This window comes from Mastigoproctus giganteus, chromosome 12 (genome assembly GCF_048544385.1).
Source record: "Mastigoproctus giganteus isolate SK-2022 chromosome 12, ASM4854438v1, whole genome shotgun sequence".
Classification (NCBI taxonomy): Eukaryota; Metazoa; Arthropoda; class Arachnida; order Uropygi; family Thelyphonidae; genus Mastigoproctus; species Mastigoproctus giganteus.
In genome coordinates, this window is record NC_143586.1 from 51,919,083 (window position 1) to 52,063,261 (window position 144,179).

A 144,179-nucleotide genomic window follows, 5' to 3' on the forward strand; every position below is an offset into this window, starting at 1 on the left:
CAACAGAAATAACAATCACCCTGTGCACTTGGTATTAGTACATGTCAGGGGGTGGAATCCCCATCAGGGAGAAATAATATATACAATATACAGCATTTAGACACACTAATCTGTTTACATTTTGGATACATTATACACACACTGGCCAAAAAATTCGAAACTTTATTCAAGATCGAATCGGATTATGTTTCAAATAACAGCAAGTATTTGGCGCGGCCATGGATTCAAAAAGGTATTTTAGCACGTTTTGGTGATTGAACCCATTCTTCCAAGCAAAATATCGCGTAGCTGCAACAAAGTTGAACGAAGAGGACTTCGTTGCCGAATAGCTCTCTCCATCATTTCCCACACATTCTCATTAGGATTGGGATTAGGTGAATGGGGAGTAGACCAAGGAAGATGGCAGAAGTCCGTTTCACCTTCTCCCAACCATTCTTGCACGTTTCTGGCACTATGCACTGCTCCATTATCACCCATAAAGTGGACATCACCTTCGGGATAAAAGTGCAACGTGCAGGTTCAGTAGATCTGATACAAAATTCAGGCACTCCTTAGATGACATTCGATCTTCCAGTAGTATCAAGAGAAGTGGTCCGTGCCAACAAGACATTCCCCATACCATAATATCATCTCCGGATGCTTAGGTTGTCTTAACAAGGTTAGCAGGATCCATCGCTTCGTGAGGTTCTCGCCACACTGTCTGCCCACCATCAGTGCAAAACAAAGTGTATCGTGATTCGTTTGACCACATCACTTCCTTACGTTGTTCCACTGTCCAATCACGACGTTCTCGGTACCACTGTAAGCGTACCGAGATTATTGTATTTCAATGCGTACCGATGGTACGCATTGAAATACAGTTCCGGCTTCTTTAAATTCAGATGTTATTTGATGCCTACTGGATGTCCCATTTTTAAGTACAATCCTCCTCAGATCGCTCTTGAAGTGTTGTTTTTCTTCCACAATTACGCCTTTTAGATGTGGGAGAACCGCTTGCTTTCCGGTCATTAAAACCCTGTGAGGTGGATTCTTTTGAGAAACCAGTTATTCTTCCGTTCCTTGAATTGTGGCTCCTGCTAACCGTGCACCCACGATAAGATCTGTTTCAAAGTCTAATAGATCGAGTTTTCCCCATTCTGGCTTCAGATTACTGCAGTCCAACAGCCTGCGCAGTATTTATACTTAACGAGCAACCTGTCCTCACCCACGTGATAGTTTTCTTTGCACCAGTTTGCATTTCTTCTGTCTGTGGCTGTCTTAATACAAAGGTTCTTATTTTTTTGGCCATTGTATTTGTGGCTTTCCTTTCTATTTTTCTCTTTCTCTAGAAACGCTGTACTTATTAACAATCTACGCTAAATAAAATAATTGTAAAACGGACATCATGAGCTCAAATTTAACAATTATGTTAGTATAATAAAAGTTGCCTGGAAATTTTTATTTTATTATATTCTTGCTCTATAAAGTTCAGGCGTGCTAATGCCATAAGGTCCCCGACTTCAGTTGTTTAATAAACATCCACAGTTTGGATGTTTGTCAAACAATTTTCGATAAGTGTTTTGAACTTTAAGAAACTTCCTACTGAGCAACTTTTGGAATCTTTTTATCCACGCACAATACTCAGTACACGATGCAAAACCCGTTTCATCTTTCCACCCAAACGCATCAAGATTATATAATTGCATTTACCATCTTTCATCTCTGTACCCTTGTGACTTACAAAGTTCATACGACACTCACGAAAAAAAATTATCTCTTAAAAATCATCTTGCACAAACCAGAACTCAAGGTGACTCCTTCTTACAGAATTGACAATTTCTTCAGAAAAGGAACGCAATCTTAGGCTGAGATGTCTGAGTCGTTCTAGTACCTCTCGCGTTGAAGATTTTTACTGCTTTTATACAACTAAAAACGCGCATGCGTGTTCAGACGATCCCCAAGAAGTTCGACGCTGTTATCCACCGAATAATTCGCTTAAAATGTGCACGAGGGAAAGAACAGTGGGCGGCAGAAAGTGGTTCTAGCGCGTAAACATCCCCCCTTTCTTCACGGCACGCGACACGGGTCTACGGGCGAATGATACATAAAGATGTTGGCCGTGAACTGCGCAATCCAAGTTGGTTCAGTTCGCTACTCGCAGCGTTCGGAACAAGGCGCGAGAAACATTGTCCACCAGCCACTCGCGCCACCGAACTGGTGTGTCGCCTTGAAGCACGCGCCTCGTGAGGCTACCGTGTTCCGAAGGAAAGGTGTGTATACAAAGTTAAGCGGCGTGCTGTACGGATCGTCGCCAAATTGACGTTCATCATGACCTCGTTCGTACTGTCGGCAGTTTTTGTCTCAACTTGCATCTTGAAGTTCACGGCGGACGCCAGTCACATCGTAAACCATCCCAAAGATTCCGACGTGTTTGTAAGTGCCCTGGACGGAGGATACCTCAAAGACGAAGAGGAAGACGTGGGATGTGTATGCCGCAATTCGACACATGACTCGGAACTTATATGCCGCTGCTCTGGAGAGAGCTTGCTCGATGTGCCGAAAAATCTAACTCAAGGATTGGACCGTCTGTGAGTACCTTTAGTTCCAATTAAGCTGTCCTTGAGTTCTCCTTTTCTTCTTCTTCCGATATTCGGCTTTAAATAAACGCGCACGTCCGCGTTAAGCACCCTTCCAATGCCTCTTGAACAATCCGTTGTCATGGATACTTTAATCATTTCTAATAGCTCATTAGAATGACTTGGATTCGGCCTTAATCAATGCTTGGATTGAGCTTTGCATCCTGTGTTTTGCTTTGTATATGTCCCAGTGTTTTCATTTAAGCACTTTTTTGTTCTTCTTCAACTTGCCTTTGTTTGGCTTTCTGTTTTCTCTCAAATTTAATTAATCTTTTAAAACCCGGTTGTACATCTTTTCGTTCTTTGGATCCCAATTGTAAACAAAAATATCTTGAACAACAGCGAGTTGATTTATTTAAGGAGAAATTTGTGTTGATGTAATTTATCCATATTTTTACGGTTTTTGTACTAACATCTTTTCTTAAGAGATTTAACTTTCGTCTGTTAATCTCTGCCAATTGAATTTTGTCAATACTCTTCAATGCATCCCCAGAAGACCATTCTCTGAAAATTCGGGAAAATTTTAATTTTTCTGTGTGTAGTACGTAGGACTGTTATGTGAGCCATTTAAGTTGACGTTACCCTGACTGGATAAAGAAACTCGATGTGTGAAAACAAGTAAAAAACAACAAGAAATATTCATAAATACTGTCAAGGGCCGACTTGGCCGTACCAGAAATCCCTCATCTGAGAAGGCGATGTTCAGAAAGGTCAAATCAGGAAGAAACCCACAACCAGAAGGTAAGTCCCATCAAGATAAGATGGGACCAGCCAGCAGTCACTACGAGAGCTGCTGGTTGGTTCCCGTCCCTGCCACGAGGAGGCGGACCATCCACTCTGTTTCTAATCGTACTATTTATTCTGCGTTCCGTCGCCCTATAGTTTTAAGGCAAGCCAATGATAAGTACTCTTTCTAGAGGCACTTTCAGCCAACACTATCATGTTAAGGAAAGACAGATACGAAGGAGTAAGGTGTTAACTCACAAACATTAGTAAATCCCACTACTGGAAGGTCAGGGGTCAGCATTGAGCGGAGAGAAAGTTTAAGAGTGGGCAGAGAATAGCACAAATGAGGGGAAGAGAATGAGAGGCATCCTCTTGAGATCTCAACCCTAGAGAGCCGCAAGGTCAGCAGGAAAGCTCACACTGAGCAAATAGCAAGCAGTGTCAGCGATCCCACTTTTAGCAAAACAAAGGTCAGACTGGTCATCTGATGACATACGCTGTCCTGGTGGTAATGTAGTCCACTCTTCCAACCGAGATTTGTAACATGGGAAGTGTGACAACTTGAAATTGCCTCCCCCCTCCGAAGAGCAGTGATTATCGCGAGCGATCTTCTTAAAAGGATTCCAGGAGCTTGCGAAATACTGTACTTTGTCCAAAGTAATGAAAATCGTTCTTCGAGGATGCTGAGAAGGCGACGTTTTTAATCTAGGGATGCCTCGATCAACAAAAGCTCGAGTCATCCAGAACAGCTACCTTATATGCTATACAGGCTCAACGTGTGTGTTGTGTAGAAGCAACTCAACAACACATACACGATGCACAAACAGCACTGCACTGATTATTGGCCATTGTACCGAGTTCTATATATCATCACAGAAGAACAAGGAGGAGCTGAACTAACGCTTAAGGGCTGCCTGACATAAGACATAACACATGTCCATGTCCTGCTCAGTGGGATTCGGGTATGTAGGTGCCGGAGAGGGGGAGATCTCTCCATTGGGAAACTGTCCTCACTCTGAAGATTGTGCTCCATCAGTTTTCCTATATGGGAGGGAGGGAGAGCATCCAAAAAAGCTGACGAAGGGCTTAAGGATTTATGGATAAGTTTTAGGATCCTCCTCTTCTCTTTTTCGCTAGAGATATCCTCATGTGGAGAGAGGAAGAGACAAAGGGGAGGGGGGAAGATTCGGGAACCATCATTAGGTTAACGGACCGCTACAAAATTTCATTTATTTCTATAAATAATTTTGCAAATTGAGAGATACTGACTATTATATATATTTTTTATCAACAGTGCCTTACTTTTGTTCATCAGTGTCTTACCAAGTTATGTAAATTAGCATTTTTAGACGTTGACTATGAATCATGTTGGGGGGGGGTGGCCTTGGCAGGCACCTTTTGTGCCTTGTGATAAATCTCCGCTGTCAAATCCGACCTAGTGGTTAGATATTAATCAAGTTTATCAATGACCCATATGACTGATCGCATGCGAAATTTCAGAGATTCCCAATAATTTATGGACTGCAAATTTCACGAGGGAAAAGTGATTTAAGTCTCAGATTTATTGTAATATTATACGAGTCATTCCAAGAGAAGGGTTATCACATTTCTCCAAAGGTTTTTATGGACATGGATGGCACATAATATTTATCACGAACACCAAAGAACAAGTGGAAAAAAGAAAATCATTTGCAAATAAATAAATAAATTTTCTGTTTGTACTCCGGGCCTACCGCATAAGGTCAGAGAAGTTAACAAGATAGACAGATAGAAGGACATTACTCTATTTAAATTAACTTAAACAACCAAACCTTAAAACGGCGGGGATACCTCTTATTAAAAATGACCTTTATATAGCAACAAGAATTCATTAGTGTCTGTAATGGATATCGGCCTTAAGCGTGTCTTTAAGGTGAGTGATATCGACTCCTTGTGTCACTACAAGAAGAAGTTGATAAACACTGGGATAAAGAATAAGTAATGCCTTTCATTAAGTGGTTATTTTCCTTTTACGGAACTTTCCTCTTGTGAGGGCTCAACTTCTTTCAAATCCTTCACACCACAGCTACATTAAGCTGAGAATTCGATCTAGCTTAAGATCGAATTCTGCAAGTTTTTCCTAACGAGAATGGCTTTATAAGCCAAAGAGAAGTCTACCAACTGTGGCTGTATCGATCTATTGACCACCAACCTCATTGCCACGCTCAAATTCATTTGCGTATTGGCTTTGGGAATGGACTCCTAATGATGCTTTTCTTACGAGACTTCATTAAAATGGCGAATCGATAATTGCTATTCGCAATGAAAGGGGCGATGAAGACGTCTAAGGCTTAGTCTGGAAAAGAATTTCCTAAATATAGGTATTGTAAGGACATCTCCAAAAGTCCACTTTGCTTGAGAATAAGGAGTCTAAATTCTGTGTTCTGAGAGTCGATTTGTCTATTTCACGAAGTAATAAACAGGAATTTTACTTAGATGAGACAATTGATTCAATTCCAACTGAAAATATTGGTAAATATTGGTCTTCTTATTCTCGAAGGGCTCCTGTTTTCAAGTGCTTCTTTTTCACTTCAGTTACTTTGTAATGAGTTAGAAATATTGTAATAAATTTACGGTAATTATAATACCTTTATGATACACTCACAGTTTCAATGCCATACTGCTCCAATTTATACAAAAGATGGTCACGAAGACTCTTAAACGCATGGATAAAGTCTAAATAAACGCGACCAGCGTTATTCTATGGATCCAGTTCTTTTGAAACAACCACAGTCGCTTATCAGTTTGATTACACATGATCTCCCCTTAATAAAGTCACTTTGTGATTTCATTATAATTTCATTCAAAACCAGATGATTCTTCGCTACAGACTACATAATTTCCTTGGCCCAGAAGTCAAATTCATGGGCCTACAGTCCCCACTTAACCATTCGCACCATGATCTGAAAATGCGAGCACCTCCAGTTTATAGGAACTTTGTCCGAGACAATAATTTCCCTCTGCTCATCATCATCGTCAGCCATTTTCAATCCACTGCAGGATGAAGGTCTCTCCAGCAACTTTTCAGTTCTTTCTGTTTTGTGCAATGGCCATCCATTTGCGGCCCGCAAACCCATGAATTTCATCTGTCCATCTCCGTCGTTGTCTTCCAGGTTTCTTCTAGCTACCTCTATACCATTCAGTTATTTTCTTAGTCCGTCTGCCATCTTGTCTTCGCGCTATGTGTCCTGCCCAAGACCAAGAAAAACGCTCTTGCTTGTTCCCTCTGCTCAGTGAACTTAAAATCATTCCATTCGAAACTGTTAACTGGGCGTTAACATGTCCAGTTAACAACAACAACAATAAAAAACCAAACGATCAAGAGAAAATATCCTAAGACGTAGATGCATATGACAATACCAGGAAAAGGTAGCAACCAACGCCGTCCAACCCATGTAAAAAAAACCTGAGTTCCACTCCCCTGAATGATGCGAATAATTTTTATGGGCCTCTTATGTAATATGGCTGAGTTAGTCAGTCTCAGGAGATGGTAGCATGTTTCCTCCACCCTGAAAACTCTGGTTTTTCATCCAGAAAACAGCAAATTGACCACAGAACACAAATTTACAGATATAACATATACGGCGCGTAAGTTCTGATGAGCCCAAAAACCCGATGACAACAACAACGACAACATATCCTTCAGAATTTTCTTTATGTCTCTTGACTTGCCTTCGAAAAGCAAATAACACATCTTACGCAGTTTGCAACAGAACCTCAAAGGAGAGAACTGAAAAGCGAGGAGGAGGAGGAGAAGAAGTCCTCATTTCTTCTCACAAGAGCGTAAAAATTTATCCCACCACTAAAAGGGGAACTTTGAAGCTTTGAACAAACAAACTCACTTTAATACGAGAGACCCAATTTCGGACATTTGGAATTTGCGCTCGACTTATTAATAAAATTACAAAATTCGGAGAAGCTGCTCTGCCTGGAACATTCGAGTACGTACGTATATATAACACCAATCACGCGTTATACGAGTGCGTGAAAAGATTCCCTATTTTATCCAGAATACTAAAAATCGAAAATCAGTTACCATGGATACTGGCAAACGTGTCCGTCTTACAGATGGCGTCGCATCAACTTTTGGTTAGTAGTAATGTCGTTTTATCTAATAAGGTTGTTTTCCACAGGAACATCTTGTTTCCAGAGTGGCGACTCGTATCTGAAAGAGGCAAAGAAATCGTCGAAGATTCTTCTGCTTCGATGAAAAAGTATGGAAATTTCACGATTGTACTTCAGAAGCAAATGAACATCATTGGTCGTGCATGTTATCTGTAAGGAAATTTGGAAAAGTTTTTCGATGTGTGGCTTACAATATCCATTGTTTTTTCCCACATTGCCAAAGAGAAAAGAGCGAGCTTCTTTCAGAGTTCTTACTGCACAGTTGCTACGCTGCGAACCAGCATCTCGGATCTATTAAGAAGACGCGCGTGCCAAAACAACGTAATAAAAGCTGCGTGTCAGAGTAAGCAATTGTGTTTCGCCGGCCCTGTTGTGCGTTCACTGTTCAAATGACTACTTGCGGCGATATCTGCCATTGCGATTCCTTAGCTACCGTAAACTTTTTTTCCTCCAAGAGCCTTTCGGATGTAATCACCCTTCCTGTTGCTCCGCATGTGTTGATGGCCGTCTGGGACAAAACTAATGATGATGAGTCCAATGATTCATGGACACAGTCGGCCGGCAAAACCCCCTGTGTCCTGTTTACATGTATTAAAGCAGCGGGGGGTACCATTTTCCGTTGGCAGATCGTGCGCGTTTTAAGATGTATCTGCTTTTTTTTCGTATTCCATTCTTCTTTCAGTCTATTACCACGTTGTTCAAGTCTGGTTGTTCCAGTCATAATATTTATTCTCCTTTTCTTTTGCACGAGTCTGTCTAGCTAACTGTTATTCGGCCACTTTGTTTCTCTTTGTTCTTCTGGTTTCTGTACTTCAACATCATCAAGGTTATTGAAATTTCCAAACCTATTTGATGCGTGTTTACCACACTCAATATTCATTGGACAATTTCGGTAATAAAACCAAACAGTTCTTACGTGCGTCATTAATTCTTTATTCGATGTTATTCAACAGTTGGGAGCTGCCCGCTGTTCTCAATGCAGACATCTATTTATCCTCTTATTTGTAAAATGGATGTCGAAGTTGAATAATTAAATTCTGTTTGTGTCCATAAATATACTTAAACTGTGAATCGCAGATTTTTTTTAATGATGAGTTGCGTTATATCGATCATGGCGAAAAATGCTGTTCTACTTCGTATTCACGCTCATCTTCATCAGAGACAAATAGCGAAACCAACGTGCTCTGATTTTTCATGGATATGAGTAACTGAGATTGCAATGGCAGTAAATAGATCAACAAGGTTCTTTCAATAGAAACCCATTCTAGGATACTTTCATGTTCACCTAATGAAGGATCACCGTCCTTGTCACACCAAGTGGAAAAACTTGAGTTTGAGTCCAGTCGATGACGGGAGGAATCTTTATGGGCATTTTTCACCATGTGGCTGAGTTAGTCGGTCTCAGGCGAGGGTAGCATGGTTTTCCCTCCCGGAAACTCGGGTTTTTCGTCCAGCAAACAGAAAATCGATCTCAGAACACACGCAATTTACAGACAGCATACACGGAGCAATATGGCCTTTGTCGCTGATGCTCCTAAAACCCAACAAAAACCACCTCAAGTTGTGTCTCTGCCGGCTGACAGCTTTTTGCACCCAAAAACTAAATAGACTGCTTCTGTTTGGTGGGTAATAAGATCTGATATGATGTAATTTGCGACCTCCAACGTATCAGACAGCTGATCACTTCTTCTCCACCACGTCGCGCAACTGTCATCGTATCTATCTAACTAACGGGTATACTGACAACATATTGACAACATATCTGACGAATATTGACAAGATATATTCACAATATTGACAACGTATTTGGCAAATTATTGACAATATATCCAACAAATATTGACAACATATACCAGTATTCGTTGTAGTTTGGTACGTTGTCTTTTATTCAAGAAGAAGAAGGAAACCCATGGACACACCAACGCGACTGTTGTTGGTCCACACGAACATTAAAAACCTAAATATCAATTTTCCTTTATAAAATTTAAATACTGGAAATGACGTAATGGACAGCTTCTTTTTTCAGGTCTTCAGCTTCAAAAGAAATAAAATTTCTGCAGTACCGAAAATGAGGAGAGTCACTAAGACTCGTGCGATCTTTAGGACGGATTCGTATTCCCCGAGGAGCAGCCTTTGACGCCACACTAACGAAGACAGCTAAGTGTCCCCGTACGTTTTTATATTCTCCCCCCCTCATTCTTCCTAGTTTATCAAATTAACTTCGACTTGAATGAGAAAATTAAATTCGGATCCAAACATTAGACGAATGTCCCCGTGTGATTTAAGTTATCCACAAAGTGTTCTGTAGAAGATTTTTTATAGTTCGATTCCTTTTTTTTTTGTGTGCGCAAATGATAAACGCGTTCCTCAACTTAATTACAATTTTCCCTCTGGACTTTTATCTATCAATATGACTGCTCTGGTCGTGTATTACATCATCTAAATTTTTGACTTTCTTTTCCATCTAAAAACATTCGACTAAACTTAATAACCGACACTTCTTTAAGCCTAATTGCACGCTCTCACCACCTCCCATAAAAGATAAACCAAATGTCTTAAAAATCGACCGTTTGTTCCTGCATTCTGATCGCGGTAACAGCTCTCTTTCTATTTATTTATTATTCTGCTCCTCTGTCTTTTTCACTCCATCTGTGCTCTCCCACACACGACCGATGTCCCAGATGACATCATACTTTCTGTATCCATCGGAGATCGTCAAATTCGATCTGACAAATGCGCTGTTTGCAGGCTGCTGAAACACTGAGGCATATTTTCTAATTTATACAACCAAGCTATCTTGCACTAACAGCAGTTCGCGCAGTGAGAAGAATATTTTAAAGTGACACACATTTTCTGATGTGCCAGTCAGTATCGAGAACATTACAAAAATCTGAAGATACTGTCCATCGATCGTTGTTTTTCCTTTGAGAATGTGTACTCCACAAAAAAGTGAATTTTATTTTTTCCACTATGACACACTCTGCCATCCTGGGTAGGCTTTCTACAAACAAACGATAGAATTCTGCGGGTATAGCCCTCCAATCCTCGTGCAAACAGATCGCTGATTGCGGTTAGTGACTTTTGGCTTATGCGCCGCCGCTCTCCCATTTACATTACAGGTATGTCTGACAACATTGTCATACTACCCTTTCGAGTACCCTCTGATCACGTAGAGTGAGTCTCCCTGTCTTTATGTGCGTTGTCGGACAGTAGGAGTAGGAGTGTATGTTTTGATCAGAAAACAAGACCAGTTGAAAATGCAAGCTTTAATTTCTTTTATTTAATAAATCGTTACGTAAACAAACACAAAAAATCGAAGTAATGAAAAATTCTTTTTATTTTAAAATTCTTTTTCTTTTTATGACTTCTGTTATAAAAAGAAAATTTTAATTCCTACAGATGGCGTTGTATTAAGTTCGACTAATATTGGCTGTTCGTTCAGCCATGAAAATCGCAAAATAGCCAGGCCAGAATGTGCAAATATTCATAAGCATCTAATGGAGAAGAAATATGGAGAAAATGAAGATATTTTTTGTTGTTATTGTTGTTGTATCTTAAGATATCATCTAATAATGGCTATTGCAGATTCTTCAACGGTCCTTTGATTAAATAAAAAGCAACCATGGAGAGCTCTTCAACTGATCTTAAAGATTTTCATTTCTCTGTTAAAAATGATAAATATCCAGCTGTGGCATAAACTTTAAGGCAAGAGAGAGAGAGAGAGAGAGAGAGAGAGAGAGAGAGAGAGAGAGAGAGAGAGAGAGAGAGAAAACAATTTTAAAGACACTCAAATATTGCTTCGTTGGATGATAAAAGAGAAACTTTATATGAAATATGGCAAGATCGACAATGGAAAGTATAGCAAGATCTGTTATCATTGATCTTTGCCATGGATACCTAAAACAAGAATGTCATTTTAGAGAAATGTCCAAAAAAAGAAATATATTCCTGGATGGATGAGTATCGAACGAAAGGACTTGAGCACAGGCATTGGGGTCTACGTCCGAAACCGTGAGAGAGACAATGACGTGATAATTGTTTTTTTTATCAAATTCAAATATGAAATTTAAAAAAAATAGAGAAATAATTTAATGCAGTGTATGTCATACTGTTTGCAAAAATTACATGAACGAGGTATTAGATAGGAGTTGCTGCATTAGCAACTCCTATCTAATACCTCGTGGGGCCACCTTTTGTCGATAATAGAGCCCATAGACGTGTTGGCATGGACTCCACAAGGTGTTGCTAAGTGTCCTATGGATGCGCTACCCGTGCATTGCCCAATATGTCCAGTAATATCCCCACATTTTCAGGTGGATGGTAGCAGCATCGAATGTTCTTTTCCAGTAGATCCAAAACGTGCTAAGTTGAGTTGAGATCAGATGAGTTGTGTGGGCATCGGAAGAAGGAAAATTCATTGTCACGTTCCTGAAACCAGTTATCAACCTGCTAGGCCTTCTGCCATGGCGCGTTGTCTTGATCCATTGTCATTCTGGAGGAGTGTACTTGGTTAGCTACGATAGAAAAGTGGGCGTTCCCACCGAGCCGTTCATTAACGGTGATCAGAGGAGCCACGGCATGCCACAAAAACAGTCCCCAAACCATAGCATCACTGGCTCCAGCCTGCTGAACACCAACCTTGCATCCAGATGCCATGGCCTCATGTTGCTTTTCCCAAATACGGATACAGTTGAAAACGGGATTCATCAGACATAGATTTCCAGATGTCTGTCGTCTAGAGTTGGTGCTGATGTACTCATGCCAGGAACAGTTTCCTGTGTCTCGCAGTGAGCATGGGGCCCGTGACTGCCGTCGACAGCCATAGCCTATAGAAGCTAATGTCCGACGCATAGTCCATGTGGATATTAGTCTGACTGTTGCTACATTGTACTGGGGGTTCAGTTGGACCACTGTAGTGCGTCGCTGCTGTGTTACGAGACGAGACACACGACGCTGAACGTGGGCGTAGCCCACACGTGGCTGTACTGCGTGTGATCTTTGGATGGATGTTCGACCGCTTTGAGCCAGTCATGGTAGGCTCGCGACACTACAGAACGGGAGCACTTAGCCATGTTGGCTGTTTTCGAAATATTGGCACCTGCGCGTCTTTCCTCAACAATCATTCAAACTCGAATTGGGAAAGATCTCGACTCCAACCCATTCTTCCTCACAGACACTCAAAAACTCAAAACCTGATCGCCACATGTGCGAACTACAATCTTATATCATTCGTTCCCGACTTTGGGCTTCACTAGTGTCACAGACCAGTCCATTCCTACACAGGAAGAGTAATAGTCGAAGACATGCAATGCAACCCTCGCCCAAGAATGACTAACTTAGCCCCTTGTGGAAAAAAAAAAGCTTATAAGAAAGGATTCGAACCCGGGCATTGTCCACCAGGCGGAAGAGGGTGATGACATCCAATGGGCTTTACACCCTAGGGTAAATTTAATTAAGTGGTTAGGAGACAACATGGGTACAGCCACAGGGTTGGCCTGGAGGGTCTTCTAACCGCTTACTTTTATTCACATAGTGGAGAGGTTTTCAAGTTTACTTTGCGATTGATATTGGCCAATCAGATGACACTGTTTTCATTAGATATGTCCATATTGCTTCGACAGCTTTTATCCGGAATTCTTTTAAATAAAATGTTTATAGTTCGGAGGAATTTGCAGCTAAAAGGAGTTTGGAAGTTTACAAATTTTTGTAAATTGCAAGCATTTGTGTATATGTTGAATGAGAAATCCAAAGACCGAGACGCTTATCAAAAGTCAGTCGTATTTCTTTCTAAACTCCGGGTACCTCTCACTGACTACGTTTCTCCTAAAGATCAAATAAGTTCCACCCACGAACAAGACTGATTTCTCTCTTTTTTGATTTTCACAAAGAAATAAATATTTCATATAAAAGAGAAATCACATTTTTGTTTGTTTGAGGTTTCGTCTCTCTGAACCTTGCGGGGCCGCTGGGATTTTCCTCCAAATGACGGTCCGTATACTCCCATAAATTCTCCGATTGCATTGTAAGAAAATCGATAAAATCCATATCTATTCTTTACCTGCTGTACCTGCATCATTCCCACTGGCAGAGAAATGTTATTGAGAACATCTTTTTTTTTTCCTGTTTTTTTTTTTTATACGAAAGTTGTCAGTAGTCGCAATATTGAATTCTTACGTACAACTCAATGAGAAGTTAAGATAACTTGTTAAACTGCCAACTGCGGTATTCACAAGTTTATACCCTAAAACATAAATTATCGGCAACAGATATTTCAAAGCCATTTCCTTTGTAATAACTTCATATACACTGTCCTACCATGAGTATCCGGACAAGTGCAAACCGGTTGCCCTTAAAGTAAAACTAACAACGTAAGCTGAAACCTTTAGCCTTTATGGCAGCCTTTGCTCTCGGTGGTTGCTTTCTCCTGGCATCCACCACACCCAGTCACCATCATCAGACGTCTGTCAGTCGAGGTGATTAGGGTGCGCGGTTAGCCGCAAGACCGTGGTAGTCCATATCATGCAGCATCCTGCGCACTGTAGTAGTAACAGTGTTGACCTCATCCCACTTCGAATCATCCCACTGAGGGCCTGTGTGTGTTTTAACAAGGTCAATCAGGGTTCCGAGTAGACGATTATTTGCAGGCTGGTCTGTCACATTCCTTCAGCTTCGAAGGTTTTCCGGTCTCGTGACGACTTCGGCACCATAACCTTCCATTTGCCGCCAAATCACCAATCGTCGACCTAAAAATCCTCAGTGCCGTTGAAATGGGATGTACATTCCGATTACTTATGTGACACCCTATGATCATTCTGCGCTGGAAGTCTGTTAACTCCATCGATCGCGGCAACTTCTCTTCAAGAGAATTTAGTTCCCTGTAAAAAATAATGAAGGAAATATAAAAAGGGGTGTTCAATAGAGCAGCCTAATTATCTATCAGATACTTTCACTAACTGCAAAGTAAAATCATATTCTTCAGACCATTAAAATTAGATTAACCTTAAATTACATTTAAGGTTACGTCCGTTCATGTTGGCTTTAGTTATATCAACAATAACCTTTATGCATTTTATAGGATACAACAGTCCAAATATGAGTTGCGTATTTGGAGTTTCTTACGAGATGTAAGAAAGATCTCTTCTGGTATAAGCGATCTGTTTAGCGCTATTAATCCAGAAAGTGCTGTTAGAAGCATGATTATTCTATGAATATACATTTTTTTGTGTTTTATAAAACGTTTCGGGAAAAATACAATAAAAAGATAGCAAAGATTCTGGTATTTGCAAACTCTCATCCATCTCATAGCAACTATATCCTTTTGTCTCCAATTTTTAGCAAATGTACCTATTTATATGATTTTCTGTTATTCCTGTTTTAAATATTTCTGTTGTTTCCTCTTTTTAAATATAATATCCTGTTTTTAACTCTTTTTTAATACATTTCCTGTTTTAAATATTTCTGTTTCCTCTTTTTAAATACATTTTCCTATTTTCCCTGTTTATTTTCTGTTTGAAACAACATATTTCTGTTGTTTCCCCTTTTTAAATATATTTCCTGTTGTTTCCTCTTTTTAAATATCTTTTCCTGTTTTTTTCCTCTTTTTAATACATTTTTCGGTTTCCCTGTTTTAAATATTTCTGTTTCCTCTTTTTAAATATATATTTCCTGCTTTTTCTTCTTGTTTAATACATCTTCCTGTTTTTCCTGTTTAAAATATTTCGGTTGTTACCTCTTTTTAAATATATTTTCTTGTTTTTTCCTCTTTTTAATACATTTTCCCGTTTTCCTGTTTTAAATAATTCTATTTCCTCTTTTTAAATATATTTTCCTGTTTTTTCCTCTTTTTAATACATTTTCCCGTTTTCCTGTTTTAAATAATTCTATTTCCTCTTTTTAAATATATTTTCCTGTTTTTCCTCTTTTTAATACATTTTCCCGTTTTCCTGTTTTAAATATTTCTATTTCCTCTTTTTAAATATATTTTCCTGTTTTTTCCTCTTTTTAAATACGTTTTCCTATTTTTTCCTGTTCAATTTCTGTTTGAAACAACATATTTCTGTTGCTTCCTCTTTTTAAATATATTTCCTGCTTTTTCCTGTTTTTAATACATTTTCCTGTTTTAAATATTTCTGTTGTTTCCTATTTATAAATATATTGTCCTGTTTTTTCCTATTTTTAATACATTTTTTCTCTTTAAAATATTTTCCCGTTTTTAAAATAATCGATGATATCCAGGAATGACAAAATTAAATACAACAGAATTGTTAATCCTAAAAGAATAATGTTTTTCTCATTCGTTCTGCATATATCACTCCCCCTGTGTTTAATCACCCCCTGGGGATAGTTACTTTTGTTTGACAAACGCTGATTAAGATGCTGTTCGCAGTGTAACAGGTTGACCAATCAAAACTCAAAGAGCATGTTTGCGCATTGTACGTGCTTCAATTCCTGCGACAACCCCATCTGAACGTTTAAGTGATATCAAATACGATTTCAGAAAATATGTCCGAAGCTGATAGACAGGGCCGGATTTACATATAAGCTAACCAAGCTACAACTTAGGGCCTCACATTACAAGGGACCTTGCTCCATCTTAAAAAATCCTTTTTTTAATATTGTCACAGGTGAACTGTAAGAGAGAGGGATTTACAGAGGAATAATAAAAACTTCAAAAAGCTATCGCGGATGTAAATTGATTAAATATTAAACTTCCATACTTTATTATTCCTCACACTCAACACCAAGAACCTTTACAGTTCACTACGTTGTAGCCATGTTGTTTTACGGTTCTATAATAATCCTTTGTTATTCTTCTGGTTTGGAACCTGTAGCTGTGGAGGAACAGGGAAGAGGGAGCTTCAACAGCTGTTTACACGAGCCGCAGATGTTCCAAGATCCATCCCGAATCGGATGTCTGTTTGCAGTCCATTCGAGTGTTGAAACAGTTGGGCCGGTGTGATTAGAGATTAGTGGGCAGCGCAACGCTAAGTACTTGTTCCGTTTACAGGACTCTGTTTTGTTTAGAAAGACTGTGTGGACACACGGTCAGAGGGCAGCACTGATTAGTTTCTATGGGTAACTCTCCCGCTTTACTCTTCTCAGAACAGATAACATATTTTATCTGGAAGAGTCTGTTGATTTATTTTTGACCATCATACTCTTCCTTTCACAAACACACCGTAAAAGTCTTATTGGTCTGGTAGTTTCAGCCCAGCTTTGAAGTAATTGTAGTTATTATGGAAATTGAATAACTGATTGGCAAACGTGTTGATCACTAGAATAATAGTAGAAGACAGAAACAGATATTTCGTAAAATATAACGTATATTTATGCCCTGGTGAAGTGTATAATGGTTGACAAGAGTAGTATAAGGGTTCGGATTCCCGTCAATGACGTGAGGAATTTCTATGGGCCTTTTTCACAACGTGACCGACTTAGTCGGTCTCAGGTGATGGTGCATGGTTTAGTTTACAGACTCAGAGCAATATGGCTTTAGTCGCTGATGCTCCTAAAACCATACTACAACAACTCTTCAGACTTAAATTACTAACAAGTACGATTGTCTAATTATGGACGACTTCAGAATATGTAAAACAGGTAGGATAGGACGAGGAAAAGCTGATTACGAGAAGGCACTAGCAAAGAGAGCTAAGGACAGAGAAAGGGAGATCATGTCACGCGTGAATTAAAAACGGAAACAAAATCAAAGAGTTTTTTAAGCACTGTCTATTGCAGTTCCATTAATTAGACGCAGTAGAAAGTCCATAGAGAGCCCAGCAGAAACGACAAATGGATTGAACAGATACTTCTCAACGATAGTTACAGTCGAGAGCAAACTCAAAATTAGAAGAATTTTTAGGAGTTACACCGTTGTAAAATAAGTGATATAATGATCTCAGAGAGGCGTTTGTTTGAAAAAGTACTGAAGATAAAAGGAGGGCAAGACTCCATGGAAGGATGGCATATACACATTTATAATTAAGTTGGATGCATGTGAGTCTATCAGGCAGTTGAGAATGTTAATGAGAGCGTCATTAAACTCTAAGAAGATTCACTTAGACTGAAGGAGTGCTAATATTTCTCCCATCCACGAAGGCGGTGCCAAAAAGGAAATAGGTAACGATAGGCCAAGGAGTTGACTTCTCTGGTAGGGTAGATCATGGAGTCTGTGGTTAAGAATGCCATTCAGAACCATCTGGAGATAAATGGAATCTTCAATATCATTATTATTAGATTCCAGCATAGGTTCTTTAAGGGGAGGTCATTCCTGACCAGTCTAGTAAATTACTGTGATGTAGTCATTAATCAGTTGAATGCAGGACAGTTGAATGGAAGGCTGTTATATGAACTGAAAGAAGTTGGAGTTACTTGTGAGATCTTGCTCTGGATTACAGGTCGACTGAAATAAGAGACAGAAGGTTGTAATGAACGACCAATTTTCAGGGTAAACATTCCAAAGGGTTCAGTGTTGGGTTCCCTCCTATTTCCAATTTTATAAATGAGATTGACAAGGGTATCCAACGAAAGCTGATCTAAGCCTTCAAAGTTTTCTGATGATTTGAAGACGTGGCGGGTCGTTAAAAATTCGAGCCAGGGCATGAGTCAACTTGGATCGCTTGCATATGTGGTCTGATAAGTGGCAACTAAAGGTTAGTGCTTCTAAAAGTAAGTTTATGCTTTTGGGTAACAGAAATCCTGGAATCTAGTATAAGACGGGGGAGGGAGAGAAGCTAAGAGCGGGTTAAGACGAAAAAGACTTGGGTGTTACGATTAAAGCTGACATGAAATTTTCCCCGAAATGTAAACAGGCGGCTACGAAAACATATATTTTTCTGTTCATGATTTACATGATCTTTGCGAATAGCGAGAAGATGTCATTATTTTTCTGTACAAGACGATGTTTAAACAGTATTTGAAATGTTGCTTTTAGGTCTGCAGGTCACACGCAAAAAAAAACATAGACCGTCTGGTGAGAATTCGAGAAAGGCAACCAGTTTTGTGATGAATGCAAATCGATTCAGATATAAAGAATGGATTAAAAGGTGTGGGCTGCTTAGTTTTACCACTAGAAATCTAAGAAGAAATCTGTCTGAGGTATATAAGGTGCTTCTGAATGCAGTGCATTGACTAAAATGAATGAGGAATTCCTGTTCGGTGAAATAAGAACCAGGGGCAAAAATATAAAATCTCAAGGAAAAACCGATATTGGATCTCGTGAAGTTCATCTATGGGCAACTGGTTTCAACACTGGAATAAGTTGCCTCCCAATGTGGTTTAAGCAGTGATTCTGATTAAATGCAAAACGGAACTTGAGAGTAACCTCGTGGGAATGGGAACTGTATGAATATTCTGTTGATTCTATTTTTATAATTTTTTATTTTGATTGATGAAAAAAAAAAAAAAAAAGCCGTCTTACCATATTTCCTTTATACTATTACAAGAATCGAGTAGGCTAATTTTCGGTCCACTGAAAATCAGCCAACAGCTGAGGTTGACGCCTCATTCTGACTATCATTCCAGACCACCAATCTGATATTGGACATGGACCCATTAATAAACAGGATTTGATAGTCTGATGCTCTCTTGAGAGTTCTGATGGGACGCGCGACCATTGAACGCACACTATTTGTTGGCGAGTGTGAAGCTCTTATTGGCAAAGACGATTTGGTACAGTCACAGCTGATATTGTACTTCCGTGGGAGCTGAGAATTTCTGTTGCAGTGGCGCAACATTTGGTCTTCAGTTTCGACGAGCTCTGCTGATACATCACAGCCAAAGATGGAACAAAGGGAAGAGGTGGTCCTCAGTAAGAGATATGGCCACCCCTAATGTCGATGCAGGCTGTGCACCGCCTGTCCATACTCAGAACAATGTTGTTGATAAATTCTTGCGGTAACATCGTCCATTCCTCTGTCAGCGCCATCTTAAGCCGGTGATCATTTTCTGGTGGGTGTGGACGTGCCGCTAGGCTTCTCACCAGAGCGTCCCATTGTGTTCAATGTGATTTAGATCGGAGGGGGGGGGAGGAAACGGGCAGGCCAATCCATACGAACAATGTCTTCACTTTCGAAAAGCATATCAACAGCTGCAGTGCGATGGGGTGTGTCGTTATCATCCATAAACACGAACTCGGGTCTGTTCCGACCTCGGAACAGAGGCACATGGGGAAGGATTACCTTAGTACAGTAGCGTGCACCGGTTACAGTACCGCCTTCCAGTATCTGGAGTTGTGTACGTCCATCCAAGATAACACCTCAATCGCCATATCGATCCCTTTCAGTGATGTTTGCGGGGTGATACCGTGTGCTAATCTCTTGCCAGATTAACCGACATCCAGAATCGCTGCTGAGACTGAATCTCCTCTCATCAGTAAAGAGTACCTTAAGTAAAGATTTTGTGGTTGTAACCTTTAGAAATAGTGTTGGTCCTTAAGTTTTGCACACCAGTGTGTTATCTGTAATGATAGTTCACATATTACTCTTCATGAAACTTGATGGCTGAAGAGAAATTGTAGAAAGATTTAAAGTAGTTAACTCCAAATATAAAGTACACTAACTATTCTATTTTGTAATATTTATTATTTTTATTATACGTCATTATTTTTATTTATCCTTTATTATTTTTATTATCCATAAGGTGATTATCCGTCGCTTACAGAAAATAAAGACGGATCCATCGATTTGAACTAAGTAGAAAGCACTTATGATGTCTGGAAAGAAAAATCGAGAAGAGGCAGTTCTGATCTGAAACAGCTATTCATATAAAATACGAGGCGTGGCAATAAAGTTCCCGGACTGGTGCAATAAAAAGAATACAAAGTGAAGGAGCTCAAAATGGTTTTATTTTTATTCAAAATAATCACCACCTGATTGAATGCACTTATTACTCGATCTAAAAGTTTCTGAAAAGACTTACTAAAGTCGTCCAAAGCGATTATGTTCAATTAGGCGGTTACGTTTTTCTTTAAGTCCTTAACATCCTGAAATCTCTGTCCTTTGAGGGCAGTTTTCTTCTTGGGAAAGAGGGAGAGGTCCGCTGGTGCTAGATGGTTGAACTGCATACAAAGGCCATTTTTCGTGAGAAATGTCTTCACAACAAGTGCAAAGAGAGAGAGGGGATATTATCGTGCAACAAGAACCAGCTGCCTTTTTCTCGAAATCGTAACCTCGCCCGGCAAATGTGCTTCAATAATCTTTGAAGCACCTGTAAGTAGAACGTAGCATTGACTTTCTCCCTTTCAGGTACTAATTCCTTGTGAATCCCACCCTATTTGTCGAAAAACATGATCAGCGTCGTCTTCATCGTGGACTTCTGTAAACAAAACTTTTGGGCCTTGATAATGATTTTGAAGTCCACTGCATTCTCTGACACTTCGTCTCTGAATCGTACTGAAAAGCTCAACGCTCATCTTCAGTGACAATTCGTCGAGGAAATTAGGGCGGCCTTGATAAGTGTGGATGAAGTCTTTGCACGATAACATTCCTCATTGCTTTTACTCATCCATGAGACTTTGCAGCACATATTTTGCACAGACCTTTCTTTTCTCCAAATCTTCATGTATAATTTAACGAATCCTCTCTTTATTCGTTTCCAACTCATCAGCCATCGTTCTGAGGTTCAAACGATGATCTCTTGCAATAGTTTGCCGAAATTTTGCTACTTTGTCCTCAATTCGATGCTTGGTTAACATAGCCTAGTTAAACTTATAGCCTAGTTGGGTAGGTTTTAAGAGACTGCATAAAATGAATATTTTAAGCATAAAAACGCTTAAAAGGGCGTGAGTTTCTTTTCCTTAGCACAGGAAAAGTCGTCACGATAAACTTCATGATGAAAGATCTTTAAAAGTTTCATCGTTGCTAAAGAGTTGTGGGTGTTGTAATTGTAAAGGTAAAAATAGCTGCTTCTTCTCAATTAAGAAGTGCCTATTATTTCAAGTAGAGTAATGAAAAACTTATGCAAATCGTGAAGGCGGTGGAATACTCAGTATTCAAATTAATGCTGCCTCTCTATGTGAAGGGAAGCACCTTTTAGCTAGCTCAAGAAACGAATATCTCATTTCTCAAACACAAATACTTTGTACCGAGTCCCAGTTTAATTTGTAATCACACAGTGATTATTGCATATACAAATTTGTTTCAGGTAGATGAAAAGAAATTAATGCTTGTGTGCAAGAAAAATGAGGCGATAATCGTTTCGTTGAAGTAATATCATAAGAAAAAATACTGTAATTCTGAACATATAATCAACTTCCATTTCAAAGCCCTCCTGGGTAGCATAGTTGGTGTAATCGCTGTCCTCCCACACCGGGTGGAAAAAACCTTGGTTGGAATTTCGTCAATGACCCAAGGAATTTTTATGGGCCTTTATCACACTGTGGCTGGTTATTTGGTGTCAAGCGAGGAAGGGATGAAGTATGGTTATTTTCTCATACTTCATACTTCTGGGTCACTTATTAGTGACCCAGAAACTCGGGTTTTTCGTTCAGAAAACAGCAAATCGACCGCGGAACACACGCAATTTACAAACATATTATATCCAGTGCAACATAGAGTGAGTTGTTTAAAATAAATTATATTATATTTTCAACTGCACTACAGAGTCAATCGACTTTAGAGATAATTGACAGTGGAAATTGCAAGGTAAATTTCTATACTTTCGTTCTTTGTTTCTGGGTCCTACTGTGCTGAATATCAAATTTTGTAAACTCTGTACTGTTATTTGCATTCACACCTTGTTGAGTCTCTTCAAGGCTTTCGGGTAATTTTTCTTTTAATAATCCTAGTGTGGCCTGCTCCAGTTGGTAAACGTAATTTATTTTGTAAAAATGGAATTTGTTTGAACATAGAAGATGCAAGGATCTATATTAATGCCAAGAAGGAGGCTTATTTATGTTTAGAGAAACTGCTGTTTGGGAAGGGTGGTAAGGGAGTTAATGGAAAGTTACAGATTAGTGACGTGGACCAACGTAACATTTTCAACGTTCTCCAGCTAATTAAATTTACTCTCACAATTTCGATTTACCGAGGAACGAGGCAACAGTGAAATAGGCGCTCAGATCTATTCTCTGGCATGTTCAGCAGATTTCAGATTGAATTAAATAAAAAAAATCATCGGTAGACACAGAAGAAAAACTTGTTTACATAATTATAAGTAATGCGTGAGTAGTAAGAGTAATAAGGTACAAAATCTAACCTCTATGGTATCAACAATTAATTTATTGTAAATCACATACTACACGTCAATGTTTGATGGCAAGAAAATCGAAATATTTAAAGTTGGAAAATAGAAATGGCAATTGTCTTTCAGAAGTCTTGAATTAGTTAAGACAATTTGGAAGTCTTTTATTAGAAGGTGAGCACTTACATTTCCAGCAATAACTAGAAGATATTCACTGAATGTTAATATTAGTATTGGTTAGATTATGCAAGGAAGCCCAAAACTTTTTGTTGCACAAGCGAGGGAAAAAAATATATAAACGACCTACTGTATTTGATTTCCTCCTCACGTAAGTGGCTATTCGGCTAACCTTTGAATCTCCCCAAGCTATCAGCGTCAACCACCCATGGAGATAACTTATTCCAATAATCAACTAAATAACGCTGGCCAAAAGAAAACTTCCTGAAATCCAGTTTAAATCTCTTTTCCTGTAATTTGAATTAATTGTTCATAGTTCTGGAATCATTTATACCAGTGAAAATTTCACCCTCGTTCATTTACCTGTCCCCTCTGAGAACCTTATACACCCCAATCAAATCTTCTCTAAGGTGTCTAGTTTACAAGTTCTGCAGCCTACATATTCGAAGTCTTTCTTCAGATGGAAACCGCCGATTTCACCAGGCGCGTTGCTCATCTTCTAACCCTTTCAAAAAGCTCGATGTCTTGTTTTCTCTTTCAGGTGCGATCTTCATCTTACCGTTGCCTTATACCGTAGGATTAAAGCCTTCCTATCTCTACAAGGCAATGTGCAATAAATCATCAATAGGACACCATGAGATTTTCTTGTCACCTGTCTAAAACCTAGCTGCGCTTTTCTGACCATTCTACCTAAGTTATCCAGAAGATGAGCTGCTTGGCGCTGATCATTAACTGTACTCCCGATCTTGACATCATTTTCAAATTTTACCATCGCGCACTCTATCCATTCTACGATGTCATTTAAGAAAATCAGAAAAAGCAGTGGTCCCAGTGCCGATCCTTGGGAGACTCCACTTCTTACGTTGGCCCAATTTGAAGAGTAATCTCTATTGATATTAATCACCATAGTAAAGCTTTGTGATTAATAGTTTTTGGCATTTTCGGAAGAAAGCGTTGAATCTTATTTATGTATATAATAGCAGCAATTTTGCTTTAGTGAAAAAAATAAGTGAAAATTATGATTATTGTACCAGGTTAACAAATAATTTTCCCAAAGAAGCATCAATTTAGTTTGTTTTGTCTATAGTGTACTTCATTGCGAATTACTTATCCACCGAATGAGGGGCCAACCACAGCAAAACGGTGATACTTAACTAAGAATGAGATACAACAGACTTCTCTTTTGGGGAAGTGTGACTTAATCCAAGTATTAGTGACAGGCTTTCACAATCTGAGACATGAGGGATTTCCCAATAGGTAATGTATGATGATGCCCCCCCCATACAAACTTTGGCTTGTTTCAAATACTTACAGTAAGGACACTTATGCATTAAATTTTATGGATTGATGAACTGTTATGAACTTCTTTTTATGCATCTGTGTGATTTGCCAGTGACTGCGTGATATTCGATAAATATTTAGAAATAAATAAATAAAATAATTATTTGTTGTTTCTTTTATATCTTGATGCACTTAACTTTATATTTTACTTTTTTATATTCTAAAGACTATTAGTAGTCATTGGTGGCATCGTAATTTTAGCGAGTGGGTGCGTTGTAAGAGCGAGGTCAAGTCTGTAAGAATCAAGTCAATATTCGATCTGCAAATATAAGCTTATTTAGTAGATGGCAGATGCCAATAATCGGCTTTTAATTCTTCTGATTAATGGTTCTAATTGAAAAAATGTAAGTTTAAAGATAGCAGAAAATACAAGTGAATATATCAAAATACACTCTTAAAATTTAAGAAAAGTACTGATTTTATTTTTATTATTAATATACAGGGTATTTTAATAACATGTATATTAATCATAACCTGTCTTAACCTTTTCATGATGTTATCATTATTACTAATATCCATTTATTCCTTTTTATTAAAAGCTGGCTCAGCACAGTTACAGCCTAGAAGGGTATTCGGGTCCTGTCAGACGAGTTTTTGTTGTCGATTTTAGGTGCATCAGTGACTTAGACCATATTGCGTCATCATCAAAAAGGGGATGAAGTTTTATGGACTTGTTCAACACTGTGGCCGAGTTAGTCGGTTTCAGGAAAAAGATCGCATACTTTCATTGTTTTCCATCCAATAAAGTAGGAAACTGAAAACTGTTATTATCATTATTGTGGTACAGTTTTAGGAACATCAGCGACTAAAGTCATATTGTTCCATGCATATTGTCTGCAAATTGCGTGTGTTCTGAGGTCAATTTTTTGTTTGCTGGACGAAAAACTCGAGTGTCCGGAACAAAAAACCATGCCACCCTCGCCTGAGACTGATTAACTCAGCCACGTTGTGAAAAAGACCCCTTAAAAATTTCTCCTCTCCTCGACGGGACTGAAACTCTGATGTCTTCCACCCGGTGGGGGGAGGACAGCAATCCTACCAACTGTGCTACCGATAAGGGCAAACTGAAAACAAAATAGGTACAAATATGGTAAACTGATGTCTTACTGCCTGGGTTGTTTGTCTGATTTCTCTCAGTTTTTTTGTTTGTTTGTTTGTTTATTTTTTTAAATGTATTCTTTTATTTTGGACAGTCATCAATAAGTATTTCCTTTTTTTTTCTTTTTTTTTTAACTTCAAAAAAATTACATTTAAAACAAATTGTCTATGATATAATTAAACCCAATAAAGATAAAAGTACAGAAATTTAAAAACAATAATCACAGTTGCTTTACGGAATTTATATTTCCAAATTATTTTGTGAGGATTTTTATACTGGGTGCAAAAGATTTTTACACTTTTTTTACACTGGCTGCAATTTTTACACTGGGTGCCTGCTTTCGAATAACATCAATGGAGCAAGGAATTTTTATGGGCTTTTTTTTGCAACGTGGTTGGCTGAATTTGTCGGCCTCAGACGAGGGTTACCTGATTTTTTCCCGAAAATTCAGGTTTTTCTTCCAGGAAATCGACCGAAGAATGAACGCCATGACAGATATAATAAACTGTGGCTTCATAGCTTTAGTCGCTTTGGAATTTAAGGCACTATTAACCTAATGTAAGATAAGATAAGAAGTTACCTTAGAACTTGAAGAGTTTTTGTAGATTATGAAAGGCAACCAGATAGGATCCAGATTGGTTTTCTGGAAGGGTGACGGGCGATATAATGACGATGGTATGCGTGATTGAAGAAAAATGAATTTATATCATAAAGCACACAGTATTTGTTCCAATTTACTCAGGCTCTGGCGTGCAGTCACCCCAATCCCCCACCCCACTGGATCTGTCACTGAATGCATCTTGGTGAATACTGTTGGAAATCCTGACAGTGTAGTAACAACTTGTGCACATGTATGGATTTTCTGCAAGGTTGAAAGGCGACCTCATATACTACTTTTTTTGAAACTGAAACTATTGTAGCTTGTTGACGATTACAGGTCTAGACGACGTCGCTGTGATAACTCCAAAAAAATATATACTTATGAACGAAAAGTTCCAAAGATAAAACATGCGGGTGAATTTCAAAGTCCTTAGATTCCACACTACGTAAATATTTACATTCATATAATTTACATAAAAGTTATTAAAGACGTACAAAACAGGCTCCATCTGCTTATCATCAAATTCGAACTCGGGTTTTCTCTAAAGCACTGTCTGTAGCTGTCACTTCTTTCGTCCAGGAATGAAACTCATTATTTCATGGTCTTTCGACTGGTATCTGTATATACTTTGAATTCTAAACTTTATCTTTCTTAATTTCATAATGTGTAGTCTATTTAACCGTGTACTGTCGTCTCCTTTAGAATAACGTGAAGAACGGGCAAACTTTTTCATTCCAGTTTGTACGATAGAAAGGTACTGTGCACTGTCTCGCTCCAGTTTTGATGATGTATTATACTTGACGTAGCTGCGATGTGTAAAATTTCTTTATTTTTCTTTTTTTCCAATACTGTTTATTCTTAATGTACATTACAGGTTCTGCTCCTGAACATCCTTCCAGCTAGAGGGGCGTATATATTACCAGGGTGTATGTATCTATTTGTATAAATAGATGCATACATAAATACGTACATAAATATATATAAAGGCATATATAAATTGATACATATACACATCATTAATGAGCCCTCGTGTGTAGCACAGTTGGTAGAATTGTAGTCCACCCTACATCCGGTGGAAAAGACTTGAGTTCGAGTCCGTTCAATGACGTCAGGAATTTTTGTGGGCCTTTTTCAAAACGCGGCTTAGTTAGTCGGGTTCAAGCGAGGGTAGCATGGTTTTCCCTCCCGAAAACTCGGGTTTTTCGTCCAGTAAACAGAAAATCGACCACAGAACAGATCATATACATAGAAAAATAGGCTTTAGTCGCTGATGCTCCTAAAACTGAACCTACTATAACTACACCAATTACTGATAATTGGTACTGAAATTGTTTCGTATTGTGTGAACCGTGCTGATTGAGGTATAATTATAATGAGTTTTAATTGAATGCGTACCAGAGAAGCAGTCTATAAACAAATTATAATAAATCTATAAACAATTTGCTCTTGATAGCCAATTAAAAGGATTGAAAAAAAATATTGCAAAAATTTTATTAATGAAAGGTAACATCCTGAGAAATGAGAAAAAAGCTTTATTATTTATTTAGATATTTCAATAATGAAGTCTGGTGAAGTCGTCTCTTCTTTTTTTCGGCCTACAAGTCTTTGTAGCATCAAATCCCATCTTGTAAAATTTTCCGTATCTTGATGCTACGTTCAACATTCAGACCTCCATTCATAAACGCCTTGCAGGTCATGTCAACCCCCCGAAAAACTTTCTCCAGTTGTTCTGTTGAAAATTATTTTGGTGCCACTTCAGTGTTATCCACTTCGAAATTGTTTTCCTCTTCTTCATATGCAGTTTCTCGCCAATTTTAAGGAAAGTTGCTCCATCTAAATCACTTGCGTATGAGTCAATGCAGTCACGTACATTGGCAGTGTCCAAAGTTTAGAATCCCAAGTCTTTTCCGATTTTCAAAATATTTTTGGTAATTGTCGCATTTGATTCAAAACCAGTGAAATCATTTTCCAAATGGGGCAAAACATGTTGCCAAATAGAACGTATTGGCAGTGATTTCTAGCCACGATTCAGATATATTTTCGATCGCATTCCTGATGTTATAATTTTTCCAAAATGTTTTTAAAGATGATGATTCCACTCCTGTTGAAGCTTCAATCGCTTGAGAGAAAGTTCGCAGCAGATAATACGCCTTGAATGTGGCAATTACGCCTTGATCCATGGGTTGTAAGAGAGACGTTCTGTTAGTTGGAAGAGAGCATATTTTTACATTTTCATTGAGATCAGAAATTTAAGGTGGATGGCCTGGTGCATTGTCTAAAGGCAACAAAATTTTGAACTCCATCCTTGCAGTAACGTTCAACTGTCGGACAAAAATAATTTGTGAACCATTCTGTAAACAATTCTCTTGTAATCTATGCTTTCTTATTGGATCGCCAAATTACGGGCAATGTGCTTCTTACGCAATCCTTTAGAGTTCTTGGGTTTTCTGCTCTGAACACGAGTAGAGGCTTCAATTTAAAATCCCCAGATGAGTTTCCACCCAACAAAAGTGTTTAACGATCTTTTGATGGTTCATATCCAGGTTGGACTTTTTCATTTTCAGCTAAAAAAGTTTGTGAGGGTATTTTTTCCAGAACAGTTCAGTTTCGTCAGCCTTGAAAATTTATTCGTCCTTGTAGACACCTTCTTCAATGATGTCTTTCGATTCACTGGGAAATCTTGCAGCAGCATCTTTGTTTGCATTCGCACTTTCACTTAAGATACGAACATTGTGAACCCCAACACGGTATTTAAAGCGAAAAAACCAACCACGACTGTAAATATTTCTTTACTCTCCTCTTCATTTTCTTCTTTTTCCTTCAGCGCATTATAAAGGCTCATGGCTTTTGCTTGAATGATGTTTTGACTCAAAGGAATTCTCTTTTAATTGCAATCTTCTATCCACATTAATAAAAGATAGGTTCCATATTAATCAACAGCGAAATTCTCTGCTTAGTTATCACTTTAATCATGTAAGATGCTGTAGAAACTCTCTGCTCTTTATACTGATCCTTCTTTCGAATAATCGTTCGCACTGATGTTTCATTCATTCCATTTTCCCGTGCGATTTTAGATGAACCATCTTCATAGCAATTGATATTATCAAGTTTTTTTTTTCTAATGTAAGCCATTTACGTTTAGTAGCTCCACCCCTTTCCTTTTTTGACTCATCGTTTTGTATATAAAGGGGTAAAAAATAAATTGTGAATTGAAAAGTTTGAAAAGCTATCACGTCGTCTCATCAGGATGGAATTAAGAATACTGAACACTGTTGCAGGTTGCTGCTGACTGTCTGAGGGGGGAGCTATTGGCACATGTGCATGTGAGATAATAGAGTCGGTACCGCAGTATATTCACTGGTGTTCAAAGAAAGTGCATCACCTAGGAATTTCACATTTCTAACCCTTTTTCGCGAAAGTATGTTACATTAATGACTAGCATCACAAATAGAAATATAAACAAAAGATATTTATTAATGGTTAAGGCAAAGCTAAGTAATATTTGACAGGTGCTCTCAAAATATTCCAAAATGAGCATTTGCAACCTTTATACAACAGTTTTGGTAAACACGACAATTGTGGCTGAAATGTTATCAGAAGCCCTCAGTTTGCTTCAGTTTATCATTTTAAATGGAAAACAAAATGAAAAGTTCACCAGGTGCAAACTAATATTTAGTTGAACCGCCTCTGGCCCTGATGACAGCAGCACACCGTCGAGACATTGACAAGGTCAATTTCTGAAGATAATCAACTGATAGTTCGTGGTTCCAAACACGAATTATGGCTTCCTAAAGTTCACGAAGGGTCTTTGGTTTCTTCCTAGCAACTGCAGATTCCACACTATGCCAACAGTTCTCTATAAGATTCAGGTCCAGGCTGTTTTCTGGCCAGCTAACAGTTGTAATGGACTGTTCTTCCAACCAGTTTTTCACCTGTAACAAATGTAAACACATTACTGTCGAACCTCTAATGCAGAAATGAAGCTAAACGACAGAAGTTACTAATTACACTTTTCGCCCGATGACAAGGAGCAGAGTCGTCCTGCAAGATGCAGTTACTTGGCAGGTTGAAATGGTCTCTAATGGTTGGCAGCAATTTGCCTTCCAATATAGCAGGTATCCATTGGCATTTACGTAACCTTTTATAAACTGCAGGTGATACGAAATGCATCCCCATATCATTTGGCTGGTAGGGAATTTCACCGTAGGCACCATACAGTCTGGATGGTATTCTTCACCACGTCTAGTGAATCGTTTGTCTTCCATCAGAGCCATGCAGGTTGAATTTCTTCTCATCCGAGAAAATAACTGATTTCCACTGCTCGGGGGTCCATTTGACATGCTCCTTACTTACACCAAATTAATCGGGCCTTTTTCATTTTTTGTGTGAGGAGGGGATTCTTCTTAGGACGACGGGCTACAAGTCCATTTTTGAAGAGACGTCTTCTGACTGTTACTGCACTTGCTACCACTCCTGTATGTTCTTCCCATTCTCTTTTCAGCTCAGACGAAGAAGCTTTACGGTTTTTAAGGCATAAGCGCGTCAAAACGCGGTCCTGTTTTGGCGTAGAGACTCGTTTGCGTCCGGTTCCTTTTTTCCTATCCGCAGAACCAGTATTCTTGATTTTGGAAAGAAATTTACTGACTGTCGGCTGATTACAAGACACTCTATAAGCAATATGACGGGAAGAACATCCTTCCTCACGTAAAGCAACAATAGCACTCTTTCTTCATGGCGTCAACTGCACGTAACTCGCCATCCTGACACAAGCAAGGAACGACTGCAACTCTTGCAGAGCGTGCTTATATAGCTGAAAGTAACAACTGATGCAATATTACGTCATCACCTACGCATGTCTTATCTGATGCAATCTGTAAGAAATATTGCCATATACTTACGTTATTCGGACGACAATTACAATTTTACTCATAAGCTACAAATGTCAACATCTAAGACAGTACAGATGCTTCTGAAGGGATATTTAAACTTGAACAGGCTACCAAATATTAGACTCAATGACAATGCTATTCAAATTGAAAGATTTTATAAATATTTAGGGATTATGACCTCTTTAATTTCATTATTCATGCTAAATGTTTGCTTCAAAAAATTAAGGCACTTACAGTGAAAATAATTAGAATTTCAAAATGTGTCTGGGGTAATAAGCCTGATACTTTAAAGCTTTATTCCCATAATATGTTATGCTGCAGCGTGGGGCTATCTTATCACAAATAGTCAAGTAAAAAAATGTATAATACAAGCACAGCGCTTTTTTCTACTTACTATATCTATAAATTGTAGAAACGTCTCCACTTTAGCCCTGCAAGTTGTAAATGGAAAGCTACTAATAAATTATGAAGTGATGTATCACTATCTTCAGTATTCTGAAGGCAGTTGAAACTGAAGATATCTAACGACTGCAGTGGCCAGCAGGATCACAGATTTAATTTATCGAACATATATGGAACGCCCTTGAGCGTCACATTGCACACCGACAGCCAACTCCTCGGTCACTTGGTTAGCTAAGATTCTGAGCTGGTGGAAGAATGGGATCTGTTGCTGCAGAATCTTGTAGACACCCTTATATCGAGCATGGTTCCTCGCTGTCAGGCCTGTTTAGCCTTTGGAGAGGATCATGCGGCGTACTGAGGTCATGTGACTGCATTTTCGAACATCTTGTATCGACTTCTGCAATGTAACCTTTTTGGTAATTCTTATAGAACCCCTATAAATGTCCCTTATACCTGTCAGAAGTTTCTCGCTGTCTCCTCATCTCATGGTTATTCTCTGGTACACCGCCATACCAAATTTTGTTCCGCTTCATCAAAAGCTGCACGAGTTACACCACGTTTTCTATACGTTCTTTGTCGAGCAGTGTATAAGCACAATTTTATAAAAATATCTCTGCCATTTTCTTGGTTGGTAATTACCGACCTGGAAGTTCAATGAATCTAAATTTTTAATTAAATAATAGGAAATTAAAGATTTCAATAAATGAATAAAATTAGCCGTTTTCAAAATTTAATTTAAAAAAAAAATTAGGAATAGGTTTGATAATTAGAAAGGACTCAACCGGAACGACTTTTTAAATTTTTTTTGGTGTCTATATAGCGCATCCCTTTTTCAATTCACCAGATCTTTGCCAACTTAATTTTTTCTTAAATTCATTCACTGGCAATAACGTCATTGTGACGTGTCTGAGAATTCTTCTAAGTGCAATACTAAGTTATTAAGTTATTTGACTGTTCCGTGAAGGAAACACTACGTCAACTCTCTTAGGGCTGATCTTTTAAGGAAACACCACGCGCGTGAATTCTTTTGAAACAGCAAAAATAATCAAAAAATAATGGGATTTAAAGAAAAAATAAATAAAGGCAACTAGGTCGAAAACGTTTTGAAAGATCGGCGCATTTCTCTCTCTCTCTCTCTCTCTCTCTTGTAAATCTCTTTACTCTCATTGAAAACGAAGAGCGCCTGGAAAATTGCTGAGAAAGGATAAATCTTTTGATACAAACATATTAAACCTTGAAAATTTCTAACATGAAACTGGAATTCTAAACATTCTTTGCCATCCGCTTAAAATTTTTGATTGCGAATATGAGCATCTGTAAGACCTGTCAGCCAAAGATTTTAAGGTTCTGAAAATGTGCCTGGTTATATGAAATGCAATCTTACTTCAAATTTAATATCACAGACGTTGAAACGCATTTCTTTCCAAAGTTCAGCAAAAGTTTCGGAAAGCGTAATCTTAAAGATATTTAACCTCCGAATACTTTTATAAAATTGGAAGCAATTATGCTGTGAACAAACCAAGGAAAGTGAATATTAACGCAGCATATTATGTTAATCACGAGATCAACTAATTACAGCCTCAATTGAAGAGAGCTATAGAAATTCCTTCAGTCGTCGAGAAGACTCGAACACCTTCCAAGCGAGTAACAAGTGAAGAAACCACCCTCACAGAGGCCTCTCAGACTTTCTAATGAAATTATGAAACTGGGTTATATGAGGACCTGTAGATGGAAAAAAAGATTAATTTTAAGGCTTAAATAGACCACAAGTCAGACCACAGAAAGACGAAAAGAATCTAAGAGGAAAAAGATGAAAGAAAGAAGGGGAAAAATAATTGTAAATATATTCTTTTCTTCTATACAACGAATGTATTTAGATCATAGTTTGGTGCTGTACACAAGTTTTGTTATTTTTTATTTTATGAAATTGAAATTTACAATCCGCTGTTCACAAATTTGCAAATTTTTCCTCTGGATAGCACAATTTAAAAACACAATCTTAGTCTGTAAAAACATAAGAGTTCAGTCCTGACAGTATTCTGGCTTCTCGATTTATCAATCGTTTGTAGAGGTCTGGATTCAAATCCCGTCGGAGACTGGAAGAACGCTTATGATTTCTTCAATTAGGGCTTTAATTAGTTGATCTCGGGTTAGGATTTTTCCTCGTAAATTATTTCGGGTTTCTTTTCAACTAACAACAAGGAAATCTGTCTGTAAATTCACAGTTATATGACAAAATGCACGCAGTGCATTATAGATAGCCCAAGGTGTTGCCACGTCCTAAAACTATCACCACCAAAAACAAAAGTCCATAAGTCATTAGCTTAAGGAAATGTTAAGGGAAATGAACCTATAAATGATAATTGCCGAATGAACGAAGATGTCGATCTACTTATAGTAAATGAGCGCACGATGGAAACGTCATTCGATTTATCAGCTTTTCTTGAGAAGGATCTCGACCATATTCAACCTTACGAGAATTCATTAGAATTACAGATGGGTAGACATTTTCTCGATTATGCTGATTTTGTAAGATTTGTCTTCACGTAGCGACTCGTTCTTCCCGATGGAGTTAAAGAATTTGCAGTTCTCACGGGGTTAGAGAATTTGAATATTATGTTTTATTATGTTTGTAGTTAATGCTTCAAGTGTCGTGAAGACTAATTAACGAACCGAAGTTCTGATTTAAATGAGTCTCGAAATACAGAGAGTATTTGCTATTCTGTTCTTTGAATAATTTGGTACTATTGTAAGGAAAAATACATTGTAACCCGTAAAGCTCGAATCTTTCACCCAGCGGGGTGACTGAAGAAAGTTAGGATGAGCTGTTGTCACAATACGAGCTCCAGGGGGCATCGAGTGCTTGTTTAAAACGTATGCTTTTAGAGATACGGAAGAGTTTTCTTGTTACTTTTATTTTTCTAGTGTGATGAAGCTATTAAGACACGACAATGATGCTGATGCCGAAATGATTGAGACGTAAGGTTAAACTGGATAAACACACACATTGCACGGCTTCAGTGAGTAGTATCGTTCCAGAAAATTTGACTATTTGGCATTTCAGGCTAAAAGAACTTCTTTCAAAATGCCTTGAACCATTTTGAAAGAAGTGGCATCTATAGGCATCTGTATGTATGTAATTTTTCCTTCATTTGTTGGTAAAAGGGATGTACTCTGTTTTCGTAGCATTTAAGCCAAGGCCAATAGTCAAGAATGAGAGTGTCCATATTTGTAGCTGAACATTTTGTAAAACAATGCTTGTTCTGGCTGGACTTTCTGAGTGCGAGAGGGAAGTTCTGGTTCGCTGATAAAATCGAATCGACTATGATCACAAAAAGGGACGGAAGAGGGGAAATCTACTAACAGTGTAGATTTCGTGTCTTCCACTGCCATAGTTGTTTTGTAATCTTGAAGCGATTTTCAATGGTGGTCGCAAGCAAATTTTATATAAAAAAATGATGTGGTTGTGCCGGTAGCGAAAGATCATCAGCCGGAGATCACCACCGCAAAGGGTGAGGGACCGAAAGGGCAAAGGGCTAGATTGAATAGTTATGGTTGTAAAAGAGCACTGGTTGGGAGAGGGGGGGGAAGCAGAATTTAAAGTTATGCCCCTTATTTGTGCCTTTTGAACATTATCTGTGTATATTTTCGAGACTCTATCTGAATTGTAATTTCCGGCATTACTTCAACTCATGCTTATACTGTATATTAATATAAGTTTATTCCGTTATTAAATTTCTGTATTAATTTGTTATACAGGGTGTTTCAAAAGCGATGGTCAATAATTTAAAGGTGAACTGTACAGACTACAATATTAAAAAAAAAAAGCCCAGTAAACTCGGATCCTTAAGTGAATCGTTTTCGAGATATTACATGTTTCTAGTTGGGATCCACCACTAACAATGTGAACTGTACAGAGTTGGGATCCACCACTGACATGGGATTCCTCTGTAGCCGAGTGGGCAGGAGCGGGAGTGCAGTAGCACACGCTCTTTGAGTAGACCGGGGTTCAAGCCCCTGACTGCTGAATACGGTCGATCTGCAAACCCGCACTGGACCAGCGTGGCAGATTATGGTCCATTTTCCCTCAGCATGAATTGTTGATGAGGCTTCCATCCTGCAGTGGGTTGATAATGGCTGCACTTTACTTTTTTTTTTACTGACATGTTTGTTTAGATTAGGTTATGCTTATTCTTTCCGTTTCCCCTCTCTCAATGCTCTGAGACGTAACAACCATACTAGTACTTGTCAAAGGACAGTCAACATGGAAAGAGCAACGAAGAGTATGGGCAGTGCATTCGAGGCTGCACGTTTGTACCAAGAAGCATTTCCCAGCCGAAAGCAGTCCAACAGGCGTACATTCACCAGGGTACATCAACGCCTTAGAGAGCACGGGCGCTTCGCACATGGAGTACGAGCAGGTAGACCAAGAAACATAACACGTTATGTTGAGGAAAGGGTGTTAGAAAGAACATCCTGTAACATGTAACATCTATAAAATCCTGTGGTGTTGAAACCAAAAATTAAAAATGTATTATCTTATGTTTAATAAAACCACCCTTAGCAAAGTATTAACAGCCTTTTGCTAAATTAGTGCTCCCATAGTCAGTGGCGGATCTTAACAGAAAATTTGCATTATCTCGAAAACTGTTCATTTGCGGCCCGATGTTCATTGGGACTTTTTTGCTTATTTTAGTTTGTACTTTTCACCTTTGAATTATTGACCATCATTTTTGAAACACCCTGTATATTTCATGAAGACTTTCCAAGCTTATTATTATTATTATTATTATTAGCCATATGGTGCAAGGAAGCCCGAGGCTTATGCTGCACCAGGGGGAAAAAAACCCTGAGAGAGACAGAGATAGAGAGTATTGTCAACAGGCCCATAGTCTTCTGACCATGTGCATGTGTTTGGATTATTCTTACGGATAATAACCATAATAAACCTTAGTACACCTCTATTTTCATAGTAAGTTGAATTTAATGCAGTAAATAAGTGCAGAGGCGGATTATTAAATGAACAGAAATAAAATTATGTGGGGAACGTGAGTAGAAATAGAATTAGAAGACTACAACCTTTTTTGCCGATTTGATAACATAATCAAATACACAGACAATGTTGGACACGCAAGCAGAAATTAAAATATGTTCATTTTTCTTCTTTCTATATAGCAGCAGATGAATGAAGAAGAGGAAATAAAAATCAGCTCATGGCATTCATTCAATCAAAACCGAGACGATCCTACTAACGATTTGGGAGAACGAAATGACATTTGTTCACTGGTACTGTTATTGCTAAGGGCGTACTACGTAGATTATCTTCAATCCCAAACCTCACTGTGGCGAGCCCATCAGATGCGTGTTTCACACCACACGATTTCATCAATAAATGTCAGAAACTGTACGAAGAAAAAAACAAAACTGATTACTGCAGTTCAGAAGGATGAAAGTAGCAAATAAAGTGCCATCTATCATAATCATCGAGGAGATGTATTGTCGTTCTACTGAACGTAACCATAGGGTTAGGAAGGTCTGCACCAGTAATTTGTAATCGTAATATAAGACTACTGCAAATCTATCGGTTTTGCCTAATTATTTAAAGACATTGAATAAAGTACAGATATCTAAATTTGATATGCCAACTGATGCATTTAATTCGTTGGTAATTAAGATCTGAATTAACGATGGGCAAGCTGTAATTCTTAGCCGTAGAAAACCAAGCAATATTACAATAATTAATATTAAATCTTTAATATTCGCTGCTGAAATATAACCGTCGCTTGATGGCGCTGTATAATAAATGTTTAATGGTTGCTTGTGTGTTGTAGTTAATTTGACATCTTGTAGCTGTCTATGCTGCCTGAATTGATTTGTCATCGCTGCTAACTGCTGTCCGTTCATTAATAAATACCAGTGGTGTGAGGTAATTAGAATTATATAATTATTACGTCATAAAGATATGGTATGGTAATTAAAATAACAGATTAACTCTCTTTTTTTAATTATAACTACAGGCAATATGCAGTTTGGCTCAATGTTTTAATATCCACCGAAAATTTAATACGTATTTCAAATGAGTAACATTTGAAGTACAACGATGTTTGAAAATAGAAGAGATTATTTATGGTAAAATGTTTCAGATGTTGCATATGTCGAAATCAAAGCAGAAAGCAAGATTATAACACGTTGCAGGTAATTCTGTTGCAAAATAATCCCTTAATGTCAGTCGCATTTATCACTTAAGGCTTTTACGTGCCCTGTAAATGAATGCATTACTGCCAAATATTTTAATAAAAGGAAAGAATTATAGAATTAATGGAGAAATAAATATAACATTAATGGTACTTCCAGAACGGATCTGTCAGGTGCATTTGCATGAATTAGGCCACCTTCAAGAATATATACGAAAGGGAAAAGAAATAATAAATAAATAACAGCTACAATATAGGCCTAAATATATTATAAATACATACTTTTATTTATTACAATATTTATTACTAGATTAATTCTATAACGTCCTTCCCTAACTATATTTTTATAATACTATTTGTATTATACTTAGTACAGTGCTTGGGTTGGAGGTTGAGAAGATAAAATAAGATATTTGTTGACATTAGACTTGAACTTCTGAAGACTAATTTTCAGGAAATAAGTACGAAGGAAGGTTGTTCCGAAAACGGCAGTTGAATGAATAAACGACGAGGAAGATGAAAAGTTGGTTCTGTGAGTTTGAAGTTGGACAGTAAATGGATGTTGGCTGGTGGCGGCACGTGTTTGGACTGTTTTGAAAGAGAGAGCGGGAATTATAGAAGCCAATTCCGAAGTACAGTGCCCATGGAAGTATCTGTAGAAGAGGCATGTAGCAGAAACAGTACGTCTATGAGACAGCGAATGGAGAGATTATGTTAGAGAGACTATGTTAGAGAGGAGTCATTAATTAACCTAACTACCCTCTTCTGAATGGAATCGAGAAGCCTGGGAGTGGTTTTGGGGCACCGCCCCAAATGTAGGAACACTGTTCCATGGTATGGCAGATTTGCGATTTGTACAGAGTGAACAGCTGTTTGGTGGAAATGTAACGCCGAGAGCGAAAGAGAAAACAAAGTTTTTTAGATGCAGAGGAAGCAATATTTGTAATATGCTTGTGCCAAGAGAGAGCACAAGCTCTCTCTTGGCACAAGCATATTACAAATTTACAAATTCACAAGCATATTACAATATTACAAATCCGCTACCAATTCCATGGAATTGGTAGCGGATATTCAAGAAGTTGAAGTTGATTGAGCAAGGCAAGGTTTCTCAAAATGGAAAGTGGAATGCAACGTGCTGTCATCGGCAAAACTATGGATAGGATTTCCAGTCAATGGAAGAAGGTCATTAATATACAAGAGGAAAAGAGTGGGGGAAAGAACTGAACCTTGGGGGACACCAGCATTAATAGAAAAGTTAGAACACAGAGAGCAATGTACCATCATCCTCAGTGAGCGATCAGAGAGAAAACTGGATAACCAATTGCAAAAAACAGTTGGCAAACCATAAGATGGAAGCTTGTTTAGGAGACCTTTACGCCAAACACGACCGAAAGCCTTTGAGATGTCAAGAGCAATTGCTTGTGTTTCCCCGAACTTTTCCATTGAATTCATCTAATAATAGTAATAATAATAATAATTGCTAAACTATGTGTTCAGCAATACTCTGTTCTGTTAATTTTTGCTTGTAGTATTTCCGGCCGTTTTAGAGACGAACGCTTAAAACGGACGGAAAATGAACGAAAGTCTCAAATTGAATTAAATAACAAAATAATAAATAAATGAGAAGTATATATAAAGGTAAATGAATATGGCACTCATAGTGTCATATTCAAGTCAGTTGTGCCATTAATACTATAGAATTGGGCCACAAAGTTACAGGAAGCAGTAATAAATACAGAATTTTGGGACTATCATTTCCTGATGCAAGTTTTTTTTCTTGTCCTGGAAGGCATTTCTTTTTTTCTTTCCTTTTCACATTTTCCAGGAAAATTGCTTCTCTTTAGGAAGTTTTGAAATACTTCTGCTGTACGGTTGTAATGGAACTACCACGTTTGGTCCAACGATTCTTTTCATCAGACCACACAACAAACTCCCTATTCTCACCTATCTGCTATTTTGATGGCTTTCGCAGTCGTGCTTCTGAACAGTCATTTCCATGGTTGATTTAGTTTATTCAGTCTCCATTTTGTTAGGTTATTCATCCTCTTTTTTTTCGTTTCGCCCTCTGGGCATTTGAAGCTAAATCATTTGAAACTGTCTTAAAATGAATATTTTAAAGTTTGCCTATAATGGAATTACCAGACATCGCGTTTTTCAGGGATTGTTCCAATTTTAAATGTGATTTTCTGGTGTCCCTAAAATAGTTTTGGGGCGCTGTCTTGTCCCTTTTTTCGGCTAAAGCTATTTTTTTGAATTAAACATACCAATTTGAATTCAATAATACATACACACAGTGGCCAAAAAATATGAATTTTTATTCAGTATCGAATCGGGGGATTGTTTCGAATAACAGCAAGTGTGGGGCAGTGTGCTACCAGGGAAGACGGTTATTAGTGTTAGCATTAATAATGGCAAATGATAGAAGAAAGCAAGCTTATACAGCATAAAAAAAAATCCCATTTCACCTATCCATCACCTCCAATAGTTTGTCTAGTTCTTCCTTAAATTTATTCAAAATATCCACTTCCAGCAAATGATGGAAACTCGTTCCAGCAACAAATCACCCATTGGCCGAACGCAAAGTTCTGCACATATATTCCGCAACCATCTTTCCTCAATTTGAATTTATGCCTCTTCATAGTGTGAGAAAGGTGAAAAATCCCATCAGTATTGAGTTTGCTCAAAGCATTCAAAGCTTTAAACACCTCAATCAGATCACCTCGCGGGTGCTTAAGTTCTCCAAACGCTGCAATTTGTAGAACTGAAACATTTCTGTTTCTTCCTGGTTTAACGACCAGAACTAGTGCATGCGCTTTGCTGCTCAATTTTACTGCTAAATAAAACCTATTGCAAAAGGAATCAGGTCAAAAGCTTGTTTAGGCTTTGATTTATACAAGTTCAAAGAGCGCAAGGACAGAGGAACACAAACAGATTATATATATACAATTTGGCGAGTTCGAATTCCGTCAATGACGCGAGGAATTTTTTGTGTCTTTTCACAAAGTGGCTGAGTTAGTTGGTCTCAGGTGAGGGTACCATGATAGCATGGTCCCGGAAACTCGGGTTTTTCGTCCAGCAAACGGCAAATTGACCAGAGATTACACGCAATTTATAGACAAATGTACACAATGCAATACGGCTTAAGCTGCTGATGTGCCTAAAACTGGAAGTGTCCCCCCCTTATTGCATAATTGAACACAGCTTTGATCAAATTGTTAAGGATGCTTATGGTTCCGTTGGAATTTCCAAAACGGAAAATTTAAATAATCGATTTTATTTTATGAATATTTTACTAATTTTGGGTTATATTATAACGCAACACGACAATATTTGTAATATCCAATATTAGATGGAATGGTCTACTTTTACTGCATTTATATTCACGTGATACAATCCAGGATAATGCAACTGCCACCCACTAGAAGGGTGCACTGGATTTTATACTCTATTTTTAAAGCTAATTTACACTGCCTTACTAGTCCATCAGACAGTTGTCAATTTATGTCCAACTTTACGAAACTTTTACCGAAAACTTATGCCATATATTTGTGTTGATCGGAATAATCACACATCACTGCACCTATTCGTCTAGGCTGTGCTGACGTGTGGAAGTTGGCAGGTTGTTGGAAAATCCATTTGGTAAAAATCTTCTGGTCGTTTCTTCCAGTACGGAAGAAACGACCAGGGAAAAAAATGCAGCACATTTATGCAATGATGCTGAAAGGATGCATTAATTCCTTTGAGAAATGTCAGTCAATATCTGTGCTTCTGCTTTTCGGATATTTTAGTTTTGTTTTGTTTGCTATAGAAAAATAAAATGCACCAAACTGGCAAGATGAAACAGAATCTTTTCAATGTAATCTGAAACTGTGCTTCATGTAGTTGCTTAGCAACGATTAGAACTCAGTTTAGTGGTTCGGACTTCACGAAGACTTGCATAGAAATACTCGGCATGATTTTTTTTTTGCTCTTTTCTTTTTATTCCTTGTGATCTGTCCATGAATGTCGATAGTGATCGAAAAGTAGTCTTGTGTATCGAGATATATATAATTTTTCTATGGGGAAGACTTACAGGAGTCGTCCCGAAATAAAGTAAATCGCAATAGATGGAAAATACGTTGTGACATTTGTTAAATACCACACGCACGCACACACACACACACACCACACACACACACACACACACACAAGGATGCCCAAGAAAATAAACGAATCTCTTGAATTTATGTGTTTAATATTTCTAATAGACCTTATTTACTGGCACCCTCTTTTATAATGAATTAATAAATCCTGTTGTTCTAGAGCGACAGGATCTAGAAAATTTGGGCAGATGGGCTGAGAACTGGCAATTGAAGTTTAACATTGACAAATGCAAAGTACATGTACTACATATGGGTAGAAGTAACCCCAGAGGAACGTACCAACTGGGTGGTACTACACTTAGGGTGGTAAAAAATGAAAAAGACCTGGGAATAATTGTGCAGTCAGATATGAAGTTTTCTGAGCAATGCAGACAGGCTGCCAGAGCAGGTCATGGGGTTTTATCAATGATATACAGGAATTTTGCTAGCAGGGAAAGGGAGGTGATTATCCCTTTGTATCAGGCAATGGTCAGGCCACGCCTTGAGTACTGCGTACAGGTCTGGAGGCCTCATTTTAGGAAGGATGTAGATTTGCTTGAGCGTGTACAGAGAAGGGCAACAAGATTGGTGAGGGGAATGAAAGGATCTTCTTACCAAGAGAGGCTTAAGTTCTGCAAATTGCAGTGGCTGGAGACTAGGCACCTGCGCGGTGATCTGATTGAGGTGTATAAGGCCTTGAATGGGTTGAGCACGCTGAATTCTGATGGCATTCTTCCACTTGTTCAGATTACGAACCTAAGGGGACATAAATTCAAATTGAGGAAAGACAGCTGTAGAATAGATGTGCGGAAATTTGCCTTTAGCCAGCGGGTGGTTTATTGCTGGAACAAACTTCCATCTGTCGTTGTGGAAGTTGATAAGTTAAATAAATTTAAGGAGGAACTGGACAAATATTTAGAAGGAATGGTTGTGTGAATTTTTTTTTTTTTTTTTTTGGCTGATGCTACATAAGCTCATACGCTTGCTTTCTTGCATCACATGCCACGATTACTATTACTATTACTATAACGAATAAAATAATTTATTTATTATAAAATGTTTTATGTTTTTATAAAATAATTTATAATAAATAAATTATAATGATATATTTTATAAAAATAATATAACACAAAATAAATAAATATAAAATAATTTATTTATTTTTCTTTTTTAATCCATATACCTACAGCTGATTCCAATGACGTCAGATTTTCTGAGTAGTTTATTAGTGAGTAATATACTCATATTCCTGCATAATTTTCTCAAGTGCAACTCTGCTCTATTCCCCCTTTCTCCAATAAAATTTCTGCGGAGGATCCATTTTAAACGCACTACAAATTTTTTTCCATAAAATATATACATAACATTCGGTTGTTGTTGTTGTTGTAGGAGCATCAGTGACTAGGCCATAATTGCTCTGTGTATATTGTCTGTAAATTGCATGTGTCCTGAGGTCGATTTTCTGTTTTCTGGGACGCAAAACCCGAATTTCCGGGAGAAAAAATCATGCTACTCTCGCCTGAGACCGACTAACTCAGCCACGTTGTGAAAAAGTCCCATAAAAATTCCTCCCGTCATCCAAGGGACTCGAACTCTGGTCTTTTCCATAGAACTGTACTACCCACGAGGGCATATACGTAACGGCATGAGGACTATAATAATATGTATATTACAAAAAATACAATAATAAATTATAAATAATATAGCAATCCAGATAAAAATATTTTAGCTATAGAGAAGATAACGCGTATGTACGGGATGGTAAACGGTCCCTATTGTTCGAACTACCACTAGAGAACTATCGCCAAATAAAAGTAAATAAACAATAAATTGATTTAAAACGTAATTATATTAATTTGTACAATTCCAGTTGCATCAGCTTAATGTTTTGAACCAATTGCATATTTTCTATACCATTAATGAGTTTCGCTCCTTTTTCGAAAAATAACATCTTTGTAGTTATATTCTTCAAATGTTTTACATAACCAGTCTTCAAGTGGAAGAAATAAAGGTCAAGTACCTCAATCGACAGTTTCTGTAACCTATTAATGATCTTTATAAACGAGTAGATCTGTGTTCCACAAATTAGGACTCCTTTTCTCGTGCAAAATACAGCTTTTAGTGGTGTACAGTTTTATTCTAACTTATTTTATTTTTCATTCCATTTTATTAAAGTTGGCGTCAGTCTGGAAAATTCGCTGTAGACAGAAGCACTTCGTACATCACAGCACTCCATGCTCTTGAATCCCACATGTTTCGGTTAGTAATTTAAATCGATTTTAAAATTAATAATGATGGAAGAGGATATTGATTCCAGTAAAGTAGTTTTCTTGTTTGATATGGGTGAGGGCCAGAGATCAGTTATAGCTTACAATTATCAGAAACTGTTCTCATGGATCAAATATGAGACCTGCATTATCAAAATAATTATATTATTATAGTCAGTAATAAGAATATTTAATTATTATCATCATTATTTATATTATAATTATTATATTTAATAATAATAAAAAGAAGAACTTTGATCGAGAAAGTTCCTCGACTAACAGTAACACCAGACATAACAACTACTCTGTGTACGTGGTAGCAGTACCCGTCACAGGGTGGAATCCCTCAATCAGGGAGAAATAATATAAGAGCATCAATAATAATAATAATAATAATAAGGGGCGTGACTGTGTGGGCACCCCTGTCAAATCATTGTTTAATTGGACCCTTCCTCTTCAACCAAACTGTTAACTCATAGGGGTGCGCTTTACAATGACTCTTTACTGCAGCTAATGGCAACTCAATTTCCCATAGAGATCCAGTGGTTTAAGCAAAACGGCGCCTCGCCATATATTTTGTGTTAGCTTTTTTGCAATGTTTTTAGCCATCGCGTATTGTCCATACCATTATCCTCATCGTCATAACTGCAATATTTTTGGTTACCTTTGGGTTCAGTCCATGTGATTTTTTCTTAGCATTAGCATTAGTAGAGGCATATGATGCAAGAAAGCAAGCTTATGCAGCATCAGCCAAAAAAAAAAAAAAAAAACCCACTCCCATTTCACCCCTCCGTTTGTTCGAAATACCTGTCCAGCTGAGCCTTAAATTTATTTAGACTATCAACTTCCACAACAAGGGATGGACGTCTGTTCCACCAACCAACTACCCGCTAGCTAAAGGCAAATTTCCGGACATCTATCCTACATCTGTCTTTTCTCAATTTGAATTTATGCCCTCTCAGGTGATTATTCTGAGCAAGAGGCAGAATCCCATCAGCATTGAGCATGCTCACACCATTCAAGGCTTTATACACCTGTATCAGATCACCTCGCCGGTGCCTAGTCTCCAGACACTGTAATTTGCAAAACTTAAGCCTTTCTTCGTAAGAGCAACCCTTTGTTCCATTCACTAATCTTGTTGCCCTTCTCTGTACTCGTTCCAGCAGCTCTATATCCTTCTTGAAATGAGGCCTCCAGACCTGTATACAGTACTCAAGGTGTGGCCTGACCATTGTCCTATACAAGGGAATAATCACCTCCTTATCCCTGCTAGAAAAATTCCTGTATATCATTGATAAGACACCATGAGCTACTCTTGCAGCCCGTCTGCACTGCTCAGAGAACTTAATATCGGCCTGGCAATTTCTTGTTTGATATGGGTGAGGGCCAGAGATCAGTTATAGCTCCCTTTTCATTCTCTACCACTGTCAGTGTAGTACCACAGAGTTGATACGTTGCTCTGGGGTTGCTGTTTCCCATATGTAGTACTTTACATTTGTCTATTTAAACTTCATTTACCACCTCTCAGCCCATCTGCTCAACCTTTCCAGATCCTTTTGCAGCATCATAGCGTCAGTAGTGTCCTTAACAACCCTACCAACCTTTGTATCGTGTGCAAACTTGGATATTAAGCTTGATATACCATCAGCAATATTATTTATAAATACAGAAAACAATAATGGACCCAACACTGAACCCTGAGGGACTCCACTAATAACATTAGTCCACGCTGAGCAGTGTCCATTGATTACCACTCTCTGCCTTCTCCCTCTGAACCACCCCTTTATCCATAGCAGCAATTTGCCTCCAATGCCACACTGCTCCAATTTGTGCAGCAGTCTTCCATGTGCAACAGTATCAAAAGCCTTTCTAAGATCCAAGTATATAATATCAAAGTTATTCCCTGCATCCAGTTCTTTTGTGACTTTCTTCTGGGCTTTTGAAAGAGAAGTTGTTCCGCAGGAAACTTGCGACACTCACTAAAATCTGTGAGAATATCTTACGGACTTGAGAGCCATTATGTCCTGATATGTTGTGAAGTTGTCAAAGACGTGTCGTTACAAACGTCATTACAAACATTGGTGTACGCCTTAAGGAACTTGCTCCTCAAAATGGAGGCCATATTGAACATGTGGTAAAATGAAATATTTTCTAAGAAATAAAATGAAATTTCATAAAGTTTGTATAATGAATAAATGATGTTTCTTGGCAACATTTAAATGTGTTGGGACCAACCTGTATTTAAATTTTGGGAAGAATAATCTCGACCCCTAAGCAGTAGCGAAAAACAACAGATTCTTGGCCAACATTTTACTTATTTTAATTCAGTCAATTCCATTATCTGAATTAAAACTTCGAAGTTTATGAATTTTTGATTACTCGTACATTCTGTACATCCTTTGAATTTTTAAGAAGTTATATACTAATTAGATTTGTTTTATTATATTAAACAAATTTTGCAAATTAGAGTTGTTATAAGAATTGATAGTGCATGACTTATTTCGGATTGTAATAAGAAATTCAGAAATTAAATTAAATGTGTATTGAGGCTTACTGGGGTTAAATTTTAAAATCCCAGTTACCTGTAAAAAGTATTGATTATTTATTATCATTGCGTATTGAATATAAAATATTAATTAACTTCATGCAAATGTTCAGTTAATTTAGTAAACCATAAGAAACCAGTTTAAAAGCTTCAAAGTTTACTTTACGAGAGTTAATGCATTTAAGCCCCATTTAATTAAATTCTGATGCAAAAAAAAAAATTGCTGTTTTTTTTGTTTTGTTTTTGTTCCTATAACATCTACCGTTGCTGGTTGAGTCGTTATCTAATCTAAGTCTTCTAATGATAAAAAGAAATATGTGTAAGTAGTTGGGCTAGAACTGCTCCTGTTCTCAATTTTCTGTACCAAAAATATCTCCTTTTCTTTCCAATGCGAGCTAAGTAGCTTGTATCTCTCAAGAAATCATTTGGGGATTTTCGCATTTACCGTCTACCATCTACCGACGTTTAGTATCTTTCTCTGTAACTATATCCGAGAGGAAACTGAGTGGGGAGGGAATACGAAGAAGAGAATACACTTCTTCTTTAAGAGAGCACGTTTGATTAGGATGAGATCTTGCGTAGCTAAAGGAATTATACGGATGACTCAGTCGGCTTTGCGTTTGATTGTTTCCTTTCCTGTAAATAACTTTTAGGATTTCGGTTTGTCTTTAATATTCGTGAATGACATCGGAGAGACAGTCCAATAGAAACCATTTATGAAAAGACATGAAAGTACCACTATGTAGCAAAAAAAATTATTGTTTTGAATGTTCCTGCTATGTATTTTTTTTTTAGATGAATCCAATGTCATTGGTTTTCTCCATTGTCAATATTTTGGTAGCAATTGAAGATTTTATGATTTTGTAACATTTATATGTACATATTACATAAGTGCACACCAGTACCTCGTGGGTAGCACAGTTAGTAGAATTGCTCTCTTCCTCCCCACACCAGATGGAAAAGACCTCAGTTCGAATCGCGTGGATAACGGGAGGAATTTTTATGGCCCTTTTTCACAACGTGGCCGAGTTAGTCGGTCTCAGGCGAGAGTAGCATGGTTTTTACTCCTGGAAACTCGAGTTTTTCGTCCAGAAAATCGACCTCAGAACACACGCAATTTTCAGACAATACAAATGTGTATACACAGAGCAACGTGGCCTTAGTTCCAAATGCTCCTAAAAATCCAACCACAACAGCATACCAGTACTGTGATATATAGTAGAATAGCCTTCCACTACTTTCACTCCCATATTAAGTTTGGTCTGGTCAAACAATTTGCTAATGCATTGAATCCTCAAGGTGACACCTTCGAGGTGTCACCTTGAGGACGTTGGCTTTGTAAGAACTTGTAGGCAAAATGACTGATGTTGAGCGAATAGTTTTCTTAGTATATTTAAGAATGAAAATTGCAAAGAAATAGTTGACAAGTTGATTGAAAATTGAAAACGGAAATCGGTCATCCATTGTCATTTGTACAGTAGTCTTCCATGCGCAGCAGTGTCAAAATCTTTCCTGAAATCCAAGTATATTATATCAAAATTATTTTTTGCATCCAGTTCCTTTGTAACCATATCATAATAACCAATTAAATTTGTCAAACAAGACTTTCCCTTAACGAACCCATGCTGTGTCTGAATTATTGCTGCAGTCTTGTCTAGATGATCCTGCAATGCATCTTTAACCAGTGACTCCATTATTTTACCAGGAACAGAAGTTAAACTAACTGTTCTGTAATTACTCCTGTCACCCTTCGATCCCCCTTTGTGAATTTGGGACACATTTGCACATCTCCAGTCCGTGGGGACTTCCCCTGAGTCCAAGGATGCTCTCATAATTGTGGCTAAGGGTTTGCTTACTTCCTTTGCCGCCTCCTTTAATATAACTGGATAGATCCCATCCACCCCAGGTGCCTTTCTTATGTTTAACTTCAACAATGTACAGTAGTAATCACAGCTACTGGAGGAGGAAGGAATTCTCACTGAGGAAATAATAGTAAATGCGTTATGGAAAACTTTTCCACAACATCTGTGAATAAGAGCTCTTCTTTTTTATTTTATTTTACGAAGATAAAAATGTCTTTGTGTTTTGTATAGCACAATATCCTCCATTATTAGGAATTAAAGAAGAGGAAAAGATACGTTATACAATATTTTGAGTTGCATGAGTAAATAAAAATAAAGCATTCATCGTTTAATTTATAAACGCCTACTGCATATTTTCGATTAATTTTGGGCAATCCAAGAAAAAGTGCATCCTATGGTCTAGAAAATACGGTAATTTATATTTCTAATTATAAATTTTTTTATTTGAATTTTCAATTGTAATTTATATTTTAATGTTTTTATTGTTTCTTTAATGTATATCGCAGGTACCTGGTTACTGTTGGATTACAAGTACTACGTAGTGGAGTTCTGCAGGTGTATGCAGCGACACTTCAGGATTTGTGAGTAAATTATAATTTCGAATAACCGAAAAAATGCTTTGTAAAAAAATTTTAAATAATGTAAGGGATACAATAATCCTTCGTTTCGCATCTACAGATTGTGAATAATTATTTCTTTAATACCTTTCCTTAAGTTGCACTTTCTATAAGGGTTTTGATTTCTCAAAATTGAAATCTTATCGCTATGAGTTGTATCGGTCATGTATTACAAATAAACGAATTATCGGCAAGTGGTATTTGCTATTTATTTGTGACGAGGTACTATACTCTGACCTCTGTTTCCACTGGGGTAAATATCAAAATCATTTAGACTAGAACTGCAGTTAATTCTGGAATACGTACAGTATGTGTAGCAAGCCGTTTATTCTAAACTCAGATTACAGCTAAAAACAGAATTCGAACAAACGTCTCTATCCAGTAGTGATATTAATCTTCCTGTCTGGTGCCGCATCGCTTGTAGGAAACAAAAAAAAAAAAAAAAAAAAAAAAAACGGAAACTAGAAGTGTTGGTGTACACAGAATTTTTTTGGCGGTCTCGAAAGTGCAATTATATAATATAAAACAAAATATTATTGGATGATTTAGCCTCCATCATCCTTTGTGCGTGTGCTTATGACTATAAGCTACTGCTGCTATGTGTACAAGGATATAAATCGGTCAGAATCAACATTATGACAGAAGACGAATAAGATTTCAGAATTGGTAAGTGTAAGATGATGGTAAAGGAACTACCAGATGTCATCAGAGGTTATATAAAGGAGATCAATCAGTTTGTTTGATAACGTATTTTTTGAGCTACAAACCTAAATGCGAATTTCAGAGACTAAATGCGGAACCTACTGTCAATGGAACTATAATGGTGTGCAAAACTTAAGGACCAACACTATTTCTAAAGGTTACAACCACAAAATCTTTACTTAAGGTACTCTTTAGTGATGAGAGCAGATTCAGTCTCAGCAGCGATTCTAGACGTCAGCTAATCTGGCGAGTGGTTGGCACACAGTATCACCCCGCAAACATCACTGAAAGAGATCGATATGGCAGTCGAGGTGTTCTCGTCTGGGGAGGCGTTATCTTGGATGGACGTACACAACTCCAGATACTGTAACCGGTGCACGCTACTGTACTGAGGTAATTCTTCCCCATGTGCGTCTGTTCCGAGGTGCCATTGGTCCCGAGTTCGTGTTTATGGATGATAACGCCACACCCCATCGCACTGCAGCTATTGATATACTTTTGGAAAGTAAGGACATTGTTCGTATGGATTGGCCTGCCCGTTCCGCCGCCGATCTAAATCCCATCGAACACATATGAGACGCTCTGGGGACATCCACCAGAAAATGTTCACCAGCTGAAGATGGCACTGGCAGAGGAATGGACGATGTTACCGCAAGAACCTATTAACAACATTGTTTAGAAATCTTTATTGCAATAATAATAATAATAGTAATACAATGGATACATTGCAATAAGCCCTTCACGGCCACAATGCCAGGGGTTAACAGTGATATTACAATATGTAAGAAAGGAAATTAATAAATTAAATATAAAATACATATATGAACGAATCAAAAGTAAATAGAGCTCAACACTCAAAGTGTAACACAATTATAAACATCACAATGTACAAAGAATATACAGGTGGAAAACTACAAGGTTGGTTGGTAAGCCATCTTCATGTCGCATTGCTGGATTGCGGCGTTAAGGCGAGCTTCAAGGAGCAGAATCAGGGACGGGAAAGTACAATTTAAGGATGTGGCGTCTATACTCCTTATCACTAGAAAACTTATTAAGGTCAGCATCCAAAGACTGGGCACATGAAAGTAGCTGATATGGCAGAAACCTATCGGATAGGTGGAGACGGCTGAGATGTGGGCATAGAGTTGGAGTCGCTCTGAGGGAAGGCTGAGGGACTCTCCAAGAGCACAGGTCCCAGAATGATGGTGCCGAGATCTTTCCAGTGATCATTTTTACAGTTGTGGTAAGGCATTTCACCCTAATCAGCGTGGGAAGCCTGTGAATTTTTATCAAACTAGGCCATTTTAAGAGCCAAAACTCAGTAGAAAAGAGTGGTCGAATTGTGCTAGGGGTGGCAGATGCCCATACTTCTGCAGCATATAGAAGCGGAGAGTATACCGTGCTTTTTATATATATTATGGTGGTTGTTACTTCATTAATATAATGCAAATGCTGTTTGGCCATCCATCGGAGTCGAGCTGCCTGGGTGAGCAGCTTTTCCATGTGGTTACCAAAGCAGAGCTTAGGATCAAAAACAACCCCGAGATCAGTATGCTTATTGACGATGGGAATTGGAGAATTACACAGAATGGGCTGAATATAAGAAGCCGTTTTCTTTAAAGAGAATATCATAAATTCAGACTTTTCTGGATTTATTTTTAGTCCAAACTGGTTGAGGTAGTTTGCAAATTCCAGGAGTATGTTGTTAATTGATGCTGTTATCACGATAAGATCATCATGCGGAGAAATCAGTGTGAGGAGTTTCATATCATCAGCATAACATTGAGTATCATGCCTGGACTCAACAAGCGGCGAGATAAGCGCTGTAAATAAGAGCCCAGATAAGACACCACCCTGTGGCACGCCTGAAGACACACTTCCCTCGTATGTTTGGCCGTGGACAGGAAGCCGGATTATTCTATTTTGAAGGAGTGAAGTGAGGAACTGTAGAGTGTCTCTGTTGATTTGATAATGGTCTGAAAGTAGCTTCAGCATTGCAGGAACATTTATTGAGTCAAATGCTGCTTCGAGGTCTACATAAGTGACTGCAAGCTCTGCATGAGATTCAAACGCAGAGAGGATAGAGCTGGTGGTGGCTAAGAGATTAGTCACAGTGGATCTATGAGGAAGAGAGTAGTGGATTTGATGAGGCTGATGTGGAAGAAGTTGTTTAGTTAAAATGGGGAGAAGTATCTTCTCTAGGAGTTTTAGAAGACTTGAGGCGTTGGAGATTGGCCGGTAGTGCTTAAGAAGAGTAGGTGATTGAATTTTTGGTATAGGCTTCACAAGGTAGATGTTCCATTGCTGGGGAAAGAAATTACTTGACAAAATAGCATTAAAAATAGTTAGAAGGGGACCCAAAATGTATGGGCTAAGACATTTAATAATGAATTGGGGTATTTCATCTGCACCTGCCTTAGCAGAAGCCGGTGTCGGGGGGGGGGGGGATTTCAGTTGTTGGAGTCTCAAGATGAGCACATTGTTCCGAGTTCGAGGCAAATCTAGATATAAAGTCTAGCCACTGGTTAGGTTCACGTTTTTGTGGGAAATCAGAAGGCCGCTCAAAGTAGGAGGTTCTTCCTCTACGAAGGGTGGTGTCCATATAATTCTTAATTGCTTCAGATTTCAGCCTGTTGAATGTTGCACGTGATCTAGAGTAGGCTATCCTGTCTTGAACACTTTGCGACTGCTTCCACATTTTGTGGAGTTGCTGTTTTAATTTGAAGCTCATATTAAGATGGGGAGTCCACCATGCTCTGGACCGAGGCATAATAGAAATTCTCTTTGATGCTGCAAATGTCGCAATCGTCTTAAGCCAATTAGTAAGCAGATTTACTGCAATTTCAAGATCACAGTTTTCTAGGACTGACCACGGGATGGCAGAGGCAGCCTCAACACATTTAGCAATGCTCAAAAATCTGGGACTAACTATTACTCTGGTGTTAATTGAATTCACAACATTGAAGTTTGGAGCAGGTATCTGTAAAAGAACAATAATTGGCTTGTGGTCCGAATTAAAATAAGTCTCTGGCATGTAATCAGGTGTGTGCAAGGAAAAGAGGCAAGGATGAGATCTAGTTGATTGTTACCTCTGGTCGGGAGGTCATTAATCATTTGTAACCCAGTACAAGATAGATGTTCTAAGTATGGACAGGCGGTGCAAAGCCTGCATCGATATTAGGAGTGGCCATATCTCCTACTGAGGACCACCTCTTCCCTTTGTTCCATCTCTGGCATTGATGCATCTATATCATGGCAGCCACTGCTATGTTGCCATTTTTGAATAAAGTCCCTCTGTACCGTTTTGTTTCCGTTGTTGTGTCAGTGTTGTTTCCTTAATCATTTCTGTACCTCACGAGGTTCCTTTGGTATGCTTTTCCCATATCCAGGCCATTCCTCTGAGAAGATACAGGTGAAAACCTGACTGGTCCTTAAATTTTGCCCACCAGTGTATTAAAAGGAGAGTGTTCCTAATTACTAGCAGAATCCTTGGTGCTACTGACGAGTTTTAAGGTTTTTTAGGGGCTTGAACAACTTAGGGTATATTGCGCCATAACGCTGTGAATTGCATGTGTTCTGTGGTAGATTTGCTATTTGCTGGACGAAAAATCCGAGTTTCCGGAAAGTAAAATTGTGTACCCTCTATTGAGACCGACTAACTCAGCCACGTTGTGAAAAAAGGCCGGTAAAATTTCCTCGCATCAGACGAGATTCGAACGTCTTTTCCATCCGGTGTGAGGAGGACGGTGACTATACCAACTCTGCTACCCACGAGGGTTTGGCCAGTGAATTGATGACTTACTCACTTTTCTATGAAGTTAGAAGAAGAACTCTTTATTGCATACAAAACGCACACGCCGTGTGCGTTTTGTATGCAATAAAAAGTTCTTCTTACATACCCTTCACGGCTACAAGCCAGGGGTTTACAGTAAAAGCTAATACAATGCTACAGTAAAGGCTAATACAATGTTACAGTAAAGGCTAATACAATGTAATAAACAAGGATGAGATAGGAGAAAAAAACAATATTATTGCTAATTATACAAGTGTAGGATTAAACATTGGAAAAGAAATGAAAAATTTACATATGAAAATATATACACAACAGCATGTTATCATGTTATATTATCATGTTATATTCTCAAGGGAGCAGTCCTTTTACAGTGCTGGAGTCATTTGAGCAGGCGCAGAAAGTTGGAACACTGTAGTGATGGATACATGGCAGTGATGGACAGGTCCTCTTGGGAGCAGGTTCTAATGGCCTGTGACGTGGTCCTGAGAAGGAAGTCGATGGAGTAAGTTATGCCTATATTTTTTATCCAATGGGAACTTGTAGAGATCGCCATCCAAGGAGTATATGTACTGCAGCATTTGCACGGGTAAGAACCGATTGGATAACTTTAACCAGTTTGGGGTGACCTGAAGGACTGGATTGGCCCGAAGGCTTGGGACCGGGATCCTCCAACCACAGTTAGCCCAGAAGTCTGGGTCCGAAATAATGCCAACCATCATTTTTACAGCAAAGACGAGTCTTCTCTCATGGATAATGGCAGGAAGACGTCTGATGTTTAGAGCTGCTGCCATCTGGGTGGTCCTTGGTGCAGGGGGAAGCCAAAATTTCCATATGGCCCACTTCAATAGCCAAAATTCGCCCGCAAAAATCCGTCTCAGATGCGTTGCGGCAGTAGTTCGGCTGCTGCCATATTATTCTGATGAAAAATAAACAGGTGCTCACAAGCAGAAATAAGCAAAAACTTCGAATACGCTTTATACAAATATAAATACTGTAAAACCAAATATGCACACTGGCCAAAAAACCGGTTGAAGGTCGAATGTCATCCAAGGGAGTACCGGAATTTTTTACCAGATTTATTGCACCCTGTAATCTTACACTCTTATGCCGAAGGTGATTTCCACTTTATGGATGCCAATCAACAGTACATCGTGCAAGAATGGTTCGGAGAACATGACACGGATTTTCACCACCTTCCCTGGCCCCCATATTCACCTGACCTTAATCATATTGAAAATATGTGGGATATGCTGGAGAGAGAGAGAGAGAGAGAGAGAGAGAGAGAAGTTTGGCAATGAAGTCCTCTTCCTTCAACTACGTGATATTTTGATGGAAGAATTGTTAGAATTAGACCAGAACGCACTAAACCACTTTATAGAATCCATGCCTAGCCCCACACTTTCTCTTATTCGAAACAAAGGCGGCCCGATTCGATACTGAATACAGGTTTCATTTAATCATCTCAACTCGGTACTGCCACAAAAGTCACCGTAAAGACGGATAGGTGTGCCCATGCTCCGATTTAAATTCAAAGTGAAGCACCCTAAATGCATTTTTCAAAACTCGCTCCACTCGTTCTGTGGCAGCAAAAAACCCAAAAGTTCAAAATCAAGTTCTCTGATCACGATGAATGTGGCACACTACCTCTGAAAGGGCTACTTACCCCTAAGATTATTAATATTCGGTAGAAAATGGCAAATGGGCAGATTCTGATCCTCTCTGATTCTGTTTATTTCTTCAGTTCTATGGCAAAGCCGTTGAAGCTGCTGTCAGGATGCTAGTGCATTTTTTTGTTTTAGAAAATAAATAGCAATAATACTTCTCTTCTTGAAACATTAAACTTATTTGAAAATAAATATCAAGTGGAGACTAATTATAGTATCGTGTACTTTCCATTTTCTGTCTTCACATAGCTCTGCGTGGGCAAACATTTCATTTTTAAAAGTTGGATGCGTATATTCATAAACTCCATGCTAATAATGGTGACAGCTGCATGTGGTTCCTCTGAAGGCGACTAATTGCGAAAAGTAAGAAAAATGCAGAGAAAACCATCATTTATCCATTTTAATCTTACAGCTCATAATGTTGACAGGTCAAAAGAGATTTAGAAAGTACGTTAAATTATTCAGTGCGATGAACTGTTCAATTTTTCAAAGATACAGCTTCTTTTATTTTTATAATCTCTCCAGCTCATGCATTTTAGTCCAGTCAATGAAGAACATGTGCCATATGCAAGCTTCTTAGAATAGATGCTACCAAGCTGGAAAGCAGCACATAATTTTTTTACTGTTCCTTATTATGCAATTTATTCCCAGTTTCTGTGACAGTTTGAGTCACTCAGAATTATAATTTCTTGTGGAACCAGCCCTGTTATTCCCTCCCTGCAGATGCATTGAGAGGTGGCTCAGCTTAGTTCGAAACTTGAGTACCTAATGAGTCCAAATGATTTACTTCCTTCAAGGTCATTAATTCTTTTCTTCACGCAGTCAGTCTCTTCCAACAGAACACTTTGTTTTCGCTTAACTACAGGCCTCCGTAGGTGAGTGGTCAGGAGCGGGAGTGCAGTAGCACACGCTCTTTGAGTAGACCGGGATTCAAGCCCCCTGACTGCTAAATACAGTTGATCTGCCAACCCGCACTGGACCAGCGTGGCAGATTATGGTCCATTTCCCTCAGCATGAATTGTTGAGGAGGCTTCCATCCTGCAGTGGGTTGATAATGGCTGCAGTTTACTTCTTTTTTTTTTTTACATCGCTTTTCTTGCATCCAGGACACACATAGAAATCACCTGTGGCACTATTGTGACCTTCAAATACAGTATATCACACAATCAATAAACGTATAATTGTTGTTGTAGTTGCGTTTTAGGAGTATCAGCGACCAAGCCCATATTGCTCCGTGTATACTGTCTGTGAATTGCGTTAATTCTGTGGTCGATTTTGTTTTGCTGGACGAAAAACCCGTTTCCGGGAGAAAAACCATGCTACCCTCGCCTGAGTCGGCTAACTCAGCCACGTTGTGAAAAAGACCCATAAAAATTCCTCATATCATCGACTCGAACTCAAGTCTTTTTCACCCGGTGTGATGAGGGCGGTGATCCTATTAACTGTGCTACCCACGAGAGCTCAACGTATAAGACTCACCAGATAATCTGCAGCAATTCCGTGATGATTCATGCCATCCAGAATCGTGATATTCTTTCTCGATTTAAGTTTCACCATAATTAAAAATTTCAAAAAATTAAAATGTTACACTGGGGATGGCCAATATATGGCACACGTCATAAATTTTGTTAGCACTCGAAGAAATATCGACAAATTAAAAAAAGTTATGAATTTTTACCAATATATTTATTTAAAATAAATAATAGACTTATTGGCAGAGTCATTGGTTTGTTTTTTGATTTGCGTGATGCATGATATATGTGCGCCCCAAGCAGAATAAAAACTCTTTGCGCCACGCAGAGATCGTGGCACTTTTGGTTAAATCTAAGTACAAATATCAGTTGTCTAGACCAGGTTATGATGAGATGTCGTTACATTGCCTTGTACGAAACAGTTTTTTGAATAAAATGATAAATTTATGTGTCAAAACCAGTATTGTCAATTACGTTGTTTTACTATATTAATTGAAACCTTTTTGTGCATCAAGAAAAACAACGCCAGCCTCTAATATAAATCAAAAAGGGATACAGAAAATTACGTTCAACGTTTTCAATAGATATGAACGTCATCTTTTGTGACATCCATATCGATTGAAAACATGGGACGGCATTGCAAATTCTGTAATATCTTTATACTCTATATAATAAGATGAAGTGCTTCTTAAAATATACGCAATACCATCTTTAGTTTAAGATGGTATTGTGCCATCTCAAACTAAAGTTTGTACCAATTTATATAATAATTATAATGTTATTTACATTACGGTACTGTTTTTATTCACTTGGATATACGAGGGGTGATCATTTAATTCTCAAACTGGTGCAAGATCATGTCTTAATTGTCATCATCTGAATCTTCTATGGATTTCTCCTTCTCGAAATACTCTCCCTTGAACTTTACACACTTTCCGACCCACTAAATGCTTCTTGCAAGCCATTTTTCGAAAGACTGCGAAGTGCTTTCGTTGTGGCTCTGCGAGCATCGTGTGTAGGATGCGAAGCGCTTGCCTTTCAGAGCTTTCTTCAGACGTGGAAACAGGAAGAAATCACATGGGGCGAATTCCGATGAATAAGGAGGATGTGGCAGGACGGACCTCGACACCTATGGCAGTAATCACTGCCTGCCCAGTATTAGCCGTATGGGCCTGGCATTGTCTTGATGGAGAAACCACTTCACACTGGAATATGGCCGTCCTACCAAGGCACTCATTACCATACGCTTCATTCATCTCTTTTAACTGTTTCCGATGCATTTAAGCCCCGTCTGACACAATAACGAATCACATATCGCTGTTCAATCTGTATGTCTGGCACGATACTCGCTTCAAAACGATCGTCAGTGACACGCGGCTAAAAAACTCTCTTCAGGTAACATTAGCTCGACAGGTACTGGCATGCTCACACAGTCTGCTCAGTAGCGATCATGGAGAGCGCCTCTAGCAGAGAATGAATGAGTGTGAGAATGAGTCAAATGCTCCTCTAAAATCCAAATAAATAAGATCAAAATTATTTCGAACTCTCAGCTGATGACTGTGTCAAATGGTTACTCTTCAGATTAGTTTAACATTACATGCAGGGTCACTAAGGATCTGTCCTGGAAAAAATATTATTTCTGATTTTCATAAATCATATCGATGAAGGGATAGAAGAGTGATGTCAAAATATGCAGTTAATATAAAGATTGGGAGAGTGGTTAAAATAGTAAAGGAAGAAAAGGATTTTAAAGGATTACGACACAGGTGGATATGAAGTTTCGCTTGCAGTATAGAGGTGCCAAGGAGGTCTCATGGTGTTCTATCGTTACTTATCAAACATTTGTTGTAAAAATTGGGAGGTCATAATTTTGCTGCATAAGACAATTGCAAGACGGTACTTGGACTACTGTGCCTTGTAAAGATATCAGGCTTCTTGAAATCCAAAGACAGGGAACTAAAATCGGCGTAAAAGAGCCATGTGAAGAAAGTCTTCGATTATTTGGTTTACAGAGCTTGGAAACCAAGCATGCTGGAGGGTGACCTGATTGAAATTTTTCACTGTTATGTATAAATGATTGCAGAATGAGGTGTCATAGATTCATATTATGGGAAAGACATTTAGACTGGATTGCAGGAAGTTTTCTTATAGCCAGCGTGTTTTTAATCACTGAAATAAATTACTGTATCTCCATCGTTGAGGTAGACACTTTAGGGAAATACAGTGGTCAGCTGGACAGCATATGACATTTATTTTTTTCGGCAGTTGCAACAAAAGCTTCCTTGCACTATGTGGCTAATACTAATAGATATTTGATAATTTTCCAATGTTCAAGCATTGGTCAGTGACGACATGGCAAATACATGGTGAGATAAGCACCGTACAGTCTTGCTAACTCACTTTTCTACAGTTCGACATCATGAAATAACTCGCAGTGCATGTAAACGTAAATTGGGCGTTATGAGATCCTCTGAAAAGAGAATTCTAAGAATATTCGTGTCAGCTAACCAAAATGAAATCTTTCATTTTTGTTAAAAATGACATGCCTTGGAATTTACTTCCTTCATTGACTATATACATATTAGACCTTTATATGTATATTCGATGAAGGAAGTAAGACCTACAAACTATTAGGACTCTAGTCTTCAATAAAATGGCTAAAGTTGTGTAGACACAAGTTTAGCTTCGATAATCATATTCTTCCCTTCAGCGAACTCTCGTGGGTGGCACAGTTGGTAGAATCGTCGTCCTCCCCATACCGGTGGAAAAGACCTGAGTTAGAGTCCCGTCGATGATGAGAGGAATTTTTATGGGCCTTTTTCACAACGTGGCTGAGTGAGTCTGTCTCAGGCGAGGATAGCCTGTTTTTTTTCTCCCGAAAACTCGAGTTTTTGGTCCAGCAAACAGAAAATTTACCTCAGAACATACGCAATTTACAAACAATTATACATGGAGCAATATGGCCTTAGTACCTGATGCTCCTACAACAACAATCCTTCAGCGATTAGTGAATCCTCTCCATAATTGTTCTTGGTCTATCAGATCTTTCTTCGTTGTATCTCCCTTATTTCTTTCATCTTTTCACAACTTCGCCTGCAGTTGACTTTAGAAAGTTTCAAACGGATTTCTGCAGCAAGTAACGACATGTGACCAATATGAATCCTGATAAAACCACTATCCAAATTGTCTGCCATTTATTTTTGGTGCTCTTCTTAACACTTTTATACATTCTCTTAATTTCATGCAACCTGTCATATCTATCTCACTAATGTGAGATAGACATGACGAAGACGGTCCGAATGCTTTTGAGAATTTAGTGTACGCTAATGTCGGTTGGAATACGTGGGCTTCCACTGGTATTCTTTTCTTTCTTAGTGTTTGCCCTTTGTCATTTCGAATTTTAGTTACCGTTTGCTTTCTCCTTGGTTCATATGAAGAACTCACATGAAGGCTCAAAAATTCAGCGGAATCCGTAATAGTTTCTAGTGTATATATCCGGGGTAGCCGATGCGCCAGCACTGGGGACCCAGGGTGCTGGTGTGAAATGGATCACTGGCCACAGCAATAAGCTTACTACGCCGAAAAGGACAATTAACATTGGCGAATGGAATGTTCGAACGGGGCACCACGTTGGACAAAAGGAAATCATTGCCCAAGAACTACTTAGGTGCAAGATATCAATCGCGGCATTATCCGAATTAAGACTCACCGGGTCTGGAACGATGATCATCCAACCACCAGCACCTAATGAAGCGGTTATGCTATTCTACTCTGGTGGTGAGAAACGAGAAGCAGGAGTGGGCTTTATGGTCGATGCTCAGGCCACCAGTAGTGTGATCGCTTTCCAACCAATATCGGACCGCCTGGCAGTCCTTACTGTCAAGGGCACCATCAAGACCCATATTATCTCCGCCTATGCGCCAACTGAGACTAGCCTGGACCCGACCAAGAATGACTTCTACAACCAGCTCCAACATACGCTGGATTCAATTCCGCAGACAGAAGTGATCATCCTCGCAGGGGACTTTAATGCCCATATTGGCGTGGACAGATCTGGTTGGGAAACAACAATGGGCAAGTTTGGCCATGGGAAGATCAATGACAACGGCTTACGTTTGTTGTCCTTTGCCGCATCTAACAACCTGATCATTGGAAACAGCCATTTCCAGCACCCTCAAAAACATCAACTTACATGGCGAAATCCATCTGGCAAGGACTCAGCAATCCTGGACTACATTTTGATCAATACCAGATTTCGCTCATCACTCATGGACGTTCGTGCCATGAGGGGACCTGATTGCGGATCTGATCACTACCTCATCCGGGCTAAGGTGCAGCTCAAATTACGGCATGCAAAAAGATCATCTCGGTCAGCCAAGCTGGACTGGAGGCAGCTAATGAATGCTGCCAACAAACAGGCATATCAGATCGCCCTATCCAACCGCTTCGAGATGCTGGCTGTGCCCGAGGATATAAATGAAGAAGAAAAGCAGATCTCTGATGCCATCCTGGAATGTGCCAAGCCCCTATGTCCACCTGCCCGACGTCGAACGCAACCATGGATATCAGACGAGTGCCTCGACCTCGTGGACAAACGGAAACAGGCAAAGTTGGTCGACTTTGAACGGTACCGGCAGCTAAACCGAGAAGTCCGACAAAGAATGACAGCAGAAAGAGAAGCATACTGGAACCAAGTGGCAGACGATCTTGAAGTGGCGGCATCCAAAAACGAGTACCGCACTCTCTACCGCACCCTCAGATGTCTGAGTGGAAAGACCAAATTGACTAGTGACAACATCAAGAATGCTGATGGGACCTTCGTGCGATCACCATCCGAACGCCTGCAACGGTGGAGTGAATTCTTCAAAGCTTTGTATAATCACGACCCACCTCAGGGACCGCCAGCAACAGCACTCTCGATCGACCCCCCTGAGGTCTCCATGGTCGATGTTGAGCCTACAGTAGAAGAAGTGAAAGCAGCCATACAATCCCTGAAGAATGGCAGGGCACCAGGAGTGGACCAAGTCACCACAGAAGCGATCAAAGCCGGGGGAGATGTACTGCTTCGCCGACTACACTCACTCCTCAAAACCATCTGGTGCACTGAACAAATTCCGTTAACATGGAGGAAAGCTATTATCGTACCGATCCACAAGAAAGGTGATAACCGGGACTGCAAGAACTACCGTGGCATCAGCCTCCTTTCCATCATCGGAAAGGTCTTTATGAAGATCATCCAGTCAAGACTGCAAAAACATCGCGAGCAAACCAGTCGAGAAGAACAGGCAGGATTTAGACCCGGGCGAGGATGCTGTGATCAAATCTTTGCCATTCGTCATCTGATGGAGGAGAGGATCCGGTGTGGACAGCGAACCGTCATTGTTTTCATTGACTTTAAGTCTGCTTTCGACTATGTCCACCGGCCTGCCTTATGGAAACTACTAGAGGTTGAACATGTACCTCGAAAAGTCATCACACTCCTCCAAACTGCATACAACGGTTTAACCAGCCAGGTGCGCATCCAGAATGATTTATCTGAGGAATTTACCATCCAAACTGGAGTCCGCCAAGGGGATGTAGCCTCCCCGTTGCTTTTCAACATCGTGGTCGACGCCATTATGAGGCAAGCATTCAGAAACAGACAGGGCATACAATATGACAAGGATCACTATGTGACTGACCTGATGTTTGCTGATGATAGTGCTATCCTTGCCGGTAACGACGCTGAAGCCACGGACATCCTCTACGACATTGCCCGCATTGCCCGGCCATACGGTTTGAAGATCAATGCTGGTAAGACAAAGGCCCTGACAACAGATGGGTCGCAAGCCACCATCTATCTCGAAGGCGTCCAGATCGAGCAAGTGCAGGACTTTAAATACCTTGGGTCGCTGGTCCAGGAGAAGAAAGTTGCATCTACCATGGAAATCCACAGCAGAATTGGACAGGCGGCCACTGCGTTCGCCTCGCTCAAATGGTGTCTGTGGAAGAGGACCAACATTTCCACAAAGACTAAAATCCGACTCTTCCGGACTTTGATCCTGCCCATTCTTCTTTACGGATCGGAAACATGGATTTGTCTCAAGTTAGATTTGAACAAACTTGAGGTATTCCAAATGCGATGCCTGCGGCAGATCTTAGGCATCGCTCTTCGCGACCGCATCACTAATGATACCATCCGCGCCAGATGCCAACAGCAACCAACCATTGCCGACCAAATCCAGAAGCGAAGGCTCAGATGGTTTGGCCACGTATGTAGAATGGGCACGAACAGAATACCATCCACACTCCTTTGGAGACAACGACCCACCCAATGGAGCATCCAACGGACCGCGCCTAGGAAAACGTGGGCCAAGCAAGTGGAAGATGACTTGAAGAGCCGACGTCTCGACCTTAACCAGGCCAGGACTGAAGCCATGGATCGTAAGGTATGGAAGAACATCACAGAGCAAGTCCGAAACCCTGCGGCACCTACAGCAGCATACTGGTTGCGTGGCCAACCGCCTCCCCCAGCTGCCAGCTAAGGACCAAAGAAGAAAAGAAGAAGAAGTGTATATATAAAAAGTTATTTCATCTGGTGTGTGTACGAGTATACTCGTACAGTATAGGAAGAAATGTCTGGCACCATCGTCATAATCGCTGTCCTTCCACGCCGTGTAGCAAACGCTTTGGTTCCACTACCATCTAGATGGAAGGAACTTTTATGGATTGTTTTACACACAGTCGCTGAGTTAGTCAGACTCGAAGGTTCAATAGAACCAATCACGGCAACTTCGTTTGTAATGGCCGTATAATACTAAGAAGGCAGACAGACCAAAGAATGTAAGCAATTTACAGACATGATATACTGATGCTTCATAATTTGAACTTCCCCGACGAAACATCCCAAAAACAACCAACCAAAACTACCAATTTACAAAATATTTTATCGCAATGACCATTACACAGGAATGCAATATCTATTGATTAGCAACACATATAAAGATATTATTCGGAAGCAATCACTTTCCACATAACTGCTGATTTTCTTTACTTTATTTTCAGGCATATAGAATCTGCAAGGAAACTACGCTGGATCGAACCCGGAGCATTCAGTAACCTTGAACAACTACAAACTATGTAAGAAACTTTTCTCTTTCTGTTTTTAGAAAAAGATTTGCTATAACATAAATTTATTTAAGTTTAAGTAATTTCCTAATACAGTACTTCTTAGTATTATACGGCCATTACAATATAATACTCTTGTCGTTGTTGTTGTTGTTGTTGTAATAGGTCTTCAGGAGCGTCAGCAACTAAGGCCATACAATATAATACTGTATAAAGTGAAACAAGTATCAGTTTATAAGCCAAAGCTTGTCACACTTTGAAGCCTCTATTGAAAAGAAGCAATTAAGAGTGCAATTTTAACTGCTTTGCTTAACAAGATAGAGGAACTGAAGCTTTTTTAGAAGGTTTAGATTTTAAGAGATTTCTCACTATCAGAACAGTCTACGAATAAATTGTCCTAAAAACAAATTATGTCCTTATATCCTAATTGTTGATTTAGATAGAACACTTAAGTACGTGTATAGCTGATCTTAGTAAGAAACTGCTCTGTTTGTGTTTCTTGGAGACCGAATTCCACTGTGTGTTAAAAGGTTGTGTGATTTTCTCATTACATTTACTTCACGCTGGAATGTGCACCATTCGCAACTCGTAAAGCCAGGAAGTTAAATACTGTGCGTGTGCATTGAATCAGTAAAGACATTAAGAAGGAAGGAGACTAAGAATGTACTCGACAATGGGACTATTTACTCGGAGGCAACGAGAACTCTAAGATTTCCCTCTAATTAAACATTGCCCACACTCGGTTGAAGTGTGTCGTTTAAGTACTCTATTTGCATTTTAAAAGAACAGAATGGCAAATAGTTGTTCATTTTCGCACGTGTTGATAGATTACTCTTTTACATTTTTCTCTGTATCTCTTTCATTATAGTAATTTTAATAGTATTTTGTTAATTAAAGAAATAGTTCAACGCAGCAATTTATTCATCATCAATTTTTTTTGTTAGTTGTTGGCGCATCGACTTCTGTGGCCATAGTGCACCTCCCAAAGGTTTTGCATTTTACTGTGATCCACGCTCGAGACGGGATTCGAAACCGCGACCTTTGGGTTGCCAGGCAGGCACTTTACCCACCTGGCTAGCCCAGTCGGCATTGTCAATTTTATTTGATTTTCTCTCGCCTTTTCAGACTGCGCCTACAATGTGTACTTTTCTCATTGGCGTTGTTTTATTTTATTTTTTACCCATTCCATTCCTGACAACACGATGGATTAATCAACACGTTGTCTCCTCTTGGGCTTCTCACGTATTAAAATATAAATAAAATAAAATTTTTTGTGTATACTCCGGGACGACCACACGATCAGAAGCGTTTAATCAACTCTACAGATGTACTTTCAGTATCGAATACAATAGAACTGTGTCAGAGATATACTCGTAGTTCTGCCAGGAGACAGCGCCGTGTATGAACACAGACGCCTGCTAAGGCTTCAAGAGTGATATTCTAGTCTTCCTTCGATGTGACAGGAGAATAGAATATGATAAAATATCCATCTCCAAAATAGAAATAAAAATAAGCACGCTTTAAATAATATAGAATGGCGAAAGTATAAATTCCTGGCCTCCTCCCCCACCTGATTTCCGAACGACCCCATGTGATCTTTAACAACCATACCAAATCAATCATCGGGCCCTCTGGGTGGCGGACCTGGTGGTGTAGTAGTTTCTCCACTGCTAAAATATACCTTGCAGCCCAATGAAAATGTTTCTTCCCGTTACCATTTACTAAAAAATATTAATGCCACATTCCTTTCTTGTTGTTTATTGCTGTGCAGCCAAGGCAGGCAGCTTTCTTTCATGTTTTTATTTTCTTTTCCTCTTATAGCTACATAAAGCAAGCGCCTGAACTCAAGCGTATACCTGAAGGTGCATTTGATTTCCTGCCCAGACTTAAGATTCTGTAAGCATCAGGTAGCTTTCTTTCATCCCCTCTTAATCCTTTCCGTCACTTTTGAAACTTTCTCAAGACGTTCTGAACATCCATTTGTGACGGGAAACTTTTATTGCTTTCAGACGAATCATTCATTCCGGTCTCGAAGTGGTGCCAGACATGAGTGCACTTCGGACTCGGAGCATCATTTCCATGATGTAAGTGATTTAAAATTCCTTACTTTAATAATTTTTAATCTTTTCTTTTCTTCTTAATTGAGTCGATGTGTACTTGAAATAAAATAATAATTATTTGTTTTTATTTACATTTCAATTTTATTTATTCTGATTAATTACTAATTTTTAACTATTACTACTGTTATTTCTAGGAAGTACAAACTATTAGTAAATTACCTTTTCTTTACAAAACTGAAGAACGGAATCACTGAAGATACAGTATAAGGTATAAGGTATAAGGTATGTTAGTGTCTAACGGCTCCTGGGATTCCTCCCATCTCCGCGGGTGTACATTGTATCGGGGCCAGAGATTTGAAGTGTGTGGGGGTCATGTGCTGTATATTGTGTTGTGCCCTTTGTTCCTCCGGTCTATTAGCCGCCGAGCCCCTAGTGGGACCCGACGTTACCACACCATGCCACGGGGAGGCTGACCGGGTGTACCACTGTAGCTAGAGTACTCTGGCGGGTCCTGCCACCTACTTTCCTGGGATTTCAGTGGCTAGGGCCAGATTTAAGAATGAGATGATCGCTGTTTCTTGAGCAACGGTTGTAATTTTAACAGAGCGTAGGGTTGTTCGCTGATAACTTGTTCTAGGGCCAAATAGGTCGGGCAGTAATTTTGATGTTTTTAGATTTAGACCTGTGGGGAAGATACAGTATATTCACTGAAGTTGTTGTCTTCCCTAAATAGAATACTAAGAATGGTGTGATGGCGTTGTTGTCATCGACAAACAAAATGGCTACCGCGTAGTGTGTGGCAGAAGTTTCTTTTGACTTGCTGCATAAAAATCTCCATAAATACTTGACACTTTTTGTTCTGGATGAAATTGCTTGGAAACCACTAAAAATGTTCAGATTCAGTAACTGAAAACAAAGGGAAAAAAATCAGATTCATTTTATTTCTTTTAACAGAGACAGAGCATCCTTTCTGAAAATTTAGAGGAAAAATTAACACAACACAGGGTAACTACTCCGAGATTTAGGACCTCAAGGTGAATTATACCTGAAGTATTTCAAGGAATCAACCTGGACCTCTAAGGTACTTTACGGTTGGGACAATACATCAGCAAATATATCGTAACCATCAAAGACAGAGGAACAACTGTAGTTTTTCTGCAGTATTTTAGAATTCAATAAAATCTGCTAAAACTGCTTATGAACATTCTAAGTGCAAAATTCTTTTTATCAACCATAATTAGGTCTAACTCAAATTTTGTGTGTGTGTGTCTCTCACCATTATTCCTGGTGCAAGTTCTGCTTGTGCATCATTTATAAACGAAACAATTTTCCCTAAAAGAGCTTTTTTATAAGAGAACCATTTTCATTATTTTTTTATTCTTTTTCACGATAAATGATATTTTTAATGAATAAAAATTAAATTTTAAATATTACGAACCAAATAATGCATTGTTTATGTGAGAAAGTACTGTATGGCTTAAAATGTATAAAACATAATTGCAATTTATAAAATTGTCTTTTTATTTATCCAAAAGCAAATAATGTAGCAAACATCAACCCGTGTATTTGAAGAGCGAAATTAGGAATAAAAGGGAAAAAAAACCGCGACCGGGGAGGGTTGCCTTACCTTTATTAATAAAGACAAATGTGAACATTACATCGTCCCTGATTTACATAGTGCAGTTGTTTCCTTTCTTTCAGAGATTTCGATAGTAATAGGATTCAAAGGCTGACCACAAGTTCCATAAATATTAAAGCAGAGACCGTGTAAGTATTATCAATTATTTATAACTAAATTTAACAGAAAATATTTAACAGTAAAATCAGACTAAACATGCTAAGCGTAGCAATAAAGTTCCCGGACTGGTGCTGTTGCGGTCATGTTCGATGAGTTTGAAAATTGAAGGAAGTGGTATGTTGTAGCTCAAACTTTCTCCAACAGAAGTTGTCCAGTAGGCTGACAGGTTGCAAGTAACAACCAGTTTCGTTAGTAGCGTCACGTTCTGTGTTGCTATTTTGCAATGGAGCAACGAACGAATAACAAATTTCACTTTTAACTGGAAAAGAAACTTTATTGAGAATTTGTAGACAGAAAGGCGTACACACATGTTACAACAGATAGCCAAAGAGGAGCTCGGATGGTGCATAATTGCTGGAACAGCCTGTTGCAATAATCCCATCCATTAACCATGTGGTACTGCGGGCTAAATGTTCAAGTGCCTGGTTGGTTGTAAACACTGTAATTCTCTCTGTCGACTCAGGTCCATTGTCATAAATGAGGAAATTCTGGAGTCTCTGTAGTTTTCCATTCACCACTGATGTGCTCTAGTTCTCGTAAGGATGTTGGGACCTTTGGCAATGCTTCTTTCTGTAAACGTGGAACATTACGTTTCAAAGAGTCAAGTCGACCAATGGCACAACTGACTTCAAGGGGTTGTTCACATATGGTGTCTGCAAGAATATGTGCAGGTCTGACCTTGTTGGTCAAAGCAGCTGTCTTTATGATATTCTTTACTTCGGTTGTTTTAACTTTGTTAGGATCTCGATCATGGCTGTGTTCGGTCACAGAAAGTAAGTGCTTCACTTCCAAATCTACGAGCACAACCTTTGCAAGAAAGTGCATTTCTCTGAGAACATTCCCAACGTATTCGTGCACGGTTTATGCTCTTCTTGGTGTATAAGTAGCCTTCTGCGCACAGTTTAGAACATCCTTTATCGTTCTTGACGATCTCCGGTTGAAGTTAGACTTATTTTTCGGGTCACTCAGAGAGTATAACCAATTTTTAAAAACCCTACAAAACTCACAACAACAGTACATTCCCACAGACGTTAACACCATGGTGGTTAAATTGGAACTTTATGCACCTGATTAGATCTAGCCTTATATATACCTATTTGCCCTTCTCAGCAATGGCCTGAGGTTAATTCTGATTTAATCCCTGACAGGCTGCTGAGATACAAGGTTAGATCACATGGTCACTAAATGGCATTTAAACCATTTAGGGACCATGTGACTTAAATGGTGACCTGAGTGCGTCAGGTCACTTTTGGAGGATTACTCAGGTAGACGATACAATGATCAAGTAGAGTGAACCAACACAGACAAAGATAATATTTTTCAGGATTACTTCAATTTTATTTTTTTTTTCTATTTCTAAAGACCCCCCTTTAAACTTTTTATAATTGTGTAGTCTGAAAACAGAAAAAAATGGAGGCTTTCGTAATGTTTCACTTTAACTAAGGGGGTTTTGCCCTATTTTGCACTTTATTTCAGGGGGGGAGATTTTCCTGGGAGTTTTTGTCCTGGGGAGGTTGGTCCGGACACGCTTCGCTAATTATCTTTGTTAATTCTGACTAGTATACGCCATGCATATGCATGCCAGCACAGATAAAGCAGATTGAACTTTCACAACGAAAGAAATTATATAATAGACTCCGGTAAATCAGGTTTTATTGCACATTCATGTCTAAACCAAATTTTCATTCAAGACGGTTTCGGTGAATAATACCATGTACCAATTAGACATTTATCAACAATAAAGTACTGATACCTTACCATTAACGACTCTCGCACGCTGTTGTCTTTGTTAATTCTGGAAGTTTTTTTCTGTAATTCATCGGACGCCATTTGAAACTTCACAGGGCTAACACTTACACAGTGAAAGATAACACTTATTTCTCCATAAGAATAACCTTTCTACACTGAAAATGGGAAAGTTATAGAGTCTCCGAAGCTTAGAAAATGATGTTGAAATGATACTCGGGCTGAGAAGACACATTGTACGTGGTAATATTGAAACTAGACATTTTAGAAATGATTATCATAGAGCTAAAATTCCGAACTACCCATTGACTAGCAATTTAAAATCAACGTCGTGCACTTATTGACAAACTGAGAGGAAAAAGTAGAGGAAACATTCAATCTCTGTAGCTGTGATCCCAAAACAAAGGAAATCACCAGAAGCGCTTGTCCACATGTAAATTTACCAAAAAAGGAGCAAATGATTACGCTAGCCATCGACTTCATGTTGTTGCAAGGGAAAAGCAGTATTTCGATGTGTTCGAAGCTCATCCCCTTGTTCAGACCTCTTCTTTGTAAAGAATTTTTGTACCACCCAGAGTTCATAGGCTGCGCCAAAAGAAACTGAATAACATAGCCGTCGAACAATAAAATAGTTGTCTCTTTGTGAAGTGCAAGCAACCAATAATGCTTGACAGGCTTTGTGATATGTCTTTATTCTTTAACATAAAAATTATGATATTATCCTAACAGCTGAATAAATAAAATGTACTCATCACATTGTATATGCAATTCAACTAAATCTACTCCAATTCGTTGCAATACGAACGATGACCAAAACTATGCATAGAACGCAATTACCGATGGAATCGGCATCAAGATTCAAAAGGAAAGAAATGCGTGCAATTCTAAAACCGGAACTTGAAGTCTTGTACAGCTATCGAATGATTTTGCATGGACATGTCGGAAAATTATGTTAGACATATTCCTTTTATTTCGATTATAAATGTGCAGATGCACAAATCCTACAATAAGAGGGTTTGATTATGTAAATGGATGTCGAACACGAATTTTCCTAGTGTACGGGAAAATATATTCTAAATTTTGAAATTTTTTCTTTGTAACCATCTAATACCCGATGACTTATTACAAAATATCCGTTACAGCAACGATGCAAAAAGTATATGTTATAAATTATCTCCTCACAAAAAGGAAAGTATTATCACAAAAATTGCATGCAATGTTTACTATAACGATTTCGAATATTTTAAACTATATGACAGAGGTACAGATGACACAGCAACTGTAACACTAAACTGTGTATACGTAAAACTTCCTGGTCTTCGAACTTTTGGTCTTCATGTTGATCTTTGAATGCGGGACTATTATGTTATTAAAATGTTCTAAAAAATTTGCGTTTTCTCCGATTAAAGAATGTATTTGTTTAATAATCGTCGTAATAAAGAAATACAAATCTTCGCATTCAAATTTTACTTTATTAACAATATTTACATACTGTTTAAGTAACTTCATAAACAGTTCTTAGTTTATTTGCGAATCTGCATTATATTTGAGCTCCCTTATTTTGTTTTCTATTTATTGCATCAGTCTGGGAACTTTATTGCCACACCTTGTACGTTTCTGTTGCAGATTTTCTCAGTTTAAAGCAAAATTTTATTCATTCGTTGCCCCATTGCAAAATCGTGACACGAAACGTTGACATAATTAACAAAATTGGTTGTTACTTGCAACCTGTCAGTCTACTAAACAATATCTGTACCACCATCAGTTGGAGGAAGTTTGAACTACAACATAATACTTCCATAGCATCGAACATAACCGCAACAGCACCATTCCGGGAACTTTATTGGCACACCTCGTGTATTTAGGAAATAATATGGGTAAGATATGGAATTATCCACTTATAAAGGTGATTTTTAATGTCAAAAACCCTCAATCTTTACAAATAAGTTCAATGGATCTCTTTCCTCTGTATAGAAAAGAGTTCTGAAATATCTCAGAACGCTTATACATTCTGAACTTTCTTCTTTTTCTTTTTAAATTTCTGTAAATCCTGAATTTTGACGGAATAGACAGTATGTGTCCCCCCCCCCGAAAAATTAACTGTCTCATCTATTGGTAGTCAGATTTTTCAATATAGTGATCTGTAAATTTGGAATTTAAGAATATTTTCTGTAAAATGAGGTATAGCACCATCTTGTTTAAAAATAACCGGCATTCAAATTTCAGGTTAAATTTCATCAATTCGAAGAAAGACTTAAGTTCCGGCATATTCTCTTTTGGTGTCCCTGTATTAAATACGTATTTCCATGATAAAGGATGGTGCTGATTTTTTGACATTTGAATAACATAAACGATAATAATAAATAAAATAAAATAAAATAACATTAATAACAATGTTTTTTTATAGAAATTATATTTTTTGATCTAGATCACAATACATTTATTTTTATTTTTATTAAAATATTTATTTATTTATTTTGAATTTTAATTCGAGTGTGCTACATAGCATTTCTTATTGTAAAAGTGACTTTTACAATAAGAAATCATTACTGCCTGGCTAAGAATACAATTTTTAGGCGTTTGTAACAACTAGACTCTCACTGACATTTCAATGAAATTTTGCATTTGGATATTCCAGGAACATTTTTCGAACAATCCCAAATTTCATTAAAATTGGGGCAGAAGAAATTCGGTAATTTTTTTTCCCCACAGCATTTCGAGTATATCTGTACATAAAGGGAAACGAAACACATTTTCAATGTTTGATTATTCAAATTTTATGCACATATATTCTGTTAGTCTCTGGAAAGGTTTATGGTCAATTCCAATTCGACAGCCCACTTCTAGCCCCTTCAGAAACCTGCAGTAGGTGGCCACTTAACCTGTTCATGAAAGGGAGTGTTTCTTCAGTAACAGCACGACCTGTTCATGCAATGGAATATACTCTTCTGGTGTTTTCACGTACGACTGTCTCGGGTGCATCGAGATTGGTCCAATAACCAACCAAAACGTTATAGAAGGCTCAGGAACACTAACACTGTACAGTTAAGGATTGGATAAATGTTGCTTGATCTGGCAAATCCCGGTTTCTGCTGTTTTTCGTGGTACACCTCTTGATAACAACGGAGCAACACTTGGATGCCTCAGGTTATTTCCCAACGAATTCCTTCATGGCTACACTGTCTCCATCTGCGAATAAGTTCCTACAAGGATATGTTGTAGCCATGTTGCAAAGCTAAAATTGCACAGAACTGCTTTCAGGAACATATGTTCCTGTAAGCAGTTCTGTGCAATTTAATATTTAAAATGCGTGATTTCAAGCATAGTGTGTTGCATTACAAGTCAGTAGAACTCAATCCTTTGTGACCTATGCGATGAGGTGGCAAGAGATCTTCGGAGTAGAGGTAGGCAACCATCCAATGTGCGACAACTGCGGGAAGCGGTTTAGTCAACGTGGATCAATGTTCCTGTGCCACTTTTCGATTCCTCGTTGAGTACATGCGATGAAGAATTCAAGCCGTTCTGAAGCCAAAGAGGGATTCTGCTCGCTATTAGGTAGATGTACCTAATAAAATGGCCATTCATTGTATATTAGTTTCGGGTATTCGAGCATTACTCGAGAAGGCAAGGTCGGATAGATACTAAATTTTCATCAGACGTTTTCTTGAGGTTTTTGGAAATTCCGATTTCGCAGGTTCCTCCTATGAAATCTGAAAATCTAAGGTGAATATGGAATAGCAGCATCTTTATGTTATTCGGAACTTATTTTGAATATTCTTTTTGGACCTTTGTATCAAATATCATATCAATAGGTTAACCATGTCCCCTATTACACTTGTTTCTCCCTCTTCCCCCTTCCGGTAAAGGAGCTGCTTTTGCAAATCTCACTTCACAGCTATCCATCATCTGGTGGTGTGGCTTTGGTAAACACTTCTGGAGTACAGTACAGAAGTTGTAGGGTTAATATCTACGCATGTCGTGCGTATGCACGACATGCGTAGATATTTTAAATATGAGTGTACTAAATACGTGAGATTTCATGTTACTCCGAGATATATTGAATTTTATTCGCTTTGAATCACACCTCGCTTTCTTTTAGCCAAATTTCTTCAATATATTTTCAATTAAGGTTTTTTTTTTGTTTTACATTGATTTTACAGCATCAGCTATTTAATTTAACTGGCTATTTAAGTTTCTATTTACGCAGGAACCTGGATTACAATGCTATTGAATTGGTCGAAAATTTTGCCTTCGATGGATCTGAAATAGCGAAGTTGTAAGTATTAAAATTACTTTTTAGCATGCATTTTTCGAGTTATGAATATACAGAAAGGATTAAAAACAAAAACGTGTACAATAAATTACAGAAATTTCAAATAGCATATGCAAATAGTAGACATCCATGGCATTCTTTTAAACATTCACTTAATGTGTTATCTGAAAATCTTTTGTGTCTTCGTTCTGCTTATTAACTTCTGTACTTCAGCAATTGCATTTCTAAGAAATCCATAAAAGATTTTAAAAGAAATTGCCTTCCGAGAGTACCTATTTGTTATTTTACAATGCCATCTATTACAATAGCCTTTTAGCCAAGTGGAACGATGTTTCTACGCTTTCAACGAAAGTGCAAACTTGATTATAAGGTAGGTAAAAGAAGAAATACGAATGAAAGTAGCTCATTTTCTCGGCAATCCCAATATCCCCGGAAGTCTTCAGCAATAACAGAAAGAAACTAAAAAGATCCGAAACTGCTAGATCCATAATAGTCTCTGCTTTGAGCTGTAAAATCAAATATCTTTTCAGTTGATTGTGCGGGCTTTAAATCTTTCTAGGAGGTCCTTGCATTTTGGCAATTAAAGTTTAGTGAGTGGAGTCCCTATTTTCTACACCAGATTTGTGCATTCGTTATTCTTTCAAGAGAATGTTAAATCCATATTTAACATTCTCTTGAAAGAATAATGAAAAGGATATAGATTTTCATATTTATTACTTTTCTGCCATAACCTCAGGGAAATCGATAGACTCTATTATCCTGGAGATTATTCTTCACTAGTCTGGCGTTATTATATTTCTTAACGAGTAATTCCCTTAGAAATAATCCACAGTGATACCAAAATCTGACTTTGCAGGATGTTTTCAGGAAAAGTATCTTTCCACTTTCTTTTATCTTCTAGTAATCGTAAACTTCCTGACTTGTTCAGTTTATCTCCTTTATTTTTCAACTAAATAAGCTTAACAAAAGAAATAAACTCGGAACTTTATTGAGAACTTGGGAAAAAAACACTTTGGAGCTAATCCAGCAGCAATTTGACATCAGGATTACGTGGAAGCTTCCAACGACACAATCTCCTGAAAAGCGGAATTTTAATGACAGCTACACGATTATTTTGTGTTTCTTCTGTTCATATCCATCATGGATGCTTGTTATCTCTTCTTACTTATGGCCGGTCTATAATGGATATTTCCCTTGACAAGTAAAATACAACTCGTGCATCTTGTTTGATAGACAGCATTGGTCCATTTTATCCCTTTCAGTTGCGTCTTTCCATCACTAGAAAAGATATCAGTGTCAGACTAGCCATTGATGCGAAAATAAGGCTTCAAAAACTCCAGTCCAAGTATCTATATTTCTCTTTCAGCTTCAAACCGACAAAGTAAACAAATAAATGTACCGATTCTGTTAAAGAAGAAACCCATGCTTTGGTTGCCATAGAAATGCACCTTTAAAATAAAACCCCCGATAGAATACCCCCTGATGATGTATTTTTTGCAATCCGCTTCGCGATTTAGTAACACACAAAGAAAGAAAAGGAAATATCGCGAACTTTTTTTATATATTTTATGTGGGGAAGTTTGAATTTATTTTTACTCGTATTGGATTCAAAAATAGATAAATATCATCGATGTGAAACCTAAACGTAGACTAACTATTCTCTAAGTTTAAAAAAGTACTTGGAAGTACTTTAAAAAATCCGTCCACTAAGGGTTGAGTTATTAGATGCGGACGGACACGATGAAGACAATAGACGCTTTATGCATACATCCTAACGCGCTTAAAAAACGTACAAGAAGAGTCAACTCGATTTGAAAGTGGCAAATCCGGTGAGTCTGTGTAGCATTACCACTTTATTTCTTAAACAAAATACATCAGAAACTTTATCGACCAGCTGAAAAGTCCTTCAATGCTATTCGTGGTGGAAAAAGATTTATAAAAAATACCTTTGGTCTTATTACACGCCATATCCTCATCGGTGGACATCGAACCAATCTTTGATGACAGTAAGGGGGTGTTTTGGTCCATCCCTGCTTCATAAACGCAGCCAGGTTAGCGTTTATGAAGCAGGGATGGACTCTGTTATCCTGGAGATTGCAGGCATATTGGCCTGGTCAGAAGCCGACGTCACAGTTCTTGAGAACTGTGTTCAGTGAGATTAAGTTCAATGCTCTGACAACGAAATTTCTGTACAAGTGAAATTTCTGTACTCCCATGTCTTCAGGCCTACAGAAATCACCACAGGAGTATGCAGTATCGTGGCAAGCATTGTTCCAGGAATGGAAAATCATGGCGAGCAGTGTTCCAGGAACGGCAACAAATGTATCTGGAATTCTTTCTTGTCCACAAGAAAGAACTGCAGAAAAAAAAGAAACATACAGTGATTGTCTGAGAACATTCTTTTGAGTGTCTTTCGTTCTGTTTCCATCAACTTCTACTCTTAGCGGCGCCTCCGTAGCCAGGTGGGAAGGAGCAGCAGTGTGTAGCACACGCTTCTTGATTAGACCGGGGTTCAAGCCCCGTCACCACCAAATACGGAGAATGCGGAAAGGTCAGGGAATGACCACCGCATATCCCGGAGCAATATGGCCTTAGTTGCTAATGCTCCTAAAAGCCACCTTACATCAGTCACTGTTCACACAGTGTGTTGCCGTTTTTCTGCAGTGGCACCAGCAGATTCATTACTAATGTGGCATCCTATAATAACTCCAAGTTGTAAGTCACTAAGGTCAATGCGTCAACCTATCTACTGTGTTTCGTTCTTCTAGTGCGAGCACTGTTGTTTTTTATATCTATTCACGTTGATTTTTGTTCATTTTAGTTTGGTTCCTTTTTCTCAAATCCCAGGGGTGTCCAGATACCTTTGGCAATACATTGTATGTATACATTGTATAAACTCTAGAAGGAAGGGGATGAATCTGATTGGTCCACTTGATAGCGATGGTTCGACTGTTGATGATTCTGCTCAGGTAGCTGACTGAATGAGTATTTTGCATCTACACTCACACATGAGGAGATATTCAGGGACGGGAATGTCAGAAGTTTATCGAACCCTGGTAGGTAGCAAAATGATTTTGTAATAACTGAGAGCAAAGTGGAGGAGAAATTATTGTAGTTAAATATAAGGAAGGCGCCTGGGGTGGATGGGATCTATCCAGTTATATTAAAGGGGGCGGCAAAGGAAGTAAGAAAACCCTTACCATAATTATGAAAGCTTCCTTGGACTCAGGGGAGGTCTCCATGGACTGGAGATGTGCAGATGTATCCCCCATTCACAAAGGCGGTTCAAAGGGTGACACAAGTAATAATCAAAAATATAAGGCAATGGTCAAGCCACACCTTGAATACTGTATACAGATCTGGAGACCTCATTTTAGGAAGGATGTAGAGTTGCTGGAACGAGTACAGAGAAGGGCAACGAGATTGGTGAGTGGAACAAAGGGTTGCTGTTACCAAGAAAGACTTAAGTTCTGCAATTTGCAGCGGCTGGAACTAAGCACCTGCTAGGTGATCTGATTGAGGTGTATAAGGCCTTGAATGGGTTGAGCACGCTGAATTCTGATGGGATTCTTCCTCTTGCCCAGATTAATTTCCTGAGGGGATGTAAATTCAAATTGAGGAAAAACAGTTGTAGAATAGATGTGCGGAAGTTTTCCTTTAGCCATAGTTGGAACAAACTTCAATCTGTCGTAGTAGAAGTTGACAACTTAAATAAATCCAAGGCAAACAAAAATTTGGAGAGAATGGATGGGTTTTACTTAAATAAAATAATGTAGTAAAATAAAATTTAATTTTTTTTACTATATTAAAATAATCAAATGTAATTTACTGAAAGATTCCATAATTTATTCTGAAATTGGTTTATTTGAAATTTAATTTGTGTTACAGTATTCAAATAAAAATGCAATTTAAAATATTAGTAAAATGACATATTAGGAAACGTACAATTGCTGTATCATATTAGCACTATATACACTGCCCTAACATTAATATCCGAATACCATTACGTTGATAGTTGACCATGTCCCACCGAAGCACCACGTAGCAGACACCATTATAAATATGCCCTTAGACCTTTGAGGAGATAGTAGTACGACTATGAATGCAAGATGCCTTGATCGACGGAGTTAACAGACTTCCTGCTCGGAATGATAATAGGGTGCCACATAAGTAATTGGTCTGTACGTGACACTTCAACGTCATTAAAATTCCCTAGGTCGACGATTGGTAATGTGATCTGTGAATGGAAGCGAACTGGTGCTGAAACCGTCACGAAACGACCAGGAAAACTCCAGAAGCTGATGGAAGGTGAGAGGATACGCCTGCAAAGAATCGTCTGCTCCGAACTCAGGTCGACGTTGTCGCAGCACAAGCATGCACAGGATCTGAATGAGACGATGGGACACATGTCAACACTAGTACAGTGCTCGGGACAAGTGTGGTATAGGTTACTACTATCGCGCTGCCGTCCACAAGCTATTAATTATCCCGACTAATGCCAGACTCCTTCTAGTTTGGTGCAAGGTCCAATGTTCTTGGACCGTAGACGAATAGAAAGCTGCGCTTTGGAATGACGAGTCACGGTACGCGGTCTAACAGTTTGACAGTCGTCCCTAGAGAAAGCTACTTGTCGGACTATATCGTCCCGACAATGTGGTTTGGTGGACGCAACATGGTCTGGGGCCGTTTATCATGCTTTAGACTGGGACCATTGTTTATTTTTTGGACACAACCATGAATGCTGAGGTCTAGCTAGACGTCCTGAATCCATGTTGTATTACCTACATCTTTTTTCAGAACATCGGGGAAGGCCCATACCCGTATCAGTAGGACAAACAGTCCATGTCTCCTACAGAGAACCTCTGGGATGAACTAAATCATCCAGCTGAACTAGTCGACGCTTTGAAGACTGAATGGCGGAAAATATTGCAGGACATTTAAAAAAACTGGTGGAGATATTTCAAGGAGACTAGAGGCTGTCATAAAGATTAAAGGTTTCAGCACACATTATTAGTTTTCCTGTAAATAAAAGTTATTTGTAGCTATGACGGGATCCGGATATTAATGGTAGGGCAGTGTATATATTGCCCAGTTTATTCAAATTGATTTTTTTTTCTTTTTTCTTTTTTTTTTTTTTTCGTAGGAGTCTTAAAGGTAATAAATTGAAGAAAATTGAAGAAGATGGCTTCGCAGGGCTAAAGAATTTGAGAAAGTTGTAAATTGCTTTCCATATTGCTATCTAGTATCGAATCTATTTTGTATAATGCTGAAAAAATACAGTATTTCAGAAGTTTAGTCATAGAACATATATTAGAATATAACAGAATATAAAATTAGAATATATATTATAAAACTACCTGTCTTCGTTTTCCATTTTCAGTTTATTTAGCATATTTAAATTAAAATTAATTATGCTAAAAATGTTCAGCTCTGACTTAAGTTTGGGATTGCAGAATGCTTAGAATACGCTACTCACAGCAATGAATCAGCTCAACAATAAAATTAGAGATGGAGACGTTGTTGTTCGGGATTGCTTCTCGTGGTTTCGACTGGAACCTTTAGTTGTAGCGTTGGAACTTCAGTGCTGCATTTAACGAACACTGCTAATTTTGTAACTGGAACTTGTATCACCACAGTACTACTGTTTGAGGAAATTGAGGTTCAAGAATTAGGAAGAATTACTCTGGCCATCCAGAAATCTTGATGTGGATGCCACAGAATTGCTTGGAGATTATCTGGAACTTCGATGTGTGGGTGACCCGGACCATTATGGCCCACCTTGGATACGGTGAAGCGACTGATAAAAGGAGGAATGGTCCCGTATCCTAGCTATTTGTTAATCTGAACAGGTCGAAAAATTTCCACTAAGAATGGATGCTGTCTACTGTTGCCAAAATACTGTTTACAGGAGAATTATATTTTAAATAAATAAATCTTTATTGTTTGTATATAGGGAATATATAGGAAAAGAACATGAACGTTGATGGCAGAGGTTTAGAGTGTAATGACGAAAAGATAGTCAGTTTGACAAATATCTTTTTAGGCTAAGGTTGATATTTTCATGAAGTTTGAATTTAGGATATTGCAAGTCGTTCTTCTATAAAAAAGAAAGAGGGGGCCCTCGTGGGCAGCACAGTTGGTAGAATCGCCGTCCTCCCCTCACCGGGTGAAAAAGACCTGAGTTCGAGTCTCGTCGATGATGTGAGGAAATTTTATGGGCCTTTTTCACAACCTGGCTGAGTTAGTCGGTCTCAGGCGAGGGCAGCATGGTTTTCCTCCCGGAAACTCCGGTTTTTGTCCAGCAAACAGAAAATCGACCACCGAACACACGAAATTACAGACAGCATATACGGAGCAATGTGGCCCTAGTCGCTAATGCTCCTAAAACCCTACAACAACAGCATCAACAACAAAGAGTGGTAGGTTTTGTTCTGAAATTGTGTCATGTAATGTCACTCTTCATGTGAACCTCAGAACCCAATAGGGAGAGTTCCATTCCATACCCCCCCATGCACCCTCCTCCAGACTTAAAATATTCACGTCTGTCTGTCTGACCTGTATACAATCACGAGAACATTATGAACACTTATATAATAGCTTTTTTGGTCCGTCTTTTGCCATGATAACCGCTTGCACCCGGTGTAGCAGCGGCCCCACTAGACTGCGGAAGGTTTCCTTATGTATCCTGGACAGAAGGACGTCCCGGAGTTTGGCAAAGGAGCGAGACACTGGCGTGGACTGACGAATGTTGAATTCCACCGCATCCTTCAAATGTTCGATAGGATTGATGTCGGGGAATTTGGCGTCCAGGGGAGCATATGAAATGTTTGGACATGATTGTAGAACCATTCCTGCACAATGCTGGCCTTGTGACACTAAGCGCCGTCTTGTTCAAAAGAGTTCAGTGCCATCTGGATATCCGGTCGCCACGTAGGTAGGAAACTTGGTTCTAAACAATGCCGAGGTAAGATTGGTGGTGAGATGTGTTAAACGGGGATGAGAGGATCTAGTGATTTCCATGAAAACATCATCCAAATCATGATGCAACCGCCACCGGCAGTGGTATCATGGTTTAGGTCGGCGTCAGAAACGCACTCGTCCATCGGAATGATGGAGCTGATGAGAGTAGACGCTTTACTGATGAGAGTAAATGCGTCTTACTAGACCACTCTATTCCAGTGTTCCAATGTCTAGGAACAGTGCTTCCATGCTCTCTGCAGATGGCAATGTCGACTGTGGCTCATCCCTCAATTAATGGCAGTCTACAACCGCGGCGCATAGAGAAACGTCTTCGATCACATCATTCATGCCGACCGGGCTAGCCGAGTGGGTAAAGTACCTGCCCGGCAACCCAAAGGTCGCGGGTTCGATTCCCGCCTCGGGCTTGGATCAAAGTACTGCAAAAACCTTGGGAGGTGCAATATGGCCACAGAAGCCGATGCGCCAACAACTACCAAATCAAAAAAAAAAAAAAAAAAAAAAAACATCATTCATCAGACGCTGTTGCTGATAGGCCTGCAGAGTAAGCAATCCGTTTATGTTCCCACGTCGACCGACCGTATGCCTATCCGCAAGAACGTCTGCTGGATGATATGATCGAAGACGTTTTTCTGTGTGCCGTGGTTGTAGACTGCCATTAACTGAGGGATGAACCCTCTGTTTTCCCAGACATCACGTGCAAACCGCCGTTTATCTGGACTGTTAACCAGTGGTGGCCTGGTCCGAAGAGGGACATAAGCACCCAAGTGGCACGTTTGACGGTTGTGTATCCCTCTTCGAACCATTCCCGCCACACCTTCACTACGGTGGCTCTCGGACAGCCGACAGTGCCTGCGGTTGTTGAGATACTAGCCCCGCCTTCCTAGTGCCGCAAGTCATTCCCTGTTTAAAAGTCGTCTGGTTCTTCTCCTTCCCTATTGCATGAACTTCGTACTGACGAACTGGCTGACACTACACGTACCGCTATTATATATGCTTCGCCAGTCGGTGACGTCACTCTTAAATGTGGGATGCATCCACTCGTGGTTGTTGTTGTAGTGTCTTAGGAGCATCAACGACCAACGCGATATTGCTCCGTGTCCACTCGTGGAAACGGGGGTAATCAACGTTTTCGCTCAGGAGTGTACAGCAAATGTACAAAATCGTTTTCAAGAAACCAAATAGCAAAGTAACAGGAAAAAGAAGAGAGAGCGACATTGCATTACTGAAAAGGTTAATGGCACATCTAGATTTGAAAGAAAAAAGAGCATGAATAGCGTCACTGTGGAAACCACAAATTTCACAATACGATGTTATGAACGAGGAGAAAAACACATTAGATGGTGAATGGTTCTTGCCTCACTTCCACTTCTGATTGCACTTTCTCACATCACGAGCTATAAAAGCTCTTTGTGTCTCTAAGATCTAAAATATCAGTTTGAAAGAAACTGATATTTTCTGGCTTTAGACTGAAGAGGACAATCAACCTTTTTTTCTTTTCTTTCTAATGTCGGTGACCTCTAACCGCTAAATGGGTTGCCATTTTATTTTTAAATTCACACCCGATCAAACCGCATTAATGTTACACTAATCCGCATTATATACTGGTGTGCAAAACTTATGGACCAACACTATTTCTAAAGGTTACAACCACAAAATCTTTACTTAAGGTACTCTTTACTGATGAGAGTAGATTCAGTCTCAGCAGCGATTCTGGACGTCAGCTAATCTGGCGAGAGGTTGGCACACGGTATCGTTTGTTGTTTGTTTGTTTGTTATTTGGTTTTTAGGAGCATTAGCAACTAAGGCCATATTGCTCCGGGATATGCGGTGGTCATTTCTGACCTTTCCGCATCCTCCGTATTTGGTGGTGACGGGCTCGAACCCCGGTCTAATCAAGAAGCGTGTGCTACGCACTGCTGCTCCTTCCCACCTGGCTACGGAGGCGCCTGGCACACGGTATCACCCCGCAAACATCACTGAAAGGGATCGATAGGGCGGTCGAGGTGTTCTCGTCTGTAGAGGCGTTATCTTGGATGGACGTACACAATTCCAGATACTGGAAGGCAGTACTGTAACCGGTGCACGCTACTGTACTGAGGTAATCCTTTCCCATGCGCTTCTGTTCCGAGGTGCCATTGGCCCCGAGTTTATGGATGATAACGCCACACCCCATCGCACTGCAGCTGTTGATATGCTTTTGGAAAGTGAGGACATTGTTCGTATGGATTGGCCTGCCCGTTCCGCCGCCGATCTAAATCCCATCGAACACATATGGGACGCTCTGGGAAGACGCCTAGCGGCACGTCCACACCCACCAGAAAATGTTCACCAGCTGAAGATGGCGCTGACAGAGGAATGGACGATGTTACCGCGTGAACTTATCAACAACATTGTTCTAAGTATGAGCAGGCCGTGCAAAGCCTGCATTGACATTAGGGGTGGCCATATCTCCTACTGAGGACTACCTCTTTCCTTTGTTCCATCTCTGGCAGTGATGCATCTGTATCATGGCAGGCAGTGCTATGTTGCCATTATTGAATAAAGTTCCTGTGTACCGTTTTGTTTCCGTTGTGTCGATGTTGTTTCCTTCATCATTTCTGTACCGCACGAGGTTCCTTTGGTATGCTTTCCCATATCCAGACTACTCCTATGAGAAGCTACAGGTGAAAACCTGACTTGTCCTTAAATTTTGCATAACAGTGTATTAATTTAAAAACCCGGTTTTAAATTTTAAAATTTAAAACTGTACTATAGCGATCCGTGCTATAATTGTATCGAGTGCTCTTTTATCTCTACCAGCTGGAATAATAGAGAGCTGACGAAGAACAACCAAAAACCAATTACTTCCTTCTCTTGTTTATACCATATTTAGACATGGACGAAATAAGCCATGCCATTGGGCCTCACCATTAACTTTTGTGAGAATAAAAATCTATAATTGGCCTTGGATGTATGTTAAGCGTCAAAGTAATTAAAGCTATGAGGCGTCAGTGTATTGTGTTTGAAAAAATTGCGTGTATTCTTATGTCGGTTTGCCAATCTTGCTAGATAATAAATCTGAGTTTCTGCGTGGGGCGATCGTGCACTCCTTTTCCGATACCGACTAACTCCGCCACGGTGAAATTCAGTTTGGTCTACGTATCAGTGTACGTAAACTCCACTGCAGCACAATATTTGCAATGGGACCGGCTACAGAAAAGAACTAAGGCCAATTTTTTTTTTTTAATTATAAAATATTTGGTATAAATTGTTACTAATTAATTAATTCTAAATACAACTGTTGGAGAAGGCCAATTTCTTATTTTTGCTGAGTGGCCAAATTTCCTTAACACCACTATGGATAGATTATTCTTGATTTTATTAATTACCTGCTCATAGATCAATAATTAGCCGATCTCTGGTGGAAAAATAACTTCTACTGAGTTATTAATCAAAGGAGCTGGCGCTCTATGAAAAAGTGCACTAGTCGATGTGACTGAAAATCAGCAAGCAAGCCAGCATCCTGTGAGACATCTGGTGTCAAATATTTTTTATCCTTGATGTGCCTTATACCATTTAAGTCAGTTTTAACGGTAAATACTTTGTTCCTTTGGGCTAACCTTTAGTGGAACGTGATTCATCAAAGTAATAAATCGCGCAGTTCTCTCCCACTTCAATTTCTCAAAAACTGAGAGAAATATAATACATGGATGTAGAATAAAAGGAACATCAATATTTTCTAGTCTCTCCAAAGATAGCCATTATGGAACTTCCCTCAGAAAGATGAATTTCATTTTTTACTTCACAAGTTCAGAATTTAATGATAAATTTTTTTATGTTCTCTTGTTCTTTCACCTCATCCAATGTACAGTAGGCTTGTGGCTTTCAAATTTAATTGAACGTCATCTGTTCTTTGATCGGTCCCCTTTTGATATGAGAATTTTTTTATTTTTTTTTTTCATTCTTTCAAGACTATCGATGCTTTGTTGCACTAAATAATTGCTCATCGCTGACAGCATAGATTCCAGCCGGAGTTCTCATATCTAAGAGTTTTTTTTTTTCTTAACTTAAAGCACGTAGCTTGCTTCTTAGAACTTGAACTGTCCTATTTTTGACTCTCCCTTTAAAGAGCAGTTTTCTTCAGATAGAAGAACTAATTGCTGTCACGTTGATGTCTCCTGGAAGATGACTATTTTTATGGATCATATAGAAATATTCCTTTCTATTTAACATTTATATTTGTATAAGTTTTTTAAATAGTTCTATTATACTGAAATGATTTTTTAAGAATATCTTATACAATAGAATTCAAAAGAGCCTTGGAATTTTACAATGAAAATAGGAGCTAGAAACGTTTTAATCAAAATTTTAAATAAATTTGAATCTTGGTTCTCATGATCATGGTAATTTTGTGTTGTAAAGTTGCCATTAAAAAATAAATAAATAATAATTTTACTGCTGCTGCTTTTTCCGTTTCAATGTGTAACATTGTTTTAAGAATATGATGTTTATTTTTTTACAAATTAGGCGTGTTCTCTGCTGTAAAACTGACAAAAATAAAATGATTTTAACGTTTATTTGCAATTATGATTGAGTTTTTCCCATGTGAATGGAAAGTGATATTTTATGACTGTTGTAGATTATAGGGTTTTAGACGCACCAGTGACTTAGACCATAATTTATATATTATTTTGTGGTCGATTTGCCTGTTTGCTGGACGAAATATTCGAATTTTCGGAAGAAAAAACCATTCTACCCTCACCTGAGACTAACTCAGCCATCTTGTGAAAAAGGTCCATAACAATTCCTCACGTCATCGAAGGGATTCGAACTCAGGTGTTTTCCCAGCGGTGTGTAGGGGGGGGGGGGAGAGACGGCGATTATACCAACTGTTCTACCTGCGAGGGGGCCGATATTTTACAAAGATTGCCCAAAATTCTTGTGTCTTGAATGGTAAGGAATTCGCTTTAAATTTTATGTACAAAACTCAAGAAAAGTTAGAGCAAATACTTCATGCATTAGAGAGCTACTTTATAAAATATTAATGTAAACGAGTTGACAAGGGCTTCGTCTCCGAATATAGCCAAAAGAAAAATAAATTGCCTCTAAATGCTCCAATCTCAAATTGTGAAGCAGATCTTCTCGAATTTCCTCCATCTTGCACATAAAATAAAAAGTTTGTTGATATCTGCAAATGGGCATCGTATGAGGTAAAAACTTCAAATATGTGAATTACAGAGCTTGCCAACCAGGCAATCAGGGGAGGACCAAATTGAGGTTGTTGTAAAATTTTATGAGCATTCAGCGAGTATGGCCATAATGCTCCGTGTATACGGACTGTAAATTGCGCGTGTTATGTAGTCAATTTTCTTTTTGCTGCACAAAAAACCGAGTTTCCGGGAGAGTAACCCATGCTACCCTCGCCTGAGACCGACCAACTCAGCCACGTGTGAAAAAGGCCCATAAAAATTCCTCACGCAATCGACGGAGCTTGAAGGTCTTTTCCTCTGGTTTTGGGAGGACGGAGATTTTACCAACTGTGCTACCCACGAGGGTACAAGAATGAGGTCTATAAGAGGGGATGATAAAAGTGGATGAATGAGAATTTTTTTCTGTTATAAGTGGTTTTCTAAAACTAGTTAGTTGCCATAAATTCAGATTATGGGTAAAAAGATTTAGATTGGATTGTAGGAAGTGTTCGTTTAGGTAGCAAGTTGTTAATTTGTTATAGAATGTCTGCAATTAGTTCCCTCCCGTGGGTAGTTGAGACTGATGAACGTGGGTAGATGTAAGTAGTTGAGCTTGATGAAATTCAAAGGTCAGTGAATAGATACTTATGTGAGGAGGGAAATGCATAGGTAGTTTATTTTATTTTTTATATATTTATATATATATATTTTTGATTTTTATTTTATTGTTATTTATTTATTTTACTTTTTTTTCATTCTTTTTTTTTTTTTTAGCTGGCCCGGGAAAAGCCTGTGGCTTCCTTGCACTATATGGCTAATACTAATAGTAGTACATGTACAGTCGAAGCTCTTTATAGTGACCCTCTTTTTAACGTCCTATGTGATTGGTCCCGACCAATTTCTCATTAACCTAATGCTATTTAATGGACAACGATACAGCACCCTTCCGATATAACAACCGTTTTCTTATTCCCTGGAGGGGTCGTTATACAGAACTTCGACTGTATAACTAGCTATTCACAAGAAATAGCTTTGGATTACGTTCTACTTCATATTTGTCATATATATGCTTATTCATGCGGATTATATATCAACAAAAAATCTATTGTAATAATAAAAGAAATATTTGAAGTAGTCTCAAAAATCAGAACCAAAACGACTTTAGACTTTTTAATAACATACTGTATATATTTCTTATCAGGGTTACCCGAGAGAATACGCATATCTGTCCATGTGTATTATGTCCATAAGTTTTTCTAGTCAATTTGCCTGATTTTCTCGATGAAAAATCTCTGGATTCCGTGAGAAAACCCCTTGCCATCCTCACCTGAGACTGACTAACTCGGCCACGGTGTGAAAAAGGCCCAGCCCGTCAGTGCTGGGCCTTTTTCCTTCGAAGAACGATGATTATAACCACTGTGCCAACAACGAAAACGACTTTTTATAACAATTTATTACCATGGATGAAACTTGAGTCATCGCCTTGATCCAGAGACCAAATGACAATGATTAGCTTTCAAATCTGTTATCTCTGCCTCTAAAGAAATTTCAAGTCGCTGTCGCCGTAGATAAAATCATAAAATCATGTGAACAAACCTTTTCTGGTATGATGGTCACAGTTTCTGTTCTTCAACACTGTACACCACCGTGTGAAAAAGGCCTGGGTTCGAATCCTGTCAAAACGGTAGGAATTTATGGAAGTTTTACACATTTAGTTAGTATTAATCAGGTCAAACTATGCAAGGAAACGAACTTACGAGGATTACTACTATTTTGCATCACTCAAGGGGAAAAAAACTATCAATCGATCCCAATGTGTCCATCACTACACAAGTAACTATTGAATTCCACCTTCAATATCAACTTTGTCAGCCTTTCTACCTCTACCACCTTAGGACTCAGCTTATTCCAGTGATCAACAACACGGTGTCTGTCAGAAGTTGGACTTAATAAGATGTAAACTGATGCTTCCAAAAATTTTACGAGTGGGTTTCAAAAAAAATTTATATCCGCCCAGAAGTAGTTGTTACAGAAAGATCAAATTTTTTTATTTGATACCACCTTGAAATCTCTATAGCCACCACACAAATTTTGGTTTCGATCTGACAATTCACTTTTTTATTTTGCATCCTTATCTTTATCATCCTTATCGTCCAAGACGTTTTCATGAGAACATCCATTTGCTCTCCCAACCAGCCCTCGCGTGTAGCACAGTGCATATGAGTACCTGTTCTCCCCACGCTGGGTAGAAAAGGCCCGGGTTCTAATTTCTCTGGTTTGTGTCCAGCAAACAGGTAAATCGACCACAGAACACACGCAATTAACAGACAATATACTGTATGTACAGTGCAATATGGTCTAAGTCGCTGATGCAGCTAAAACCCTACAATAACAACTCCCAACAAACCTACCAGTAGCTGCTCTTCCTTGGACCCTTCTCTAAAAGTACTGTCCTTTTTAAGGCGAGGCCTTCAGACCTGAATATTCCAAATGTGCTTCTCCATCATTTAATAAAGATAAAGAATGATAACATCCTTCTTCGTGATAGTAAAGGTCGTACGACCCACTTCAGGTTTTTCATGCAGCAAATAAGCAAACTGACAAAAGAATATACGCAACTTACAACCGTGATATACTTATTTCGTATCGCCTTTGCGCAATCCAGAAGCAAACAACCATTATATACTGAGGTACTGCTTAACAAAGTTGATACAGCACGCGAAGATACGATTTCAAATAAATAATACATAAAAACTGGTATATCTTTTAAAAATGTGCTTTCTCATTGTCATATTTCATAATCACAAGCAACAGTGGAAAGATTCTCCTCCAAAGTATGAATTCTTTTATCTAATAACAAATGCCAAGTTTTATTTCTCAGTTGCCTCCAGACGCATGCGTGCACTTGGTTGTTGGTTCCGTTTTTGTATTGATTACATAATTTGCTTCCCAGAGAAAGAAACTGTTTCATTTGAAACCACCTCAGTTTCTTATAGAAATATTTAATCGTCAGTGATTGTACGCTTGCCCATTCTTTGACGTGCATAAATGAAATATGTAATCTTTTTCTCTGCGAGAAAGAGTAATTGGTTGGAGCTTACTGTACAGGAAGAGTGTTCCTGCTGACAGGCTCAGTAAAGTGATGAAATGAATCATCATCACTAAGATGCATTAAGAAAACGCGAAAATGAACGGCATGAGATATTTTGTAGGAAAGCAATTATCAGCAATCAAATATGCCATTAGTAGTGTCAGCCGGTTCTGTACAGCAATATGTAACAACGTATTTGCAGTTTTTTGAGAAGTAATTTTAAAACCTGCAAATTCCTTATGTTCAATAGTTATAAGATTTTCAATTGTGATGAACTGAGAATATCCTCATATTTGAGACGTGAAAACTGCAAAATGTGAAGATTAAACAAAGTAAACAGTAGCCGGACCTCGATAATCCGAAGTAATTAATTAGAGATTGAACATTTAGAAACAGAATTCCAACCTGTAAAATACTTTCTTGTGCTACAAATAAATGACACTCTAACAGTAGAAACTGCAAGCTTGACTTATAGAGTACAGTTTTTCAAAAAAATTTGTCACTTCTCAAGAAAGGGAATAAAAATACTTCACATTTGGGTTTGTCATCAGTTTCTGCAGTTCCTTCTCATTTAAATATTGATTAAATATTTTAAACGACGTAACAAAAAATATGTGCCCTGAATAGTGTTATCTGGTTTCGTATTGGTAAATAAAATCGATATTTCGGATTATCGACGTTCCTTGTACATTAAAAGAGAACACCTAGTTAACAAATACGTGTTTCTTTATTTCTTAATAATGTGTTATGTACTTATAATTTTATATACTATTTCGTCTTTTATTTTTCTTTGGCAGAGATCTTTCAAAAACCAGCATTGTTCACTTACCGACTAAAGGACTGGAAGGACTTGAAATCCTCAAGCTCGTAGATACCTTCAGTCTGAAAGAGTTCCCCTCTGTGTTCCACTTCACTTTCATTGTAGAAGCTCATCTCACCTATCCCTATCACTGTTGTGCCTTTAAATTTCCTTCTACTCACGATCCTCAAGAATATGCTCATTATCAAGCAACCAGAAAGGACAAGAAAATCGGTCAGTGTCCAGAAATAACAACTCCCATTCCTACACAAGTTCACGAGCTGTCAACGTACACCATGAACGTTAACCAACAAGCTTCATCACTCGTTGGAAAGTTTCATGTGTTCGGTCGGAAGTTGTTACGCCACATCCGGAGTCTACTTGGACTGCAGACATCTCAGACTGAAACAGATTCTTTCGAAGGATCTTCAGAAGAAACCTACGGATACCCGGTCTATATTCCGACACATGATAACAACTCTTCTCCATGGAATCCAAATTGGTCTTTGTTTACTCCTGGATTTGGGCCGATGGATACCACAGATGTACAGGATATAAAGCACATTGAAGGTACATTCCACAGTACCACCATGGCCCTTCGACCTGAACCCGTTAAGGTATTCTGTGGGAATCTCTCTAAACATTTCAGAGATGTAAAATGTTTTCCTGCACCAGATGCCTTCAATCCTTGCGAAGATGTGATGGGGAATTCTGCCCTCCGTATAGCCGTATGGTTTGTCGTCGTAGCTGCTATGGTGGGCAATCTCGCCGTTATGGTGGTCTTAATGAGCACCCATTTCACAATGTCCGTTTCCAAGTTCCTGATGTGTAACCTGGCCTTTGCTGATTTCTGCATGGGATTTTACCTGCTCATTATAGCAGCTATGGATGTGCATACCATCGGCGTCTACTTTAACTATGCAATTGACTGGCAACATGGTGAGTAAAAGTATTTCATATCTACTACCCAATGCTCTGCACTTCATTTTGCTAGTTCTAAAATCTCACAAGGGACACGGTCTGTGATTAATTAAATGACTAGAATTCACATTAATTAATTAATTACAAATAAATTTTGTGTGCCGTCTAAACTTATGTTTGCTAAGAGCAAACATATCTCAGAAGACTGTATTTATTTTTGCATTGTCTCTGGAGGATTTTAGAGGTATAATGGACCTTAATATATTTCAGGTCCATCATACTTATGGGACATTGATGAGTCATTTTGTATGGTTTGTTCTTGTATAAATCTTCATGGTAAACTTTGGATGTCTCGGGGACCTAATTCCTGTTCCTCACAGCGCAATCCAGCCTTGGATGCTAATGTACTATACAAATAACAACAGCCTGTACCACCATTATATGTGCAAATTTTACATCAGATACCCATTAAATCGTCAGTATTTGGAACAAATCCATGGCAGTACACTTTATTACGGCTATGTCCTAAAAGCGCAGTGGGTCGCCTTTCTCCCGGATTGTTGCTCTGACTACCTTTCCATAGAATCTGTGAGGGTCTTGATGCCACAAAATATCTTCAGTAGTGTTCAAAATATCTTACAATTAGCTTAGAGAAGTGGGCAAATGGGAAGGGATACGTCCACGAATACGTCTTTTCAGTTCATTTCACAAATGTTCACTTGGATTGACATGGATTTTGTTGCTAAGGCAGATATATAAGTCCGCTTTGTATTATTGAATTAGAAGATGAAGAGTATGCAATGCAAATACCATTATTCTTCCAGTACGGTGACGAGGAAATCTATAAGCGAGTCAAGATCATTCACAAACATCTTCGCGTCACACTCACTCTACAACGCCATCCGTTCTCATCAAACTTTTGGTCTAAGACCAAGAATGTCTACTTTCAGGAGTCGCTACCTCAAGTTATGTGGGTGAATGGCATACGGAGTGAAAGAGTGTTATGTGTGTGAATGGTATACGGAGTGAAAGAGTGACGAGAATTAGTGAATGACCTTGAGCCGCCTGTAGATTTTCTCCTGATAATAGTAGATGGTGCTGTTGGTGCACAGCAGATGGGGGACAATTGCGTCATGCCGTTCCCTTCATACGGGAACTCTTCAATCATTCTGGAATTCTGTAAAGATTCATCAAAGCACATGACCTTCTTCCACTCTTCTTGAGTCCATTCCAGTTTGTTATTTGTTATTTGGTTTTTAGGAGCATTAGCAACTAAGGCCGTATTGCTCCGGGATATGCGGTGGTCATTCCCTGACCTTTCCGCATCCTCTGTATTTGGTGGTGACGGGCTCGAACCCCGGTTTAATCAAGAAGCGTGTGCTACGCACTGCTGCTCCTTCACACCTGGCTACGGAGGCGCCTGTCCATTCCAGTCCACCCTTTTTACTTTAGTCTCCATTTCAACCTTTTTTAGGTTCATTTTCGAGATCAGTGTCCTAGTGGCACCAACTGCTACAGAGCACCAACTAAATCCATTGTGTACAAAATTATTCGCTTGATGCGATTACTAATTACGAAGCCTCTATATTCAACTTCAGCTATACTATCATTTAACGACGGTATGCCTTCAGAATCTTTTTCTGATTTTTTGACTCCACATACATCCATCATCATATTTACAGACGTTTCTGAATCCATTTTGGGATTCTGTTATCAAGTCTAAAATATAAAAAGAAATATTAATACAGTTTAAATTTCAATTTGGTATACTCATCAATTAAAAAATGACTTTATAATAATATAGTACTTAAATAATTGGTAAGGAAATTCTTCTCCACACAAATATGGCTTCCCTCAGGGTAAATCGCATGTGAAGATGCACTAGTTTATCTTATATCCCATATCGAAAAATCTCAAGCCAAGTACAAGCTGGCTATTTTTATCGATCTCTAGGGCGCTTTTAATTCTCTCTGGTTGGGAAAACGCCCTTGCGATTGAGAATGGCAAATTGCAGTAAACAACTATATCTCATAATAAGGAATTACTTCAGCAACCGTGAAGTCCAAGTTTTATCCAAACACTGTTCTGTCTTAAGACCTGTCACGAGAGGCTATCCCCAAAAAATAATCAAACTATTATATTTAGACCACCCGAATAATTAAATTCATCTGCCGTGCTGTGTCTTATGTCTGTTAATTGCGTGTGTTCTATGGTCGATTTGTCTGTTAGCTGGACGAAAAACCCCAGTTTCTGGTGAAAGGGCTATCCCCAAGGATCCATCCTGGAACCCCTCATATGGAAGATTGTTCTGGATGGTTGGCTAATCAGATAGTTCGAGAAAACACAAAATCGCCTACGCCGACGATTTGGTAGTTAGTCGTGGCTTCTGGCCAGTCACACTCTGCTTTGGAACTGACCACTAAGAATATTATATCCGATATTTCCAACTCCGCTCTGAACAAACTGAGCATTTCCTCTACTAAAACGGAAATGTTGATCTTTATGGGAGAACTTTACTACAATCGTCCACCAATTGTTAAAATCAACTATAAATCTATCTCTTTGATTCCCGAGATTAAGTATTTGGGCATTACAGTAATTAACCGACTCAATTTTATTTCACACGTAAATAACTTAACAGTCAAGATAAAAAAAAAAATATATTACTGGCTCTCTAATTAGGATCTCCAAACAGGACTGGGCGCTTAATCAAAAAAACGCTCCAACTTTATTACAACGCCGTTTTTGTCCCTGTGGCCACGTACAAGGCTGATGCGCGGTTCTATAGGGCAAACAAATCCATCTTCCAAACCAAACTCTCATCTCTTTAGAGATTGATGTTACTTGCAAATTCTAAGGCTTGCAGAACAGTTTCTACTGCTGCGCTTTAGGTTGTGACTGGACACATACCTCTGGAGCTTCATCTGGTTCATAAAGGTTTAAACTACATGTGGCCAGGCTAAAATGTAGAATCCCCACTGGTTTCCTCGGAATTACACTTGACTTAATTACCGATATCAAGAGTGAAAAATTCAGATGCTGAAACGAGTGCCTCAGCATCTGACAAACTCGCTGGGATAAACAGTACCAAAGGATATACCCCCTGTTCTTTTCTTCCTGTCACCTTTACAATCAAGAAATGGATAAATAAATGGTTCGCACCAAACTTTTATACATCACATCTCTTAACTGGCCATGGGTGCATAAATTATAAGCTTTTTCACTTAGGACTTGTTACTACATATCTCTGTGCATGCAGTGGTATTGAAGATTGGGAGCAAATAATTTATCAGAAATGAGCAGAGAACCTTCGTTCTGCACTCATTTCTAGTTTTGGACCCATCTCCCCTGAGGATGAACAAAGATTCGTGAATAATAAAGATGCTTTTAAAATGCTTCAAAATTTTGCATCTTCCTTCTTCACCAAGAAAAAAAATCGTCTGCAACAAATAGAAACAGTGCAGTGGTAACACCTACTACTGACTAAAGAAGCATATCTTCTTAATAGAAGTCTTCTAAGAATCACTCAGCAATGTGGAATGGCTTTCATGCAAATTAATCAAGACACCTCACAAGACAAATCGAATACTCTATCGGTGAAATCTCAGATTTCCCGATAGAGTATTTGCCTACAAACTCTACCAGGCTGACTGGGATATGTGTTCGGTAGCGACATTGTGACTCTTACTACTCCCTCTGCCTATCTTTCTATTTGTTTATTTATTTTATTTGCTGTCTTTTAGGGTACAGGACTTTTTTTTGCCTGCTTACTAATTTATTTACTTATTAGTGTCATATTTTGAGACTCCATTAGGGGACAGAAGTTGCTGGCCTCTTCTGGATTGTGAAGGATGGGATTTTTTTTTTTTTTTTTTTAATATTTACTTATTATTTTCTTTGAGGGGATAGGATTTTCTGGCTTCACTGCCGTGAAAAGGCAGGATTTTATTTTTATTTTTCTTGTCATTATTTTAAATTTTTGATTCATTTTTTCCCAATTTATTTATTTATTTATTTTTATTGTTTTTATTAATTTATTTTTATTTATTATTATTATTTTATTATTTTTTTTGGTGGCTCTTAGCCTCGTGCTAGAGGTGCGATTTAGCTGGTGCTCGGGTTTGAGCTCCCTGGGTAAGGGATTACTGTCATCACTGCCTTGCACTCTACCAGTAGATGCTGGATTTTTTTAAAAATTATTATATATTTCTTTATTTATTTTATTTATTTATTTTTTTGATTGATCCAGAACTCACTTGGGATCATCAGTACGAGATGTCGAGGTCCGCCACGGTTCACACTTAGTTTTGGCCCACCTCTTCATGGTGTAGACGGGCACTGGGCAAGCTTTCCAGGTGGCAAAGTAAACAACTAAACAACACAACATTACACACACTGCACAAACATAACATTACACAAACATTACACACACTTCTGGCCTTTTACAGAGTAATTGTATTCATCACAGTGTACCAAGGCGAAGTTCAACTGACGTTCTGGTGCTGCCCTGTATAAGATGCTATACATGTCTACATGTGTTTATTCTGTATTGTTTGAATAATTAAATAAGTAAATGATTTATTAACGTTGAGAGTTTGATATTTTTGTTTGTCTTTACTTAAAAAATTGCAACAAAACGTACAGTTAATGAAAACGAGTTGTTAATTCGATTATTCTTTTCTTTCCTCCTAATGCAGAATTTCCCAAAGTAAGGAGGCCTCAATGGAGACATCCTCACAATTTGGGAAACTGAATTAGATCACAAAGCAATCGATCTGTCTGGCTAGTATTCGGCCACAAGTGTAGTTAACATTTTGAAGTTACCAGTAAATCTTAGAAAACTAACCCATTAATATGAAGTGGTAACCTTAATGGGGCTCGACTCCCGTTTTTTTTTTACCATAGAAGATATATTTTTGCATGATACCACCCCATATATAGTTTTATGGATGACATGTGGTGTCATTAGTTTCTTAAAAGTGTTGCTGATATTTGTTTCGTTTTCTTTTACTTTCTTTTCAGGAAGTGGATGTCAAGCTGCTGGATTTCTGACGGTATTCGCCAGTGAATTGTCCATCTTTTCGCTGACAGTCATCACCCTCGAGCGTTGGTATGCTATCACGTACGCTATTCACCTCCACAGACGTCTAAAACTAGGTACAGCTGTTAGAATGATGGTGTGTGGTTGGATCTATTCTATCACCATGGCCAGTCTACCCTTAGTGGGAATAAGCAGCTATTCAAAAACCAGTATCTGTCTCCCCATGGAGAATCGAGACTTCATCGACGCCGTTTATATAACATCACTTCTTCTTGTTAAAGGTGTGGCCTTTTTGCTCATCTGCGCCTGCTACGGAAAGATGTATTTGTCCATCATTCGACAGCAGTCAAGAGCCACCAGCAGTGATATGAGTGTTGCCAAAAGAATGGCAATGCTCGTGTTTACGGATTTTGCATGCTGGGCCCCAATTTCTTTCTTCGGTCTCACAGCGATTGCTGGAACTCCTCTCATCGATGTTACTCGCACCAAAATCCTCCTGGTGTTCTTTTATCCTCTCAATTCGTGCGCCAACCCCTTTCTGTATGCTATCCTCACCAAACAATACCGTAGAGATTTCTTCATTTTCGTCAACCGATACGGCTTCTGTCGTCAGCGTGCAATGAAATACAAAGGCACTCAGTCCACAAACCACGTCCAGCGTCAAATATCCGCTCAAGTCATCTGTCGAGAGTCTGTATTAACTCGTATGTCTTTCGAGAGTAAAACTAGCCAGGAAAGAAATGGTGTCAGCTTTGATGAATCGCCTCCAGGTGTCTTACCGTGTGGTGATTTTCCACTATTAAATTCACCACTCGAAGAAATTCTGATGATACCGGACAAAAATCGGAAACTCAGCACTGTCTGTGAGGGTAATGGACCTTCCTCGGACGAGGAGAGATCGAGTTCTGCTCACAAAGGGTCCCCACACCCAATAAAAAACAGTTTCACTAAACTTAACTTCTCTAATATTGAACAAGAGGAAATACTAAAAAGGATTTTGGGTGAAGAGAACGAGGGTTTTGTCCAAAGTGCTTCTAGTAATAGTGAACAAAATGTCTGGTCTCCTATAAAACTTGCGTGTATATCCCAGGATAATGTGGATGGAGTGCTTAGTAGTCCTTGTAGTACAACAGAGACGGGATGCTAAGAGTTGTCACCATGGCAACAGTTCTTACTAATGTGATCTGCAGTAGATATCGCATGACTTATGCTGTTGATCACGATGAAGACTACAGTCAACTTTAACCTCACATTCATCTGGCAGGTCAGTCGCCTATTTTCATCTGACCTATCGTTTAGATAATTATTTTTATCGACAGTTATATTGTGTCGACGTAGTGGAAAATCTAGCACTGATGAAGACAAGAAAAGTGCGAGACTGACTATGTTTTACAATCAGTGTGGTGCTATTAGTAACCAGCATGGCCATGAAACAGTATATGGGCATAATTAACTTGAAGATTTTGGTGTATTTACTCTTTGAATTTAATAAATTATGTATTTTAAAGTCAATAGTAGGACCATGGATACATAGATTAAGATTATGGCACAATAAACCAGTGGCTGCCAGTTTTTCGCATAAGCAGGCGCATTTGAACCTGTTGTGGTGGTGGGACGCACCTTAAAAGGGATATATGAATACACTTGATTCTAACCTAAGCGTCAAATTAATAAAAATTTAATGAGAAGTATAATTTAACATGGCACCTAAATCAACACTGCACGTACAGAAATCTCTCACATTCTGAATCATGATTGATTGTTTGTTCTTTAGTTTAAGGAGCATCGGCAACTAAGGCCATGTTGCTCAGTGTATATTGTCTGTAAATTGCGTGTTCTGAGATCGATCGATCGATTTTCTGTTTGCTGGACGAAAAACCTGAGTTTCCAGGAGAAAAAACCATGGTACCCTCAGCTGAAACCGACTAACTCAGCTACGTTGTGAAAAAGACCAGTAAAAATTCCTCCCTTCATCGACGGGATTCGAACTCGGGTCTTTTCCACCGGTGTGGGGAGGACGATGATCCTACCAACTGTGCTAGCTACCCACGAGGGCAAATGATTGATTATTAAAAATGGAAAAAAATGTATACATAAATTGAAAGCGCTTCACTTTTGATTAACATAAACCGAAAATTTTGTTACTTTTTATTATAACAAAATAACATAATAATATATATATGACATATTTCTTTTCGCATAAAACAAAACATTAAAAAATAATAATAATAATCGCTTGTTCATTATCACCAATTATGAACATTAGACTTACTTAAAAATGCGAACTCATTAGGAACTTTGCTAGAGTTGTTTAAAATTTGCTTCGAAGAAATAAGGCCATAATGACATACTCCATAGTGGACATCTCTGTTTTGACGAACGAAAAAGTTGTGTATGAGGATGGCAAACTTTTACTATTCCAGAGACCGACTAAAACTTGGTCACTGCTTGAAAAAAAGTCCATTAGATTTATTTCTGGCCAGAATGAAATTGTTTCTCAGTTTCGCTGATGCTCCATGTGTCTCCAACACGATTCACAATGCGAGAGTGCAAGGATCTTATTCAGTGCTCTTCTCGTGAGGGAGACAGAAAAGGGATATTATGTCGTATGCAAATTAAACGTCCGAGGTAATCACTGATATCACAATTATGCCCATCGATTTTCACTGTTGATATTTGTCCCCATGAAACAAATGAATATGGTGTACCCCAGAATTTCCGACTTTCCGGGGAAGAGAGAGCGGGGGATACTAAGCACTGTTCCACTTCCACTGCTCACATTCCACCAATTTTGCACATCCTTGTAAGTCGTTGTTTATTTTATAGATGTTCAGCTTTGGCATGGCTGTCTTCTACTTATGGACAATTTTCCAGAGTTTCTCATAATGCTGAAAGATTCCAAAATCCCACTTATTACAAGTTCGGCATCTCGTAACCAGTCGATCCAAATTCTCTGAGATCGTTTCTGCGTGACATGTCGACTGAATTGCTATTCTACTGCAATTTCCACCACGTGGTTCGCAACATTTGGTAGTACTGTATTATATTCCTATAATACATTCACTGAAAAAAAAAAATAGAAACCATTATTCAATATCTAGTAGGGCTACCGTTTGCTCGAACATGTACACGTCATGGCATGGATTCCATTAAGAATCCGAGGAAGTTTATCTCCAGATTTGACCATTACTTCCATCAAGATAGTTGTTAGCTGCCGTATTGTGGTCAGCAGAGAACTGTAAATCTGAACTGCCCTTTCCAATATATCTCAGACAATCTCATTTGGATTCATATCCGGAGAATTGGGCTCCTGATAATGTTTCTTTTTTCATTGAAATCTTTCTGCGTTACAAGTGTCTGTGGTACTCGGGTTTCTATAAGCGGTCGGGAGTTATTGGATAACAGGTCAAGAGTTATACAGTTAATGATCAGGGGTTAAGAAATTCTATTTTGAGTCGTTCCACTAAATTTATTAATATTTTCCTGGTTTCGTGTCTTTTTTTTCCTGGTTTCGTTTGACCTTTTTTCGTGGAATATTTTTTCTGTGATTTCGATATCGGATGCTTGCTTTTTTTTTTTTTTTTTTGGCTTAAAGGTGACTTACTCTTATTTCTTTCATTTAATATCAAAGTTTTGTATTCTTTCTTCACGAACCTTGGCGGAATAAAACTGTGTTTCATTTGAAATTTGGATTGGTCGAAGGAACGTCAATTACATTTTTCGTTGGCTCCTGCTAACTTTAATGCTCCAAAGAAAACTTTATTTCGAGAGTGTGGTGCTGAAAAGACTGTTAAGGGTAAGAGGATTTTTCTGATAGAAAATCTATATGAATGGTTGAATACAGTTGTAATATCAGCTCCCTGTTTGTCTATTCTGCAATTCTGATAATTATTTGAACATGTCTGTGGAATCTCCCCTTGCTTATGTGGAGTTTCCGAAGTATAAATTTGAACAAATAATTCTCTGAGGATTTCCATATGAATTCTTGGAGACACAGACTGGTCAGAAGAAAATTTACATATATATCTGATTCCCAACTTTAGAGGGTTCTTTATTTTTCTTTCAGGGATAATTCTGCTATTGGATTAGATAAGATTCCAAATTATGCTGTGAAAAAATTTATTTGATTTGATCTAAATTTTATTTAGTATTTTGTTGAAAGAATAATATTTTCCTCAACACTTGAAGACACAAATAAATTAGAACTCTGCTAATTTCTCTAATGTGACTGGTTCTTGTGTTTGTCTAATTAAAAGAAAATTATTTTATCCGTAAACGATTTGATTTTGCAATGTTCCTATGCTTTCCTCTTACATTTCATTACCACTCGTTATTAAATTTGAAAATTTAATCAAATATTGCAAAAAATATCATCAAAAGAAACGTTGAGGTGTCTTTAGCTTTAGGAACATTCATGAACTTTCACGACAGAGTGTTATGAAGAGAGATATGAATTTTTTATTGAAAAAAGAAAGACCAGCAAGCCAAGGGCATAATAATATATTGCACTGGGAATTGTTTCTCCTTCTGGAATTCCCTTAAGATGCATGGGCCTGTTTGGTATGTAGCCAAAGCTCAATATTTTAGTTTCTGAGAGAGACTTCGAGCCCGGGAAATATATCTGCGGTTGTTTTTTGCTGACTTTGCACGTTCAAATTATACCACTGGCAAGAGAAATTTATAGGAAATACGTTGTAATATGTATGTTGTAGTATTGAAAACTGGATATCAATCATCTTCATGACAAAGGACAATTTCAGAGAAGATTATATTATATTGGTATAACATAATATTATATCGTAAAAGCTGGATGTATGATTAACATCCAAATACCCTTCACCAACAAAAATATGAGTATCTCCAGTACGTGCAATTTTGAGACATGATCATTCAAACAGGTTAAACAAAAATAGATGAACATAAAATATGTCCTTTGTTATTCATACATATTATACGTACCTATGCATATACACTGAGTGATCACTGAATTATGACCACCTCTCTAATACCGTGTTGGGCCACCATTCGCACGGATAACAGCTGCTATTGGCTTAGGCATCGACTCTACTAGATATAAGATGTCCATAGGGATCTGCAGCCATTCTGCCTGCAAGGCTTCCACAGAGGTTAAAATAGATGACGGTTGCATGTCCTTACTCCTCAATTCCCGTTCCAAGACGGCCCACAGGTGTTCAATTGGATTGAAGTTGGCCGAATTTGGAAGCCAAAGAAGATAAGTGATATGTTCACTGTGTTCCTCAAACTATTCATGCGCGGTGGAGGCCCGATGACACGGCGCATTATCATCTTGGAAGATCATGTTTCTGTCTGGCAGAAAATGCAATATGGCAGGGTGCACATGGTCTCCTAAGAGCTGCCGGTAGATTTCACCATTGATACTTTGGTCCATAAGCACCGGGAGTCCTAGTTCCCTCCAGTAAAATATGCTCAAATTAAGGCAACCACCATCATCTGCCTGGATAATGGACACCGAGCACGATGGATTCATGGACTCGTGTTGCTTGCGCCACACACACACACACACACACAAAGGCATCCGTCGGCGTGTTGCACCAGACATTTCAACTCATCCGACCAGCACACTCGTTTCCAGTTTTCCAGTGTCCAACCAACGTGTCCTTGACACTCCAGCATTCGCCAACGACGATGATCAGCAGCGAGGAGAAGGTGTCTCTTGCGTCGTCTACTACGGAACCCATACATCTGACTGGGCGGCGCATCTTCATTTGGGATATCGTTCTTGCATTCCCCATATTATATTGCGATGTCAACTGTCGCACAGTAACCAGACGTTCAGTCCGTACAACGCGCGCTCACCACAAACATCTGCCTTGTGTAAATCTTTACAGTTCTGTCGGCAGGAGGTGGTGGTGTTTACCCGTTTTTGTATACCTTAACCACAGTGGGCAGTGAGCAACTGACATGACATGCCTTTTCCGATATGGAAGCCAAAGAAGATAAGTGATATCTTCACTGTGTTCCTCAACCCGATGTACGCACTCCTACAATCATGCCCTTTTGAAACTCCGTGATATTTTTTAATACATCCCATAGCTGCTACTTTATAACTTTGACTTGCACGGCCAGATGCATATTACAAGAGCTCTAGCGTACGAAGCTGTTCGGCTTTTATATTGCGAGCTATGAGACACAGTTCATTACGAATGGGATGGTTACAATTCAGTAATCACTGAGTATATGTGGCAGCCACTATGTATACGAGATATATATGAAACGATTGTGAGTAACGGACTCGAATGGCCCAGCGAGATCAAAATTGAGCAGTCAGGCGACCTATATCAGCCACTGTAATAGCCTATCCGATGGACCTACCTTGGTGTGATGCATGCACAACGATCGGTGTCACCCAGATTGTATTACACCAGAGGGTAAGTCCAGGGGTGATGGTAGTATGCTCGTATGGACAATGCTGGATTTAGGTAGCCTTCAGGCTGTGGTGCACGTATTTGTAAAAGTCCAAAAAATATGGTAGCTCGGAAGGAATAACAGTAATTACATTGCTCTGGAGTTCCTCTGTGGTATTGGTGCGTGTAGAAACTGCACCCCGATAAATCCAGCCAAGGATAAAAATAAAGCACGTCCATCACCAGAATGGTTCTGTTTTACACTGGTTGTTGTACGGTTTTAGGCGCATCAGCAACTCAGGCCATATTGCACCGTATATAATGTTTAGAAACTGCGTGTGTTCTGTGGTCGCTTCAAAATGATTTGTGTTAAAAGAGCTTAGTGTTGCAAGGAAGCAAACTTATTCTGTATCTACCAAAAAAATAAAATAAAATAAAATAATAATAATAAAATAAATAAATAAATAATAATAATAATAAAAGTGTCTATCCAATTCTTTGAATTTTGCCAAACTCTTTCTCCTCTGCCTCGAGCACGCTTGCAGGAAACTTATTTTAACTTTCCTTATCAAACTGCCAGAAATTAAATTTTATAAGATCACGTCTATTGTTAAACTCTTAAGATTTTATATTTTTGTTCCCCCTGGTACTTGTTTTTCTTATTCACCATTGAGAATATTCCTCCCTCATTAATTTTACTAAACCACCCCTCAAAGGCTTATACGTAATATTTAACCCTTCCCAAGGTATCTGGTTGATAAGCACTGCAGACATCTTCCAACCTGTTCCTCATAGTCACTCTTCTTAGCAGAAGTTCTATATCTCTCTTAAATGCGGCCTCTAGACCTGTATAGAATATTCCAAGTGTGGCCGCATCATCGTCTTATAGAGAAGGACCATGACCTCTTCTCTCTACTGAAACTTTAAAAATTTAAAAGGGGGCCACCAAATTGCGTTTCTGAGGTATGTGGCACCCGGGCGCCATATACCTCAGTAACGCCCGTGGCTCTGAGGCGTCAGTATTGTGTGTCTACAATTGCGCGTATGCTTTGGTCGCTTTGTCTGAAAAATCTGACTATCCAGAAGATAAAACCATGCAGCGCTGTAAATCAAGATCAGATCCATGCGGCTCTGCATCGTGACTCGCAGCTCACCGTGTCTAGAGCATCCCAGCAATCACTGTGGTCTGCGAATTTCGATGACTATTTCATATGGGCCGCCTTCCTTTTGAAGGTACTGGTTCACTAGGAGAGCTCTTTGATGACAAGCATTATCGTCTATTAAAAAGAAAATCTGGACCAACTGCGACTATAAAAGACGATCATAAGGATCTTATCTCGATACCTTACAGCCCTGACAGTGATTCCAGCCCACATCATTAAACCACCACCTCCAGACGTGTTTCTTTCTGCAAAGTTATGGGAATTGAATCTGGTTCCACGTCACTTCCAGATGAAAGAGCGTCAAGAATCCAACTGAAGGCTCTCTGAATTGATCATTGAAGAGCACTATTGCTCCTGGGCCAATCGACATACTGTCAGCAAAATTCAAAGGAACTCTTTTTGTGTGTACGATCATCGCGTATAAAGATCGTACTCATGAAGCCTTCTTTAGATAGTCTGCTGTTAAGAAACCCTCCTGTAGGTCTAGCAAGCTCTGAACAAGTTATCGTAGTGTAAAGTCTGTGACCTTTCGCAGATTGTTTCAGATCGCAGTTATCTTGTTTGAATTTTTAAAAAGTAGTCGAAGGTGACACGGGGACGAAAAAAAAATACCTGTCACATTAGGGCCACCCAAGAGCTATCTTATAAGCCCATGTGTATTATATTATGTCCATATATTGCGTACGTTTCTGGTCGATTTTCCTGTTTTGATGAACGAAAAACCCGAGTTTCGAAGGGGGGCGAGGGAGAAAACCTTGCTGTCCACGTCTGAGATCGATTAACTCAGTCAAGGGGTGAAAAAAGCCCATAAAAGTTCTCGTCATCTAGGGGGTGATTGTAACCATTGTACTATCCGCGCAGACTGACACGGACACAGTTTCAGACAGGGCCTCGAGAAACAGTTCGAACTGTTTCCGTAATCTGCTGTGAGTCACATTTAGCCACCTGGTGACATCGACTTCACTGTTTCTGGCCCTCCACCCTCCCTGTTGCTTTCCACCTCAATAATCATCCAAATGGTGTCTTTATAACACTGTTATTGTTATGGGTACCTTTAAGTCGATAAACGCGTTCCAAAAAAAAAAAAAAAAAAAAGAAACTATAGTTTATCTAGCTATCCAAAAACGGTTATATCTAGGTCCAACAATTGTATTTTAAATGACGGATATCCGAGTATTTCAAAATATATTCGCGTTCTCGTGTTTCCTTTATTTTTCGAGCATCAGTGTATATATTACTTTGTTAATTACTATTTATTATTATTTACTGTTGTTATTATTATTTACAACGTCAGTTTCACGCGCTGTGATTCCATAAATTCACATTTTTTAAGTTACTTTCGAAAAGTGAAGTGCTCATGGCATTTGGAGACAAAACTAATTTCCCTTAATTTTCTATTTCATTATTGTCAATAAAACGAAATAATTTCAAATACAAAGACTATAATCGAAAGGCATGACCTCCGTGCAACATTTATGAAAATTGGTAAAAAGGTTTTATATTATTTATGAATTTTGGCTTTTTGTATAATTTTTCTTCTTTAATGTTACAATTTCGAAATTTATTACATCATTTTTACATGAAGGAACATTACTATTGTCATTATTTTTTAACCGGTAACAAATGTCTAATTTCACCTCTGCCTTAAATGTGGGATGCAAAAAGTATGCAAGTGATTTGAGCGAAAAATAAAAGTTATTTGATTATCTCAGATACAAAAAAAGGGAAGGTATTAACTGTCTCAACTGTCCAATTTCCCATGGAGCACTCATCAGAGGTTCCTATTTCATGGAAGAAATTGAAATAATGCCAGTGTGTATAGTTAGCCCAGACATCAAGTCCATTAAGTGTATTTATGGTTGTGCAATCAAAAACAAAATCTGAGTAGATAAATTAAGCCTGTCTAAATGAACACTGGTCAGTGAAATTATTTAATTTAAGAGGAGTACATGCTTGAGTTCAAAATAAGTGGACAGATAGATATGAAGGTGGTAGATAAGAAATGATTAATTTTGTGTATTAATTCAGAAATATTTATTTACGACAATTGATGAACTGCAAAATTGAAGTATGGCCTTCCTGAACAGAAACACAGAAGTGGTCAAACCTTGCAGTTGAAAAGATGGTGAATGTCATCTTGGTGAACACTGCGCCATGCTTCTTGAACTTCTGCTGTGAATCGGAAAACAGTTGTAGGGAGCTGAGAGGTGGAAATCAGCAAACGTCCCATCATAACCCAAACAAGTTCCATGAGCGACAAATCTGGTGAAGGTGCGTCATAGATGTAACTAGAATCTTTGTTAACTAGAAAAGTTTGGGGGTGTTCGAAATTTTGCCTTCAAATATCAGTACTTTTTACAACGAACATTTAGTAATTAGTAATTAAATATGTATTAATACATATTTAAATTATCTTGTTACCAATAAATTACTAATTAATTAACCAGCAATACAAGAAATTAATAGCACGTACTTTCATTTCTGCTGTGATTGATATAATAAGAAGACAGTAATAATTGATGACTTATATATATATATATAGTAAACTGATAACAAAAAACGAGCTCCTCAAGTTTCATAACACGAACTGAGAACGTTTTTTGTTTTGAGAATCTGCCATACTGCCCATTTGTTCCTCCCAGTGAGTATGGCAACAAACTAATATCCAGTGCTTCAGCTACAATATACAGCACATGAATAGCGATAGCCTATAAGACATGTATGAAATAAATGAATAATAATTGCCAAATTTCTATTAGTCCGATTTTAATAAAATTTGGGCTGGCTCGACAAATCCTTCTAAAAGAGCCAAATATAAAATTTCATGAAAATTTAGCCACACGGAGTAGAGTTATTATATGGGGACGCACGCACGTGCTGTAGATAGGCACATATTTGCTAAAAGTGTGCGTTATTGTCTTCGCCATTCAGAGAAAAATGTTAATTTTTGGGAATTTTTGGTATGCAATTTGCGTTTCATCGATATTTTTTTTTCCTACTGTCCTTCATTAAAAAATATTGGACTACTGTAACATTATGGTAATCATAGTTCTGAACAGTAAGGGAAACTGTCTGTTCGAAATATAAAATTGTTCTTGAAAGAAACAAAACGTTTACGTCCATATACGTCACAGTTATAAATACAGATTTTCAGATAAATCTGTCCATTTTTTGCAGATGGGGATATATCAATGAGTAATGTAGTTTTTAGTGTGACTTCGTTCATTCATTAGTTGAAGGTATATGAATAATACACACAGTACCGTATTTACACGTGTATGATGTTACTTCCTGGAGGACAATAAAGAGAGTACGCCCTGTAATGAAGACGGCGAAGAATATAAAAATATTTTACTATAATTTTCTTTGCATCATTGGAATATACGTGTGCGAATACATTAAAGGACTTATATTTCTTTAATCAGTCTGTATCGATTGTTCTGAATTCTTTAGTAAGCGAATTTCTCAATTTCTTCTCTATGATGAAAATTAAATAAATTTCTTTTCAAGCTTAAATTGGATTTTTTTTTATTTTTTTTTATTGGAGAACTGCTTCTGGATGCCTCGCATAATAAAAGATCTTGCACCCTGAGTCTCTGAAATAGTAAAATATTTATCAGAAAAAGCTTCATCAATAATAAATTTTGTGAACTGAACCATTTCTTAAGATCTTTTGACATATCATTTATTCACCACCTTTTCCGTGCATACAGGATTTATGGGGCAATGTAAGCAAAGTTTTGTTTACCATTGCCATTGCTTCATCGTTCGACTGAATTCAAAATATGAAAAATGGTCTTCCGTTTTGAAAAACTGAATAAGAGAACGTTGCAGCTCCATAAAAAGCAGTTCTTTCAATAACAAAGACCGTGTAATTACGAATTCTGCCAGTGCCCCTCGAGATTTACAAACAACCTCTATGTTTTGCATGTATATACAGAGTGAGGAAAAAAGTTATGACACTGAATTAAAAAAAAAAAAAAAAAACTAACAGAAACATCGCTCTCCTTAAACCAGAATAGGGAACCTAATAAAGTGGCCACGCAGTGTAAATGGATTGTCCCTTTTTTATGTAGATCTTTCCTAAACGATTATTTACTGATACAATTTCAACCTTTTTTCTGAATGGTTTTAAAATCGCTTTTTGAAAGAAATAAAATAATTTATACGGAAAAAGTCTCTAATTCTGATGAGAAATTCGAACCATATTTTTACGCTCTAATGAAATACGAAACAATACAATACAGGACCTTTTCTCAATGAAAGATTTTCGATTTCTTCAAAACACACGATGCATTTCGGAAGGGGCCGTGTATATCGGTTATATATTTAATTATTAACGTTTAGAACATTAAATCTCATGTTTAAAAATCGAATTATTTGTATTCTATTTCATTTTAAGTATTTCTATCAGTTTTGTTTTGAATATAAACATTTTCATAAAATTTTCTTATTCTTTTCATCGTATTTGTATCTTGTACCATCTAACTTGTATCTTGTACCATCTAATTTGTATCTTGTACCATCTGGCAGGACAAACCAGATCGGACCTTTATGTAAGGGAAAGGGGATAGTAATAAATACACCAGCTGCCGTTGCAGATGAACTCAACAGTTATTTTGCATCGATATTTACAAATGAAAAGCCTTTTGTGACAAAGGGAAATTGTGGGAGCGAAGTTAAAAAATATGTAATTAATGATATTGAAATTTCGCAAGATTATTTAATGAAAAAACTTTCGAGCCTACAGACCAGTAAGGCTCCTGGAGTTGATGGAATATACCCTATAATCTTAAGAGAGGCGGCAAGCGAGTGCATTGAACCATTGAGGCTAATTATGCGAGCATCATTAGACTCTGGGGAGATTCCCTTGGATTGGAAAAGTGCAAATGTATCTCCCATACATAAGGGTGGCTCTAAAAGTGAAGTTGGAAATTATCGACCTGTCAGTCTGACTTCAGTAGTAGGGAAAATCATGGAGGCAGTGATCAAGGGTGGAATTCAGGATCATTTGGATCGAATTGAAATTCTCAAGGATACTCAGCATGGTTTCGTAAAGGGAAAATCATGTTTAACAAATCTGGTTCGCTATTTCGAAAGGGTCACTCACGAGCTGGATTTAGGGAATAATTTCGACATTGTTTATTTAGATTTCAGCAAAGCTTTTGACTCAGTCCCACATGAGCGGTTGCTTTATAAGCTGGAACAGGTTGGAATCACTGGGAAAATCCTTAGATGGATAGAAGGATGGCTTCAGGGCAGGAGGCAGAGGGTTGTGATAAATGGCTATTCCTCAGATTGGGTTGATGTAAGAAGTGGGGTTCCCCAAGGATCAGTATTAGGACCACTGTTGTTTTTAATTTTCATAAACGACATTGATGAAGGGATAGAGGGCGTGATGTCTAAATTTGCAGATGATGTTAAAATTGGGAGAGTAGTTAATGATCACTGTCAAGCTGAGCTTCTTCAGAGAGACCTAGATAGACTTCAGGAATGGTCAGAAAAATGGCAGCTGTGCTTTAATCCAACAAAGTGTAAGGTATTACACCTGGGAAACAGTAATCCCAAAAAAACTTATTCACTTGGTGGAGTTCAACTAAAGCCAGTACTGGAGGAAAGGGACTTGGGTGTTACGATACGGTCAGACATGAAATTCTCTGAGCATTGTAAACAGGTTGCAAGGAAGGCCCATGGTGTCCTATCGATGATCTATCGAACTTTTGCAAGTAGAGATAGGGACGTGATAATCCCATTATATAAGGCCTATGTTAGACCACACTTGGAATACTGTGTTCAAGTATGGAGACCGCACCTGAAGAAAGACATCGAGCTTCTTGAAAGGGTGCAAAGAAGGGTAACTCGCCTGGTGAGATCGGCAAAAGGGCGTCCTTATGAAGAAAGACTTCGAATATGTGGGTTGCAGAGTTTGGAAACTAGACACCTTAGAGGAGATTTGATTGAGGTGTTTAAGGCTCTGAGAGGCATCAGTAAAATGAATGAGGACAAAATTTTCAAGATTATAAATGATGCTAGAACTAGGGGACATAAATTCAAGTTACGGGGGGAAATGTTTAGATTGGATTGCAGGAAGTTCTATTTTAGCCAGCGAGTTATAAATTACTGGAATAAGTTGCCTTCATGGGTGGTAGAGGCCGACAGTTTGGGGAAATTCAAAGGGCATCTGGATAGTACTTTCGGGTAAGGGAAGCACATAGGATGATAGGTTTAATTTCCTTTTTATTTATTTTTTATTTATTAATTATTATTATTTAGTTATTTATTTATTTATTTATTTATTTTTTTGTTTTTATCATTGTTTTGTTCGGATTTTTTTTTTTTTTTTGGCTGGTGCAGCATAAGCCATAGGCTTTCTTGCACCATGCGGCCGTTACTAATACTAATACTAATACTTAATGGATTGGAAATAAATTTTCTTATTTTAAAGCTTTACGACTTGAAAGTCTTTATATATCATTGATTCTAGAATTGGACTCTGCACTAAGGCTTCAGGAGTACGTCATCCAACATAGCATCAAGACACTTGAAACTCCTGATTACCCCCGCCCTGTCATATTAGGGCCACCCAAGAGCTATCTTATCTGTCTATTTGTATTATTCATAAACTGGGCGTGTTTTCCGGTCGATTTGCTGTTTTGTTGGACAAAAAATGGAGTTTCTGGAGGAGGAGGAGGAGACTATCCTGTCCACGCAATGAGACCGACTAACCCGGCTAGGAAGTGGGAGAAAAAAAAAAATAATAATAAAATAAAGGTCCATAAAAGTTCCTCGCGTCATTGACAGGATTCGAATGCGGGCCTTTTCCCCCCCGGTGTGAAGAGGATGGTGATTATTACCACTGTGCTACCCGAACAGACACCCCACAGTTTCCTCAAAAAAATTACTTTCCTTTATCGAACTTCTGCACTGGATTTAATATACTTATAAGTTGTAACTCGTGTCTAGCAGCATATCAGTTATCTCTTCATTGTATACTCCCGCTTGTGAAATTAAAGTTTCCCTCACCTATGATCACAGGAACGTTTCAGAAAAAAAAATTTACTAATTCTTCCAGAAACAGGATTTTTATCCCAAAAAACAGCCCGAACTAATAAATTCATCTCAAAATTGAACAAATAAATACTAGGTGCGTGCGTGAGTACATATAATATACAGATGCACACACAAAGATACACGTTACTGTAAAAGACCGAAATTCGAACTTTTGCCAACGCGAATTTCGTAATAATCCTAAAATATCAAGCTCGGTATTACTCCTTTAAACTAAATTCTGTTGAAGTACTTGGCGAATTCGACTGCTTTAAACATGATAAATACCATGTTTTTAAAGGTTGCAGCACCTGGGGGAAAAAACCAGTAGGAAGTAAGAACACCTTTATTAAAAATATTTTTATTGCACTTAATGTTTCATTTTTTACGTTGACAAATCAGCCTTTAAAATTCGACTTTGATATACTAAGAGCAGCAAGGAAGTCAAGTACGACACAGCAAGGAAGTCAAGAAAAAATATTTAAAAATACCGCTGTGCTCATTACTATCATTTTGATTTCAATCGGAAGCAATACTGACTAACTGTAATGCACATATTTGGGAAAATAATTTTGGTCAGATATTTCATGTTATCTCTGGTGAATCACTAAATTCATATAAGAATTTCTATTGTAATCAAATGGCTACAGTTTCGGTTTCGATAATTCTTCTTTTCCGAACAACTTATTAATAATAAGAAACGTATTCTCCTGATCTTTGGGAAGTAATCCATTTAGTTTAACTCCTGATACATAAACTACTAACATAATTTTAATATCAGGGACGTTATGAAATAGTATTATGCCAAGGCGAGTAGTTTTCATTTCATTAATTAATGAATTTATGCTTGTCGTGTCTCGAACAGGCTGAAACACAACTTGGCGACATTGCTTTAGCAAATGCATCACTTCTTGTATTTGGAATAGTTCTTTTGGTATCAGCTGTAGCGTCAACTTTTTTGGCCAGTTAATGAACTCGACTAACATTGTGTCAATGGTGAATGCACTCCAACAGGTGCAAGGTATCTCAATTATGAGATTACCTGAATCATTAACTACTTTCCATTCTAGAATACCTTCCCATCTTGGTGGATTTGGATTGACAACCATCTGAGAGCAGTGAGTTTGCGAAGGGCCTGAAACACCTGACGCATTCTGCTGTTCCTGGTTGAAATTGCCGTGATTCTTATTCTCCTGTAGCACAAACTGACCAGTGGTTGAATTTGCTGAAGAGTCTCCAACATAACTGCTTTTAACTGAATTCTGTACACTTAGACTAGTAATTATCGGTCGCGTCAGTGAACTGTTTGAAGCAAAGGAAACGTGTGGAGATTTTGGTCGAGTACGCGAACCAACTTGCTGATTTATAGAGGCGATTATTTTCCACAGCTTGCCCTGCGTGGTGTCGTATGGTTTTGAATTCGAATTCTTCATAACTAAAGATCTTTGTTCTTCATTTTTAAAACGAATTATCTGTGGCCAAGTTTTGGACGCTAATTCGTCACCCTTTAACACAGAGCATGATGCTTTATTGACAACAGAAGCTGCCTTTACAGTTGAAGTTCTGGGATATATTTCCAAAAGAACTAAATTTCCATTGCTGGAAGCCATTTTAAAATCAGCTTCTTTTTTATTTCCTCCAGCTGTTAAGTACAAATCGACCAGCTCTGGAATTTTTCTGGGACATATAATGCTTAACTTGATATTTTTGTTCGCCATGAGAGATGCCAATTCTTGTGGCCGCATGCCAAAATATAAATCACTTTGAACGACAGCAAAGTCAAAAAACGGATAAAAACATAGAACAATACAGAATTTAGCTGATATTTTGTTTTGATCTCTAGGCTGCTGCAGACGATCAAATATTTCAAAACTCATACTTATTCCTTCACCAAGATATCCAACTGATTCTTGCCAGCCCCCTCGAAAATCGATGTTCTCAAACCATGACTGTATTTCGCAACTGCTTTCTGTTGTTCCAGAGTACTCAGCAGCCAATTTTGTGGAACAATCAGCATCCCTGTATAGCACAAGAGAATAAGTTTTAAAAGAATAGCTCTGATCCAAATATACAGTTATCTTCGTCAAGTAGTTCTTCCAAAATAGTTCCATATACAATTGCATCTGCTTCGTTTTTTCCACAATGAACACGATATCTGCTGCCTGTAAAATAAAAATAAAATAAGTGAAGTGTGGTGTGAACCATATTACAGCCTTGTCCAAATATTAAGCAATACACATGGGCACTCAAGCGCACCCACAAAACAAATGAATATCTTAAAATACACTCATTATATTTTAATAAGCATTGACAAATAAATGCATTTTACACTCTTAACCAGGTTTCCAGTTTGTACAACGCCATTTTTTTTAATCAAAGGAAGTTTGTATATAATTATAAATTATTTTATTTATTCGATACGCTAATATAATCTCTATAAAGCAAGATCTCGTGCTGTTATGCAGCTAGGCTGGGTATACTTATTGCAACTGGGGTGTATGTGGGTGGAGTCACGTTAGCAGTTTCAATGATTATCACAAATCTGTAATGAATTGCTCGACACTATTTGAATAAACTTGGCGCTATTATAATTTGTTTAATTAATTCGATTTGTATTTTAGGGTCTAAACAAATTAGTTATATTTATTTAATCCTATGAAGCAACCCATATTATTTGAATTAACGTCAAGGATGAAACTGGATGATCTTATGTATCATTTATTACTGGGCAACAAAAATCCTTTAATAATCGCTATACAATTCTATAATATAATATCACTTTTCCGAATTTTATAGTAGGGCACATTAGGGAGTAAATACTCCTTCACCCTATATTTCGTTGTTAGGGAATCGAAAAGAGACATAAAGGATCTACTGTATCATTTGAAGACTTTTGTACAAGGGCATGTGGCAGAAAGGACTGCTAGGCGATTTCCATTCAGAAAAATTGGACAGTTGTCCATTCTACATATCCGCAACTTCTGGCATCATTCTGCCACAAAATCCCATGTTAGAATGGTGCCTGCTGGATGACTTTTGTCTAGAAGCTATCAAATTAAAATAGAAATCATCAAAAAAAAAAAAATATATATATATATAGAAATCAAATTAAAAGCGATATTAGTTACTTTTGGTTAACTACGTGGACAAACGTAGTGGTTTCTAAAGAGCCTAAGCCCGAGCACTGTCACCATTACTGGAGGGACAACAGCATCCCAAATGGTCGATTAAAAAACAAAAACGCTGAGAAGCGTTATTGATGAGGCTATTTTCACAAGGTTGACTTACAAATTAAGAAACTCGAACTATAACGCACTTGAGAACCATAAAAGTTTAAAGCACATACACACAGAGATATAACTAAAATTAAATAACACTGTTACTCCGCAATATCTACCTGTATGAAAAGCACGTTCCGGGACCTATATCGATCCCTTGATCACATGCTAAACTCCTCTGGATGGTCAGAATATCCTGGCAGTTAAAGCACATAATTTCCACTATCGAAGGAATAAATTCCATGATCGTAATGCCTTAAAGGATTAAAAATTACAATTATTTATTAAGGTTAATTAATATAATCAAACGATGTTATAATAAAAAGTCGAAAACAACCTGAGGATATCCTCATATGTGTGTGTGTGTGTGTGACAAATTATAAAGCATTTGATTATTATACTTACAATAAAAAAAATTCCAAAATGTGAAGATGGTCATGCCTTTTACAAGCTCGAACATTTTTCGTAATTAATCATGGCGTCCGACTGTCAGAACCAATGAAGACTATTATATATAAATTTTACACGTGTTGGATAAACTTTTGACAAAAATATATACATTTAATTTTGTTTTTATTGGCTAATATTAGGATTCCAGTTATTAATATATTCCACCCCGCATTTAAGCTTAATTAATTTATTTATTTCTCTTAAACTCGGATTACTTTCAAGTATGCATTATTTCTCTTCTTTCGTATGTTTTATTCACTCACATTTTGTAAAACACTCAATTCAGTAACCCTAAATATTTAAATATAAATCATTTTCGTTTTTTTTTAAATGCTGTCTTTTGCATTTTTTTTTTTTTTATGTCAACAAGAGACCACAAATAGCCTAGATTAATTTAATCTTACCTCCATCGTGATATGCGATTACTGTCTTGCAATAACTAATTTATTACCTGCAATACCTAATTTATTAATCATGTAATTTATTAACTTAATTTAACTTAATGTAATTTATTAACTTAATGTAATTTATTACTAATTTATTAACCACTATCATGTACATCGAAAACACAGACTTGTTCAATACGCGACTGTCTTCCGGTAGGCCATTTTAGTTAAATATTCACGCGCTTATCTCAAGCATGCGTTTTAACTGGTGGATTAATATGTCGGCCATGGTTTAATTAAAAAAGCCCTCTCTAGAGGTTGGAATACAAGTATATATTAGCTTATCCTTATTTAATTTTCGATAATTATACTAAAATGCGCATTAGCTAAACAGCTAACAAATTTCACAGCTAACAAATTTCACAATGTATTGTGTATTTCACAATACACAATACATGATACAATGCCACTATCATAAAAATATCCTTTTTTAGAAGATTTGATTTGATTTGATTTTTTTTTTTTTTTTTTTTTTTAGAAGAAAATACGACTAAGTTTTTAATGAAGTATCGAATAAAAGATGAGAGATTTTACTTGGCATTACAAATGCGCACTCAGGATTTTTTTTACGCTAGCATGCTGGTTGGATTCAAATTGTTTTCTAGTGAATGGATCATTTCACTGGAACCTGTGGAAATACAACTTGACAAATAGATAATTTTTAACGAGTTACTATATATTGGTAAACAGAATATCAAAAGAGGCGCGTGTTAAGCGCCAAAGCAACTGAGGCGTCAGTATATATTGTCTGTAATTGCGTGTATTCTCGTATCAATTTGCCTATTTGCTGGATGAAAAATCTGAGTTTCCGGGAGAATGAAACAAAATTCCTCGCGTCATTGATAGATTCGAACCCAGCCTTTCGTCACGCGGTGTGGAGAAGGTGTGACTTGTATCTAATGCACTACCCACAAGGACAAAAATAGGCAGGAGCTGCCATTTTACCAAAAATTAAAATTAATGGTAAAATGACAAATCATGGATGAAGACGTATGTCTTCATCCATGATTTGTCACCTTGACTTTACATTCAATATGGCTTTGAAATGAAAGACTGACTTTTCAAATGAAAGACATTTAATTCAAATGACCTAAAAGACATTTAATGACCTTACATTCTAACCCGAAAGAAAACTCTTGTCGTTGTTGAAGAGTTTTAGGAGCATCAGCGACTAAAGCCATATTGTTCCGTGTATATTGTCTGTTAATTGTATGTGTTCTAAGGGCGATTTTTCTGTTTGCTGAACAAAAAGCCCGAGTTTCCGGGAGAAAAAAACCATAATACCCTCACCTACCTGAGACCGACTAACTCAGCCACGTTGTGAAAAAGCCCATAAAAATTCCTCCCATCATCGACGGGACTCGAACTCAGGTCTTTTCCACCCGGTGTGGGGATGATGGCGATCCTACTAACTGTTACCACGAGGGCAAAAATTTTTGATTTTCTGATATAAATCTTACTACTCGGTATTTGAGCGGTCTGTTATTCCACCTCTCTGCATGCCATAACCATCTAATTGTCAAAGCCACCAACCTATATGTCCGACATCAATACTATAATCTTTCCCTTGCCGTAGACGGAATAATCTTCGGGGATTGCCCACAGCGCAATTCGTCCAAAGTTCTTGAGATAATTATCTCAAGAGCATTCAACGTACATTGGGTCACTTTATTCGGACCAAGAAGGTTTGGTCTATGTGCAACAATATTTGTAGAAATATGTAACTCGAAGAGGTTGCACTGTGTGTGTGTGTGTGTGAGGTATGCAAGAAAGCGCTATAAAAACATGTCATCTCAACTAGTGCCCAATCTGTTCACCGGCTTGGAAAACGGACAGGATTTTACGGATTTCCAAAGAGATATGATTATTGGTGCATATTTAGCAGGTGCTACAGCACAAATGAGGGTTGCAATTGTCGACTTTTAAAAGAGTAGTGTGAATTCGAGTCTTTAAGGAATGGAAATACGTTTATAATATATGCAATAGCAGCTTAAAATGTATGGTGATGGAGCCAGGTGCACGCCACCTGGAGCTTTTTAAAATTAAATGATTCTAAATATGTTTGGTTTAGATAAGAGCAAAAGCCTTAAAATAAATAAGAAATATTTTTAAGTTTTAAAATATTTTTATAGTATAGGAGTAGACAAGATGATGGAAATACCTGATATTGAAAGTAGTTGTTTTGTAATGCCCCTACGACGTATTTATGAACATGCAGTTTTTTCTTTCTTTTTTTGTTTCTTGCATGTAGTACTGTGAAGGAAATATGATGAAAGCTGATGTTTATTTATAAGCGATATAAAAGGTACATGAAGTAAATGACCAACCTGTCTGAATTCCAAAGAGGTCAAATTGTTGATGCAGGTTCTTAAATGACGTCGATGTCATTTAAAAAATCAAAAAGAACAGTGGTCCAAGTACCGATCCTTAAGGAACTGTGGAAACTTTCTTTAGAAATATGGTAAAATTATTGAAATTTCTGCTCATCTTGTGAAAATCCGTTAATAGAAGAACTTTTCAAACGACTACCTCGACAGATTACGAGCAACGTAGAAGTTGTACATTTTCTTCTTTTTTTTTTTTTACAATTTAAATAAATTAATTTTCTCATTATACGTACTACTGGACGACCATACAAGTTCACAAGATAGAGAGAACAAACACAACAACATGATAACGTATTTTAGGAATCAGAGGGTTTTGAACCACGGTCACTCAAAGAGTACGCACTTCTGTACCTTCTAACTTGACCACTCGGCTGCGATATCTGTTAACCTCAAAATATCATATGATGATATTTTGCTTATTTTCAATTCAACAATTTCATTTTATTTTATAAATTTAAAGATTCCATTACTGTTTTATTTGATATACAGGTTAAAATTTAATTTATTTCATGCAAACTGTAATCCAAATGAAATCAGTTATATTTGTGGGGGGATGGGGGAAGAAGGGGTTTCACAAATTCATTTATCGTTTTAATTTCTTAATTGTATTTCTTTTCAAACATCGAAACTTAGCAATGACAATATTGTCCTCCTTACCAAAACAAAAATTATCATCCAAATTTGCTTGACTTTGGAAACTATTTCCAAAGCATTTAAACCAACTTTGTATGGATAAGGGTGGGTCTAGCACAACAGTTTTTGACTGGTTTTGACGGTGCAAAGATGACACAATCAGTCATGCACGGAGTAACATCCAATTACTCAGCGATAATGGTGAAAGATTTGGTTCAATTCATATAGGTGGTTGATTTTACGCTTGATTACTGCTTAAATTTATCTAAATAGACTGTCGAACTTATTTTTAAAGGAAAGATCTTTGGCTAACTGAGAGGACTGTTCACCATGAAATTGCTGCAACTTGCAAAACGCTTTTGCAGGAATGTCTGGCATTAAAGATCGCGCAGTTTATCTGCCTTACTAGCCATACTTTTAACTGTGACCTCTCGAAGTTCAGAAACTCAAATGAACAAAAAAGATTTTCTAGTACTGATATTGCAAACGGAGAGTTCCAGCGTCTTTGATGAAAGTGTACAAATTCACAAGGGAACTGCAATGAAGGAGAACTTCACTGATTATTACTTATACAAGTATGATGTTATAAAATTATTATTATTTCTTTTTAATAATTGTTTTTTTTCCCAAACACGAAACAGCTGTACAACTATAATCCTATCAATACATGAAGTTTACTATTGACATTATTGATTACTATTATTTTGATATTTGTTTACTATTAATATTAAACAAATATCAATAGTAAACAAGGCACATAATGTAACCATACGGTTGTAATTACGTCGATATCAATCTTTACTTCTTCTCAAAAACAGTTTGGCGAAATATTCGTCACGGGTAATCTAGTTTACAAATAACCTTTTATTTAATAACGTGCGTTGAAACCTTTAGCCTTTAAGACAACCCCTGGTCTCCGTGGAACACTCTCGACCAGTTTTTTTTTTTTTTTTTAAGTATTCTCCAATATTTATTTTGGGATCGGCAGCGGCCAGTTCAGCTGTTTTTTGGGAAGCAGTATCTCCTCACACGCACCCTGACCATCCAATTCATCCCGGAGGCTCTCTATACGTTTGAGGTCATGTCTCTGGGCTGGCCAGTCCAACTTTCCAATGTTCATATCCTGAAACCAGTCCCTCACAACGTAAGCAGTATAACATGGAGCATTGTCCTGCTAATATAGATATGAGCCTTCCCCGATTAGTTGCCATAACGTAGGTAACGCATATTCTCCAGGATACCTAGATAGACCTCAATAGCCGTGATTTTGTCAAAAACAACTAATGGTCCAAATAAACCATGAAAAAAAACTGACTCAGACCATCGCCCTGCCACCGCGAAACTCATTATTGAGACTATGCAGTCGGGCGCGTTGCTTTCTCCGGACATCCACCACACCCAGGCACGGCCATCAGACTGGTAGACGTACCCTGACTCGTCATTCTGAAGCGCAGGTTTCCATTGGTCTATGGTCCAAGGCTTCCACCAAGCTAGACGGCGTCTGGAATTAGTAGGGGTGATTAGCGTTTGTGGACGGTTCCACGACCATGGTAACCCACATTATGCGTATCCTTCGCGCTGTACTGGTACGGACATGCGTTCCAATCGTCTCACTTAGGGTATATGTATGCTGCGGCAATGTCGACCTGTGTTCAGAGAGGACGATTCTTTGCAGAGTTTTCCTGTCACGTTCTGCCAGTTTCGGAGATTCTCCAGCTCGTTTCGTGATGGTTTCAGCACCAGTCCGGTTCCCTTTGCAGATCGCATCACTAATCGTCGACCTAGGGATTTTCAGTGCCATTGAATTGTCATATACAGACCGATTGTTTATGTGGCACTCTATAATCATTCATTGCTGGAAGTCTGTTAACTCCGTCGATCGCAGTACCTTCTATTCACAATCGTAGTACTGTTTCCTCGAAGGCCTATAAGCATATTTATAGTTGTGTCTAACAAGTGGTGATAGGAAAGTATGCGACCGATTATCAACGGAGTGCTGTTCGGATATTAATGGTAGGGCACTGTATATGCAAATCAAAATTGATCTTTTTTTTTTTTTTTTTTTACTAATATTGTCTTAAAGCAGTAATAATAAAATATAGAAATAAAACGGTTTGTATATTAAATATAATTATTGGAGAAAATCTCATATTCTGATTTGTAAAGTTCTCATTACCGCCAAAAATAACTTATAAGGACTACTAAAGCCGATGCTGGTCCACAATGCCGAACCGTGGAATAATACATATAATTATTATAAAATATAAAAGGTATATAATACATTACAATGGTGATTATGTAGTTAACTATTGGTGTAGAGATACATTGAAATGAACTTTTTCAAGAGTTAACCCTCTCAATATATCCCACCAACAATTAACGGAGCTATCTGTTTCTGTTTGCCATCTGCCTGTTTAACTGTGTCCAAAACTTAAACTTGATTATGATATAATTTAGTGGCAAACAGGCAAGATGACATTTAGCCCGACAGATACCTTCGAAACAAATATATATAAAAGGAAACAAGAAAACGAAAATAAAATAAAAAGAGAGAAAGCCAACTATAATTTTAAAATCCGTTAGTGGTATACTTTTTCTTTATACGAAAGAGAGCAATAGCTAACATTAGGAGAAAGGAAGTAGGGAAAAGTATAGTAATAGTAGCTCAATTTCCCTCGAATTACTTAATAGATCTTGGGGTATGAAAAGATTAGAGTTAGATAGTAGAAAGTGAAAAGTAAAGAAAAAGCATTTATAATTTTACATGTTTCCTTTTATATATATTTGTTTCGAAGGTATCTGTCGGGCTAAATGTCATCTTGCCTGTTTGCCACTAAATTATATTATAATCAAGTTTAAGGTTTGGACACAGTTAAACAGGCAGAGGGCAAACAGAAACAGATAGCTCCGTTAATTGTTGGTGGGATATATTGAGAGTGTTAGCTCTTGAAAAAGTTCCTTTCAATGTATCTCTACACCAATAGTTAACTACATAATTACCATTGAAAATATAAAAGGTATTATATACCTTTTATATTTTATTAATAATAATTATATGTATTATTCCAGGGTTCGGCCTTGTGGGCCAGCATCGGCTTTAATAGTCCTTATAAATTATTTTTGGCGGTAATGGTTTACTGTTAGCTGTATATTGAAGTGTTCATATACACGTTCAGCCGCTGTATAGTACTTATTGCGTTTACTATAATAACTATATATATGTGTGTGTGGATTTGCGTACTTATGGATTGCTATGAGAATGCCTGAACTGATGAGCAGTTTTATATAATACAGCAGATCACGTAACTATTATATGATAGAGAAGGTAACAGTTCTTTTAATTTTTTTAGGTTACCTACCATTATATTTATGCTAGAGAAGCGAAATCCCGTTAGTCAGAAAGATAAGGATTATAAGAACAGTCGTTTATATTAATAGATGTCAATAGTGAAGGAGTTCAGGTAGCACTAAAAAGTCACAGTAGTGATTAGGATAAATCCTCTAAGCCTTGAGTCCAAGGCAATTCGAGAATTGCCTTAGATTTAAGCTACTACGGCCACTCGAGAATTACCTCATCTACCCCTGTGTATTATGTCTCCAAATTGCGTGTATTCTCTGGTCAGTTTGCCAGTTTTGCTAACACGGGGAAACCGGCCAGAAAATCGGGAAGAAAGCTTGCTATCCTCGCATGAGACCGACTAATTCAGCCAGGGAGTGGAAAAAGCCGATAAAACTTCCTCGTATCATTGATGGGATTCAGTCTTTTCCCATCCATTGTGGGGAGGACGGTGATTATAATCACCAATTATAACTACCTAGACTACTTTGCAACTCGCTAAGACCTCTAAGGCAACGGTTCTCAAAATTTAGTACCATGAACACCTCCTTGTGGCTCGAAAAGTTTTAGAAGCTCCCCTACACTTAACAATATTCTTTTTATACTTTAAAACTTTTCGGTTTTATATATTGATAACAAATTTAGGACATTATTCGAGAATATCTCTACAAACCCCCAGGGTTCAGCAGACCACAATTTTAGAAAAAATTTGTAAAGTAACTTTACTACGTGAATATACTGTATTCACATGGTAAAAGAGTGGCTAATTGCAAATTAATCTCTCTCTCTCTCTCTCTCTCTCTCTCTTAGAACTAGTGTTATTCTGTACTCTATTTGATCCACGAGAGAGGTAAAAACTATTTAAAGCATGGACTATATATGAAAAATTAATAATTGTGGAATTTCTAGTTGTCTGATTTTAATAAATTTGAAATAGTTCGACAAATGTATCCAGTAAAACCAAATTTAAAATTTTGTGAAAATCGGTATGTCTGGAGAAGAAAATTGGCGCTTTGCGCTTTATTGCGAAAGCGCCTAAGAATGCAAAATTATGCAAGGAAGCCATATTAATTAGTATGAACCTCGAATTTCAAAAAATGAAAAAAGTAATCTGATTACGCGTCCAACCTTTCATTAAATTTGCACGTTGTCTCTAAAGCTAGAAGGCTATGTAGTAAGTTGTTTCAACAGTTAATAACCTTTGACGGAAAGAAAATTATTATCCCATTATTTAGTTTATTCAAATCTTCCAAAGCCTTAATGGAAATTTCTTTTTTCTGTATAAGCCAGTTGTAGCATAATCATTTTGATCTTCTGGTTGTTTGTTGTTCGCTCTTTGAATTAAAAAAAATATTTTTTTTTCTGTTTTTTTCTGTTAATTAAAAGCAGTTTACGAACAAAAAAAAAAAAGTTTTTTTCGGAGCTCGTGTCAGTGATATACGCAGTTGGAAGGCTTGGTTTTGGTTCCAGCGTCTCATTAATTGCTTTTCGATTAAAAAAAAAAATCATATTTTTCTTTGATTTTTAGTGTAGTTATTCCATGCATGTACAATGCAAAGGTAATTCTGAAAGAAAAAAAAAAATTCCATGTAATGTCTAAAACCACTATCGATTCAAGCCCATAAATGTTTCTTTTTGATTATCTGCATTTTTATTATAGAAGTAAAACGACACTTGCGCCCCCATACTTCAAATATTTGTACCACTACATATGTCATATTTATTCTAATGAAAGTCAATATTTCCTCTTACATTATATCGTACTACATAATAACTCAAAGTTTTGATTTTTTTGAGTTATATAACTTTTCTGGCAGTGGCCGAAATTCCTAGAATGTTGTAGAAAACGTGTAGTAGTTTGAAATTTAAAAAAAAAAACTATTAAATGTTGTAAATTCATTTTGGTACGCTTATTATGTGGAGCAGAAGAGCTTGAAATTTTATCGATATCCACCTTCTCATATCTGACATGCAAGGAAGGTGATTATGAGGAAACTCCTGTCTCCCTGGCGCTGTTCATTACTGGTCCTGTAAAGACGAAAAGCCCGATTTCCGAATCCGTGAAATTGAGGTCAATAACATGTAGGTTAGTGCAAATGCATATTTTAACATAGCTATCTACCAAAGTAGTTAAATTAATTAATAACAATAGTCTTCTCCACTGGTGAAGTGTTATTTATTCGAGGTAGTACAATACCATGGCAACTCGTTGTGAAGGCAATCATAATATGAGATATAACCAAAACGATGCCAATTTAATTAATTAATTTTATTAATTAATTTAACTACTTTGGTAGAAAGTTAAAATGATGCATTTGCACTAACCTACATGTTAGTCATTCTACCTCGTAGCATGAGGCCTTTGCCCCTAAATACTTTATTGAGGTCACTTTAAAGCAAAGGGTTTACTATACTATGTATTGTACGGCGTAGCTGAAGGAACATTGATTCTGTTTGTATCAGTAGGATTGTTGGAATGGATGGATAGGGCAAATAAGCAGAAAAGAAATTCTCGGCTTGAGAACTACATATACGAAAATTGATGCTTTTTGGATAGTTCATTTCTTTGTTCTTACTTTTCTAAATCCATAAATAAGGAATTATTATAATTATATAATAATTCATTATTTATAATGAATAACTCCAGGGGCTCACGTCTGGTGAGTATGGACTTGGCGCACCCAGGGTCCTGAGCTGGATATCATCATTCTCCTCTTTCTTGATGATTCCCTTCTCTCTCTCTCTCTCTCTCTCTCAGGGTAATTTAGATTTTTTTTTTTTTTTTTTTTTTTTACTGGTGCAGCATAAGCCTGAGGCTTCCTTGCACCATATTGCTAATAATAATAATAAATGTTACATATTAATTTTTATTAAAATTGAGGGAAAAGGAAATAACATACGTAACAAAAATCTAAGCGAATTATGTTGTGAAGTGCATTCTTTTAATGAAAAGAATTACTTTTATATATTATTAGTTAATTAGTAATTAACTGGCAAAAGGTTAATAACAGAAAATTTAAAAAATTTAATTAATTTTAAAAAATAAATCAAACGCTCCTGAAAAAGAACGCGATATATGTACATGTATTATCTAACTCAAGTAGGTACTCGGGGAAAGTGAAGCGGATATAACGCACCCGGTCTCGGACCGAATCAAACCTAAAAAAAAGGGCTAGGCTATCAATTCAGTCAAGGAAAATTTTTACTTGCTCTCCTTGTAGGCTCAAATTAATTCTTGCACCCTGGCTCCCAAACTCTACAACGGGCCCTGACCTAGTTGTGTTATTATTAATCAAATACACAGAAACAGCTTTCAGCCTTACATAGCCTACTTCTAGGTAAGTTAGTTTTTTTTTTTTTGTTTTCATGTAAACCCCAAACACGAGAGGTATTAGAACCTATAGTACTTAGTACTATAGTACCGTGCTTGGGTTGGAGGTTGGGAAGAGGAAAGAAGATATTTGTTGACGTTGGACTTGAACTTCTGTAGACTGTAATTTTCAGGAAATACGTATGAAGGAAGGTTGTTCCAGAAAACGGCAGTTGAATGAATAAATGAGGAAGACGAAATGTTGGTTCTGTGGGTTTGAAGTTGGACAGTAAATGGATGTTGGCTGGTGGCGGCACGTGTTCGGACTGTTTTGAAAGAGAGAGCGGGAATTATAGCAGCCAATTCAGAAGAACAGTGCCCATGGAAGTATCTGTAGAAGAGGCATGCAGCACAAACAGAACGTCTATGAGAAAGCGAGTGGAGAGACTCTGTTAGAGATGAGTCATTAATTAACCTAACTGCCCTCTTCTGAATGGAATCTATAATCCTGAGAGTGGTTTTGGGGGCACCGCCCCAAATGTGGGAACAATATTCCATGGTAGGGCAGATTTGCGATTTGTACAGAGTGAACAGCTGTTTGGTGGAAATGTAACGCCGAGAGGGAAAGAGAAAACCAAGTTTTTTAGATGCGGAGGAAGCAATATTTGTAATCTGCTTGTGCCAAGCGAGATTAGAAGTCAGGGTAATCTCCAAAACAGATATATCATTTTGCCTAGAAATCGGAGTGTCACCAAAGATAAGCATAGGAGCAGAAGAATCCTTTTTGCAAGATATAAGACAAGACTGAGTTTAGAAGGGTTGAAATCAACTAAGTTTTCTTTGCCCCACTGGAGAATTACCTGAAGATAGGCATTTAAGGAATTGGTAGCAGATTTTCGAAAAGTTGAAGCTGATTGAGCAGGACAAGGTTTCTCAAAATGGAAAGTGGAATGCAATGTGCTATCACCGGCAAAACTATGGATAGGATTTCCAGTCAATGGAAGAAGGTCATTAATATACAAGAGGAAAAGAGTGGGGGGAAAGAACTGAACCTTGGGGGACACCGGCATTAGTGGAGAAGTTAGAAGACAGAGAGCCATCTACCATCACCCTCAGTGAGCGATCAGAGAGAAAACTGGATAATCAATTACAAAAAAACAGTTGGCAAACCATAAGATGGAAGCCGCATAAAAAAAAAAAAAGAAAAAGATCGAAAGCCTTTGAGATGTCAAGAGCAACTGCTTGTGGTTCACCAAACTTTTCCATTGAATTAGTCCATAAATGGGTAACATAAGCCAGAATATCACCAGTGGATCGACACTGACGGAATCCATACTGGCGATCGTTGATCAGACGGAAGGTTTCTAGGTATTTTAAAAGTTGGCGGTTAATTGATTTCTCCATTACTTTAGAAAGAATAGAAGTAATTGCAATGGGACGATAATTGGATGGGAGGGATTTGTCACCCTTTTTAGGAACTGGCTGGATATGAGCAAATTTCCAAGCAAAAGGAAAAACACCTTTGGAATAAAGAAGTGAAAAAAGGCGGCAAAGAATAGGAGTAAGTTCAGGAGCACAGGTTTTGAGAACAAGTGGAGAAATACCATCGGGACCTGGAGCTTTCTTAGCATCAAGATTCGTCAAAATCCTTCTGACATCCTTTTGACGGAAGACCACAGGAGGCATTGAATGGAGCGTGTTGGGAATGGTGGGAGGTATTTTACCAAGATCATTAATACATGAGTTGGAAGAAAAATGGGATGCTAACAGGTCAGCTTTATCCTTGGCTGAAGTGACAACAGAACCATCTGGTTTGGACAGAGGTGGGAGCAGAGATGGGCAAAAGTTGCGGCCAATAGCTTTGGCAGGAGACCAGAATGCTCGGCTACCATTAGGGCAAGAAGCAAGTTTTCTACTCTTAGCCTGTTCAAACTCTAGTTTGGACTGATTAATAACTGCTTTACAATTGTTGCGAGCTTTGGTGTAGGCAGAAAATGAAACTGAAGAATTAGAAACAAGCCAATTACGATATGCAACATTCTTCTCTTGAAAAGCTTTTTAGCACATTTATTAGAAAACCAAGGTTTAGATAAAGGACGAGATTTTAAAGTGGAGTGTGGGATAAAGGATTCCATTCCTGCAAGAATAATTTCACTGACACGATCTGAGCAAAAGTTGACATCAGAAGTTTTGAAACATTAATACGACCAAGGAAAGGAAGAAAAGAAATCTTTCAGATCATCCCATTTTGCATTCTTGTAATGCCAAACAACACGAGGTTGGGAATAGTCATGAGATAAAGGCTCCATTGGAGAAGAGACAATCACCAAGTTGTGATCTGAAGTGCCTAAAGGACCTCTCACTTCGACCGTGTACTTAGAAGGGTTGTTTGTGAGAAAAAGATCAAGCGTGTTGGCCGTATGATTAGGATTGTCCGGTATTCTTGTAGGTAAATGAACAATCTGTGCTAGGTCATTAGTAATTGCAAAAGCCTCAGCATCTCGACCATCTAGGTCAGTGTGACTAGAAATCGGAAGACAGCTGGGGTTGTGAAAATTAAAATCACCAAGGAAAATTACCTCACTGTTAGGAAAGTTGGACTGGAGAAAGGCAAGTTGCAAAGAGAGGAAGTCAAAGGGCTCCAAGTGATTAGTGGAGTTGGGAGAACGGAAGAGACAACAGATGAATTTGACACAATGAGGTAGAGAAATTTTAAACCAGAGAAGATCAAAGAGAGGAGATTCCAAATTACCAAGTCTCTGACAGGGAATATCCGAACGGACATATGCACAAGTACCACCTTTGAGACGAAAGGAATCATACAGCGAATAATTTGGGCATCTGAGCAGTAGTTGAATCAACCGATAACTGAGAATCTGTCAGAAAAAGTACATGGGGTTTGGCAGACTGCAAGTGGAAATGGACATCGTTGAGATTAGAATTGAGACCACTTATATTTGTGAAATGAATTAGGAAGTGTTTGGGAGTTGCACAGAATGGATAGAAATCATGGGATACCTACCTAGTAACGGGTAGGCCCACTTTTGACCGGATAAGAGCAGTCACACTGCGAGGCATTGAGTCCACTAATTCACGAAAGCGTTCCACAGGTATTTTCATCCATGCTTGCTGCACCGCTGTCCATAATTCCGTTGTATTTCTGGGTGGAGGATCCAAAACTCAAACGGACCTTTCCAAAGCATCCAAAAGTTGCTCCACAGGGGTTCATGTCCGGTGAAAGGAGAGGCCATTCTATGATGGTAAAAGCTGCAGAATGCTCTTCGAACCATGTTCTAGTCATCACGACTCTGTGGGGAGGTGCATTGTCCTGCTGGAAGTGTCCATTGCCCTGTAGGTGCACGATGACCATGAAGGGATGCAGATGGTCTGCAAGGATGGACACGTAACCTAGATGATTGTAACCAAGGATGGACACGTAACCGTTCAGAGATGCGTCTAGACATACCAGAGGTCCCAAACGTGTGCCAGTTGAACACGTCCAACACCATTACCGACCGTCCAACTGCATGAACAGTTCCTTGTTGATATGATGGGTGCATAGCTCTTGCAGTTTCCGCCAGATACGCACCCTTCCGTCCGCTCGAAATAATTTGAACTAGGAGACCCGTCTCCAATCATCCAAGGTCTAGTGCCAATGTTCATTCCCCCATTTGAGGTGTAGAGTCACTGTCGCTCTCCGGTTGGCTGAAACAATACGAGACAGACGTGGACAGGCACGTTCATCCACCACTTTTCTCCGCCCACAGCGCCGTCCACGATGAGATGTTATTCCGGAAATGGCGTATTCCCGACACACTCTTGATACTATCTAACGGGGATAGTGCAATTTCTGTACCACTCCGCGATAGTGACCCATGCGTCGGGCACCCACCATCAAAGTCGGTTAACTCACGTGTCGTTTATCCACACTGACATCGAATTACAGTCTACATGAATGTAGTGATGCAGTGTACCTATATACCTGCCAGGCGGTGGGTTCCTCCACTAGCGAGAGGGGTGACAGGGTCGCGTTGCCCAGGAACTAGGTATCCCTTGAATTCTGTCCTTTCAGTGTACATTGTTCTGATAAGAAAACTGATGTTAATAGTATAAAAATTCCATATTGTACATAAAAAAATTGTAATATTATTATAATTTTATTATGCACAATATGGAATTTTTATAGAATCATAAAATTAAAATAGCAAATATATACCAGAAAATAAATTCAAAATTATTTCCATTAAAACTTGGGTCGTAAAAGTAACTGCAAGCGATATCAAAAAAGTCTTCAACTTATTAAAAATTAATTCAGTAATACTTTCAACATAAATAAAATGAACTAAAGTGAGAACCTCCACCGATATGAAGGTAAGGTTTATCTTAAAAAATAAATAAAAGACAGAGGGCATTATAGATACTTAAACACAGTAAAACTTGAAAACTTCTTGTTTAACATTTAACGCCCCGATTAATGACATATTAATGACCTCCTAAATCATTTGGATATATCATATCTTGCGACTGAATCTGTGAACCACATTTTATGTGAAATTAAATTGTAATTAGTGAAATATCAAAGTTCACAATACAATTAATAAGCAATAGCGCATAAAATAACACTTACGTCAGTGCCTGAAGATAAGTCGACTCTGTGGCTCGCCTGAAAGAAATCCATTTTCTCTTTTTCACTACGACTTCAGTTTTATTCATTGCACAAGTCTGGCACACCGTTTATGCATATGACATTAAATTTCGTAGTTGTACATCATAAAAGCCCAATTAGCGAGAGCGTCAATGGGTTATCAATAACTTTTAGTGAGGTACCCCCGCCGCTTAAGTTAAGCAGAATCTCAAATTACTATGATTTCTGGTTGAATCTTTACTAGTTGTTGCTGTTGCTTACTGCTGACAAAGGTGGTTCCCTGCAGACAAAATGCCGTTAATTTTTTCTGGTCTGATTCTCCTATTTTGTCTTTCTGTACAAACTGTAAACCCCTGTGGGATGAAGTCACCAGTTCCAAGAAGTAACGCCCGGACTGTCCAGGAGATCAACTGTTCCATTTTAATCGGATAAATGGGAATATGGTACTTCACTAATGACTTAGCTTGAATCTATTGTCACTAGAAAAACTGCTCTCGGTAATGACCAACTAAAACAACTTTTTCTTGAGATTTTCTAAGCTGAAAATTACGCATTGTAATAAGCTAATTTTAATACATACATCTTGCCAGACAATAATAACTATTGCATTCACTACATAATACACAATACAGCTAACCTGAGAATAAAAAATAATAATTATCCGACCAAAGGCACGTAACTGGCAAGGATCTACAAAAGTTGGTTTGCTTACTTTGGTCAAAGGCAACTAACCCACCTTTATTTTTGTTTACGTTCATAGATACTATGAACTGCAAATTCTAAAGGTCACTTTCTTTGGTAGTGTCAATCATTTCCCCCCTATCCGTAAGGAGCCCTCTTATTTCCGGTTTAGGTTAAAGTCTCTACAAAGTGAGAAAATGTAGAAAATTTAAGCTTTTTTGACCGGGAATTTAATTTATTTGCTTTCAGACACATTTTGACAACATAAAAATTCAGAATTAAAGCTTATGATGTTTGAAAATCACTTCACGTGATTATGAGCGGGAATCATATGGGCGTATGCTGCGTATAAAAGGAGACGGGACACTTTCGTAAATGTACTTTAAGGAGAAATTTGTTTTGTTGGACGAAGAACTGTAAGTGCGTGCTGCAGGTATGCACTTATGAAAGAAGCCACCGCTGTTGGATAAATGTGAGAACGAAAAGCAAACCAATGTTTCCGTGGTTTGCAGGAAGCATGCTGTTTACTCTACTTACTCTCCTTCCAAAAGCATTCAAACGAAAACCAGGAAATACGAAAGTGATGTTGATTATTGTTTACGATCATGATGGTATCATTCGGCAGCATGCTGTTCCACAAGCCTTCACCTGTAAATGTCAAAATGTTCCTGAAGAAATTCTGCCTAGAAGTACAACGAAAGCGAGCCACTTCTTGGAGACAGTACCAATCACCTTGCACGACAATACAATGTGTCATATGGCTGGCGTTTGAAGGAGTTACTAAGGCCACAGAGTTGTACTACTCTGTGACTCCCGAAATACCCCATATTCCGGACTGAGTCATTGTCACTGGTACCCTTCTACAAGAAGTAGCCATTCAGAAGTCAATGCTTTACAGCAATATAAGACTTACTACAATAGAGTAGGTAGCCTTTTCATCCTTCAGCCAAACTAGGCTGTCTCTCTTGCATATTAGGGATTGAATTGTACAGAAGACTGACGATTACTTTGATGAAATAACTATCAAATACATATAAATAAATCTGGTTGTTTTTAGCAGCCATATTGCCACAAATTTTTGGCTATTTCCATCATAGTCTTAATTTCCCAATTTTGAAATGCCGAGTCTTTTCCACGGAGCTTTATGAAATTTTTGAAAACGAGTAATAGTGGTAATGGAAAGCTTCCAATCTCGATAAATCCTTAAAAAATTGACTCGTTAATGGGTACGTGTATGTTTGCTAGTTCACTCCTCCGTCTTCCGTTGATCCTATTTTTCTCTGTTCTAACCTTGTTTCATTACCACAAACTAGTGATGGTCTGATTCATTGATTTTCTTTCTGATACAACAGTGAAGACGTCTGTCAGAAACGTTAGACCTAAAGTATTTTATTATTCCCTTTAGCACGATTAGCAGCTCCTTAGCACGTTAATTCTTGAAGATATTTATATAACAGATTTCTTAACAAGCCTTCGTGTTCTCTAAATGCAGTTTGAAGGCAAAGTAATTGTGAAATCATTCTGTCCGGAACTGCCCAATTCCTTAAAAAGCTCCAGTCATGTGTTCCTTAATTCAAGAACTTTCTCTGTTCTTACTCGAGAAAAGTCAACACGACTAATGCATATAATAGCCTGATGTTGTGGTTAGGTTCGTTGGATTTTCATACGAACTTGTACAACTTTGTTGAACTCTCAAAAAATAAAGGTTACCGCTTTCCTATCACGGAATGATTCGTTCAAAATGACTCGTCCGTTTATCGTATTATAGGCTTCATAGAGTGGTCTTCCTTCTTTCTAGATATTCTCAACCGAGAATATTAAAATACAACTTTTTTTTTTTATATCTTAACAGGCTTACATAATTTTTCCGTAATTTATTCGATGAAACACCGAAGCGATGTTTCAAACATTTGAGTTGCACATCAGTGATTTTCCTGCTTTTAGCCAGGTTTTTCAACGACGAAAATACTTCCATAAATGTGCAATGTTCTGAAAGTTCAGCTACTTCACGAAAAATTAGTTTGAGATTTTTATTTCGTTTACTGATTTATTATTATTATTATTATTTTCTGCTATTAAATATGCAGGAGTCTGTATGTCATCGGGGTAAATCAATAAAGGACTTTTATATATGTACGTAGGTTGATGAAAAAGTTGAGGAACCAAACTGATATTTGGAAATGGTGAAACTTATTGGCTGTTCAGATGAATCTCCTTTGAAGTAATCTTCTACACATCGATTTCAACAACTTTTGGAATCATTCCTGATAGGCTTTTTTTTTTCTTTTTTGAATTTACTAACAGTCCTCTGTCGCGTTAAGTTCTGAATATTTCCTTAATCGTTGCAAATCTGTGACCTTTCAATGGGACTTTAAGCTTGGTGTGTGTGGGGGGGGGGGGATAAGAGAACAAAATCTGGTCAGTATGGCGGATGGGAGACCACTGTGATGGATTGCTTCGCAAAAAAAAATCTTGAATGGAAAGTACCGAGTGTGCAGGGATTTTTGTCATGCCAATTCACTGATGCTAGCTTTTGGGGGGTTTCTACTAATATCATTATGCAGTCATCTTAACTGTTTGACCATGCAGCACAAATTCATAACGAAAAATGTCCTGTGAGCCAAAAAATTACAATAAGCATTATCTTCACATTTGATCGAGATTGTCTTGCTTCTTTGGACCTTTGGAGAAAAAGAAGTAGTCATACAAGGGCCTTTGTTTCTCCGTGATCCTTGAGGGTGCGTGGTACAAACTTGGCTAAAATGCGTCATGAACACCAGCGGCTGAATTGGTTTTTAAAGTTGAAAAGCGACCACAGCAAGGACTATCTTCGAAGAACAAGAAGCCCTCTTGAAATTTGCAATATACTCAAAGTTTTCGAATGCGTATAGCAGCTTCTCTAAAAGCTCTTTTTAATATTCCATGAATTTCCGTTTCACTTTCCTCTAATTTGAAACAAAATCTGATGCAAATTCGCTGCTCAGTAAAATCATTCATGAAATATTCTACTTCGAAATCGGGAGTTTCAGCTCCAGTTGTAAAGTCATTTAAGAATTCCTCGGGTCTCCGACGGGATTTGAATCCAGCTATCTCCATATACATTCTATAGAACCTTAGAAAATGGGACTGTAAAGACATCTTAGTGATAGAGATATATAAGGCACTGGAGCAATGGCGTAGCTACCATGTAGGCAGGCAAGGCAATTGCCTCCGAGCCCGGCGTCTTTGGCTGTCTCTTGTTTTTTCAGTTTTCATTAATTAAGTAGGGGCCCGAGCATGTTCTTTGCCTCCGGGCCCGAAAAAGGGTAGCTACGCTACTGCACTGAAGGGAATTAGTAAAATGAATGAAGGTTGTACATTTTCTCTGGTAGAAAAAAGAAGAATCAGAGAGGCACAAATATAAAATTTTGGAGATAAACAAAAGGCTATATCTCATGCAGTTTACTTTCGGCCAGCGTGCTGTAAATCATTGAAATAAATTGCCTACCACAGTGGTCGAGGCAAAATACTCAAAGCGAAATTAGATAGCCACTTTTTGGCACCATGGACGGTATAAATGATAGAGAGCTCCCCCATCCCCGTTGGCAGATTCAGAAAAACAATTCTTTCTTACTAGCATCATTTAGCCGTAGTTAGTATTCGTATCATCACTAATGAAGCAAATACTAACTCTTCTTAACACTTTTGATCACTAGAGAACTACAAAATATAAAGACACTAAAACTTAAATTCAAATAATACTGATTTAATAATTATTAATACTATTTATTACATCAAATAGAAAATTAAAGTTACGTCTTCAAGTTAATAAGTAAATAATGTTTCCTGTTTTAATCGGCAGATGGCGCCAGTTATACGGAAATACAAAACAGTTTGTTAAACCGAAGTACGAAAGAATATCTGAACAAATGCGCAATCAATATAAAAGGTATTAAGGTACATAATACAAAGCGTTCGGAGCTTGCCCACTGCATATCCATCTGAATAAGCAATTTTAGCGAAACTAATTAACGCAGTGACAAATAGACACTCTTGTATATCAATAAATGGAACGAAGGACCCACTTTTGGATGCTTTTCTTTATTATTTTTCTCTTTCTGGTAGTAGATTTTCTAGATTCTCAAGTACAACGAATCGTTTTCATTCCCCCTTTCCCTTTTTCTTTTCACGTAATGAAATTCTGCTGTGCTGATACTCAGTGGCCACTTTATTAGGTACATGTACTCAATAGCGAGTATGTTCCCTTTAGCCCTCAGAGCAGCTTGGATTAGTCATCGCATGACTTTAAGGTGTCGAAAGCGGGCGGCCACAGAGTTATTATTATTATTAGCCATATGATGCAAGAAAGCCTGAGGCTTATGCTGCACCAGCCAAAAAAAAATTTTCTGAATTGCCCTGAGAGAGAGAAGTAGAAAGGAATCACGAAGAAAGAGAAGAATGATGATATCCAGCTCAGGACCCTGGGTGTGCCAAGCCCATACTCACCAGATGTCCAGATGTGAGCCCCTGAGTTGTTGGTCCATATTCATTCAGTTGCTTCTCACAGTTGTTGTAAACTGAATTGTTGCAAATTTCTTTTCTAAAGAGCTCGTTCCACCTCATTTCAGTGTTGCGCAATTGGATTGAGATTGGCGACTGTGGAAGCCAAAGCAGTAAGCTCAATTCATTCTCATGTTTTGGAACCGGTTCTGTATAATCCTGACCTTGGAGTTGTATTAGTTTTCAATTCATACGACGCATTATCCCGTTAGAAGAATCCATTCGCAGATGGTTATAGTGTATAAGGTATACGGTACGTTCGTGTCAGACGGCACCTGGGATTTCTCCCATCTCCGCGTGTGTTTCGCTGTATCGAGGACAGTACACTGTCAGGTCAGAGACTTGAAAGTGTGTGGGCCGTGTCTGTGCAATGTGATATGTTGTGCCCATTGTTTATCCGGCTTATTGGCCGCCAGGCCCCTAGTGGGGCCCGACGTTGCCCATACCCTGCTACGTGGAGGCTAGCCGGGTGTATCCAGTATCACAACAAATTGCTCTGGCAGGTTCTGCCACCTAGTTTCCTGGGATTTCAGTGTCTATAAAAAAAAAAAAAAATCATGCGTTTGACATTAATGCTTAATGGGATTGCTGTTAGGAAATCGCTGGTTGGGGTTGAACGCTAGAGAGATGTGTTAAAGGCCAAATAGGTCTGGCAAAATTTTGATGTTATTAAATTCAGACATGTGAGGCTATACGCTAGATAAAAGCTAATAGTGTTAGTTGTCTTAGAGATTTACACGAAGCCGATAGAATTTAGATGTTGATTAGAATTTGGCGGCATTGTTAAGGGTGTACTCGGTCGATTTAGTGAGAGAGGGGGGAGACTGAAGACTGGGGGGAAAACAGATAGAAGAATAGGGATGATAGAGTAGGCATCCCCAAAGAGGTCAGTGGAGACGAGCCCCACCAGGCGAAGTATGGGGGGGTAGGCAGGGAGGAGAGGAGACAGTGATCCGTCTACCCCCCCCCTGCCTGGGGATGGAGTTTTAAAGGGAACCAGGTTAGAGTACCCAGTTCAGATCGCCAATGGCAGCAAAGCCGCAGAATGTCTTCGTCAGTGTCATGTCCAAACAGTGTCGAATCCGGTATGAAGGTCAAGCTGCCCATCCCGCTCCGGGGGTTGGATATGTTAGCTGGCAGTGGGGAAACCACCAGGCGAGGGGGTGGGAGAGACACATTTATTTCATTCATAATCTGCATTCTCACTCTACTTGCGTTCTTTTTTTTTCTTTTTTTATTATTATTTTTGTATTTATTTAATACTTTTTTCTTATTTTATAATTTTTTTTCCAAGTTTTATATATATACAGTATATGTTTTTTTTAATTAATTAATTAATTTTTTTTTTTCACGCAACTCATTCATCTTTTTCTCGTACACCAGGAGGGTTATAGCGTAGCCGTGAGGGGATGCGTCCAGTTGGAAACAATTTCCAGATAATCTGTGGCATTTGAAGGTTGTTCCACTGGTATCAATATGGACCGCTGCATCGTAGACATCTGGTAGAATGGGTCAACAACTCAAGTTGTTTTCGCTATATTCTGGTCCTCCCATCGGCGTGAAACAGCGGCAACCGGAATTAGTCAGACCAGGCAATGTTTTTTCCAGTTCTCCACTGTCAGTGTTCCTGGTTCCACTGACCGCACCGTCTTGTTGTTCGCTGACAAAAGTGGAAACCCGGTTCGGTTGTTGGCTGCAATACACCATCAGTGACAAGGTACGATCAGTTGTGCATTCTGAAATGCCACTTCAGTTACCACTGTTCTACAAGTTGTTATTTACTGCTGTACCATTACTGTTACCATGCAGAAGTAATGGCGACCTTCGTTGGCCTGCTGCACGTAGGAGCTGTTTCCGACCACAGGATCAGATTGTTGGCTGGATGTTATTTGACCAACTCGATAGATCCGAGACAGTTGTACGTGAATACATACAATACCACTACGTTCTGCCTTCCTGTTTTATATCGAATAGTACAAACACGGGATGCTTTTTCCGAAGGAGCCCTCCAATTCACGAAAAGAGTAGATGTATCTAATAAAGTGGCCACTCAGTGTATTTTATTTATTTATTATTGTTTATGAATTGGTTATTTATGTTTTTTTTTATTGAAATTGTAACAGATAATAGCATTTAGAACTGGGGTGAAAGAATAGGAAAGAAAAGAAGATGAGAATACTTTTATAAGTGTTGTAATTTAAAGGAAGTTAGAAATAAAAAGACCTTTATTTTTATTATTTATTATTATATAACTATTGGGTGCAATTCCTGCTTTCCATTTTTTGTTGGGGGTGGGGAGTCTGATTGTTTTATGTTTTTTTTTTCCTAATTATTAATTGTATATATACTTAGACTAATAAAGTGAATTGTCTTAACTGAAAAAAAACTGTATTTTTTAATTATTATTATTATTATTATTTTAATTCTATGAAATTTCGTGAAAGGTGGCCTTTTCACCAGATGGGTATTAGAATATTTAGAATGATTAGACTGCAGATCGTACAATATCCGAGAAGTGTTTTATTATAAATCTTAATTTTTAAAAAAAACATGCAACTGTTTAGATATTAAAACACTCGGAATATTTGTCTTGATTCCTAATTAGACAACTTAAGAAATTATACCCTTTTAGGATGGAATGTGGAATTGAGACGGAAAGCGAGTTATCCCGTATATGGCACCACTACCACACATTACTAAACATAAACAAAAAATACTTTCTAGATCCGCACTATGTCTATGGCTGGAGTTGCCGACCCGGTCATCAACAGTGGATTCTGAGAAGGCACTGTTATAAAAATAAACTGATAGCGTCATTTCTCCCTTGCGACCTCTCTGCTAACTGGAATCACTATTATACTAAAAATAATAGACAACTCACCATTTTGTTATCTTGCTACCCCCCATCCCTCCCCTTGATGATCGTTCTGTATCAGATTGCCTTCACTGAGAAAATACTGTCGCTCGCTACCTACCTGTTTATACATCCTCCTTCCCCTGACATATAAACATTCCCTAATAGTATTTCTCATCTCTTGATCGTTTGACCTTGCAAACAAAGCAATCTTTGTAAATGAACTCAGAATCGTTTGTCACATTCTCCTCTCGCGTTCTTCTGCATGAATATCCGGTGTCCAAGTCCAGTGACTCCTGATTTCGAGAATGATACGGCTATTCAATTACCCATAAACTTGTTCAGTGCTCGAGTTGGAAAATATTAACATCCGGAACCAGAGGCCTATATAACTCACGTGGCCATAACAGTGGTTAGGATCGATCGCTGTAGTTCCACATCACGTGGTAAAGCCTTAACTCCAATCCTTCGAGACATGAAGAATTTTGATTTTGGTAGGCTCTTTTTGCACCATGGTCGAATTAGTCGGTTTCGAGAGAGGACTGCATTTTTTAAATCTCTCTACTGGAAACTCCAGTTTTTTAATCCAGCAAAACAGTCCAACTTCACAGGAATTGGGGCACGCTTGCATGCATTCGTTTCCCCTCTTTTCCCCATTTATTTATCCAGGGATAGATAAATGGGGAAAAGAGGGGGAAACTCGCTCTAACTGAAGTGCTACTATTTGACAGGAAAAATTTAGATTAAATATATTGTTTTGCCAAAAAATTCATTTAACACGTGCCAAAATTATTCACTAATTGCCATCTGACATTTTGAAGCCTTAGGTAATGTGAAGTGTTTGAATTGAACTTGTCAATAACCATCTCAACGTTTTTGGAAGTTCAATAACCGATAATTTGAGCTTGGTTTTTTAAAAAAAGAAAGAAACTTAATTAAGTGGAACGGCATTGTGGTGAGTTCTGGTTCAATTCGATCACTGAAGTTATCAAAAAGAAACGTCCTTTTTAATTACAGAAAACTTTCATTAGTGAACAGCAAATCAGATGAGACTCGATTTAAATTTCCCCTCCAAAAAAAAATCCTGGATGTACTATTGCACCAAATGAATCTTTGACATATATTCAAACTCTTCATTTAAATAAACTGAATAAATGCTAAATCCACAAGGCCTTAAAATTTTATTCTCTTGTCCAAAATAAATATTTCATAAGCCTCATCCATTATCATTGCATGCGGCGACCTTTATTATTCCGTTTACTGTACAATATTTAGAACTCAGGTGGAGATAAGATTCTGATAATAGAAGGAATATCGCATGCATATCTTTTTGGTAAACCCAGACTTCATACCAATGCATTCATAAAAGTTATTCGTGGAACTATTGTTCCCGTTAGATTAGCAGTAGGGTGTATAAGTAGGTCATGGCTTTAGGTTAGACTTCCTGCCTTTTTGTCGGATGTGGTGTAGTTACGTTAAGAAGGAAAAATATCTTTCTGGCTCGATCAGAATGTCCGCTTCCAGTTTTCATAGAAAAGGCAAAGTTTTATACATTACTCTACTTGATAATAAGGGGAAAAGGCGTGGGAAGAAAGCTGATACTGAAAATAAATGTTTACAACATGCAAATGAAAATATAACTTTTAACTAGATACCATATTCAACAATACATATAGTCAATCTAAATTTAAAAATTTTTGATTACAGAATATAATACAATTTTTAACGATAATAGTGCATCTCGTCAAACACGTAGACTGCTCCTAGAACCATTATTAATGAAAAATGGGATGCCACATGTATCATCAGTATATTCGTAACACATTTTTAATTACGTTCCATCTCCATTATAAACTGAGTGGCCAATTTATTAGGTAAATCGGCCGAATAGCGAGTGCCACCTCCTTTAGCCCTCAGAAACTACTTCGTCAAGAATGGACTGCACGAGGTGACGAAACCGTACCACAGGGTGGTGGCCCATGCAAACTCGATCGCATTCCACATTTTCTCTAGACTTACTGTGGCGGATCCCTGCTACGAATAACTAGTTTCACCTCATCCCACAAATGCTCTGCCTAGTCGAGAATCTGTGACTGAGAAAGCTAATAAAATATGAAGTCACTCATGTTCCTTGAACCATTCTTAAACGATTTATGCTTTGGGATATGACGCATTATCCTGCTGGAAGCAACAGTTACTAGATAAATAACTGTCGAGAGCATTAAGCGATATACTTGATCGGCAACAATGTTTAAGGAGGCCGTGGAATTCAGAAATTGATCCACCAGTATCAGGGGACGTGAACTACAAAACCACTCCCCACACTAATGGTGTTGCGTAGTGTTACACCATCAAATTACCACCAATATCAAACACAATGGGTCAACGTTATCGTGCTGCTAGTCAGCACGCAACAACTGGAACTGGATTCGTCGGACTAACCTTTACCAATATCGGTGTCTCTGTGCTCACTATACCTATCACTGCATCTCTTTAGCCGACAAGAGTAGATCCGGTGAAGTCGTTGACTGATAATATCCCATCCGTGGCAAGGTTTGATGCATTGTGTTTCGATATACCCCGTTCGCACACTACTGCCGCGCTATCATTTGATCGATTATGGCCCGTATGTTAAACTGCAAGATTCTTTTTGCCCTTTGTCGACAACAAAATTCTCAAAATCACAAAGTTCGAACAAGTAATGAAAATAATATTGCATTCTCGAGCAAGATCGATGGGGATTGAAAAGCAGATTGTCCCACAGCACAGCGATTGTCTGTCCACTTGAAATTCCGCCTTTTATCCCACAGGGGAGTGCTCTGGAGGATAGCGCAGGTGCCACACTCAAAATATGCACCACTAAGATAAACAAAAAAGAAATGTATATGCCTGGCTATCAACTTTATTTTCTTAGAATCAGTTTTTGATGAATTTGCCCGCAAAAGTGGTTTTGCAGCGCTAGACATGTGAATGCCTTTTATAAAGTCGTATTTGGTAGATCTATTTTAAGACTGAAAATGGAGACTATAAAAACTGCTACATAAACCATTACATTTAAAATTTTGGAAACCTGGGACATCTGTGCTTTCGGCACACCCCAACAAAACATTGGAAACTGACGCATCTGTCCATTCTACAGTAGGTTCTTTAGGTCTACTCAATCAAAATTTATTTGCAGCTACAATGAGAGAGGGAATGGGTAGATAGACTCGCTATAATTTCAATTGAAAAGTATATTGGGGATGAATTAAACTTTCGCCTAATTATTAATGACTTTGTTGCTATGAAAGTACGAAGAGTACGGTGACGTAGAGCTCAAGACTTAAACTTTAAAAAAATACATAATAATATTTTATTTCAGGTCTTTGGATGGACGGGAACACACCGGAGCGTCGTTTCCATTCGTATGATTTTCTGTTTTGAGTCCCGATTTATTTAGTATATTGTAATTCTTTTGATTTATGTTTCTAACACGAATAATTTATTTGTTTTGATGACCTGTATTCATTTGCGTTTTTATCTACTTCCTGCTCATTTACTCACATTATTCTGTTCTTTCTTTTGTGTTTTGTTCTAAGTTAACACACATATATATATATATATTTATAAATCAGTGCCCAAATTGTACTGGTAGTTGAACGTTATAACATGTTTTTTGTTTGTGTTCCGTTTCGCGTAATCTGTTAAGCTAGCCATAAAGGGTAGCTTCATGCACACAAAAAACTCTTAGGGCTGGCCTTGTGTCAAGCTTACCTTTTTGTTCATAGTTTAGAAGCTGCTCGTATAACACACCAGTAGAACTATCTAGGAGTCTGGGTTGGATGTGAAGTTCCTCTGTTTATGAAGGGTTCTGGACAATTTGAATCAACAGTATTAAGATTAAAATTCTGCAAGCGCAGTTACGGATCACATAGTTTAAATTTTAAAATGGTTTAAATTATTAACATATCGCCTTCCTCGATGGTAAAGTGGAAGATTTATCTTCCTTGAAGTGCCACAAATACCCCGGTAAATAGATTTATAATTTACAGACATGCAGACCTTCGAACTGTCCTCCCCCACCAACTTTAAATTAGTGTGTCATATATCCAATCTATGGTTTGCTTTCTATTGATGACATGTATGAGTACGCAGCTGCGAAGCAGGTTCGTCAAATTGCATTAGTCACCAGCTTTAAGTAGGGTCTATTCTTAAAACCTAAGTATTCCCTGTTGGATAGGCAGGGAGGGAGTGTACAGGTGGTAGGGACAGCTACTTGTATAATTCTCTGGTTTCTGTATTTTAGTGTTTAATCCAAGGCCAAAGAATAGAGTTAATATTAACGAAAGAAAACTCAGAAAACTTCTGCTACGAAACAACTATGGGCAGATAGCAAATACGCTATGTGTAATGATGTAGATCTAGACGAGAAATTATATACCTAACTGTAAGAAAATCTTTCTTCTCCTTCAAAATAATATTTTTTTTAAGAAAGGGAGGAAGCATTTTCGCACCTTCTCAAGAAAAGTCTTTTAAAAGGCCGAAAATGTAAATTGTCCTGCTACCTAGATTTATGGCCGACCATTCGCACTTAGAAGAAAAGGCTTTGTACTCTATTTGACTTGTGTTGGATTGAATGCCGTTTTCTAGTCACACACATGGGATTTTTCTCGCGGATCTGGACTGCCATGGTTTTATCCGCAAATCGGAACTCGGTTCTGAAAACTGTCCCCCTTCCATAGCCGCACTTTAGAAACACAAAGGTAAAAAACTGTGAGGAAAAACTGGCATCTGTGTAGTTTTTATAGTGGCTGTTAATTTATCCATGAACTTGATATAGATCTTGGATTTTCGGAAAGCAGACAGCTTTTTGTTGTTTGCCATATGCCATTTTTGATGTAATGACAAACATGCCACTAATACATTTATTTTACAATTTTTAATTTACAGTAGGCTTTCACTTTTTGTATTTGTCCATATTGTTAAAGGTGGAGCTCTCCCAGTTGTGTATTTTAAATTAATAAAATGTCGGTGGTGTTGCTCTAAAAATGCTGTAGGAATAAACATGCTTAGTGGATACTCGTTATGTCGATGTCTTTCAGCTTGAACTTAGCGCAACACAATCTACTTACTTTGGAATATCTGTTTGTCTGAAGGAGCAAAGGCGAAACTCGAGTTGATAAACACACACACACACACACACACACACACACGCATCAGAAATCTCAAAAAGCACCCTTGTACTACATGAACGAGGACTGACACAAAAGCAATTGTCGTTTAGCGTTAAACTAAATACAACATTCTTTGCTAATCGTGGTGATAATATTTTATGAAAAACAGAAATACAAATTTCCAAAAAAAACATTTTTCGAGATACTGTGTTTACAATTTGTGTGATGCTGTTTGAAAATTCTTAAAAGAAATAAAACAATCTTACAACAGATTTACCTTCCCCACACACTCCCCCACTAACAACAGTAATTCTTGAGTTGCTATGTCCTAACAACGCGTAGAAATCAAAGTTAATAACCTGAGTTGACTATTGAACTGATTGAGAGAATCCATTTTCCCATTAAATTGAGGATTCTATCTTTCTTTTTTTTTTTTTTTTCAAGTGTCCTACTGTTTATTTAAAGAGTCCACGACTGAGGAGTCGTGGACTCTTTCAATAAACAGTAGGACACTTGAAAACAGTAGCATTTTATTCTGAGGTTTCATTCTTGGTAAGTATCGTCTCCAGAGTTTTTCTTGCTCCCAAATTCAAATTTAGGCAATCGAAATTTCTTTTTTATTTGATTAACCCTCTTAAATTGTCTTATTTATTTACTCGGAGTATAAAAAAAAAAGGCAATACTGAAAGCTTCATTTAATTCTTCAACTTCTCGAATGTAACTGAATTTGCAGATAGCAAGCTTTAGACCTGGGCATCTGTAAACACACTTCGAACCCGGACATCCGGAAGAGGGAAGGTAGGGAGCTTGTTTACTTTGATAAATGAATGGACTGTTGTCTGTTTGTCAGCTCTTTATGTATTGTGTTTCGATTAATTATTTGTCTGTCAAATTTGCCTTGCAGACTCAAGTCTGCAAGGCAAATCGTAATTCCTAAATCAACAGAAAAAACGATGGCCATAATTTTTTTTTTCGAAGTTTGCTTAATTATTAATATCAACGGTAATATTATTATGACCAATAAAATTATTTTTCAGCCCTTTTCTTCTGTCTTTAATATGGCATACTACCGAAACTGAAAATACTGTACAATGAAACTCAAAATTCAGAAATTTAATTATTGTTTTAAAGTTTATATTGATTGCTAGAAGTATTTCAATCAGTGGCATTAACAGAGAAGGAGGTAAAATAACAATCTTAACAGAGGTGTAACTACAAATTCTGCTCCCCCTGATAGAGTAAATAATTGTTGAGACTTTTTAATAACGAGAGGGCATTTACCTGGCGTTTAATGATTACCCCGGAACGCTGCTTTAGTTCCCCCCCCCCTTTTTTTTTTAGAAAACATCGGGACCGTCCTTGATGCTGCATGAAGAACCTTATGCGAAAAATGACAGTGATAGAATTAATTTTTTGCTGTTCTGTGTTTATTGACATGACCAAACCAGAAAGTGCAGGAGGTGGACAAAATAATGGAAACGCCTGATATAAAAGTAATAATCTTTGTAATACCTGTATGACGTATTTATTAACAACTGTATCGAAAGTGATGCTTGCATTCACCAAGCATGAAAGAACAAAATCTAATAGGACGAACTGTGGTAGAAAATGGAAGCTGACTGAAAGAGGGACTGCCAGACACTGCAAAGCATTATAGCCCCGAAAACATAAAGCTACTGACTCAAAATTAACTGCAGAATTTAACGCGAGTCTCAGCAAAACAGTTTGCCAAGAACTTCATAAAGCTGAAATTTATGGCAGAACCGCTATTGCCAAGCCCCTCGTTACTAATGGTAATGCTAGAAAGAGGATGCAATGATGTAAGAATGTTGGACACTGGATGATTAGAAACGTCATATTTTCAGGCGAGTCATCATTCGCACTTTTTCTAATATCAGGAAGGGTTTACGTTTGGCGAATGACAAGAAAGTGCATCATCTTGACTGTTTAGTGCAAATTGTAAAACATGGCAGAGGATCAATAATGGTTTTGGCAGCAATAATTTGGTATTTTTTAGGTCCTATCATCCCCCTGAACGGGCGAATTACTGGCACTGATTGACTTGTTACTCTGAGAGATGGTATTCCAGGTTCATCCCATGGTGCAAACGTTGTTATCCACAAACGGTTTCATGATGATGATAATGTTCCAATACACACAACCAGATGTGAACAATTTTGGGTTGAGAAGAACAGAAGTGAAGCTAAGCATCTCCCATGGCCTGCACGGTCACCTGAATTAAACATTATTAAGCCACTGTGGGCATATTTGGAGAGGAGAGTGAGAAGCAGATTACCTCTACTTTTATCACTCAAAGAGCTTGAAATGTTTTCCAGTGAAGAATAGTCCAGTATTCCTCTTAAGATAGTTCAAGATTTAGTTGAATCCACGTAGAATACAAGTGTTTTTAAAGCAAAGGGTGGCCCACACCATATTAGTGCATACCTGTAACTCTTA

The 144,179-nt window shown here is 38.1% G+C and overlaps 2 protein-coding genes across 2 annotated transcripts; one reads left to right on the forward strand and one right to left on the reverse strand.

The window, feature by feature from the left end:
• Positions 1-2,304: 2,304 nt before the first annotated feature.
• On the forward strand, positions 2,305-96,833 carry LOC150077056 (lutropin-choriogonadotropic hormone receptor-like). Its single transcript, XM_090385775.1, has 7 exons — positions 2,305-2,567; positions 48,687-48,761; positions 63,473-63,547; positions 65,357-65,431; positions 65,545-65,619; positions 89,450-90,390; positions 95,395-96,833. Exons 1-7 carry the CDS (start codon positions 2,308-2,310, stop codon positions 96,558-96,560), a joined length of 2,667 nt encoding a protein of 888 aa, XP_090241901.1. The 5' UTR covers positions 2,305-2,307; the 3' UTR covers positions 96,561-96,833.
• Positions 96,834-110,653: 13,820 nt separating this feature from the next.
• On the reverse strand, positions 110,654-114,147 carry LOC150077057 (mediator of RNA polymerase II transcription subunit 25-like). Its single transcript, XM_090385776.1, has 2 exons — positions 114,142-114,147; positions 110,654-112,171 (listed from the first exon to the last, which is right to left on the reverse strand). Exons 1-2 carry the CDS (start codon positions 114,145-114,147, stop codon positions 110,654-110,656), a joined length of 1,524 nt encoding a protein of 507 aa, XP_090241902.1.
• Positions 114,148-144,179: the final 30,032 nt, after the last annotated feature.

Coding starts and splice junctions, on each gene's coding strand:
- LOC150077056 (XM_090385775.1), top strand. CDS start 2,308: ATGACCTCGTTCGTACTGTCGGCAGTTTTTGTCTCAACTTGCATCTTG. Junction 65,620..89,449: donor CGGAGCATCATTTCCATGAT/GTAAGTGATTTA, acceptor TTTCTTTGGCAG/AGATCTTTCAAAAACCAGCA. Junction 90,391..95,394: donor TGCAATTGACTGGCAACATG/GTGAGTAAAAGT, acceptor CTTTCTTTTCAG/GAAGTGGATGTCAAGCTGCT.